The 144179-nt window shown below is 47.8% G+C and overlaps 3 protein-coding genes across 6 annotated transcripts in view; all 3 read left to right on the top strand.

Moving 5' to 3' along the window:
• Positions 1–26257: 26257 nt before the first annotated feature.
• Positions 26258–39164, top strand: Prl-1 (protein-tyrosine phosphatase 4A family member PRL-1). 4 transcript variants are annotated; one of them, XM_077684187.1, is made up of 7 exons: positions 26277–26413; positions 29546–29566; positions 31446–31743; positions 32401–32493; positions 33731–33861; positions 35486–35560; positions 37414–39164. In XM_077684187.1, exons 3-7 carry the CDS (start codon positions 31609–31611, stop codon positions 37520–37522), a joined length of 543 nt encoding a protein of 180 aa, XP_077540313.1. In that variant the 5' UTR covers positions 26277–26413; positions 29546–29566; positions 31446–31608; the 3' UTR covers positions 37523–39164. The 4 variants fall into 4 exon arrangements, with proteins under 4 accessions (XP_077540315.1, XP_077540313.1, XP_077540314.1 ...); XM_077684188.1 differs by lacking the exon at positions 26277–26413 and adding an exon at positions 26655–26857; XM_077684190.1 differs by lacking the exon at positions 26277–26413 and adding an exon at positions 26655–26826.
• A 5871-nt stretch (positions 39165–45035) lies between these two features.
• LOC144153694 (U3 small nucleolar RNA-associated protein 6 homolog) lies at positions 45036–97117 on the top strand. Its single transcript, XM_077685371.1, has 22 exons — positions 45036–45273; positions 45368–45448; positions 51230–51271; positions 51368–51439; positions 52356–52424; positions 53105–53168; positions 55037–55155; positions 57113–57145; positions 57238–57282; positions 63863–63944; positions 65179–65260; positions 67429–67538; positions 67681–67707; positions 69346–69420; positions 76053–76129; positions 77718–77795; positions 79035–79220; positions 86469–86546; positions 92666–92772; positions 93652–93718; positions 93845–93917; positions 96702–97117. Exons 1-22 carry the CDS (start codon positions 45178–45180, stop codon positions 96872–96874), a joined length of 1836 nt encoding a protein of 611 aa, XP_077541497.1. The 5' UTR covers positions 45036–45177; the 3' UTR covers positions 96875–97117.
• Positions 97118–121832: 24715 nt separating this feature from the next.
• The window catches only part of LOC144152366 (MFS-type transporter SLC18B1-like), a 136687-nt gene continuing 114340 nt past the window's right edge, over positions 121833–144179 (top strand). Inside the window, exon 1 of the mRNA XM_077683633.1 lies at positions 121833–122282. The gene's annotated coding sequence lies outside the window, so the exon portion shown is untranslated. The remainder of the gene's footprint in view (positions 122283–144179) is intronic.

Here is a 144179-nt window from a genome sequence, read left to right on the forward strand (position 1 = left end):
AAATGCGCCGCGCAGGACCACCCCACCGACAACTGTAATTCTGACATCCTCACTTGTGCAAACTGCAGGGGCCCACATGCGGCCTACTCCAGGAAATGCGAAAAGTTCCAAATAGAAAAGAAAATAATCAATCTCAAGGTCACAGAAAACATCACCTTCCCAGAGGCGCGGAAGAGGTTCGCCTCTTTCCCTCTGGGGAGGTACGCCGACGCAGCTCGCCGGGGGCGGAGCGGCGTTTGGTTTCCACAGGGACCCAGTTCAGCGAGTCTGACCTGGTCCCTCCGCCCCCCCCTGGGTTGCCTCTGGCAGCCCAACCCGCCACCACGCCGCTTGCTGAGGCAGCAGCGGTTGTGGTGGCAACCTCTTCCGTCGGGACCGGTGCCGCTCCCGTCCCTGCCTCCCCGTCCTCCAGTCCGTTGGAGAGTGCCATGGACACCACGGGCCCCGCACCGGCTCCCACCGCCACCGCACCGCCCGTGCCACCTCTGGCGCCCCGGACGCCCTCGGCGGTGGCGGCTCAAACGAAGGGCTCCCGAGGGGGGGCCAAGTCCGGGGGGCCCGGTCCGTCGGGCACCCCTCGGACATCCGACGACGACATGGATGTCGGGCCGTTCCTGCCTGCAACGCAGCGCAAGGAACGCGTCCCGACGACAAAGCCTCCCGACAAGCCAAAAAAGGCGAGAGTCACAGCCCCGAAAGACGACACATAAACAAACACACACACTCCAGTAGCTCTCACACTAAATAATGGGAAGAGAAAACATAATTCAATGGAACTGTAGAGGCCTTCTTAAAAATCTTGACGATGTATATGAAATACTGCATGCTAATCAGCCAAGTGTAATGTGTGTTCAGGAAACACATTTGAATTCCAAGCACACAAATTTCTTGAATAGTTACATGGTCTTCAGAAAGGACAGGGATGGCTGCACACACTCTTCTGGCGGTGTGGCCATAATCGTCCGGAAATCCTTAGCATGCCACCCTGTCACTTTAAACACTATCCTTGAGGCTGTAGCAATACGCTTAATAATATTTAATAGGTTGATAACGGTATGCTCCATATACATTCCTCCTGATGTTACAGTTTCGAGCTCTGACGTCGAGGCGCTGGTTGACCAGCTGCCCGAACCGTACATTCTAACAGGCGACCTTAATGCTCACAATTCTCTTTGGGGCTCTTCTCGTACGGATGCCCGGGGTCGCCTGATAGAGAGGTTTCTTACATCCTCTGGAGCATGCCTTTTCAACAATAAACAGCCTACATATCATAACATAGGACACAACACATACTCATGTCTTGACTTGGCTATTGGCTCCGCAGTTCTCTTTCCTCTTCTCGAGTGGGGTGTGGGAACTGACCCATATGGCAGTGACCACTTCCCCACCTCACTTACATACATAGGTAAAGGCCCATGCAGTCCATCTTCCCATAATCGGTTCAATGAAACACGAGCTAACTGGAATACATTTACAGAGACATCCAAACTACACCACACATCCATAGGACACCTACACGTTGAAGAATCTACCCAACTCCTCACGGCGCACATCCTCGACGCCGCCGAAAGGTCCATTCCCCACGCCTCTGGTGCCCCGCGCAACCAGCGGAGGCCGTGGTGGAATGAGGACTGTAGGCGGGCGCGAGAGGCCCAGAACAAGGCGTGGGGTATCCTTCGTCGGTACCCCACGTCGGGAAACCTCCTCTTGTTCAAACGGGCCAAGGCGTTAGGAAAACGTGTGCGCCGTGAGGCAAAACGAGAGAGTTGGCGTACATTCATAACATCAATAAACTCCTACACAGACACAAGGAAAGTATGGACACGAATACGCAAACTCAAGGGACAACAAACACACAGCCTGCCTCTGGTCAGCACTGCAGGGGACACACTCGAAGACCAGGCTGACACACTCGCACAACACTTCCAACTTCCAACACGTGTCCAGTTCAGCACACTACACAAACACTTTCCTGAAACATAAAGCCTGTTGTGAAAAGAAGTCCCTACGCGACAACAACAAATCACAGACCTCTTACAACTCCCTGTTTTCACTACATGAGCTGAGGGCTGCTCTAAGCACGTGTAAACCCTCAGCTCCAGGCCCAGACAACATTACATATACAATGATACAGCACTTACACGCAAACACTCTTGTAACACTCCTTCACCTTTACAACAAGATATTTCTTTCGGGGCACATTCCAAAGTCTTGGAGGGAGGCCATAGTTGTAGCATTCTTGAAAGAAGGGAAGGACCCTTCCTCTCCTGCTAGCTATCGACCCATTGCCCTGACCAGCTGCCTGTGCAAGCTTCTCGAGAAGATGATAAATCGCAGGCTCGTGTACTTCCTTGAGTACAACGGTCTTCTCGAGAGCTGCCAGGCAGGCTTCAGGGCGGGGCGATCAACGAACGATCAACTCGTAGCTCTTGAAACATATATAAAGGATGCCTTTGTGCATAAACAATTTTGTCTGACGGTGTTTTTCGACATAGAGAAAGCCTATGACACCGCTTGGCGGTACGGTATCCTCAGTGACCTAAAGTCAATCGGTGTTGCGGGCAACATGTTGAACATCCTTTGTAGTTATATGTCGGAGAGAACCTTTCGCGTCAGAGTTGGTTCTGCACTGTCAAAGGTACATGTGCAAGAAAATGGCGTGCCGCAAGGTGGAGTGTTGAGCTGCACTCTCTTCATAGCAAAAATGAACTCTCTTGGAAAGGCATTGCCACCTACAATCTCCTATTCCATGTATGTAGATGACGTGCAGATATCCTTTAAATCGTGTAACCTGTCCATCTGCGAACGTCAAGTCCAGCTCGGCGTCAAGAAACTTGCCGGCTGGGCTGACAAGAATGGCTTTAATCTTAATCCCGCGAAGAGCTCTTGTGTTCTATTCTCCAGGAGGCGTGGCGTCCACCCGGACCCAGACATCACTCTTGCGAATGTGCCAATTCCTGTGAACAAGGAACACAAGTTTTTAGGTATTTTATTCGACGAAAAACTTACATTCATCCCACATATCAGACAGCTCAAATGCAAATGCTTAAAAACAATGAATATTCTTAAGGTCCTCTCGCATCAATCTTATGGGGCCGACAAACAACTCCTGCTGCGCCTGTACACAGCGTTGGTGGGGTCTCGGCTCGACTACGGCAGTGTCGTGTATGGGTCGGCTACAAAAACAGCACTGAAAATGCTCGACCCAGTGCTGCATCTTGGCCTTCGCCTCTCATGTGGCGCATTCCGCACTAGCCCTGTTGAAAGTCTTTATGTCGAGTGCGACAAATGGTGCCTAGGGCATCAGCGGGAGTATGTTGACCTGTTCCTGTTGTATGCATCCAAGATCGTGTCTCTGACCAACCATCCTTTTAATCCCATCATGAACGATACATCAAATTTACAACTCTTTTTAAACAGGCCATCTATTCCCTTACCGTTCTCTCTCAGAGTTAGGGAAGAGGCTTCTGCACTCCATGTCCCCCTTTCAGACACGCACAAGACACCCATTCATAATTTCATCGCACCATGGCATCTTCGTCCTGTAACATGCGACCTGTCATTCATTCGTGTAGAAAAAAATAGGGTACCCAGGAATGCAATTCTGCAGCACTTCCTGTTCCTACAGGACAAGTACAGGTGCGCAGAATTCTATAGCGACGCGTCCAAAACTAATTCTACTGTCTCTTGTGCAGCGCATGGACCAAATTTTAGAGTTATCAAAACAATGAATTTTCACAGCAGTATTTACACGGCAGAAGCGTATGGCATTTTACTCGTGTCAAATCACATCCTCGAACATAAGATTCCAAAGTCCATCGTCTACACAGACTCTCAAAGCGTCGTACAGGCACTGTCATTAGGAAGGTCATCTAAAAACTATGTGATAAATGCTCTCTTCAAGGTACTAATGTCTGCATATGCCTCAAATCTTGAAATAACTATATGCTGGGTACCAGGGCATTGTGGAATCCCTGGCAATGAGGCCGCCGACCATATGGCTGGTGATGCTGCTCTCATGACTATACAGTTGACATTACAACAGTACCTTACACCGACCTAAAGACACACATCAGACGACAGCTTCGTAACACATGGCAATTACACTGGAGTCAACAAACAGACAACAAACTACACGTAATAAAACCACAACTGGGACGCTACATAACTGACTCACACAACAGATACACTGAAGTCACCCTGGCTAGGCTGCGGATAGGCCACACACATGTTACGCACTCCCACCTGCTCACTGGAACTTCGCGACCCACGTGTAGCAGGTGTGGAATGGGCCTATCCGTAGTCCACATACTAATCACATGCAAGGCACTTGACACAACACGACACAAACATTTCCCTGAATTATACAGACGACACATTCCTTTGCACCCATCATACTTTTTAGCCGACGAACCAATGTTTTCTAGTCAACGTGTTTTTAAGTTTTTAGCTGAGGTAAACTTTCTGCAGCTCTTGTCATATCATGTGTAATCACCCTGGCCCTATACACCAGCCATCTCCATTGTCTTTTGTTTTGCATCACCTTTACTTTTAGTCGCATGTCTTAGTATGTACGGTCTCATCACAGTTCAGTAACTTCTTCTTTGGCGCTCTTTGCCCATAGTCGGCCTTGCGCCAATAAAACCCAACTATCATCATCATCACTCCAAGAGGCGGTTGACAACATCGAGGACAGCCTAAAGGACATTGGACTCAGGTGCTTACTTTGCCTTGCATCATATACGTTAGGTTGAACCCTACTTGACTTTCTTCCAGTTTCTTTTCTAACCCTGCCATGTAAAGCATGCGATGTAAACGGAAGTTGCTGCTGTGCCTCGTCACCGCAGCCGGATGTTACTCCGCGCGGCGCAATTAGGGCATTACTGGGAATGTTTTGAACATGGTATGAGCCGTTTCCGTGATTTTTAGGGCTTAAAGGAGTACTGACACGAAATTTTCGTGTTACGTTTTTTTTTCGCTGCTATGCGTGCCTACCAGCCTACTAATCATAGAATGACAGATTAGACGGTCGAGCGCAGCGTAAACACTCATTTACGGCGTCGTTTATTCGTGCCAGTTTCGGTTTCGACTGAAAAACACCGAGCGGCCGCCATAACAGGATGTATCACATGACGTCACCATTCTTGCGCGAGCGAGCGCACGCGCGCGCCCAGACCGGCCGAGGTCTTCGCCGTCCCCACAGGCCCGGGCAGCATGACGTCAGTCCCAAAACCATGACGTGTACACACGCCCGAGCAGCGCGCGCCAACCACAGCCAGCGCGTCGGCTTTGTCACGGGAGCCCCGACGTCGGCAGTTTGGGGCAAGTAGCACATGATGTCATGTCGGCCCGCTCTGGGCTTTCTCGTGCGGGCGAAGATTAAAATGGATTTTAAATATGTTTCGCTGAACTGTTGCTGTTGAAACTTGCTGGGAGATATCTTCTGATAAGAAGGAAGCGTTTTACATAGTTATCACAGCTTTGAAATTTCGTGTCAGTACTCCTTTAATATGATTATAAACTTACTGCAGCAACCACGGACAAACTACGCGAGAAAAGACAGACGATATCACGCATTTATAGCCACTCTCCTTTCAAAACGCGCGCGCCCATTGACATCCGGGTTTGTCGCTTAGGCGGATTGATATGATCGTACATGAGTTCTTAACTTGTTCCCCAGTATAGTCTAGGCCTTGCACTTAGTAACTGCTGCTTGTTTGATTCTAACAAATTATATAACTCATTTATCATTGTCACATCACGTATTATTATTATTATTATTATTATTATTATTATTATTATTATTATTATTATTATTCCCTTGAGCGATGGTAGCACCCCTTCCCCATCACACACTCGGCACACTCCATCTATAGTTTTATTGGTGGCATATGTATTCTGTGGCTAATCAAATTAATGCAAAAAAGGAAGTTGATTTCAGAGGGCGGATCCTTGCATCTTGGCTGCTAGTGCACAATTTCGCAACGCGAGGCAGAGTGTAACCTCAAAAGGTCAAAGCGAGCGGCTCCGCCGCGGGCGTATTGGCCGGGACTCCGATAGGAAAGATGCGGCGGACGAAGTTGATGTGTGGCGTGCTCCCCAAAGTCACGTTGGTCACGTTGGTGATGGCGTCATCGGTCGTCTCTTGGGTAGCGCCGGCGGGGTTCCAGTAGTGCCTGAGACAGCCACGTATGCACGCAATATATCAACACTGAACTATTAATAAAAGAGGACCGACCATGACCTTTGCGAGGTCCGCAAACAGATAGGGGCCGTAACCAGAATTTTTTTTCGGAAAGGGTTATGGGCTTTGGGAAGGGGGTAGTTTGCCTAAAGCAACAGTAAGTATTGCTTATGCGCTGCCTGGAAAAGATTTTGGGAGGGTTTCGAACCCCCAAACCCCCTATGGCCCTCGTGGTGTCTATGAACTTTACAAAGCCCTTGAACAGTGGCTCGAGGGGAACGGCGTCACATGACTATCGGTGATATCTGGTTCTTATGTGGCGCCACCCCCCCCCCCTATAAGTATATAATACACACATTCAAGCATGTGCTAAGGATTCCACTCGAATTCCGAGCATGGCTGTCACAATAACCACGACATCGCTCGAATGACGTCATTCGAGCGCACAAACAACGCAGAGACCAGGGGACATCTTTTTTACCTTTCGAGCGTGTTAAGTTATCCGATGAGCAGAGCTGAAATTTTTGGCTGATGTACTTTTGGACCCCTATTCTAATTGCGTAATGCTGTTGCTGACTACATTCTGAAATCATTCAAGTTTTATAAAAGAAAAGGTGGAAGGAGTGTTGCAGGGCCCCTTTAAGTGTACTTTCGTCTTTGTAGCCCTTCTTTTCCGATAGCCGCCATTTTGCTAATTAGTTTCGTTTGTTTCTCACCTGAGATACTCGACTAGCTTCTTGTGGTCGATCTTGGCACCGGCCGCGGCAATGACGGCCGCGCCGCCGAAAACCGCCAGGACGAGCGCCCCGACGATGAGCGAGGCGCACGCCGTTTGGCAGAAGTGGCGCTGTGGTGAGGTCGCCAACTACCAGGCAAGACGTGCAAAGCGCCCCAAAAAAGGTCGAAGGTCAGCAAAGGCTAGAAATACTTAGGGTAAATAAACTTCGGCAGTGTCTATTCTGCCGGAAGCCGGGATATATACCTAGCCGAAATTGTGCCGGAACTCGCATTTTATTTGATTATTAACCAACCGACATTTTCCTTTAATACAAGCGTGTTGTTATGCCTACAGAACTTCTCCCGGTAGTCGCCTGTGATTGGCTGTAAGGCACGCCGCCCGCAGAATCCTAGGGACGAATACTCCCCAAAAGGCCGGGCCTTTCCGGCTGCTGCTGTGGAAGCGTGACATGGTACCGCAGAGAAATTCTCCCGGCAGTCGCCTGTGATTGGCTGTAAAGCACATGTACGCTACCCCTAGAATCCTTTAGGACGAATACTCCGCAAAGGCCCGCGCATTTTCGGCTGCTTCTGTGGCAGTACAGCAGAGAAATTCTCCCGGCAGTCGCCTGTGCATGATTAGCCAAGCACGCCACCTGGAGCATTCTGGGGACAAATAATTCGCTTATTTTCGAAGGAACTGTCACGTGGTTTTATAAACCGACGAAATGCGAACCCCGACAGAATTTTGGCCAGGTGTTTCTCCCGGCTGCCGGCAGAACAGACACGAAGGATTTCATGCCTAGAGCACAAATGGGGCGCAGGCGGACAGAAAGTGTGGGACAACGCAATACCACAGACGTTTCGCCACTGTTCCTTCATAACCAATTGTCGTCCCCTTGTTGCGAGCATACGTGATTGCTCGGAACACCCCGCAGCATTGGCAGGACACAGACACAAAACGGTCTCCTGTCTGTAGAGAACTTGCACATTACAAGATTTCTTGCGCGCAAATTGTAAGCGTACGCGTGAACCACATATATAGCCGCGAAGAAGTCTACTACTTACCAGTACGTTGGCGCTGTTTTCAGCGGTCTCGTCAGCGATGAGACGGTCGATCCCTATGATGCTTTCCAACCGCACTGGCCTGGGACCTTCGAGCGAATGACTCTGGTTGAGTGGGAAAGAGAGGTCGCATTAGCTTGGAGCAGAGTCTTGCGTTCTCGAATGCTTACGCGTGTCACAGGAAACGTAGAAAGTCCCCGGCGGCCAGAGAAGTGCGCTTTGACAACCGATATGCCAGCAGCACTTGTACCGGACGCCATTTTCTGCTTCTTCTTCTTCTTCGTTAAGGTGAAAAGAGGGTGAAGTTTTTCATTCCTTGGAAGCGCCTTAGTGCACGCCTTGTTAGGTCGCCCGCGGACACGCGGGCAGCATCGGAAGCGAGCTGGCCCACGTGTTGACGCAGGGCCCATACGCCTCATCCCGTTCGCTCCCTTAGCGTCTAGTAGCCCCACGAGAACGCTTCAAACGCGTGAAGGCTCAACGATGCAAACTGCTGCGAAGCTCTGCACTTAACTACAGCAACTCCCTGGCTACAAATATTCCTCGCGGTGCTTTATTCCCCAAGGGCTGGCGGACATTCTCCAGAAGTGGATAACCCATACTTCAAGGTGGCCGTCCGCCGGACGAGTGATCCCGACGAGGATATCCAGCAGAGACCTTCCATCAGGACGCATATCCGTGATCAATTAACAGGTTTCCGGCACCCCTCAAATCAACCGACTCACGGTGAACACCGCCCATCCCGGAGAGGCACTGTCACACAGCTGGTTGATCCAACGTTGGGTTGACCCAACTCAGCTTCCAAAATGTCCGTTCGAAATTTCGCTCGTGGCAAGCTTATTCTCGCCACACGCCCTCAACAGTTTGGCAGTCAATTCCCCAATCTCATCGGTAGAACTAACGTGGGCCCCGGCTCATGCCGGCCTGGGGGAAATGAGGCAGCCCACGACGTCGCTCGAGGACTCATAATCGAAGCCGTGTCCTTCGCGTCGTTCCCTACCATGTAGCCATATCCGCCAGGGACAGACTGATAACTTACCCCGACATCGTCACTCATTACCGCCTGTCCCACCTGTTCTTTCTACCTATCCATCCCTCATTCTTATTGGGACTGCACCCCGCCATCTCTTGCCCAATCCGTCACCTCCATCTCTTCCTGGGAGCTCTGGCTGTCTCCCCCTAGACAGTAAACACCCAGGCTGCCCAGGAAGCTCTCTATAAGCATGTGCACCAGATCCGCAAATGGGCAATACGTGGAACTGGTGAACTGAACACTCATATTAGGATTTGGTCCTGCGTAAAATAAAAGTTTGTTCTCTCTCTCTCGCCGCCGCAAGGGTCTTCCTGTTCACCTTCAACTCACCCACGCTCGGAAACGCACATGGAAACTATTTAGACTCCCCAGCCGAGCGGTACTTCACCACATTCATCCTTCCCTCTACCCCTCTCCGAATTGCCCCACGTGCATCACACGTGCACTGCCCTAATAACCCTTTCCCTCAAATTGGGAGGGGGCGCTGGATAGCACTGACTTGGGGACACAACTTTACCTCGTGGGCAAAGGCTAGTCACCACCAGGCACCTGCAGCGTGCACCTCTACCCCTAAGCCTACTGCGATCAGCTAGTTTTTTCCCTCTCTCTCTATCAGGTGCAATTTCAGCAAAGAAAACGGTAGCCCAGATGCAGAACTTTTGCTGTGGAACTGCGAAGGCTTCAGCCTCTCTGCTGCCAATACTCCAAAAACGTTCCTCGTACAACCCACCAGCCATATAATACCACCTTGTGCCCGCTTACCTTAGCACGTACTGCTGGGTGTAGCAATCTACATTTAAACACCCCGTTATCCTACCCCTCGTTTTCCTCACTTAGGCTACAAGCCATCTTTCTAAAGCGAAGCTTTCGTGGTCTCACTAATGGCGGGGTCGTAACCAGAACGCACGCCAGGAAAGCCAACTTTGCGCAATGGGAGGACACGTGCAGCCGCAGAATGGTCTCCTGTCTGTAGAGAAATGAGCGCCTTGCACAGGACAAGCTTTTCAGTGCGTTGATTTGATTGTTTGATTGATTAGGCAGTTTAACTTTTAACACGCCGACGCTTCACAGGCTATGAGGCGTGCCGTAGTGGAGGGCTCCGGATTAATGTTGACCAAATGTGGATCTTTAACGTGCGCCGAAATCTCTAATACACAGGTGTTTTTGCTTTACGCCTCCATCAGAAAAGCGGCCGCCGCGGCCGGGAATCGAACCCGCGCCCTCGTGCTTAGCAGCACAGCGCCGCTTTTCAGCGCGTAGCGTGGACCACGTAACTGTGACGAGCATAATGGTGACGATGATGAAACAAGAAAAAAAAAAACGCCTCCCGTGGTCGGAATCAAAACTGGGTCCCTCGCGTTAGGAAGCCGACGTCTATCTGATTGCGTCATACGGACACGGTCGAACCAGTTTGCATTTACTCTCATCGCTACTCGAACTCCTAATTAAATCGAATTCAAACAAATTAATCGCAAGAGCCCACTCAATTTCGCGCAGAAAAAGCTTCGTGTTTCAACAGTCTTTCTCGTTCAATAAAAGGGTTTTGATTGTTTACGCTTAAGTTAGAAATTCAATTATTTCGATTTCGGAGTTTCCGTGGGCAGTTTCCGTCGCTGCAGCCCGCCGGATACGGACTAAGTTGAAGCGTGTGATGAGTGGCTTTTTTATATATGGGTTGACCCTGGCTATTCCGACTGAATCTTTAATCAAACACCACTTATTTTAAATAGCAGCTTTTTATCACCTTCAAGGATCTTACATAATGTATTAATCAAGGCTATAATTCGTTTGGTTACGGAGGATCAATCGAAAACTCTGCGTGGAATTCGGAACGCCCTAGCAAGCGCAGGTTCACACGTAATACAATCGACATTGTGGGCAAAATGACGAAAAGTAGTAGCAGAGAGAGAGAGAGAGAGGAACGTGCCATCGCCAGGCCCAACTCGAACGCCTGCAGACTTCTGCCCAAGGTCGTCCTATTCTCAATACACTTAACTACCCCACTTCGCAACTACCCCCCATACCACCGGAACACCCTCCTTGGGCGACTTTCGCTAATTTACGGGTTGAGCCTTTGCCCCGCAACATGAACCCTGATCGACACCCTGCTCGTCGTGCACTGCGCGTTCAGGCCCTCTCCAGACGAATTAATTTTCTACTCTCCCATGGTTCCATCGTTTACTTTACTGACGCCAGCGACATCCACTCAAACTCAACGGGCACGGCTTCATTTCTCCAACTCCCTTCTTTAGACACTGCCACGCTTTCCTTTCTTTCTCCACCGGGTTCGACCTCTCTCGAAGAATACGCCATTGCCCTTACTGTTCCTACCAGTCTGCTCCTACTACTGTTCCTACCGACTGTCAGTCAGCCCTTCGTAATTTCGCTCACCATGAGACTCACCCACACACTACTGACTTCGTCACTCCGATACTTGCATCGAATCATCGGCCACGTTTCACACTGGTTTTGGGTTCCTGGCCACGCTGGCATGTGCGGAAACGCCTTAGCAAACGCGCTCACCCGAGTACCTTTCCCGGGTCCGCCCATGTCCTGGCCAACCTTGTACCACCCGCCGACGGTTTGTACTCAACACCGCGCTTTCCGCCGTTACCAATTACACGCCCAACGCCTATCACGTACCCTGTACCCACCCCCCAGTTCCCGTCTAACTCGTGAGGCTGCGTGCCTCATTCGGCAGGCTCAAACCTCTTCACTCCCCTCCCATCACATTCTTCACTGCATCTATCGGCGCCCTGGCCGTCCTTCCTGTCCCACCTGTTCTTCCTACCCATCCATCCCTCATTCTTATTGGGACTGCACCCCGCCATCCCTTGACCCATCCCTCGCCTCCATCACCTCCTGGGAGCTCTGGCTGTCTCCCGCGCCGACAGTAAACATCCAGGCTGCCCAGGAAGCTCTCTACAATCACGTGCACCGGATCCGCACGGACATTCTGGAATACTACGTGGATCCGGTGAATTGAACTTTCAAATTAGGACCTGGACTTAGGTCCTGCGGAAGATGAAGTTTGTTCTCTCTCTCCCCTCTTCTTTCTGTCCCAGTGTTTCGTGAGCTGTTTTTCACCATGAATCTGAATCGCAACCAACTTGCCAACTTACTTCGGGCAAAGATCCTGTAGAGGAGTGGCGCTGCTCTCCCAGTTGTGTGGCATGTGGGGTGGTAAAAGGTGCGGATGAAAAAAAGATGCGTAAAAGAAAGTGGGGTGCATCGCCTGGCGCGAGGGAAAGTTGTATGGCAGTGCTAGCTTTTATACGGAGGAGGAGGCCCGCAGTCCAGGAAAGAAGAAATGGTGGATAAGGAAAGGGGAATGAGGATCAATGTAGTGAAAAGGATATGATCTGCAGTCTGTGGAGTTATTCAGGGGCACTTACGCCTCCTTACAGGAACTGCAAAACTATCACGATAGCAATGTGTCAACCACAAGTGGATAGAATGGGGAATTTACTAACAGTTATCCGGGGAAGACATGACGTGCGTTCTGGCAAAATGACGCAATCATATTGAGCCTCGCGCTGTGAACCACTGCAGCCGTGACTTGTCTAATCGTGCCAAGACCAAGTGAAGCTGAACCCCTTCTTTTTGACAACGCTGACAACTGAAAACAAAACTAGATAGGAGCAACTTGCAGGTGTTTCCCCAGGCATCGAATCAAGGGGGGGTTTCTCAATGGCTCTGGGGGGGTCATAAACTAGAAAAGCTGTTTTTTTATCCCACTAGTTAATAATAGACGTCTGTTAACCAAACGCTCATTCCCGTGACGTACGGTTTTCATTTTCTATATATATATATATATATATATATATATATATATATATATATATATATATATATATATATATATATATACACATACACCTGAGAGGCGGTGCTTTCTATTCAATCTAAGAAAAAAAACAAATTTCGAGAAATTCATTTTTTACCATGAAAGGTCCGTACTCAGTTTTTTTTTTTTTATTTCTCGCCATTTTTCAACGTATAAGGACATTTTCTAACTTGTTACCAGGGCCAGTGACAAAATTTGACTTCTTGAAACAATGTTTAGGTAGTACACGAATTATGCAGCACTTATAAATCAGGCATCGATTGTACGCTCCCGATTTATTAAAACGCCAGGATTAGCTTCCGTAGCGCTTCGCCTCGCCAAATTGCCCATTTTAAATGTACATGCTGAAAGAGCTTCTGCAAAGATTACGGTTGTAAACAAAGAACGGCATCGAATCAATGAAGAAAGTAAATTATATGTGTGTTTACTGCACTTAGTACAAGTCAAAGGCGGCCTCAGTCGAAGTGAAAAAGGTCCATACAAGGACTGACAAGAGTGAAATTTGGGGATTCAAGGGGGGGTGTCCAGAAAAACTAGGGGGGGTGTAGGGAAATCACTGGGAGCAAGAGAAGAGAATGCCGGGGTTTTTCACCTCGGAGTAACACGTGTTCGTGACGTACATGCACCCTCGCAGCATATGCATGGAGTGCACACCACACACCAAGTGGGAGGGAGCAAGAGGAAAGGGAAGGTCTGGTTCTTTCGCATCGTGGGTGTGATGTAGCGCAGCCTGCGGGTACTGCGGTGAACGCGCACGCGCCAAGTGTGAGGGGGTTAACGGCTGAGTGAACGTCGCGTACGAAGAATGGCGCCGCAATCAGCGTCCGGGCTCCGCCCGCACCACCGCCAACATTGCAGATGATTGGTGCAGCGACACCGAGTGCAAGGGTCATGCATCGGACCGACCCTCGTTGTGCCAGAGCGCCGAGCCTATAGATTCGCTGCACCGGGCGACGCGCCGACAGCGGGGCCGATTCGCGCCTCGGCCAAACCTCCCGCGGCAGACGTGGCCCAACTTGCAGGCGCCGCAGAGTCGCCTCTCCTTCTCCCTTCTCAACAGCTGGGCCGAATCATGCCTCGGACGACCGAGCCGCGGCAGACGCGCAGCGACATGCCTGGATACGGCGCCGGTCTGTCGCCTTCCCTTTCCCCGTCGTGGCGGCTCGGCTGACGCAACCGCTTCGCCTCCATTCGTCGGATTCAAAATTCGGTCAGCGAGAGTCCTAATTGGAGCGATTCAAACCGCTCGCAGCTGCAACGGACTTGCAGGGGTTTAAAACCAGCCCGGAAGCACAGAGAGCGCGGCACTTTTCGGAGGCACCGAGTAAAGACGTGCTGTCGCCTTTGTGCGAGTTATACGCTTTTGTTTGATTAATTGTAGGGTTTAACGCGCCGACGCAACGCAGGCGATGAGGCGCGCCGTAGTGGAGGGCTCCGGATTAATTTTGACCACCTGGGGATCTTTATCGTGCGCCGCCATACGCTTTTGTTACCCTTGTACATACTGTATATAAATGTTGCTTCGACTTTTTGTCGGATCGAGAACTTCATCGTTCTGCTCTGCGCCGCGTCAATAGCGGACGGAGCGAGGCAACGTCGCAGCAGAGGTGACTGCGCTTGGATGGCCAGTCGCAGCGGTGGGATGGCCCAGTCCCAACACCCTGTAGCCAGTCCATTGATGGTGGTTTTGCGCAGCCGCATGGGCGGCATTTAGATTAAGATGAAGGCACAAGAAAGAGTAGTGAATTGACAGGTATTTACAATAGGCGCAGTCAAAGTAGGAGTCACACGTCAGGCAAGGCGGCCGCGGCAAGAGCGAGACCAATTCATCGTCTTCCTCGGCGCTAGGCGCATAGCCGGCGTGGCCCAGGCCCGTAGCCTCATGGTCTTTCATGCGTAGAGCTTGCGGTTGCGCTGCATCTTCCTCTTCGCTCGTCATCCAAGCGCCTCAGAACAATTGCTTGGCATAAGTTACAAATGACTGCGTATCACAGTTCAGAAACACTTTATTAAAATAAAAGCCGTCGCCGTCCCTTTACAGCTTCGCTGATCAACCACGTCTGCGGAGTGTAAGGGCCGAACATTTTTTCGCCTACGTTTTTACTCTTCGAACGCCTATGCACCAAAACTGTGGCGTTGCTTTGCTGTACGCTGTCAGCCCTGTTCGACTGCGTGGCCACTTGAGACAGACCATTGCTGAGAAAGCGACCAATGGGCTTCCGGTGAAAAGCCCGGCACCCTTTGTTCCTACCTCTATCAGTAACCGCGTACTGGAGCTTTCCGGTGGGAGGATGTGCTCCGCCTCGAATTTCAAGGCGAGCCGGCGCGCGGATATACGCCGCGTGCTTTTATTCAGAAACGAGGCAAACCGACACGCATCTGCGCTGCAGCGCTCTGTAATCGAAGATCGAGGCACGGCCGCCGTAGATCTACATTGCAGTCGGCCGGTGCAAGTACAGGAGACGGTAGCGTGGCCCTATTCGCATACGGCGACCCAGGCAGCGTATACGGGAACTGGATCCATCGTTCCACAGTGGCATTCATATCAAAAGACCTCCCCGCCAGCGGGCGACCAAACCTTTACACCACGCTGTGTCTGCAGAAGCGGCGCCTAATTGTCTGGAACATTCAGCACATGACTCCCAGCCTCCAATTCCCCGAACTAGCTATCCAGGTGCCTTTTAGACCGCCCGTGCGGTACTTTCAGGTATGTATGTCATGTATGTACTCTTGTACCATCACCTTTAATCGTCCTCGCCATTTTTTAATGGGAAAACACGTTGAAAACAAATGCGCATGCTATTTCGCGAGCTTAGTGCATGTGAACAAATGTAGTTGAAACACGCAATAACGCGAAAAAATAGCACGGAGAAAACTGCTGCGATGCGCTGGAGTAACCACGACGGGCTTATAGGACCTCCTTGTGGGTCTCATTCACGGTAATGCCTTCCGGTGGTACGATCGCCAGGCTGCCGACCTGTGAGAGGGATTAGGTACAATCCTGAGACACTTTTTAAGCATTTGTAAGGGTGCGGTGTGGTAGAACATGGAGGTGGGTCAGTCCGGGCAGCGAACCAACGGAGAGCGTTAGTTTCTGATCTTTCCTTTTTTTCTGTTTTTTTTTTGGCGATGAAAACATTGTGGGTAGCGCTGGCCGCAACAGAAGCTCCCCGGCGGACTCAGCCGGAGCCACTTAGTTTTAAATGCAGAGCATTTCACTAACTCACGATGTCACCCGCGTTGACGTCCGTAGTCGTAGTCCGCACCCCTCCCCCTACACTATATAAAAAAATACTATCCGGCGCCTGGTTTCGATCCCTCGACCCTGCGGGCGGAACGCAATGTACATGGTGCTCTACCCACTGCGCCACAAAGCCGACACAGAATGGGAGGCTACGAACGCGCCTTATATCCTTGACTCATTCAAACTATGTCAAGAAGCTGCTGATACAACGCATTCACTACCACCAACTCCCCAAACACTAAACGTTAACGCAATACACCCACCCCCTATGCGACGCATTTACTCGAGTCCCCCTCGCGGGGAGATGGGCCCAATTTTTTAACTCCAGTATTTGAAATCCCGGAATTATTCGCGATGTTTTACAAAACCTACTGCCATTAAATTGAGATTTAAGGCTATTTACTACAATAAAAGAAGATGCATTGTAAAGCTCAGAACTTGTAAAACAGACCGGTGAGCAGCGGTTACCAGGGGCGCTACTCGTTGGGGGAGTTCATCAGAAATTTTCATCGCAAAATGGACCCCCCCCCCTACTCCACCCCCACTTCCGGCCCCGGAAGACAAACGTCTCAGGTTTTTAAAGCAGAGCTTTACTACTTTCGTCCAGTGGTTTCGCGGAGGATGGACAAGTTAACCTTTTGACCGGAGGCACACCCCCGGCGACACACCCGTCGAAGCGAATCGCGTGATTCGCCGGGCCCGCTGTCGGCGCTGCGCACAAGGCCCCGTTTTCAATCGTTCTGCTGACGCAGTGGCAGCGGCCGCTCAGTTGATCGGCAGCCGACCAAACCCGCAGCGTCCCACGCATGCGCCGCTGGGTCGTCTCGGGCTACGTGACTCATCTTGCGCCGCATTCGCCGAGAATGAAAGCGAGGCCGGGCCTCCTTCTGTGAGCGTTGCACGGGACCGAACGGCTTTGGGCCGCGGTCGGTAATACAGCTACATCAAAGGTTAACCAAGCGAAGCCAAGACTCAACCAGACTAAGCCAAGCTTTTGCTTTCATATCCAAGGTTAGCTGAGCTAGCCTAATGCTGTAATTTTTTTTTTCTACATTCCGTATACCGATTCCATCTTCTTCTCCCTCTTATTCATTGTTACTACGTACTTATTCCTCATTCTTTTCTCTTTTTTTGCCGCACTATGTTCACTACATCTGAAGTAGCAAGCCTCGCCGTTTGTGGGGCTAACCTCTTCAGTATTCATTAAAGCTCTCTCTCTCTCTCTCTCTCTCTCTCTCTCTCTCTCTCTCTCTCTGTCTCTCTTCTAGTATATGTTTGGGCCCCAATTATATGTTTGGCCCCCATCAAGAGTGGAAAGAGCTATCGGCTTTGATTCATCGGTACGAACCCGGTTTCGTTCTCGACAGCCTCGCTTTAGGTGTTGCCACCGAGTGCGAGCTCTTCTCGCGGGGTTCTCTTGACTTGACTGAAGGCGAACACAATTGTGGCACCCACCACCGTCACCGCTACCCCGCCTACCACGGCCACGAAGGCGCAGCCGCTGAACGCCGGCCATTTGCTTTTTGTGTGGTCTGCGTGTGGAACTCGTGGCAGAGAGTAGGATTGGTCACACCTATACTTTGGAAGAATAAATACGTGTATACACAAAACAGATACAGCGAAACCTCGTTATAACCAAATCGCCTTATTCGAAATCTCGTAGTTCCGATTTCAACGAAGTATCTGCTATAGCGAAGCCAGCCTCGATCCTGTCCCAAAGACTTCTTTATAACAAAAATTTATTTACTGTGTCAACAAACTGCTATCCAGTCGCTTCTTTTTGAGGGTTGTAACAAAATTGCTTTAATCGTAATTTTATATGTAGCAAATCAACTCCGAATTTAACGTAGTATATGTTGCAGCAAAGCAAGTTTCCAATCCTGAAGACCTCGTTATGATGAGAGTTTACTGTTTTAACAAACTACTGCCACATCGGTTTTCTTGGGACAGGCTTTGCGGAGCTCCTCTGGAATCGGTTTTCATAAGTATATACCACTTCAACATCGCCAGCTGTGATGACCATGACTGCTGCACCTGAACTCTATGACGTACGGTTACATATAGCTGCAGGCGTATGGTCCAAATACGCGCATAGCACAAACCCGAGCTGTTTTGGTCAATTTTAATAAATAAAATCAATAAATAAAATGTAAGATTGACTGCTGGTTCGCGGTGGAGGGGTAGAGATAGTGTGGCGTTGAACGCGATGCAACCCCTCCCGCCGCCGATCACGTGAACACCGCCGGGTGGCAAGACGCAGCAGTGTCCAGCCCTCCTGTGGACTGTGTCTTGGGCAGTCGTGCGTAACCTAATGAGACTGAAACACTCCTCGCTGGGTAATCCCTCACAGTATGGGTAGCTCGGCCCTCCAATTTTTTTTTTTTTGTCGTTTGCTTCCTTGTATTTCCTTGTTGCTATGCGCAAAGAACTGCACCCCTGGTGAACTATCACTTTTCGTGTATCTGTTCATTATGCGCAATAAAGTTTCAGTTAGTCAGCGCACTTTCTGCATTCCCCCTTCGCCTACGGCCGCCGTTTTGGCGCTGTTTAAACAGCACGTGACAAAAAACAGATTCACTGTATCCGCAATGCCGGGCAACTAAGGATCACTGTAGATTGAGGCAGAGGCATGACACGAATCTTCTGGACCACAGAGCCGCCCGTATTTCCTGCTTCCCATCTTTAAAGGGGTTGAGACACCAAATTTTATGTCTGTAAAAAGCTTTCTGTAGGCTTCAAGGACACTCAACACGAAGTGCTTGGGTACAGCAAACGTTTATTATACATTTTAATTCGCTTCGAAAAAGTGCTTGAATGCTCGTTCTGGAGGCCGGGACCCATTGCTCGCGTCACTAACCATGACGTCAATGTTTCAGACGTCAACGAAGTTTCAGTGACGTCATACCACGTTAACGACTCGAGCGGCGTCAACGTGAACCGCAGTTACCCCAGTTACCTACATGTTTGGTCGGATCAGCAAGTGAGTGCGAGCGATGCTGGAGCCAGCTGCCAGGCACCATGCATGGAAGCTGGCCGCGACTGAAGTTTTAGAGCGATTCCAGGCACTCTACTTTTATTGCTTGTTATTGCACTGGACGCGAAAACGCGCCGCGCACAAGACGGGCGCACGTAGGGAAGCCGCACGTTCGCTGCGCAGGCGGCGGCCGCGACCGCGAAGTGGCGCAGGCCGGCGCAGGTAGCTGGAGCGGTCGCTTGTTACCGCTGCACTAAATGGGACTCAAGTCCCAAACAAAGCTGCATGCAGATACGAGAAAGGAGGTAATGATGTGATGGCGAATTGCATCAAAAATCGTCATCTGCACCGCTTACGCGAGTGGCGATCAAATATCCGCCGCAGTGTTAAGCCTAACGCCCGCCCCCTCCCCTATGATCCCTGCTCCCTTCTTATGGCTAAAAAAATGGCAGCGTACCTGCTCACTTTGCTGTAAATGTCGTCGAAAGCCGATAGTTATCTGCCGCTCCTGCCACGTAAAGCTACGTACCCACTAGCGTCGAACTTTCCGTGCCGCCCTGTCGTCGGCCGCCAGCGGCGTCACCCGCGCTGTGGGTGAAGGCTGCGAAGCGACGCCGCTGGTGGCCGTCGGCAGGGCGGCACGGGAAGTTTGACGCTTGTGTGCACGTAACTTAATTCGCCTCTCCTCTCTTTTCCCGCAAACCTATCAGGCTCTTCCTCTCCCGTCTCGCTCCTTCCATGATAAACGAGGTGGTGGTTTGCTCACGTCAATTCAATTTTCCCGCGTTCCACTGCTCGCGCGCCATCTACTGGAACGTTTCATTACTGGACTTCTTGCGGCCGCGGCGGCCGCTTTTCTGATGGAGGCGAAAAGCAAAAACGCCCGTGTGTACGAGATTTCGGCGCACGATAAAGATCCCCATGTGGTCAAAATTAATCCGGAGCCCTCCACTACGGCGCGCCTCATCGCCTGCGTTGCGTCGGCGCGTTAAACCCTACAACTCAATCAAATCACTGGACTTGGAATGCCGCCACGAGGTCTATGGTCGGGCGCGATCGCTATTTGTATTTTTGTGCCAAAAACTATTTCAACGCTTATTTTTATTTGCTATCGCAAAAATCAGGCAGTTATGTATTTATAACTAAAAGAACTCTAAAAACCAATATAATTGGTTTTTGGCATGTGCAGCTTTCCCGCTCATGGCAGTCCTTTCAACAGTGATTACTCTAATTTTTTAGCGAAATGTAAAGTTCGTTTGCGCAGCTAATATTTGGGGTGAAAACTTGCTTTGTGCACAGTTTCAAGTCGCGCTCGTCGTGCGACTAGGTTCCTGAGCCATGGAACTGTCCCATAGAAATGCATAGAGAGTAAGATTTGACAGCGAATTACACAAAAAATATTTAGAATCATGTAAAGTTCTTCTAGGGTTTTCATCTCCACATTAACTTCTGGCTTTATGCCAAATATCACTTTCCTGAAGTGGTTTTGCTAGGTTCCTGAGAGGTCGCAATTTTGAGCGAGAAAGCTGGGTATCACATTAATTAAAAGAACACTTTGCAACGATGTTGCCGCTAAAATATGCCTAACATTCCATTTTTGCTCAACAATATTGACAGTATGCGGTGTGGCACCAAATTAAGTTGTTTGGAAATGTTTTGCCTATGTAAAGTTCTCTTTTCAGAGTTCCCTTAAGTTTTTGGCTGGGTGGCTCAATCGAGGGTCAGAAAGGCAGACAGACATATGTCATACAGACAGACAGACAGACAGACAGACAGACAGACAGACAGACAGACGGACGGACAGACAGACAGACAGACAGACAGACAGACAGACAGACAGACAGACAGACAGACAGACAGACAGACCAAGACTTTCTGGTTTAAGTAGCCCAAGAAAGACTATCCTCTTTCAAATGTATATGTGAGTTTTAGCTGCTCAAGGTCCCGAGACGCGCGTGCAAGGGGACACCGCAGAGGGACAGCGCCGACCACTGACTCTGCCGCCCTTGACATCCAGCTGCTGTTTCCGCCCACCCCGAGGGCACGCTATCTGCACGTTCCTCGAACGGCCAGCAAGAAAAGATACATCGTGAAAAAAGACGCGGACACCGCCAGCGGAGATCGGCTTTTCCGGTGAGCGGAGCGACCAGAGGACGACTCGAGTTGCATTGCGTTGCGGAGGCAGGCGGACGTACTCTGCAGGTCTCGTTGCCATGGCATGCGGCCGCGAAGCCACGAAACCTAAGCCACGCCAAGCCAAGCCAAGCCACGAAAATGAAACCACGAGGACGTAGACAAGAATGGGTACTCTAACAGTGCACGAGCACCAGACAAAGCCAAAGTTGGCTTTGTCTGGTGCTGATGCTGATGCTGATGCGTAGGGGATATAAGTTGGACGTCCTGAAGTGGACTAATCAAGCCTATATTGGGAGGGAAAAAGATGGAATTTTCAGTTATTGTGGTGCGTTTCGTTGCAGACAAGAGTGTTTTAAGCTGGGTAGAATGTGCTTTGCTAAAGACAACAAAAACTTTATCATCGCTTCCTAAAGAGAGCTGAGAGAATGACGAAAGCTGTCTCGCTTTAAAACTGCGTCAAAAGTGGATCAAACCCTTCGCTAAAAGTGCTTCCAACCTTCGCTGAAAGTGCGTTCAGTCGATCGTCAAACCTTCAAAGACCCAAATCGCAAAGGAAGAACGAACCCATGGGGCGATTTTTCGCGCACTAAATAAACGCATCTACGAATGATCTAAATGTATACGCCGATACGTGGTTTAAGAGATAAAGGTATATTACTGTGCACCTTCATGATTGGTGCGTCTATTGTCTCATCTAGAAGCGTTCTTTTATCGCGATTTACAAGTAACCGTTTTGACACAATGGAAACCCGCGGGTTCACGCACGTGCCGTGTGTCCAGTGCTCTTATCGGAGCTTTACGGTCGACCAACCGGTCTATGGGGAAATACATTAGTTCTTTGGCAGGACGCCATCGGTTGTAAGAAAGATTTCGCTTCAAAAAATGGATTTGGCACAGAGTATGTAGCAGCACTTGAATGAACGCGCCAAAACAGCTGCATTCACATAAACCTATATTTGGAGCCTTTTAATATACATGTTTTTTTCTTGCATGAGAATTATGATGGAGATCAGAGCGTTTATTGAATTTTCAGTCTTGTTCAACAATGAGCAAAGTGCGTCCCTTATTGTGTCAACTTGGACAGCCCAGAAAGCTTTCCGAATGGTTGCTTTTTTTGTTGCCAAATTTATCTCTAAGCACTTATTCGATGGTATGTACTCTTCGCTTCGAAACCAGTTCGAACCAATTAACCGCTATTCGCGCCAGCTAATGCTCATATCGGAAGAATGGGTGGGCGGAAGATGGACCAGGCTTTAATTCCGCAGCGAGGTGGATGGGTCGAAAGCGACTGGGCTCCAAAAGTATGGCTTATGCGCCTCCTACGCCATTTCGTACATGGGGCCTTTAAAAGTATTTTTCCTCACCCCCGGGCAATGCTTTAGACTCCCGTCCCGCCACATGATATGTTCGATTACATACCACGCCAGATAAGGTTTCAAAAAACTGCCGGGCGCAAACAACACGTTCGGAAAGGCGAGGCAGACCGAAGGCGTTGCGAGCCGCCAGAAAGTGGAGCCTTGCAGACGCCACGGTTGGTGCCTCCGTAGACTACCGGCGCCACTGTGCCGCCGAAGCAGAGCGTAGACAAGGGTAAACCGAAACTATATCGCCCCAGCCGGGGGCAGGTGGGGGGGGGGGGGGTATAAATGTGCCAATACTACGTAAGTAGGGTTGGGAATGGGAAAAAAATTGAAAGAGAATTAAGTGGTGAGAGAAAGTTGGATGTGGAGTAAGTGAGATGGAGAAAATATACTCGGGTGCAACTTAAAGGGGCCCTAAATAGGCTTCTGGAGGTCGCCATTTCAATCGTGCAATCGCTAGAATGGCCCTTCACGACAGCGTATACCAAATATTACTCCTCCGCGTAAAGCTGGTGCCGCACAAATATGCAAAAAATATCTCCCTTTCTTTACTTGTTTACCTACCGAACCTCGTTGCCATACTGCCGCAATCTGACGTAAATTTTTGCTCTGACGCAGCCTCTATGACGCACGGAGCACTGAACAGTATGGCGCCGCTATTGGTGGGCCCCTTAAAACGCTGTAGCCAATCAGCGTTCCCGGCTCTGGAGGCAGTGCGGGTGCACGTTTCGGAGCGGCGCTGCGGCAACGGCGGCTCGGCGTATCTTAGTAGGGACGAATCAGCGCCACTAAATGAAGCCTTTATTTAGTGACGCTAGGACGAATGTCGATTGTCGCCACCCATCACACGAACTAAGCTGAGTTAATAGCGCGTCGTTCACAAGGTATGAATAACGCGGAAGAAACGCGGAGCGTCTCTGCAGGTGGAAACGCCGCTACACGCGCAACCGCAGAAAGCATCTGCCTGCAAGAGCCCACTGTGCGGTGCATGCACGATATGGCATACACCACAGTAGCAAAGACTTGTCACCGCCCGTAAGAGCGGGACTGTTGCTGAAAATCAGTTCATAAATGCATGAAAGGGGGTGGTAGTGCAGTGAAAGATTGCGCTCGCGATCGTCGTCGGCGCAGCCTTGTAAGCGGTGGCAGCCTACCTCGGAAGCCTGCCTGCCTGGTAGCCACGTGGGTGGTACATCATGGCTTTTGTCTTGGTCTCGGACAGCTGCAGGCCACGGCTTCTCAGGAAGTCTGCGACCGCCCCCAGCACCTTCTGGAGGCGCGCCTTCACCTTGGACAGCTGTCTTGTTGGCCCGTGCGTCCAGATTGCGACGTCGTCCGCGTAGACTGCAATTTCCACTGGATACCGGATCCCAGCGGGATTAGGCAGGGGAGCTAGCACCAAGTTGAACAGGAACGGCCTCAGCACGCTCCCCTGGGCCACCCCAGAGCGGATGTCTCGTGGGCTACTGGTCGCCCGGCCGACCTTTACCCGAAAGGTCCGGCCAGCCAGAAACGCTTGTACATAGCATCTATGCCCTACGACGTCCATGCCGTCCAAGGATTCCAGGACGGTGGTGTGGGGGACAGAGTCGAACGCCGAGCTCATGTCAAATATGACGAGGTAGGCCACTTCCTCGTCGTGGCGTGTCTGCTCCAGCATGAACACGACGTCCTCCAGTGAGTCCGCAGTGCAGCGCAGATGGGCATGCTGGCGTCCATCTACGAAAGTCCCACTGAGCCGCCGCAGCGCCCCCCTTCTCGAGACACTCACCACCACCTGGCACCGGGCGAGATCTTCGCACCAGCACCACGCTCCTGGGGATTCGTAGCAAGCGGTCAACACCAACCCAGACTATCCATCCGGAGGTTGCTTCCCTGCTGCAGGACGAGACGGCCGGCCTCGTGCAGCTCTACACAGACAGCTCCGTGCAACCGTCCATGGGCAAAGATGGAGCCACCTGCACGTCCATGGAGCCACCAGTCGAGCGTGCTGCCTGCCCTTCCCCGCCTCCTCCACCCATGCAGAGCTGGCCGGGCTGCATTTTGCTGCAGACCTGCTCCTGGAGAAGGGAAACCAGATTCAGGGGGCCTTCATCCTCACCGACTCCCGGCCCGCTCTCTTGCGACTGCGAGTGGCGGACCAGCCATCGAGCTCCAGCGGCTACGTGGAGCGGTCGCTGGCGGCGAAACTTTACCTGGTGGAGTCCCGCGGTTGTGACCTGCGGCTCTACTGGTTGCCATCTCGTGTCGACATCACCGGCAATGAGGTGGCTGATGCCCTGGCCAGAGGTGCTGCTCGCCAGGAGGGGGTCCCTGCCTCCCGCGACCTGAGACCCTTCGACGCCGCTCAACCCATCCTGGCGCGGGAGGTGGAGACGATGCACCCACACCCCAGAGTTATCACCGGCCAAGCTCCACAGGTCCTGCCTGGGCGCATCAGCAGGGACACCCGCTCCAGACTCTTCCGCATGCGGCTCGATTTCTGCAATGTGGCAGCCCGCTTGCAGGGACAAGGCTGCCGGTCGTCGCCAACATGTGATGACTGCCCAGAGCCCGAGACCTTGGAGCACATGTTCTGCTCTTGCCGCCAGCACGATGCCCCGAGAGCAGAGCTTCGGGCCGCACTCCAGCTTCTAGGGCTGCCCAGCCCGAGACGCCGATGGACCTGCTTTTCGCGACAGGCCCGAACTCCATCCGGCGGGAAGCCTTCCGACTTGTCCTGGCCTTCCTCAAGGAGACCGACCTCATCAAACGGCTGTATCCCAATGCCTGCTGGCCAGCCTTTCGCACTCCTTATGTTTTCATTCCTCTCGCTATTTCTCTGTCCCCATTTGTTCCCTCCTTTCCCTTTCATCTCCCTCTCCCCTTCCCCCGGACTGGGTTGTATGCTGGTGAACTACAAAATGAGTTCAAAACATCTCGTCCACTCCTTTTCCACTTTCTAAATTTCAATAAATCACTCACACTCTCCGCTGAGTTCAATAATATCCCCAGTCCTTCTCTCTTCATTTCCTTCTCAACCGAAACACTTACCCCTCCACCACCACCACTAAAGACCCGGGTTCGAATTCAATGCGAATTAACATGTGCGTTTACTGTGGTCACGGCCATTTCTGTACCGGATAACTGCGCAGCCACGGCGCCGAAATCTGAAACAACCCGTCAGAACAAAGGCGCGACTTCAACTGGAGTTGAACGAAAACTTGACACCCTAACGACGATTATCACGGAGTCAGCAGTAGTTTTAGGAAAGGAGAGGAGCTGATAAAATGTCCCCAAAAAACAAAGGAACTTGCAAAAACGCAGGAAAATGGAAGTTGTAAGAACGGTAGAATAATGAGAAATGGAATACGTTTTGCGGGCGCCAGGGTAGCGGAGGGTGCCTCGATACTTTACTCTTTACTCACCCTGGTTTCGGTTTCGGTTTGGGCTTATATTATAAGTACCTTACTAAATTTTTTCAGAGATATCAATAAAACATTTTTTATGCCTATAAAAATGTACATCACTTGGTTATTTCAATCAGCTACAGATGGTTTTGTTGTAAATTTTGTTTTTAATAGTTTTTAGCTTGGTACTGGCTCCTACGAGAGGATATTGAGCTTTAGGAGATACTTAATGTGGATTTAAGGAAAAATTAACCTGTATGTTTCTACATAACAAAACAAATATGGAAATACCGGGGTTTCTACGACTGTTTCATTCATTTGGCTCAACCATCTCGCCGTTGTGCCCCCAACTTGCTACGAGCATTCATAGGCGGCAACCATGTGCCTCATCTTGATATTTTGATGTGTAGCGTGTGCTGGAAATATCCGACACATTCTGGCTTCAATGAAAAGCGACGCAGCAGTAAGTACAACTTGTTGAATCAGTAGTTGAATCAGTTTATATCGCACATTCTCAACGAACCTGAGCCGTTGGATAGCTTCGCCCCCGCCCAGGACTCGGGTGTCACCGTTTCGTCATTGAGAGCTAGGCCTAGTGGGCGAAGCGACTGAAATAATGTATTTTTGGCACCAGCCGACAAACGGTTGACGATTGTACGACTTGATGCGCATTTCTTTGAGAAAGCTGGCAGAGGTGTCCGCGTGACGGCCTGTTTACAGGCTGCGAGTTTGCTGCGCAGTGCGCACGGGCCAGCGGTAGCGCACATCTCCGATTGCATGTCATGGGTCGAAGTTGGTGAACGCCTGTTGCCTTTTGACAACTCGGCTGCTCGTCGCCGCAATGTTCGCTGAACACCAGTTGGACTTCTGCCGCAAGTATTCGCGCCTTTAGCGAAGCTGGCTCGTGGTGTGTGATTTGCGTGGAAACCTTTTGCGAGGGCGTCTTTTGATGGTGACGCCTCTCCGAACATGTTGCTGCATGTCACCAGCGCTCGGTTGCCGTGCGTGTTTTAAAGAGAATTTATCGTCTTCTTTTTAGCTTTAACCGAAGAAGAATGCTGCCTGCGATGTAAGTGTTAAAGAACGAGTGTTTGACGAATTACTTGGCGTAGGCGATGAGTCCATCGGTGACAGCTTTCAGCCGTCTCTGGAAAGTAGCGCGCCGAACAAAGAAAGAAATGCGAGAAGGGACGAGCGACAGAAAAGCGAAGTTTTTCAACCGCCTCGTGCGCTTCAACACCCGCATTCGTGGGCAAACAATTTATCTTCGACGAGCATCCGCTTTTATCTGTCATTAACCCCCGCGGACGCTAAGGGCCTTTAATTTTTGCCCTCGGCTTCAGCCTTGTGACTCAATATCAGGGTGTGAGAGATATTTTGCGTCGAAGGGGGTTGTTTTATATTTTATCTCTACTAGGGGAAGGATTTTTGCAGTTAACATTTATCCAACGAGCGAAATAATCTTATTGTATCGTACAAGGCGGTAAATTTGTTTCCGTCTGATGGCTGTAGCATACGGTTTATTAGGCAATGAAAACTAACTGTTTGGATTCATTGACTTCAGCAGCAGTCAATGTGCTAGCCATGTGTCAGTCGCACTTTTTACTTTCTATTAATCTGTCAGCACTGAACAATCTGCACAACAGCCGTCAGGATGTTCTCTGCCTCCAGATTGACCCAGCATGTAGTTGTGCAGGAACTTGGGTACTTGAGCTTGGCTATATGAACTTAAGTAGCCAGCACAGGTCAAAGACTTAGTGGAGGCCATTCCTTTGACCACCTGCTTGAGGGCATGTTGTGAAGCAAAAAATGTCAAGAAACTGTATGAGCCTCGTGCGACAGCGCTGAGTTATTTTACTCGCACGTTTCCAGCTTTCGCAGCTGTTTGACACCTTGCTGTCGTATTGGGCGGCTATGGTATTGCAGCTTTAACTTCTCCTTTTTTCTTTTTTTTTTTCTTGGAGCTGTTGGAATACTGTTTTCTTTTGCAATTACGCACACACAAAAAGGTGATCAATACAGGGCTGTAGGTGGGTAGCCAGGTATAACTTACTGGCCAGCCTCAGTGCCGTAGGAGGGCATTTTAGTACTGTCAAATTATTTGAGCTGGCAATTGCTGGTTGCATCATTAGTTTGTTGCGCTTTAACTATACAATTTTCATGAAATATGGTGCGAGGGTGAAAAAACCAGTTGTCAAAGTTAGCCTGTTCCGTAAAGAAAAGTGTTATTGCCGATATCTCAGCACCGCAGCCCCTTTTTTTTTTTCTTCTAAAAGTTGTATCCCTGGCGTTCTGCCCATTAAAAAAGGGTTGAGCATCGCTAAAATATCGCAATGAAATGAGACTTGATAAAATATCGCAATCCCCCTTCCAAGGCCAGTTATTGTAGCACTCGTCGCTTCTCTATCGATAAGTGTTGCCTGAAAAACCTTTGTGCCATCTGCCTTAAGAGTTCTATGTACGTAAAGGCTTGGCACCTGTTAACTTCATGTTTTGTAAACATGAAATGTCATAAATAAAAACAGCATGGGGCGTTTTTTGTTGTTTTGTCAACTGTGTCCGTCGGCCTCAGTCATCCGTGACCCTTTCTCAATGCCTCTTTCCCCCACCTTAGGGTACTATCAGGTGTGGTCTCAGCTTGAGTCACCTTTACATTTTTTTCAACACCCCGGCAGCCATGGTCAACCAAATGCTGTCTGTGTCAAGCCCTGGTGGCCAAGAGCACTTTGATGCATAAGTCTTTCCTGCGATGCCCTCCCCCCAAATGCATGCAGAACCACTGTCAACTGTTGTTTCCCTTTTAATGAGCACGACTTGTCAGTACGCTCGGTTTACGCCAGGTAGTGGTTTGAATTTGAGCAGGTGGATGGATCGTTGAGTGTGTGTTCTAGAACAGGTGTGGGGCTGAATCACATGGTCAGTTTTTTTGAGGCAACGCATTTGCAGAGAACGGCTCCTTCACGGTGCAGTGCTGTTGCAGAGTGGGCAAAGTTATCCTCAAACCAGTTTCTGTGGTGTGAAAGTTTTGCTGGCACAGCACTAGGGAGCATTGCACCCATCAAAATGGGGCTTGTTGGGCTGTTTTATTTCTCCCTGGGCACTTGCATGTGAGCGTCAGCTTTTGCCGGGATGGCAGTTAACTGGACAAAGCATGTTTTAGTGAGGCACGTTGAACGTGTCCTGTGCATTTTTTTCCTTGGTATTTTAACATGCCATGCACTTTATGAGAATGTGGGTTAGTGGGTAGATCAGCTGGAACAAGGAATGCCATCCCTGCTATTTGAAAGGGGTAATAATGTGGGAACTTCATGCATAATTTTTTTATTTTTCGTTTCACCTTTCTTTTTATGCGTAATTCATAGCTGTACAGTATCTTGATTTGGCTTTTCAGTGATCTGATAGCAGACCTGTCACTGCCACCATAAACCAGCCAATAAATAATAGGCTGATTCATTGCGAGCTGCGTCATGTGTGGCTACCACAGTGAAGAAGTTACAATCGTGCGCGCAAATGCCATACATCGGGCAATGGGCGGCAATGACAGTCGCCGCGCTTCTGTGTTGTCTCTTGCATGTGCTGTTCATCCGTGGCTTAGACAAAGAGCTTCCAGCACCAGGTAAGCCTAAGATGGGACACAAGGACTCGCCGCCAAGTCTTTCGAGCATGCGTTAAACTTCTATAAAGCGCGAGACGCATGGACGACTGGTGCATGCAATTCGCATGGGACTGATCGTTACGATTGATTGTTAGGACCGGTTTTGGCGTCGTTCGCTGGTCGGAGGAAGCTCGCGATGTGCGACTGGCAAGCCAGATGCAGTTGTGCCATCGTTGCGATCATCGTGCGGCCACAGCCAATGAGAACCCGATGGTGTCATCACTGAGAAAGTTTCTTTCAAAGCCCCGAGGAGGTGCCAGTGGCAATTCTGAGGATTTTGTGTGGAGCAGCTCTCCGCCGCTGCCGACCCGAACGCTCCGCCTGGTAGACACGTTGCCAGCGGTTCCTACAGCATGGACCTGTGGAATCATGGGTGCTAAATGTTCACTTCAAGTTGAGAAATGTTTTCTTTTCCTGCTCGGATTTCTCTTGCACAGATCTAAATCGGACTGAGTGCGCCTAAACAGGGAGGCAACCACGGAGCAAAAACTGGGCACCGCCGATGCATCGCACACGTGCATCGGACCGCGTGTCTCAAATTCACACATACGACCTAGTTGTGGCGACAGTTGTAACGATCAGTCGCATGCCAATCGCATGCTGTAGTCGTGCATGTGTCTTGCGCTTAGAAAGGAAATAATACGTGGCAAGCAGCATTGCAGAAAAAAAGCCATGCCCCTTCTCTCTGCGTCATTGTGACATGGGTCTTGTTCATAGCGAATTTCTTCATGATCTGTTCTGCTACCCATTTGCTGTGAAACGAGGGAAGCAGTCTGATTTGAGCAGTTTTTGTCTAAACAGTTGCAGATTCTCTGGCAAGGCTTTGTTTCCGTGTGATAATGCGGGAAGTGACCCCTGTGGCAGAGCATTGGCGTAAAGGAATGTGCTGCTTGTTTTTGGAATGGGTAAATAATGTGTGGAATGAGTCTGAGAAAAACTGTTGCCCTCTCCTCTGATAAGGGCCACCGGACCTCCATTCAGTGATTGTCGTTCCCTCCTCTCCAGATCCAACCCAAGCATGTGTTGCTTTTGAAGCCCTTATCTTCTCTGGGTTTAGATAGCAGAGCCGAAGCACAATAAAATGTTTGGCTTGAGTATTCGCGGAAAACTCTGTGCGATTTGGTTGATGCTAATTGGTGTGCTGTGAGTGTGCTGCAGTTTCTTGAGGACTCTGTGAAATGCGGATGACGTCGATTGCACTGAAGTGGTGCTGACTTGTGTACCCCTTGAGATTTGGTCGGTTAATTGTGTAAGTGTTGACACGTGTGCTGCTTAAGTTTACTTTTGTGTGTTTGAATTGTCAACACAGTTCTTGTGCTGTTGTGTTGTTTCTTAACATTGGAAACGTTTGAGCGGCACATGTGAGCTTCATGAAGGATGTGGTTGGACGTTGGTGATTTAGTTCTTTGTGTTTGGCTCTTGCCCAAGTTTCCTTCAGAGTTTAAGTGCAACATGGCGGGGTTTTCCAAACGTGATTTGAGGAGTAAATGTGTGTACTCCAAGTTAGATTTGGTGGCGAGGAGGACAATTTGACATGCTTTTCTAATCTGACCGTTCTAAGCATGGTGCTTGTAAGTCCGTACTGCAAGCTCTCTTCTGAGGAACTTGCCTAAATGAAAGCAGACTGAGGAAACTCGTATATAGTTGCAGACCCGAGCTGCGTTCCAAAAGGAGCACCAAAAGTGTAGTGCGTTTCAACTTCCCTTCTTATTGAAGCCATTGCACGAACTTGCTTTTCCCGTTTGTGGGGCCATCGCTCCAGTGTACTCCGACGACAGTGTGGAGGCGTGCTCAATTAAAGTGGCGCCTCCCCCTTCCCCCTTGCTGGTGCCCCGTGCAGGCGACAGGCGTACAGGGCTGCAGCGGCCGTGCTTGGATGGAGGCAGCGCTTGGCTCGAGCGGCGAGTACTGCCTGGCGCAGCACAAATAAGGGGCCTGCTGTGGGGTGCCGCCCTATGGGGTAAGGGCTGACCGCTAGGGGCAGTGTGTGTGTGTGCTGTGCGATGTCCGTGCCGGCCATGAGGCAGAAGGCAGCAGCAGGAGCCATGCGGCCGGGGCCCTCCGAGATCGGCTTCAAGAACATGCGCTTCCTCATCACCGACCGGCCCACCGACGCCACGGTGCCCACGTTCCTCGAGGTCAGCCTTCCTTCTCTGCCGTTATTCCTCCCTCCTCCTTTGACCCGGTGCGGTGGCTAAGGTGTCGTGCAGCAAATTTACTGATGTTTCGGCTAGTGGACTTTCCTTCCAAGTCCTTGAAGGCAGGTGCACTTGCCAAAACGCGCGTAAACTTCGTTGTCACTATGGTGCCCCTCGTAGCCCAGGTGTAGCTTCGGTGCGTTAAACCCTTAAATTTGGAATTTTTATTTCATTCCTTGGTATTTTCAGATCAGTGTTAAGGCACACATTTCTAAGACTTCGTTCGGTAACTTTCTCAGCATAAAATGAACAATTATCCTGCAATGCATGAGCGAAAGCTTGCTTTGGGTTTGTAACGTGCTGAATTGTTTCAGTTGTTGAACTTGACATACTTGAAATGGGGGACAGATGCCTTGGAAGCTGTTCAGCTGCTTTTATGCTTGCCGCTAAAAATGTGTAACATGACGTTAGGTTGGGCCTTGTGCTAGTGTTGTTGCATCTTTGTTGAAGAGATGATTATCGCGGAAGCCTGCAAGTATTTTAGACGGTTGAGCATTTTGTTCAGCATTTAGCAAGAGCGTCTTTTATCTTTGCGTGAGCCGTGTGTTTGCCAAAGGGTTTTTGCCTGAGTTGCATTGGTGCCCTCTGTTCTCCCAGGAATTCAAGAAGCGGAATGTGAAGGATGTCGTCAGGGTTTGCGAGGCCACCTACCAGAAGGATGTCCTTGAGAAGGAGGGCATTAATGTGTGGGTAAGGAGCTGTGTTTATATCCCTATTATCCTGACGTTTTTTTTCTTAATCACCATTTTGCCACAGTGCTTCAAAAGAGTGAAGAAGTTGCATACATGAAAGTTCATGCATGCCGTAAAGTTCCGAAAAAACGCTCACCCAAAGTACAATGATATCAAGTGAAACATACGGGATGGGCAAACTTTCGGGTCAGGTGCGGAAAACTACAGAAAAGTGGCCGCACCGCCAACCGAAACTACAGAGATGTCAAGAAAAATTCGAGGCTGGCAAACTTTCAGGTCAAGTGCGGAAAGGACAAATAAGTGACCGCATCAACACATGAATAGATGATTTGCATTAATTTTGGCAACGCTAAGGTCAGGAACGAGAGCAGACAAGCCATCACTGAGGGCAGCCAGCTCTGCCAGAACGGAAAGAAGGGGTGCCTCTGTAACGTGCATGCATGATCTGGTTAATTGACGGTGCAGTGGGGCAAAAAAGGTGCCCTTATGCTGAAACATCTCGGTGGGAATTCCCTCTGCCTGTCTGTTACAGCATTTGTACGTAGACTTAATCAGACGATGCGGTGTTGAGGACCAGTCTGTCGTCTCCGGCGCCAACTCGCCTTGCATCATGCGAGTCTGAGAAGGTCTGCGATAATTTCAGTGAAGAGCCAACAAGAGCACCTATACTTTCGCGTGTTGATTTAACATTTCTGTGATTCCTGTTTACCCAAGGAAATGGAGCGTTCCACCGAATTGGCAAGTAATTTAAAAATGTTAGTTTTATTAGGAAAAGCTCAGCTGTTTATAAAAACAAGGCCATTTACATGTGGTGCGGTGGATAGCAACTGTTGGAGGGTACTGGAAGTCGGTTTTACGTTGATTTCACCGAGCTTTGCCGTGCCAGCATAAGCGTGCCGTACTTCAGTTGTGTAGAGCTACTCTGCAGACAAGGAAGGTTTGCTTTTCAGTGTTGCCAATTGATCAGGCAGCAGCTTCTTTATGCTGAGCCAATAAAGGTAGTGTTGGGGCGTTTTTTGGCGCATTGTGAATTTATATTTATAATGTATGAATGAAAACGGTACGAAAATGAACACTGTGGTTTTTCTTTTCACAATACGTGTGGCTTAGGTGCATTGCAAGCTGGCAGTTAGTCTGGTTGAGATGCTACTACTGCCAGGATTCATTGGAATGACCTCTTGTATTTATGCCGCCTTTTCCCCGTTGCTCTTCTCCCCTCCCCCCTTGGTCATCAGGACTGGCAGTTTGACGACGGTTCCCCACCGCCGGCACGCATAGTGGACGAGTGGTTTCAATTGCTCAGGACTCGCTTCAAGGAGGACCCCGACTGCTGCATAGCTGTGCACTGCGTCGCCGGCCTGGGGAGGTGGGCAAGGCCCCTCTCTCTCCTTCTTTCACCCTCTCTCGTGCATTTTGGGTTGTTCGTAACCTCATGGGAGTGGGACGGGGAGGGGGGTGGGGGTACTTCATTATTCATTATTTTCTAACCCCCATATTCTCACATATGCATGTTTGTTGTATTTTACCATCCTCATGAATGTGCGGTCATATTGTGCCTGTGTAATCTAAGGTTGAAGTTGTTTAGCACACTAAGCCATTCCTTTGCTGTCAAACGTTTAGCGTGAGAGCGCCAGTTGACCCACCTTGTGAAATTGCGTCTGCCGGAGTGTGAAGCCCGTCACTCAAGGTTGCAGAGCGAAAGAAGGTCACACGAGCAAGAGCATTGTTAGACACCCAAGGGCTTTGGGCATGCTGTGCACCACGGTGCTCTAAGCAAGGTCACAGGGCAAAAGAATGCTTTGTAAGAAGGCATTGCTTGGCAAAGTGTTGGGAATGCAAGGCACAGCAGCTGCTGTATGTGCTAACGGTGGGAGTGATCGCTGCACAAGATGGACAGAGGACAGTACGGAAAGGATGTTTTCTGGAAGGAGCCTCGCTTATGTAATATGACCTCATGTTTGTAGGGCATATTGCCTCTTATAGGGAGGATTGAGGGGGGTTTAGGCCAAAGGAATCTAAGGTTTTGGGGTAAAGGAGCTACCTAGTTTAATGTAGGATTCGTGTAAAAAAAAATTGGCCCAGCTTGCACTAGTGGTGCAGCGCTGGAGAAACAGCAGAGCTGGTGACCCCTCTTCCTTGATGGAGATCCCTTCTGCTGCACCTCACATGGCTTTCCAAACTTGCTGCTGAAAGTTCTCCATGACTGGCAGGCCCGGATAGTTCGAAGTTTTTCACATATCTCCCAAAGTGGACCGCGTCAGCACTCGCTAAAACCCGTGGCAACTGGCATCACCAACTCGCCATCTGTGCTGGTCTTCACTTCAGGCGCAAACGCACGTGAACTGGCGAGGAGCACGCGAGAGAAATCACTCCACGAACATTGGGCACAGTGTTCTCGAAGGCCGAGCTGGCCGGCGCTCGGGCCGAGTTTTCTGGTAATGCTTGACGGCAGCACTAAAGGCTCAAACAGCTCTGCTGTTGAAAAAGTTTGTCGAACTAGAGTGTATTAGCATTGGGGCATAGTGTATTAGCATTAGCATAGAGTGTATTAACTGGCGAGTAAAGCTTTACCATAAATGCAGCTTAAAATGTTGTACGCAGCGCTGACTCGGAGGATATGGGTGAAATTTTTGAAGCGAGTGTCCGCAAAATTTGCCAACACCAGCCCGAATGATCAGACTTTGTTCCTTAACAATGATGTTTCGGACGGGACAGAAGTCGTAAGTTATTTGGAAGAAGCTTGGGAATGTAGCCATAAATCAGTCTGACAAGTTTGATGGGAACCAACGCTATTTTAGTGCAGACGAAAAAAATGCTGTTAGAATGAGCGACTCCTCGTGTGTTGATCGCGGGGATCGAAAATCTTTTATTGAATCGGGTAAATTTGGCATAGTTGTAAACTGCGAAGGTTTCTAACCAGCTGTCCATATTTACCTGCATCTGTTTTGTGTGCTCAGTCCCCTAATGTTTGCGTTCGTTTTTCTTTCCAGGGCACCTGTTTTGGTTGCTTTAGCACTTATTGAATTAGGCATGACATATGAAGATGCTGTGGAGCTTATAAGGCAGTAAGTGGCTACCCGCCTTTTCTCAGCTATGTGTCTTGTCTGTTGCACCGTAAAGAAGCCAAAAGCTTCTTTTTGTTGTTGTTAGTTTTTTAGCATGCACGAACACTTAATATGGCACCTAAATTAGGTGCTGCATGGGCTCTTGCGAGGACCTTTCACAGCCAGAAAATTAATTACTTTGTACTGTGTGGTATGTCAGCCACACACAATATGTTTGGTAAGGTGATAAACATCTTTTACATTATATCCATAGAGGTAACATTGACCTGTTTGCAAGTTGCAAGGAGTTGTCAGAGGTTCGTCAGAGCTGTCAGAGGTTCGTAAGAAGGCAGCTGCTTTCTATAAGTTAACACAAGTTAACATCATTGTCGTTTTCCATAAAACTCTGCCTTCGGCGGCATTTACATAATACGGGTGCATTCATTGTGCTTTCATCTTGAGAGAGAGCTCATTTTGTGAGGATGATGCGGTAACTTGATTTCTATCTTTTTCTCAGTGCAAATACAACAGCTTCGTTATTTTAATGGCCATGTTAAATAGGTAGCTTTAACTGGGCTTAGTTTCGACTGGCTGCCACAGTTCTGCTTGGTCGTGTTTACGGCTACTACAGCAGCAAGCAGCTGGCAATGCAGGCGAATGAGGGACATGTCTGCCATCCTAGTTGGTTGCTTGTTTACATGTTTAGATAACTTCTGATACACAAAGGAAGGACGATGATAGGCCAATAACCCAAGCATAGATTGGAAAGTGAACACAAGTGCTTGAAGTTGGAGCAATTTGAGGGACAAGGTGTTCAGTTGGAACACGAGGTGTGTGGAGGCGAAGCTGCAGGTGGAATCTCGCAGGTAGCGAAGTGAGCTAAGGCAATGAAAACACCTAGTGGGCGCCAAGAACCAGTTGAGGGGATGGGCTTGCAAATGGGGAGGGAAGTTTCGGATATGCGCCCCGCAAGAGCTGCTTGACATCTTGGTCCTGCATGGGTGTTGTACTCTAGTACTGCTTTTGAGAGGTATGGCAATGGAAGTTACCGTTGTGCCGTATCACCGTAACCGGCTTTTCCTCGGCATGGTGCAAAGTCAGATACTGCAAGTACTTTAAGACAAAAGCAGATGAAAAAGAAAAACTGGGGAACTCTATCTTGTTGCCACTGTATTTAAAGTCAAACGTGACGAGACAAGCAGGTGGTCTTACGCATAGCGCAGTCTTTATCAAATGTTGCGCACATTGGCGTCACGATATGGTTGCTTGGGTGGAGTGATGCACAATGTTTTTTTTTTTTCCCCGGTGCCAACCAGCCCACTAATCGTAGAATGGCACATTAGACGGTCGATAGCAGCGTAAATATTTACAGCCTTGTTTATTCGTGTCAATTTCTGTTTCGATTGCACCAACACTGAGGCGGCCCCGTGCTTGTATGCTGCATGTCCACTGAGGTGGTGTGCACCTCAAAACCGTGACGTGGACACACATCAAAATAGTGCGCGCGCTAACCATAGCCAGTGTGCTGTCCACGTCTGCAGTTTGGGGCCAGGAGAAGCAGAGGGCATCACGCCGACGCTGATTGCGAAGGGTATCCGTTCTGAGCTTTCTCGTGCGTGCAAAGGCTAAAAGGGATTTGAAATATGTTGCACTGAACGGTTATTGTTGACACTTGCTGCGAGATATCTCCATACACAAAGGAAGCGTTTCACATAGTTATCCCAGCTTCGAAATTTCGTGTCAGTACTCTGATGTGATTGACTTGAAGCTGCCTGCTGTTGAAGTGATTAGTTAGTCTGTTGTGACGGCCACGTAGAAAACGCTTTGGCCGTATCTTCAGTGCGAACGTGTCCCCTTGCCCCCATTGCTTGCAGGAAGCGACGCGGGGCGATCAACGCCAAGCAGCTTTCTTACCTGGAGAAGTACCGTCCCAAGTCGCGGCTGAGGCTGCGCAATGGGCACCGACAGTGCACCGTGCAGTGAAGAAGAAACCACCCTCCGCGACGGCAACAACGCTTCTTCGGGCCGCTTGTGTTTCTCTCGACGTTGCGGCACCGCAACGCAGGGAACGTCCTCCTCCTCCTCCTCCTTGGACTCCAGCGTCCAAAGTCGTTTTACGTTTTCTTTTCGAACCGAGAGGCAGCGTTTTGAGTGGCACCATTGATACACACACACCCCTCTTTTTTTTCCCCCTGTTGTGTACAGTACCTTGCTCAGCTAGAATGTTTCATAGCACATCTCAATAGGGGGAAACGAGCTGAGCGGTATACACCACCGAGCAGGCTGCGTCTTGTCACCCAAACCGTAACAGAAAGCACCGGTGCAATGTTTGCTCCCCTTTTCTCCAAGGATGAATTTTTGTCTTCTTTTAACCTCCCCGCTGCCGCGATGGTGGCTAGTTTTTGTTTCGTGTTACTTTTTTTTTTTTGTTAGTCTGAAGTCGGTCGCGTAAAACAAGTCTACGTGCAAAGATGAAGGTTGGGCGTGCACACGTTCGGACTGTTCTCCTTTCTCTCTCTCTTTTTCTTTTTTTTTTTTTTTTTTTTTTGAGAATGTAGCAGTGGTCCCTTTGTTGCATTGTTTCCCTCCCCTTCCCCACGCTACGCTATAGGTAAAAAAAAAGACAAAAAACATGGAAAAAGCGTGAAGCCCTAGAATGTGTCAAGTTTGGAGCTAGTGCGTGTGCATGTGTGTGTGTGTATGCCCTGCGTTTTTTACCGGAGAGTTTTTGTCACCGTGCGTGGATTTAGCTGCAGCCTTTATTGTGTTTGTTGCTACCCCCCACCCCACTGCTTCTCCTGTCATTTTTTTTTAATTTTGCGCTTAGAAGAGGGGTCCTCAAGGCCTCTCCTTAAGGCCTCCGCTTTTCGGTTTTTTTTTTAATACTCTTCCTAGTCTTAGTCTACCCCTTCCATCTTTTTTAGGCAAGTTCTTTAGTATGCACTGGCTGTCTATGTATAGGCAAAGAAAGCTGTTTGTGAGGCTTATGCTGTTTATTTTCGTACCGCATTAGCGCATGATAGAATTGTCTTGTCGTCGAATGGAACAAAGGTCATGTAAGGCCAGCCGGCATGTTTTTGTTTTGTCGATTTAGCTCCTTTTTTTATATCTTTGTTTGCGTAACCAAACCAAACTGTATAGCAGTATTGCGAGAGTCCCGATGAACTCGGCACTTTTCTAAATTTGGGCGTTTTGTGGCGATTAGCGTTGAGGAAAGGCACCCCTGTGTGATGTTTGATGCTTTTTTAGCGCTGTGCCCCATGAATTATTTATTGTGAGGGGAAAGACTTGCTCGAAAGCACCCTGCCCTGACAACACGAATGCCACCCACCCCTCATTGTTTTCTCCATTCTTCGCAGTCTTTAGTTAGCTCAACGGAGGCCCTTCCTGTTTTAATTTTCCCGCTCTCCCGACGTGACTACTCAGGTGTGCTGGCTAGTCGTGCTTTTCGTCGGAAGGTCGTCTGCCATGGGGACTGTGGATGTGTTGATGTAGCAGCGATACTTGTAAAATATGTTGTTTACATATCCATCTGGATTGTGCCCTTGTGGAAAGACAAAACAAAACGGAAACTAACAACTCATGGTGTTTCAAGAGCGACGATAAAAAGTCTTTTCTGATAAAACTGCCCCGTTGTGGATTTCTTTTTGTCTGCACTGTGGTCTCCTGCATGCTGAGCAAGACAATGCAGATGCGAAGGCGTCTTTGTATTGAGCAGTAATAGTTGGAAGTTTGCCTTCCAATGGGGAAAAGTGCATCGGCTGTAGGTGGACTGCAGCAGCATCAATTTTATTCATAGTTCGAAACAGTTCAAAGTTATCTTAGAGCATTCAAAGTTGCCACGAGGCTAAAGAGCCTTAAAGCGGAGTGAATCCGCAGTAGGTTGAATGTCAGAGTTCTTAAGCGTCACGATTAGGGAAAAACAAACTGCCCATCTTCTCCCATTGCTGCTTTCTGATATCTTGGGTGCCAACAAGCTCATTTTGCCTAAATCGTATTGCTGAGAGATTTTGAACTGATAGAGGCAACTGAAGTAGCCAGGCCGGCCACATTAGTCTTTGCATATTGGGGGATTTCATGCGAGCTTGTTAACAGAGGCTGTTTAGGCTGGTGGTTGGGCCTGTGAATGTGTGCAGAAAAGCCTTGCCAAGCTGACATCGCGAACGCTGGCACTGCTGTAGCTTTGCCTCGCTGTACTTGGGAAGGGGGGGGGGGGTTGTGCTGCTCCCTGTCAGGGGCGCAATACAACTTGCAAGTGCAACTTTGGAAACTCATCTTGGGGTAACTCGCTCTATCGCTCAATGCGACGAATGGTGCAGTCTTGACGGTACAAAGAATAATTCCGAAATGAAAGAAGCCGAGAAGCAATGACGTTGATAATCAACCTCTAAATTAGTGTCCCACATGCCAAACCACACAACGTCACCAGCGAAATAGTTCAAAAAGTTTGAGCAAACGCTCGTCCCATGGTGCCATCCGCTACTCTTGGAGCTTCGCTGAAGAGCTGGTGGGCAAGCATGCATTGTACAAACTTTAACGACTGAGTGTTCATCACCCTTTGGAGGGCTAACAACAACACCTTGCAGAAAATATGACCTGGCATAACCACGCAGCGATTGTGGACCACGTATAAACCCAGCTGTACCAATAATAAGCTAGGTTTGGCTGCCAGCTACACGGATTGCTTGGTCTTCCCGCCACTAGTGTGAAGCTGCCCCAGTTTTTTTTTTTTTTTTTTTTTTTTATATGCTGTACTGATTATAAGTCTCCGATGATACCTGTATATATGTGGAGTTTTTGTGATGAACGGCACTTGATGGAGCCAAAGGCGTGGTGCCACCTAGGGTGCTCACTTGAACTTTCTGGAGAATGTAGGTGCAAACTTCAAACGCTCCAAAGGCAGTTTTAAATTCTGGGCTAAACTGTATATAATAGCGGACGGAACGGAGCAGCAAGTGGTGAAAGGATGTAGTTTCTTCGGTATTAATTGCGCAGAAATTTGTGTGGAGCAGCAAAACATGCAGCTTTCAAGCAGGTAACATTGCCTAACAATTGCCCGCATTGCATTCTTCTGCCATTTAGTTCACCTGTGGGTCAAACTTCAAAGTTGCAAGTGTACCTTCGGAAGGATAGGGGGACGTCACTTTGCCTGTTTTGTATTTCGTTTTCTATTACCTCCTTCATGGACCTAGTAGAATTGTAGCCAGACTGCCCCCCTCTTCAACTGTGGATAGGCTGTTTAAGAGGGAGACTGTCTAGGTAGTTACAAATTTTCAAACAAATGAAACTGTTCAAGCAGCGTATATACAAGGTGGCTGCAAGAGGTAAGTTAAGTAGCCGTTTACAATGAAGCCTTGGGAGGCCACTGGCAAAGGTGCAACAGCAGCAACGAAAGGCCAGACCACGGAGGCCCCTACGTCACGGCATGGCTACAGTGGCTAGAATTGGGCACTGATAGCACGGCTTATGTGATGGCCAATGGTTGGCAGGTGCAGATGGAGCAGGCAACAGGGAAACGAGTAAAGGTGGAAGTGAAGTGACCGGTGTACCTAAAATACCGGAAAAAAAGGCAACCGCCTAAAATGGTATTTCCGGCTTCACTAGACGGGTTGTGTGGGCCTCTCCTAAGCTTTCTTTGGCTCATTCAGTCTAGTGTGTCAGTCTATACCTCATGGAACACAACTTTGGAAGCATTGTATTGTGGCTTCCCCAAGCGATATCAACTGCTACATCACTTGTGTGCCATGCTGGCTCTATGAAACTACCATAAGTACAGATTCGTTGCATCTCAGTATGGGGCTCTGAGTGACCTTCAGACTGGCCCCATACCCACTCTAGGGGATTGATTGGCCAAGGACGATGAGCGTTGCTGTCAGTGGCAGGGACAATAGTTGAACGCAGAGTGAGCGGTGTCGGATGGAGGAAGAAAGACACGAATAAGGAGCTGTGTTTGTGTCTTCCTTCCTGTTGTGTATTCGTCTGTTTGTTTTCCAGTTATGGCATACCAACTCGTTCAAGCCTCCACGCTTACAAGTTGACATAATCAATCCCCCTTAACGGCTGTATGGGAATCATCTGAGTATGCCGACGTATGCATTTCCTAAACCACACGGAACACTGCTTCCGATGAACGCTTAAGTCTGCTTATGTGGTTGATGATAATGATAATAACTTCATTTTGCCCAAAACTGGGTGAAAGGAGAAAGGGGAAATGGGAGCCTACCTAATTCCTCCCCCTCAGATGGCGGCCTGCAGCCCTTAGGCACGAGCGGCATCCTCGGCCAATTGGACGACCTTGACCTGTATTTCGGGGTCGGAGCTAAGCAAACGGGTCTACCACTGCTCCACACTGGTAATTCGTAAGCGTGCTCGTATAGTTAGTGGCTGAGCATCACAAGCCCAAATTATGTGAGTGAGTGTGGCTCGCTTGATTGCGGTAAGCATTGTGGCTTTATGGCTTCCCTGTGATACCTTATTGCGGCATCATGTATATGTCGTTCTGCTTTCAGAAAGCTGCCATAATTTATTCATAGCTTCTCAGTCCTGAGTTCTGAATGGTTTTCGCAATGGTCCCATGCAGACCAAACAGGATTTGGCAAATTATGATTACTGCTGCAGTCACACGGCCAGTTTACATATTCCCATTTGGCTGCAACGTCGGCATACTCACACAATTCCTATACGGCCGTTAAGGGGGATTGGCTGGGGAAGATGACAGCTGCCGTCCCAGGCTCACGGCCAAGTCTCCGATTACCATTCCCGTCATGCTTTCGCATGCAAACCATGTAAGCAAACTTATTTAAAGGAGCCATGAAGAGAAAATACAACTTCGTTTAATTTGAAAGAACTAGGATTCAGTATCTCACTCAGCTCCATTACAGCCACAGAAGATGTTTTTTAGCGAAAAAAAAAAGCAAGTATTTAAAAACTTTCAAGTTTTGCGCCACAGTGATGTGTTATGAGCGAGAATGACGTCATACGGGCCAACAATAAAACAATTTTCAGTGCGTTAACTGCACGTTAGCATTCAAGTGATGCGGTCAAACGGAACTAGAGGCCCTCTTACAGACGTCTAGTCATGTCATTGCGACAGGTCAGTTAGGCGGCCGCCAATCGCACAAACAGGGTTCCGTGACGTCGTAGGAAAGTTGAGGGAAATTGGCTAGGGGGTCGCGACTGCTTCACATGTTTTATTTAATATCTCCGTTATTTGTTCGAAGATTGCGATGATATTGGTATCGATGTTATCGGGACTAAGCAGTGTTTCTAATAAACCCAACTTGTGTTTTGTCTTCATGGCTCCTTTAAGTGCCATCAGTAATTGTTTTTCACATTGAAAATTTTAGGTCTTGTATTTGAGTGGAAAGCAATAGCCAAACACAAATAATTCATTTTGCCCACAGCCCCTCAGCAAATGCTAAACAGTCATTTTAGGGGCTTAGGTATGAACTAGATTATTGCTGCATCAATTTAACCGGTTCAACAATATGCGCTAAATACAAAACAAAGAAAAACTGCCCCCCTTCCCCCCCCCCCCCTTTTTTTGCCAGAGTACAGGTGGCCAGTGCTCTTTGCAGTCGGCTGTAGCGTCTGGCGACTGTTTTGACAAACCGGACAAACCACCGTGCCTATTGTGCCTGTGTGTCCATTGTAGCACATTGCTACTACCTACCAAAATTACACTCACATTTTCACGCATGGATCGGTGATGGATACATCATGTGCCGTAGGAATATGGATCCCGTCAACCCGCAAAAAAGTTACCGCAAAACTAGGTCACAAAACTTTGTCGATGGTCACTGAACTTACTGCTCTGCGGGCTGCATTGCAACACATTTTAACTGCTCCAATTGAGGCATGGGCAATCTTGACCGACTCTTGAGCAGCCCTTCAGCACCTGATGGTGCTTCCAGAAGAGCAGCTTGCTCAAGAAATTAATGACCTGCACACGCAGGCAATTAATAGCCACCATGCCGTTGTTCTGCAATGGTTTCCATCTCACTGCGGTGTGGCTGACAACAATGAAGCCGACAGAGCTGCTGCATCCGTGCATTTCAGCACAATTATTACTGCAGTGCATTTAACAAGGCGAAACGGAGTGACTGTGGTGTCATTGGTTGCCAAGAGCTCTTAGTGATTTCTGTGGGCTGACCCAAGACCTATGTGCCATTGCACACGATAGACCCACAGCGCCGATTTTGGATACCAAGTGGTCTGTGCAAGTGAGATGGAGCTGTCCTGCATTGCATCAGGCTCAATGTGACTTACACTAAGCATTTTCTTTAAACTTCGCCAGGCTTCCTCACCTCTGTGCCCTACCCGTACAGTTCGCGAGGACCTGAAACACATTCTTTGCTCATGTCCTCGCTACAAACTCCAGACGAATACGTTCCCCCATCCTATCCGGCTTTACCTTTTGAACGGCCAGAACTCCCTGCTTTGCCGATTTTGCGGAGAACCTGGAACGCTACGCTATATGGTCAGAGGGTGTGACCAATCCCCACTGATTCCCCCCAACCTGCAACTTCGTACTGCTGAGCTTAGGGAGAGCGCCTTGGTGAGCACCGGCCTGGACTACCAGCTTCAGCTGGCTCAAAGGGCTGCCCATGTTGCCCGCACTCATGGCATTCTGGACTGAGGACGCCTCCTTCAAGCTTCAGTACAATCCCCTCTGTTGATTTAAATAACGTTTATTCTCTCTCTCTTGATTGTACCCCGCTAAGCTTTCTCTGGGCCTGCCCGTGTCCGCCCAAATCTCTTCGAAGCATCTTCTTGGGCCCTGGCTTACGACAGGCATGGCAAGCCGCACAACAAAGTCGCTTTTAACGTTCCTCTGGAGCACTGGACTTGACAGTGAGCTATGGACTCTCAGACAAATGACTATATTATATCGTCTGATCGTGTGTGTGCTTTTCGTGTGTGTCTGTGTGTTTGAGTATTCACGTGGAAGTGAGTATATATATTTTCACACCTTCACCCCATTTGGTGAAACAGCAAGGTGTTCCTCTCTCTCTTGGCAGGTCTTTATGATGATGATGATGGTGATGTTCCTTCGTAATGGCACATACCCAGTCAAGTGGCTGAGGGGTGAGATAGAGAATAAACTTATTTATTACGAGCATCATGTGGGGTCCTCAGTCCAGGCCGCAGTGCACTTCATTGAACATTTTAGGTAGTGTGAAAGCATTTTTAATTCAAAGTAAAGATAGCACAAAACAAAATCGAAGAAAACTGTGTTCTGCTGGATTTCTTTTTTTTTTTTTTTCTTACGATATGCTACAAGCAAGTCATCGGCCCAGTTTTTGTGGATGCAGTATTACGTCCCCAGCCAATACCTGGTGACATTACACTAAAATTACCGTGATGGTTCAAAGATTCAGGGCAAATTTCTCTTTCGAGGGTAATCGGTAAGACCGAAAGTTCATAGTAAGTGACGACAGACATGCGACAGACGGGCGGGTGGGGTGAATATCATTCTTGTTGGCTACACTTGGCCGATGTGTGGCCCTTACAGGCGTAGGCAAAGTCGGAGCCACATCCACATGGGCAAAGCGTGCTGCAACTCGAAGCGTGGTTGGAGTCCTGTAACCGTGTCTTAACCACATTTTCGATATTGTAAGCGCCGAAAAGACTACAGGATGGCGGAATTTGTTCAAAAGAACATTGAGAGCTTCATCCCTGAGCTGGAGCAAATGGAAAGGGTTGGCCTCGCCACAAGAGACCAAGTCAGGCAAGTGACGTTTGACGCACTGGGCCAATCCGGGCTTGCATTTTATATTGCTGCGTATTTTACCTCATTGACACTCTGCTTATTTCATTCGCAGAGAGATTCTCAGGCGCAGAAAGCGATTCGAGTATCGCCTTCGTCGAAGAAAGCGGACCAAAGAAGACTACTTGACATACATTCAGGTGCGCGTTTCTTGCCAAGCCGACTGCTACTGCTCGCGGAAGTTTTTTGTTTGTTTGTTTGTAATGTACAGGCGTCCACAGAATAAACCGGACCAAGCGAGCGGCGCGCGATAGCTATCGGTGCGACACCTTCCGGCCCAGCGCCTGCTGTCGAGATAGCGGAGAGCGCATGCGTGTCCCTCCCTATAGTTTGTGCATGTCAGTTTCCTTGACTGCGGCTGCAGCACTCCGTTCCTCTCGAATGCGACGCGCGGCGGCGCCTTGCGCGGCGGCGCCTTGCGCGGCTCGCCTACCGAGCGGGCGTGATGCTTGGCAGCAGCCGGCAGCGTGCGCCATGTGCTGATGCCGCGTAACTGTGCGTTCATCTGAGAATGTATGTTCGGCGCTCTTTTTATCATTTTAATGACTGCAACGCAAACTGGCGTTGAAGAAAGGCTGCGATAAAGATTCACACATGACTAAAACAGTGCTGGTCGTTATGCGACGAACACAGTTGATAGCAAGAACTGAATACAGCGAAGGTTTATTCGCTTCGGAACAAAAAAAAAACATCGGTGATTGTCCGAGTGGTTCCCCTCATTAATTGTGTGTGAAGTTTCCGTCGTTTTTGATAACTTCACGAATGCGTCGGGGGAGCGACTCATAAAGCGACTTTATGATTTCGGGACGGGGGCGCAGGCGTCCCCATTCATCTTCCACTGCCTGCCACAACTCGTCCGCCGTGCGACCGCAGTCATTTCGTTTGCCGAGATTCATCTTCATAATCCCCGACACATTTTCTATCGGATTTAGGTCTGCCCCGCACGGAGGCCACCGCAGCTGTCGCACCGCGTGGTCCTCGAGCAGTGAGCTCACGGCTCTTGCTGTGAATACAGGGGTTCGGTCCTGTTGCAGGATGAAGCACCCGTCCAGGACGTAGGGGAGCAGACTTGTTGAAATGATGTTACAGTACTGGGAAGCATTGAATGGCCCAGAAATTCTGACGAGGGGTCCCAGGCCGTCCGCACTCATTGCGCCCCATACGCTGACGGAGCACCTCCCACTGGAAAGGACGCTTTGGATGTAGCCGGGCTGGTATCTAAATACCATCGGGCTAAATACAGAAATACATTCAGGAAAGATATCTCCGAGGAAAGATATCTTCGAAGATGTTCGGAGGGTATACTAGATAAATCAATGAAATGACATTCGCCGTGTTTGATAGTTTACATCGATTGAAATTACTGGCACATTTTTTTATCGGGAGGCTGCACCCCCATTGCCACGTAGGCGAACAGTATCCTGTATAAAACTATGCATCAATTTCATCCTCTTTCCACATCAGGAATTACAAAAGCCCCGTTAGCCGGTGCGGGTTACCTGAAGTGTTTCGTAAAAGAACAGCGACAAGAAATGCTTAACAAACGGTGCTTATAAAACTACGATTAAAACGTTTCAAATGAACCCACTGAATAAAATTTACAGGGACATTATATATCGGTTGCTCCGAAATATAGTTATTAACAGGTAGTTATGCATTGCTAGACTTAACAATTACGCTTAGCGTTGCACTCGGGACCCCCGAAGGAATGCTCACCAATTCTCACATTAAACCGTGCTCCCGATTTGACCTCTTACACATTAAATTGAGAACGACTCAGCGTGCAATGGAGCGGAAAATGACAGGTGTAACATTAAAGGAACAAGAAGAGAGCGGAGTGGGTCAGGGAACAAACACGTGTTAAGGACATATTAGTAGAGATTAAGAAAAAGAAATGGGCGTGGGCAGGGCATATAATGCGAAGGCAAGATAACCGCCGGTCATTAAGGGTAACAGAGTGGATCCCTAGAGAAGGTAAGCGTTGCAGGGGGCGGCAGAAAGTTAGATGGACAGATGAGATCAAGAAGTTTGCGGGGATAACTTGGTCGCAGTTGGCACAGGACCAAGGTAATTGGAGAATAATGAGAGAGGCCTTTGCCCTGCAGTGGGCGTAGATAGGCTGATGATGATCATGATGATGATGATGATGACTGTAGTAGTTTATATATCATCTAGAATGCACATTACCAGCTACGTTTCACAGTTTAGTTTCGTACCTGCAGCTCATCGGACGCCAAACACACCGCTGTTGATCCCAGCGAGTGGAGAAAGTCGATTCGTCTGTGAATATAACTTCCTTCCACTCGTCCGTGGTCCACCGCTCCACTGCCCGGGCGAACTCCAGCCTTTCCAACCACTGGTCATTGAGGGTAACAGAGTAGATCCCTAGAGAAGGCAAGCGTTGCAGGGGGCGGCAGAAAGTTACATGGACAGATGAGATCAAGAAGTTTGCGGGGATAACTTGGTCGCAGTTGGCACAGGACCGAGGTAATTGGAGAATAATGAGAGAGGCATTTGCCCTGCAGTGGGCGTAGATAGGCTGCTGCTGCTGCTGATGATGATGATAATGATGATGATGATCATGACTGTAGTAGTTTATATATAATCTAGAATGCACATTACCAGCTACGTTTCACAGTTTAGTTTCGTACCTGCAGCTCATCGGACGCCAAACACGCCGCTGTTGATCCCAGCGAGTGGAGAAAGTCGATTCGTCTGTGAATATAACTTCCTTCCACTCGTCCGTTGTCCACCGCTCCACTGCCCGGGCGAACTCCAGCCTTTCCAGCCTCTGGCGGTCCGTCACGCGCGGTTTCTGCGCTGCCACGCAACTCCCGAGTCCCGCCTCCTTAAGTCGTCTTCGAATTGTCTCGCAAGATACATTCAATGACAGCTCCTGTCGAATTTCTTTTGCAGACAGGAGGGGATCTGCCACAGCGGCTGCGACAATCAGTAGTTCCTGATCCTCACTGGTGACTTTAGGCCGCCCGCTGCGCTCTGCGTCAATGAGTCCGTCCTGATCATCGCGGTAAGCTTGAATAATGCGGCTTACAGAAGTCCTAGACCTCCCGGTGAGGTGGCAACTTTCCCACTGAGTAGTCCCTTCAATGAAAAGTCGCACGATGTGCCTCCGTTGCTCGATGGGGACGCGGGAAGGCATTCTTCATGAATATGACCATGCAGGACGAGTTACGTGCTTTATACGCTTCATAGCTATCAGTGTCCAATGGGTGACATGGAAGGAAACGCCTCATTGCTTTTCGATAGCAATTCACTCACACCGACAGCTGTGTATTTCGGTCTATTTTTCCGAAGAGAATTTTTTTTTTAATTTTTATTTCAAAAAAACCCTAAAGGCCCTCTGGGGAGGGTATTACATAGGGTAGGGGGGTTACAAAGGTGTCACATAAACTAGAACAAGAACAAAATAAACACAAGAACTAAAAAATGGTACAAATCATTAACATTGCTAGAGTGAAAACAAATACAAAAATTAGGTAGAATAATAGGAACAGCTATTGGTACAGGAACTAGAACAAACTACACCGATTATAACCACATGGTATATTACAACATGTCATCTGACAAGGCAAGAACTGAATGAAATGACGCATGAAATGATACATATTATACATTGATATTTTTGCTCAAAACATTAGTAAATTTCGTGGTATTAGGTTCAGTAACAATGTTTGATGGTAGATTATTCCAGTCTATTGTGGTACGAGGAGCAAATGATTCGGCAAAAGCAACGGTATGACATGTGATGCGTTTGATTTTGCATGAGTGATCTCGACGCGGAAAAATGGCGGCGGGTTCACACATAAATTCGTTATGAAGGCATGCATGGTAGTACAGTTTATGAAATAAAGTTAAGCGAGATATGTTGCGACGATGCGATAAGGTTACAAGTTCAGCACGATTTTTTAATTCGGTTACGCTGGTATAGGGTGAGTAATCAGAAAAGATGAAGCGGACAGCACGGTTTTGTAAAGCTTCTAAGTCATTTATTAGATATGCCTGATGAGGATCCCAAATGGCTGACGCGTATTCTAGTTTAGGGCGTATTAGTGTAATATATGCGAACTTTCGTAAACGGGCGGGTGCATGTCTGAGGTTACGTTTAAGGAAACCAAGCGAACGGTTAGCAGACGCGAGGATATGGTTAATGTGATTATTCCATGTCAAGTTACTGGTTAGATGTACACCAAGGTATTTATAGCTGGAAGTTCTGTCCACGAGGCTGTTGTTTAATATGTAGGATGCTGAATTTTGGGAGGCGTGATTAGTAAAGGACACTAGTTTTGTTTTAGCAAGGTTTAGAGGCTCTTTCCTTCCTACTCTTTCCTCCTCCCATCTTTAAACCGCCTCTCATATGCCGCACGGGAAAAACTCGAAATTAAAAAAAAAACATCGCTGTTTTTAGTTCTATCAACTGTGTGTTTCTCGCATAACGACCAGCACTGGTTCAGTCATGTGTGAATCTTTATCGCAGCCTTTCGTTAACGCCAGTTTGAGTTTCAGTCAATAAAATGATAAAAAGAGCGCCGAACGAACATTCTCAGATGAACGCACAGTTACGCGGCATCAGCGCATGGCGCACGCGCTGCCGGCTGCTGACCTGAATCACGCCCGGTCGGTAGGCGCGCCGCGCAAGGCGCCGCCGCGCGTCGCATTGGAGAGGATCAAAGTGCTGCAGCCGAAATCAAGGAAACTGACATGCACAAACTCTAGGGAGGGACACGCATGCGCCCTCCGCTATCTCGACAGCAGGCGCTGGGCCGGAAGGTGTCGCGCCGATAGTATTCGCGCACCGCTCGCTTGGTCCGGTTTATTCTGTGACCGCCTGTACATTCAAAACACGGGTTAAAACTAGCACCGGTGTCATACATGAAACGCTGACAGGCGATGACTGCTTGTAATCCGCCACTAAATCGTTGCCGGCAAAGATGGTAGTTCTGTGCGCGTCGAGAAAAACGCTAACCTCTTTTTAACAATCTTGTTACAGCGCTGCGAAGCCAACCAGCAAAATGCTGATTGTAAACTGCTTGTAAGCGCGGCACTGAAACGCTGAAAAACGCCCCAAAAGCTGTTCGAGCTCTCTACTGTGCCTTATAATATATAATAAAGGTGTTTTGTTTTGTAGGGTATTACTCATTGGAATACAGCTTTAGGTCGGAAGATTGGTGTTTGCCACTGACAAGCCTATCGTGCAGTGGCTCTTCTAAGCAAATATTGTGCATGGAACATGTCTTGCACAGTGTCCTGAATGATAGGAGTAGACCTGATGCCTGCCTCTGTAACATACCAACAGTGACTGGCTGCCAACTTATGTTTTCTGCTGGCATAAGAAACGCTGAAAGTGTATATAGTTCCTAGCAATGGCAGGAGCTGCTAGCTGGCGTGTCATTCCGTGCACCGTTGCTTAATCTTCTGTGGTGTTCCCAGCTTTGCGGCTTGTTTCCCCACTTAACCGTTTTTAAATACCTTTGGAGAGTGGGGAAGCACCACAAAAGTTGCGTTGCTTTCCACCCATTCCCATCCCCACCAATAACTGAAAAAAACTTTCAAGCCACTGCCTTGCACTAAACTGCATTTTGTAGTCTCTGGGTTCTGTTAGCGCAGTAAAATTTTGGCAACATGTGTGGAGATAAACTTCTACCATGCCGTGCTTTTGGAATTACGTGTTTTTCGTCTATTGTGGCTTGAAAGGCGCACCAACATGTTAACGTGAATTTGTGCTGTGCATGTTGATGCGGCACTATTTGATGGCTGGCGCTTGTGCAGAATTGTACGTGCTGGCACATTCGATGTCGCCGTGTGTGTTGCAGCACATTAAAAGTGATGTGATCAAGTAAACACACACAAAAAAGGGAATGGAATTCCATATCTGAATTGTGTCTATTTTAAATTTTTTTCAGTACGAACTGAACCTGTATGCACTGCTTCAAAAACGACGAGCGGTAAGTGCTGCGTACTGGTGACGTGTCATGTGATGTGATACCTTGCACTACATGAAGATTACGCACTGGCTTCCTTTTATTGTCTTGTTTGCCCAGAGACTCCGAATCGCGCAAAAGAAGCTGGAGATTGACCTGGTTATCGCAAAGAGGATCAACAAACTCTTCAAGGCAAGCATCCCTCATTCTTAAAGGGGCCATGCAGACAAAACACAAGTTTGGTTCATTCGAAAGATTATCTCATTGGAATCACACTGACACCATTCTTAACATAAACTTCACTCAAATAAGGTATATAATTAGGAAAAAAAGGTTATGGCCATGGGACCCACTAGCTCATTTCCTGCAACAGAACCTATGATGTCATACGCACCAGTGCCAGCTCTGTGATTGGCCGAGGCTGGCAAAGGCAAACACAAATTAGGCAGAGCTTATAAGCTTGCCGAACGAGCTGTATGCGCCCACATTTAGGGCCCAACTTTTTATAGCAGTAAGAATGGTGGGACAAACAGTGGAAGTTGTGAAAGCACACGTAAACATTGAAGTACTGATGTATACTGCTGTTGGTACTGCGCGCACTCTGCTTCGTTTAGATGCACAGCACTGCGGGGCTTTGAAGTTGTCTCAGATGACACTGGCCAATTGGCGTAGGCGACGGCGTCTCACGGGACCATATTTGCCGTGCGAGCACCATGTTTCACGAAATGATTATTTTCTCCTTGAACAAAAACAAGCCAGGTACAAATACGGTCAAAAACAAAGGAAAGGCAGAAAACTGCACGCTGCGGTGTGGTGGCGCCATCTAGGTTGGCGCCATCTAGGTTCACACCAAGTTTACCGTGAAGACCCGTTCTTTTGATGTCATTGCAGACGTCGTGCGGGTGAATCAAAATTTTTACATAAATTTATTAATTTGTCATTGAATAAAGCATCGTTTGCTTCTGGACAAGTGCTGGCGGCACTACAAAACAGGAAATCTTTCGAATAAAACAAACTTGTATTTTGTCTGCATGGCCCCTTTCAATGCACAAAAGTTGTGAAAAACTCTTCCAATTAATCTATTGCATTTGGTTTTCCTCCACAACAGAAAGCCGTGCTGATGTTCAGCGGTGATTGCAAGCTGTGGCTCTCGCACATCGATTTCTGCTCACGAATGGTGAGTGCATTTGATCAACCATCCTGTCTTTTTCAGTTGTCTTAGCAGTCCTGCATAATCGACTGTGCTTCTTTTGGAAAAATAAGGAGGAAATTTTTCCCATTTTACCTCATTGCACCCAATCTGAAACAAATTGTGCGTTTGACCCTTGCTGTGGCTTGGGCTCGTTGCTACAGAAGCAGGGAAACAGCATGAAAGGCTCAGGCATTGAAGTTTGATTGATTCTGTTGTAATGGGCGAAGCTGCACCAGGCTTTTTTAGTTTACTCAAGTGAAAGACAGTGGTTTTCTTTCTTTCTGACTTATTTGGGAAGCTTGTGAAAACAAAAGCAGGAGTAAAGCTGTCTTACTTTTGCACCTTCACGAGTGTTCCTTATACTTATTCTCGCTCATTTATTTATGTTACATTATAGTACTATCTTATCGTATCTTATTCCAGCCTGTGTCTCTTCTTTGCTGTCTTTAGTTTAGCTCTCTTCAGAAGTTACACTGGACATTTGTATGCAGCGTTTGTCAGTTCCTATGATCGTGGAACATAAGTGGCAGGTACTTGCAGGAAGTCAGTTTGGGCACAATGTTCGCCTGGTATATAGTATAAAATGACTGCCTGCGCCTTCTGTTTTATTACTTTTATCGCCTGTTTTGTACGGTGCGTCTTTGTAATCCAAAAACACTCTCCAGGGTTGGAACCACGTCGTGGGGACCCTCTACACGCGCATGCTGAATCTCCACAGTCATAAGCCGGGTAAGTCGTGCGACGCTTTCGCTCTTCTCGTCATAGTTCTTCAGCATAAGCCATTTACGAAACTCTGCTCCAGAACATGGGCAGTGCGAGCACCCATGCTCCGCTGAAGCTGAGGGGAAGTGTATTGGCGCGGGACTGAGGGGACAAAAAATGAAGGGAGCTCACACTAATGCGTAAGGCTTGAAGGTAGCGAAACGGTACGCAATCTTCACGACCATCACGACGGTTTAAGTCCACGATTGCAGCCGATTTGCTTCTTCGCTGCTACAGCGACCTTTACTCCACAATGGTTGCTGTAAGTGTGAGCTTCTCTCATTTTTTTGGAAATGATAATCATTGGACACCACTTGGAGGGGCAAACGCTGCAGCGCGTGTCTTTCTTGTTCCGAGCGAGTGTTGCCACGATTACGGCAAACACTGGAGTTTTTTTGGCCAATCTCCCCAAGTGGGTATGCTTGGATAGGCAAATGTGTGCTGGGGACGCTGCAAGGTTGCCGCTAGAGCCACTAAACAAGCTACAGTGGCTCTTGTTGCCATGAGGCACGCACCCACAAGGGCTCGGCCTTTTCTTGGTTTTTTAACTGCCGGGTGATCGCCACAATCTTGACCCAATCCCCCTAAGTGGGTATGCTTGGCTTGAGAAATGTGCGCGGGAAACGCTGTGCGGTCATCGCGAGGCATGCACACACGAGCGCTACACATTTTCTTGGTTTTGTGAACTGCCGGGCAGCCGCCGTGAGGTCCGTGCGCTCGGCATTTTCTGGGTTTTTTTCCACTGTGGACAAAAAAAATAACAACTTGCTAAACAGCTTCGCTGTTAAAAACTGGACTTTGCTAAACATTTACTTAATAGCATAACAAAATAAAGCTTGCTTGCAAAATCGGGAAGCATTGAATTAGGTACTGTTTTACGTTTCCACAGTTTTCCTTTCGATGACTTACGGCAGCATCCGCATTCCCTCGAGTACTAATTCAACTTTCTGTCGACGAATGGCCGGTTAGCCATCTTGCTCCATGCTTACCCCTGTTTGACTCCAGTGCAGGGGGCCAACTGGCTTTTGATAGTACAGTGCGCGTCAGGCTTGCCCAGGGCAAGGGAGCGCGCGGCTTCGGAGCATGCTTGCGACATCTGCTGATAGTTGCTGGGTTGACGGTAGCTTGCCATTGGCGTGCATGGTTCTCGGACGGGGTCGGGCCGGTCGTCATTTAACATGGGCCACTAAAATTTGCACACGCCATCACCCGCGAGGGGCGCTTCCGTTCTGCAGTGCCAGCCGATACCAGCCTTACGTAAGCGGTGACACGAGAGCTAGGTGCGTAATTTGATGCGATGCATTATCAGCGCAGGCGGTAATGTAATTACAAAAAAGGTTCGTCTGAAAGTGCTGCAGTGCATTTTTGTTGCGTTTTTTTTCACTCGCTTGCTACGCATGACATTCAGAAGATTCGCGCAGGTCGTTTTGTGCGGTTACGTTGTACTGCACCACGTCAAGCACGGTGACAGGCCTGTCTGGCCTGTCATTGCTCACGGCTCGCACTGTGGAAGGCAAGTGCCCCTTGTGGATTGTGGCGCCTGCAAATTATAGTGTTCCACGCGAAACGACGACCAGTCCGACCAGGTCGGAAACCCGCACATGCACAGCAGCAAGCTATCTCTAACTGAGCAGCCAGCAGCAGATGTCGCCAGTGCGCTCTGGAGCTGTGCGCCTGCTTGCCCTAGACAAGCCTGACGCGGACTGTACATGGGGCCTGCGGGGAGTTTTTGCAAGCGGCGTATGTTGAGTAACTCTGCTTCTTATCGCTTGCCGTTATCTTGGAGAACTGTGCTTAGTGTGCGAGCTTGCCGTCTCTTTTGTGTTCCCTGTCAGAGATCTGGGTTGCCGCCGCCAAGTGGCAGCTGGAGGAGAACGCCTCGGTCGAGATGTCCCGGAAGCTCCTGCAGAGGGGCCTGCTGTTCAACAACAAGTCGTGCGTGCTCTGGCGTGAGGTACGGCACTTGACACTTGTCCGCATGGGTCCGGTTTGCATGTCTGGTCTGAGACAAAAAACGCTGCGGAAGCCATTGGAAGTGCGTTGCTGGGTTATTAAAGTGAAAGCTTTCTTAGTAAGACTGATGGCGTCCTGTCAAAAAACTACTGCACTTTCCCGTAGACCAGTTGGTCGACCAAACAACTCTGATAAGATCATTGGACACACAGCACGTGTGTGAAACTAGGCTTCCATTGTGCCAAACCGGTTACCTGAAAAATCGCCAAAAAGGACGCTTCTAGATAAAACAATACACGCATCGATTATGAAGAACGAGTGCAATGGTATACCTTTATCTCATAAACCACGTATCGGTATACATGTAGATCAATCGGGGATGCATTGATTTAGTGCAGTATCGGTATACATGTGGATCAATCGGGGATGCATTGATTTAGTGCAGGAAAAATCATCACATGGGTCCATTCTTTGTCTGCAATTTGGGTCTTTGAAGTTTTGACGATCGATTGGACGCAATTTTAAAGCAGTTTTGATATGAGAAAGCTTTCGCTGCCCTGTCAACTTTTTTTAGGAAGAGATGGTAAAGTTTTGTCAACAAACTTTTGCTGCAATAGACTTTTTCCGCACTTGCAGAGGAAGCCCGTATGCTCTCTTGTGGTTGATGCACTCGTTATCTTAAAAGAAAAGTTAGTGCAGGGTGTTCCTTTCTGTAAATGCATTGCTTTTATGTTTGTTGACACAGTTCTGGGGATATTTTCTGCACTTGCAAAGGAAGCCCGCATGCTCATTTGGGATTGATGCACTTGTCTTTAAAAAAGAATTGGGCATCAGGCGTTGCTTTCAGCATCACGGACGTTGTGCTTTTTTGCAGTGAAAGATGACATGAGTCTTTGCACCGAGCCATCGCTAACAGACAAATAGATTTGCACTTGCCAATCGAATGGAAGGTGCAGGGGCGAAATGGACTACTATGTCCCCCTGCCCTACTTGTGGTGGCGGTTGTGCTTAGAGATATTGTATGTGAAAGCTTTTGTTCGCTGGGAGGCTGGGAATAGGAAAAAAGGGGGCTGTTTGCTGAGAAAGTCAGAGTGGCAGCCGCCTCAGTTGGGATCTTGCTTTCGATTGGAAAAGGTAAGGCCCTCATCACAATCAGCTCGCTTTGTGTCTTAAGTGCAGAGCACTTTAGGGGCTCACCTTGTCGTAGCTCGCTGTAACGCTCGATGTCGAGTGACTGCCGGATTCAGGCGGCGCAGCGAAATAACGGACCCAAGTAGAGCACGGCGTACTGTCGTGGGGCGTCCCGCAGAGGCTTCAAAAACCAAGCAATTATTTATAGTCCTAACCGTTCGAAACTTATGAACCGCTGATGCTTGTCATACATCTCCCCACTATTTAGCACAAAGAAAACTGCAGGTACATTTGAGACAAAATAATCTAATTAACAGGCAGCGCCCGCGTTCATTTAGTTTGGAACTCTCGCTGGATTCGTTTTTACGGTAGTAGGGGAAAAAAAGTGGCAGTGCAACGTCGGCACGTGCGGGAGGAAAAGCGAGCACAAAAAGAACAGAACTCCCGCTGGCGCTGTTTCAGGCAGGGGGCGCGTGAGCACTGTGGAGGTGGGAAGTTTGAATTGCATTGGGTGGAAGCAGTGAGCAGATAACGGTGCTACAGCCCATTATGGCAAATCACTGCTATCCACTTTCGACAGCTTTCACGTTAAGTGAAACGGCTTTAATTTTTGCCTACTGTTGGGGAAAAAGCCCGTCCTGAGTGTAATGAAAACACATTTTGAAAAGCAGTGGAGAAACGTTAGTACAGAAGGAACCACGTGCCACGTAGAGGCACATTTTAGCGTCAGTTGTTACTCAAACAATGGTACAGTGATGCGTTTCGGTTGAACTTTGCATGTTTTGTGATCCGCATTTCCATCTTTGCTTGTTTCCTCTATGTTGCAGTACTTCCGGATGGAGCTGATCTTCGTCGACAAGGTGCGTCACTTGCATTCTTTGTTACTGTATGGCTGCGTGTTTGTTGACACGCCAGCTTTTTTGTGTATGCCATTTTTTCTTTATTACTTTAGATGAGGAAGAGGAAAGAAGTGCTGGGCATCAAAGAAGAAAAAGATGTAAGTCTCCCATCTTTCACTGCTACTACCATTTGATCGCAAAACTTCGTCTATGCTTAATTATGACAGGAATCAGTGTTTACATTTGTACGAACCTTGCCATTATGTAACTGGTACCACCTTTTCGCTCAGCGAGAATGTGGTCAGATACATGTGCGTGTGTACAGTCAGCGGAATCTACATCCAGCGCCCTTAACGATTACTTTATCCAAGGGCTCCTGCAACTTGTTGATTGTTATTTTCCTTGAAAAAAAAAAAATGCAGCAAAAGATGATCTACTGTCCCGTTAATCGGTATCTGTGTTTTTCCATGCATAAGCGGCAGCTGAGCAATGAGGCGGGCCACAGTGAAGTGCTGCATGCTAATTTTGACCATAAAGACAACATACGAATTTGTTCCAGTCGAAAAATTGCCTTGTTCAAATAACACTGGTGTTAGTTTCAAGGCGGACTTCAGTCAACTAAGTCTGTGTTGAGCAATTCAGAAGAAAGCGTTTCAACTCACCGGTGACTTGCCGATTTGGGATGCTATATGTTGACCTTTCACGATTCAGTAATGCAAATCAAATTAACTGATGATTGGAGTAGCAGCTGGAGCTCGTATCGTTTCAAGTGCAAAATGATGTTATTTTGTGGTGATAAGGTTATTAACAAACAGCTACAGTGAATTTATGTAAGGGAAGTTAACAAGAAGCGGAGACAAAAGACACCAGCAACTTTATGAACTGCGGTGACTCTGAATCATCTCTTTGAGTGGCTCTTGCAATAGCGTGATAGCATCGAAATTAAAAAAAAAAAGCAAATCATCTCCGCCATTTTCTCACTAGGTACTAAGGGTTCAGTTGATCTTCAGTGGACCAATCATAGTCACTTCTATTGCCCCCAGCAAGAACAAAGCTCTTGGCTTATGCTGTTATGCAACATAAGGTTACGTTTACCTGCAACCTGAATTCTACTGCTATGCCTTACTAGATTTGATCAGGGATTCCAAACCTCTGGTTTCTTCACAGCGGCGCCAACTTGGTGTACTGACTGCCTATTTTTGGCTTCTGTTTTAAATACTATGTCGAAGGGCTTTTGCCGCATCATATAATGGCACAGTAAGTGGGTAATTTTAAACACTAATTCTTGAGGGACGGCAGCAATGCTTTTTCGCCAAATGAAATTACAGTTGAACCCCTTTATAAGAGACACGTACCGGGGAGCAATTTCTGTCTCTTATACAAGATGTCTCTTATAAGCAGGGAACCCTGTTTTCACTTAGTAATCAGACCCTGGTTCAGTGTGGGCACCGTATGACTAAAATAAGCTCAAAAGAACGCTACATGTTGCAAAAGGTTCATTTAATTTATGCTTGGCCCCCAGAATATATGAAACTGTTCTGAATCTTTGTTTGCTTCGTGACTATATTGTCACGAAGCCAAGGACGACGCAGTTGTAATGCCGCGAACCATGTATGGGTTTGCGGCAATATTTACACTTTTTTTACAACCGATTCTACAAGCTTTTTTTTCCTTTCACTGTTTGTGGAAGATGAATCGTAGATGTTGAGTTCACAAACCTGATGAATAGCCAGAGCACACAGCTTCTTCCGCTGTGTGCTCAGGCTATTCATTACGCTTGCAGGACTCAACATCTGCGATGCTTCTTGATTGGGAGCTACGCGAGTGGGAGAGCCCGCATGTGCGGTTGCGATCCAATGGGTGGCAGTAAGCTTCAACCACTTCTGTAAGTTGCATTTCCATTGGCAGGGCTTCTCATCGTCATTTCAAGGGGTCCTGAAATGCCTTCCGCCGATGCATGGATGTACATGTAACCAAATAAAGCAATGTATTAGCAATCTCCTCCTGCAAGAATTTTGTTAAAGGAGCCATGAAGAGAAAACAAAAGTTTGTTTTATTCGAAAGATTAGGTGTTTCATAGTACCCCAAGCGCTTTCCCGGAAGCAAATGATGCTTTATTCACTGATAAATAAGGCAATTTAAGCCAAAATTTTAAATCTCCCGCTAAAATTGAACATTCCGTGACGTGTACAATGGCGTCATAGAGCCGGTCCATGAAACAGATACTTAGTATGTCGACTCCATATAGCACCCACACGCGGGAGTCGATCGAGACGGCGGCCATTTTAAAAATACTAGTAAAACCTAGTGCACCCGCAGCCCTAGTCATGGAATCGCCTGATCCGGAGAACAAAACTCTCGCCGAGGAGCTCGGGCTTACATTTAACAACCTCACACCACAAAAACGCTCAATGCTTCTAAGTGCACGAGCGGCAGGAGTTGTGGGAAAAGCGGTGGACGTGAAAGCGACCATTCCGCGATAGCCACAACAGACGAACGCCCAGCCGTCGGCACCGCTGCCTCGTCAGCCCCGTCGCGACGGACGAATATAGACTGGTACGTATGTGCCGTATTTTGATTACGGTTAATAATAGTTCAATTTCAGTAGCAGTATCACTTATGCCAGTTGGCCGGTGTCGTGTATGGAAAGCCGTTCGCGCGAGCTCTCTGCTTCGACCAGAAAGATACGAGCGTCAATGCGCGGTGTTTACGGCATTTTTTTCCCCAAGGTCAGAGCGATTTGACGAAGTCGGCAACGAGCGCCAGCATGTTCCAGGAGTGAGCTAACGTAAGGGTCCCTGCCGTAACTGAACAAACTGAAGTTTTCAGTGGTTGTAAACTGGAAACGAGCTCGTAACGACAGCAGCAAACCAACACCATTCGAAACTTACGCGACGACTGGCACTATCTCGTCGCTTCTTGCTGTTCCTTACTCCCCTCGTTTCTATTTTTACCTTTGCTGGTTGGCGATATGACGGCCAACCTCCTGTGAAGGGATTACGATACGAAGCAAGGTCGCGGCTGTGCGTGCTGGAACGGTTCGTTGGCCCCGAAGAGCCTCGAACCCGAAAATTCGTCTGCGCGACGGCGAGATGTCGAGCTCGGCCGGCGCGCTAGTTTCGTACGCATTGGCGCACACGCTTGCGAGTTCGTTCGGACCTTCAACCGTTTACTCCACCGTTCTTTGTCATAAAAAGAATGTGCAGTATGTTTCACGGGCATTTAGCTCGCTATGCAAGCTGTAAGCCCTGCCTAACATGTGTTTGCTTTTGCCGGCCTCCGCCAATCGCAGAGCTTAGCCCATGTGACGGCATAGGTTCTGTTGCGGGAAATGAGCTGGTGGGTCGCATGACCATTCCCGTTTTTCCTAATTATGTAGCTTATTTGAGCGAAGTTTGCGTTATAAGTGGTGTCGTTATGGTTCTAACGAGGCAATCTTTCGAATGAACCAAACTTGTGTTTTCTCTTCATGGCTCCTTTAAAGCGATGAGTATTAGCTGAGAAATCGTAAATCAAAAACCGCGAATTATCGTCGCGCCGTATTTCCTCCTCTTCTCAACGGTTTCTTCGCTGTTGGCCTCCCCTCCCATGATGCTCCGCTCCTCAGCGGTGACGTACTTCCGCTATTGCGCTCCCACAGACTGCCGTCTGCTACGGGCCAGCTCTTTCGGCTTTTTCATCTCTGTAGACACCATGGACACAGGCTGGAAAAGCGAACGAATGACCTGGCCGCATGTGTGCGGCCTGGCCTTGCCCTTTCGCGGTGTATGTATCTGCAGGGCTGCAGTTGGTATCGGCGGCGAACTCGCAGCCGCGTGGGGAGAATCGTGCGCTCGTTCCCTTTGGTGCACCGCGCACTGTTTATCCAAAAAGCGCGGTCTCAGATGTGGCCCCGCTGGTGCCGGGTGTTATTTTGCGGTGGTTGTAATTCCTACTACCGGCGGCATGTGAAAAAAGACATTTTCAACCGACACAGAACCCGTGCACAAAACGCGCCGGATCGGATCGCTTTATCAGCGGCGATGAACGTGAAGGCGAAGAGCAAACCAACGCTGCACTCGATCAGCGAGAACCCGTGTTCTGACAAGCTGCACCCATGTGTTGCATTCAACACTGACGGGAAAGCGTTTGTTTGCACTTGTTTGGATAGTCGTAAAATGTCCAAACACTCCGGCACTCCGCTAGCAGATCAGCCGGCGAGACATTTCGGAAAACATTTGACAGATGGCGCCGTATGCATTAGTGTGTCGCTACGCAAAACTGATGAGACGCTCTACTAAAACTCCCATCGCGGTGTCATGTAGCGGGACGCAAAAATTTAGCGTTTAGCGTATGCAAAGGCCACAAACGCTGTACTAAAACTCTATTAGCAGCAAAATAGCGTGCGTATGTGAAACCGCTTGCGTTTACAAAGCTGCACGCCGAGCGCGTACGTTTCAAACCTAGTGACATCGTTTAAATACACTGGCAAGCACAGTGTAACGTAGTCAGATATCAACCGTATGCTCAGGCGACAAGCAAGAGCTTGTTTTATGTGGGGCGGAGAGTGCGCATAAAGGCCCGTTCGCACTTGCGATGAAAGCGAGTGAGAGCGGCAGGAATTCCGTCGCTTTGTCGCGCGACGATCGTTTTTGTCGAATGGTCGGGACAAATTTTGGTTGCGCGACAGAATTCCCGTCGCTTTCGCTCGCTTTCGTCGCAAGCGGGAATGGAAAGTTCTGCCGCTGCCGTCTGCTACGCAGCTCGGAGGTAACCGCGCGATCTGCTCGGGCCGGATGAACGCGCACACTCCCGCACGGCAGCGCCCCAAGCGGCAGACGGCCGCGTACATCGCTCCCGGCGCCCGCCTGGAGCCCGCCCTCGGCACACTAGCCAGTATATTTCAGGCACTATAATGGAGGAAAGATTTTTTGCTTCCGATGAACCTAGTTCTTTGCCCCTGTGTTTTTAAATACGTGAAGTGGTTAGCACGTCGTCCTCACGCAGCTCTGTATCGTCGTAGCATCGCTGATTGTCCGAACGAAGCTTGCAGCTAAGCCAATGCAGCGACCGAAGCTGTGTGTGTGTGTGTGCATCGCCTCCTGTGTGTTGTGGACGCGTTCGTTTCGCGATGAAATGCGACATTGTACTTCTGCGGGTGGATAGTGCTTCCCATGGTCTGGATTGTCTTTCTCGAACGACGTACCACTCAACCTCGCATGGGGTATGTGCAGTGTGCCTGGCTAAAAGCCTTCTCGCTTGCGCGCCAGAGTTGTGACTTGCTGCTCGTCCCCGCAAACCGGGTGTGAGGTGAGTGCCGTATTTACGACGGGCAGGAGGAGGCAACTCATCGTCTGTCAATCGCGGTTCAGACTTGCAACGCATGTTGTGACGTTGCGTTCGTTCGAAACGCATCTCTGGATTGTTTTGAAGTTGAATAAAATGTACGCGTCAAACCCGGGCATTCGGCTCAGGGCGTTCTCTGCGATTTCACCAAAGAAGTGCCACGGGACTTTCTTTATGGTACGTACTCACGTAAGATAAAATCCACGTCGTGTTATGGCCGTGTTGCATTCAATACAAACGGTTAAGCGTTTGTTTACACTTGTTTCGTTTGTCGTAAAATGTCAAAGCACTCCGGCACTCCGCTGGCAGATCAGCCGGCGAGCCGACGCTGAGCAGACGACTCATCTCTTTGCCGGAAGTGCGTGAAAAAGCCGCCCAATAGCAGGATGTCTAGCTCATGACGAACATCTGGGAATCGATGATGTAGACATGTGAAGATGGCGGCGTCCAAAAACACGAAGGAAAGGGTGAGAAAAAAGCGACAAACTTTGCAACAAAAGTGTGAGCTTTCCGCTGCGCGTAAAAGAGTAATACTTGGCACAGGTGACGTTGGCGACCCAATCTAGCGATTGCGCTAGTTCATTTAGTGTGCTCAAAATGCCTTTCAGGGCCCCTTTCATAGCTGACTGAACCACTGTGCGTTTGCTAAAGCTATAATAAATAGCAACTGCAGGTGTGTGTTGTCCACCTGTGTTTCCACAATGGAAGCAACTGCAAGTAGTGACTGGTGGCACTGCATCTGAAGTTAAAATGTCTGTTACAAACGAGATTGTTGATTAAAGTTCTAGGATGACTTGTCCCTTATAACCAACTGTCTTCTACATCCGATGTCTGTTATAAAAGAGGTCAATTTAATGGGAAAGATAGGGCAGCCAACCATGTGGGTGAATAGTGTCTCTTATACCCATTTGTCTCTTACATCCATGTCTCTTATAACGAGGTTCAACTGTATAGTGAGATATGAGCTGTTCAATCATCCAAATAAAGCAAAGTTGTATGCCGTCTTCATTATCCCTTCAACGCTGTTCTGAGCTCCTTGGCAGTGGACGCTGGCAATTTAGACGCTTATTTTTGTTACGTGAGCGTTGCATTCGTGCAGGCTGACATTTAGCGTTGTTTCAAGAAGTCCACTCATTTTTTTTTACTTGCTTTGCTATCGGCAAGCTATGCAGAATGGTGTGGTAATTATGGGCAAACCCTAACTGCACACGTGGGCCAGCAACGAGTATCGTATTTTGTCTCCTTAACAGGCTAAGACTGGGCTCAGAAATTATCTTTGTGGGAAATGCAACTTTTTCCGGCAGCATATGCCCATATACCCTTAGCTGTATCAACACTGCTTTGTGAAACAAGCCGCAGTCTTTAAGTGCTTTTTTTTTCCCTCTCTCGCTCGCTCTCTCTTATTTTTTGAAGGGTGAAGCAGCAGCCATGGAATCGGTGCTCACAGCAAAGATTCCCTCGCTCGTCTACCAAGCAGCTGTCAAAGCCATCCCAGGTGATTGGTCCTTTCTTTCCTGCACGCTGTTGCCTAACTATGAATTTCGCTGCAAGATGTGTGTGTGTGTGTTTTTTTTTTTTTTTTTTGGTCCCCTAAAATGCACCTGACCCACTGAGGTGGCTCGATGGCTATGGCGTTGTGCTGCTGAGCCTGAGGACACTGGTTCGATACCCGGCCGCGGCGGCCGCTTTAACTTTTGATCAATTTTAGTATTCACCTTTTAAGCTATGCTAGCTAACCATCTGTTTTTGGCGCTCTTTGCCCTAGTTGGCCTTGCGCCATTAAAATGCAACCATCGTCATGTTGACAAACTTTGCCAGACAGTAGCGCCTCGTTGTTCCAATGCTGTTCACAAAACTACCTGAGCACCTCTTTGTTGGCGTACAGAAAGGCCACAGCTGTCACTGTTTTGTTTTGCGCACATGCACCATTAGAGTGTGGCATCCTTGCTTTTCAGAATGGTAGAGCAAGCTGCGAGCGGCTCCAAACTCGTTGGTGCTATCCTGCCTTCCTCCACTTCGACCACTGACTTGGGCAATGATAGCTGCCTCATCTTGTAGCGATAAAAACTTCCGCTTTTGGGCTGGCGGAGGCACCTTATTGAGAAAAAACGTGCCAAACGCCGCACCCACAACGAACGCACGCGCACTCGCTGTTTAGTGGTAGCCAGCTAGTGTAGCCCGAGCCAAAGCCGTACCATGAGTCGTCACCAGCTGGTGGTGTCGCTGCAAGGCTGCCTCCACAGCCGCCTGCTGCACGGCCTTTTTTGTAAACAAAAATGACGGCTATGCAAGCTTGCTGTGGCAAAAGTTTACGCACTTTGAGGCCCCCCTCCCCCCCCCCAAAAAAATGCATTTGAGCACTTTTTGGACACCGTTAGCCTCAAATGGGTAGATAAAATGGCGGCCAGACTTGCAACAAGCTTTGTTAACACGGGATGCTTTCCAAAAAGATTTCGTTGCTGCGAGGTATGAAATACATGGGCTTCTATGAATGTTCACCGGTGATCTGAAAATATTTTGTTGCCGTGGGAATTTCGTACTCATGGGATTTCATTATCGTGGGGTCTGACTGCATATATTAGTATAAAACTAGGGTAACTACAGCACCCGCAAGCCTTCGTCCTGAAGTGTTTTGTGATTTTACATGTTGTTGCCCAACGGCAAGTGTTGTGGGAAGCATGTGTGATTGAAACCTTTCGAAGTCTCTCTTTTTTTGTTCCTCTCCTCAGACGTGGATTTCGCCCTGTCCTTCCTGCCTGCCTGCGCTCCTTTCAAGTTTGCCAGGCCACTAGAAGAAATGATAGTGAAAGAGTGAGTTTTTATTTTGACCTCGTCAATTTTGGTAGCAGGAGATAGTTTCGCTTCCCTTTTTCGTTTATTGATGAAAAGCAGTCTTATTTTTGATGCTTTCAGTGTCATTGGCATGCTTTTACATTTCCATGCTTCTGTCCGGCAGTACCCACATGTTTTGCACTCTCAATTCAAAAACACCTAGGAGACGGTCCAACACAGGGGTTGGTAAGCCTCCTTTATTCCAATATACTACGCTGATACAGTTGTTAATCAGCTGGATTTAGGGGAAATCTCCAAGGTGGATTAGGTTTCTGCGAAGGAAAGTTTCACATCCACCTCTATGTAGCCGAGAAAGCGAAGTTTCTAAGGTAGCTGTATAGCTTTCCTTTGTAGCCGTATGGCTGCATTGAGGTGGGTGTCAAATTTTCCCTTACACTGATATAGCTAGCAGTCAAACAACTGATGTAACCTGCCACAGTGGCTAAGGCGGTGTGTTGCTGAGCCCAAGGATGCGGGCTTGATTCCGGGTTGCGAAGGCCGCTTTTCTGATGGAGGCGAAAAGTGAAAACGCGTGTGTGTTTAATTTCGGTGCACGTTAAAGACCTGCAGGTGGTCAAAATTATCCCGAGGGGGTCTACTCTGGCGTGCCTCATCGCCTGTGTGGCGTTGGCATTTTAAATCTCATAATCGATCAATCAAACAACTTGATATGGTCACTCGTAACTGCTTTCACTGCATTTCGCTGCTGCAAAATGTGTGACTGCATTTCCATGACAACCTTGTCTCAATTAAAGGGACACTAAAGGGTAAAAACGAGTTGGCCTGTATCGATAGATTATGGTGCCGAGAATGTAAATACACCAATCTCGCGACTACGAGTTATTTAATATGGCAGAAAACACCAGAAACGTGGAAACAGGCGACGACGCCCTGTAACCTTTTGGGTACTACGGTTTGTGACGTCACGGAAGTTGTGAATGGTGAGAGCTCATCGGAGAAGCATCTATAGATGGTTTCCTGAAATAAACAGTTCCGACGAGGTTGAGCACGAGAAATAAACGTAATAAAAGCTTTCCGTAAGCTCATCGTATCTAAAAAACATGGACTACACCTCTTTTACGCTGTGAGGCAGTCTGCTTCCCTCACTATTCAGTCAGCCATCGTGCTTTTAGTTTCGTTATCGAAAAGCATTGGTGCGCAATTAGCGAAGTGAATAACCTACGACAGTGAGTGCCCGAGCTTCTGCAAGCAATATGTCTGGTAGGAAGCCGCTAAAGTCCCTTCATTAGAAGTGGCAAAAGGAACAAGGTGCACTGCAGGTGGTTAAGCGATCCGCCTGACCTTCCAGTCTCCCGTACTTCACGCGCGGATAACGGCAGATTGCGTGCCCACGCCCAGTTCGAACATAATCACCCGTTAAATGAACTTACTGCGAGTGGTTAGCTAACCGATCTGCCCTTGTGCTTTTTCGTTCACCTCGAGCCGCCGTTGGTAATCCATAAAGTGCACATCGCTCTGCCGTTGTTGTGTTTGAGCCAGGGGGAGCGCAGGAAATGACGACTACTCGACAAGGCTGCCATGAAGAGCGTTTATTTCACTCTAGGTTTGTGCTGCGCGAGAGAAGATAATATGAGGTGGTGGTGATCACCAGACGAGATGAAATAAAGGTGCCCTCCTGAACGGCACCAGCCGTGAGCCCGGATGCTGCGCTTGATATCTGAAATGACGCTTGTTGCTTCTAAAGAGGCTTCGCTTGCAGCTGGCTGGATGGGGCCTGGGAATCCGGAGTAGGCAGGCACACCGGCCACTCGAGCATCTAAAAGCGTTTCTTATTCCGTCGGTGAAAAATCATAAACGTCCAAGCCAGCCTCCTCGGCCAGAAAAACGTTGCCGTAGTTGGCCATGGCTTGGAGACGCAAAAGTTACTTGTTGCCAGCTTTTACGCTCTAGACCGCACCGCTGCTGCCGGGGCTTCGCTGCAAGTTTGTGACGCAATGGGTACGTCACGAAAAAATGAAAGAGAAGTGGGTGAGAAAAATTACAGCTTTGTTTGCCTATATCTCAGCAAATAATGCATTACTCGTTGAACAAAAGCCGAGAGAGCTACGAATGGTATGATCTTTTAGTTAAAGCAAAATTTCATTCAGCCTTTAGTGCCCCTTTAAGTGTTATTTTTTTGCTCCCAGCTTGCAGGATCGCTATCCTAATCAGGAGCAGGTTTGGGACGCTGTGGCCCGGAGGATGTATTTCCACGGGAAGAGGGGGCCGGACCTTGCCGCAGAAGAAGACGACAAAGGCAAGTATCGCTTTTACCCGTTTCACTTAGCTGTTAGAGATAAATTTTGCTGCTCTGCACAGCTTTTGATCTTCACGACCAGCCAATACTCTGTGGGGTATAACAGCCACTTCGAATTTTCTTTTGTCTCCCTCCCCCACAGAAGCTGAGGAGAAGTCAGCGGAAAAAGGTGGGTATTTTAAGCCCTTTGCCTACCATAGACTAGCTGAGCTCATCCACACGGGTTGTACCACTCCCACCAAAGAGGAGCTACACTCACCCACGCTAAAACAAGTGCTTGCACGCTACCTCAGTCAAGCTACCCTGAAATATGTTAATTTATCGTGTTGTTTATCATGCCAGTTGATTTTGAATTGGTTTTATCAATTATACACTTGTTTTTTGACCATCGTTTGACAATTTGACGACAGGAGACGCCTACAGCCCAAGCCTCTAAGGTGCTTTGCCCCTAAAAAACTCCGTTTAGCCCTTTCACTCCCGTTGACAAATATAGTCGTCATGGGATTTTTACCAAAATGACCGATAATGAGTAAGTCATCATCGGTCATGACGACTATACTTGTCATCGGTCATTTTGGAGCCCTGACGGCACTTTTTTGCAAGACACTGTGGCCGTGCAGTGAAGCCATCTTAGAGCAATCTTTTTTACACAATTAGAGAAATAAAATAATGTTATTTCATGAAAATACCATTTTATTTAGAAAAAAACTACGAATTGAAAGAAAAACATTGTTTGGTAAATTTGGTACTTTTTTTTTTTTTTGCGATACAGAAAGGGTTAATGTGTCACATTCTTTGCCAAGTATAATCCCACAGCAAAGACTGTGTAACGCTCTGCATTTGCACAAAAATTCAAAATTGGCGGAAGTAACAAATTTAGTCATTACAATAGCACAGGCGGAGATAATTGGGTGAACAGAATTTCGATAAACCACAAAAATAAAAAAATAAAAAATTTACTAATTTTTTTTTTTTGTTGCGGTTGTCCATGTCAGATGGCCGTCCTACAATGTTTTTCATTGCTTGTGATTGGCCGATTGCCTTGAAAAAGATTGTGGAACAGCTTGCTTCTATGCTTCCTAAGCAAGGACCTTTAGAAAGATCGGTAATGGGGCTAGTGGGTAGTTGGTAGTGGTTCTTGAACATCTTGAAGTTGCGCAAACATGGCAGGGACACAAGATGATGATTTTGGATTCAGATTTTGGGGTGCTTAATGTGCTGAGGTCACGCCTGGGCTCTGAGGGGTGCCATAGCGGGGGGCCCGGGATTAATTTTGACCACCTGGGGATCTTTAACCCTTTGACGGTTTTTGCCGTTATGTACGGCAGTGGTTGTCCGTCCCACAAGGTGTTTGTCGTACGGGTACAGTTTCGACCTTCCGTTTGAAATTTCATGCCGTAATGGGGATGCATGCTTACTGGCTATATTGGCGGTACTCTTAACTTGTTTATCGCCATAATTTATCACCGTAAAGTAATCCGACCATCTGGAAAAGGTTTTTCACAAAAATGCGACCCTCAAAGGATTAATGTGTGCTGAAATTTCTACACACAGGCTTTTTTGCTTTTTGCCGCCATCTGAAAAGCAGCCACTGCGGCAGGGATTGAAGCCATGACCTTGGGCTAATCACTGATGCCCAATGCCTGAGCCACTGTGGCATCACTGCGGGTCGTGAGAAGAAAATACAGACCGCAGCGCTATGATCCGCCTATTTTCTTCTTGTGTCCTGGTGGACTTTGCGCTACTTCAAGATGTTGAAGGACGTTTATGACGGCTTAACAGTGACTACTTGTTTTTCTGTCGACAGCTGAGAAGAGTGCAAAGAAGCCTCTCGCTGCAGCCCTCGATGTCTACAGACAGGCTGTTCTGCGGCTTCCCACAGGTCAGTGGTGCTACCGTCAAGCTTTCTTTTTTTATAATGCCCATCTTTTAGCTTCGAATCCCCCTGCCTGGTGTGCAAGTCATTCTGTGGCTGGAAGATGCTCTGTCCAGAACTTTATCGGGAGTAAAGCCGTAAATATCCGATTCGCGTTCCACTTACTGAATTTGAAGACAGCTCATGCTGCACCTAAAATGTTGGGCAATAAAAAGTCTGAAGAGGCCAAGTCTTTGGTTGCGTCTTCGTGCATTCAGGTTATATCTCGTAGGAATGAAAAATAAGGTCTGGATAATTCGACTTAGTTGACATAAATTCTAACAGTCCTTGGGAGCAACTCAGAATTGAGCTTTGACATGTACAAGGGGACTGCAGAGCTCAGAGTGCCAAATGCCTGTTGTAAAAAAGGTCAGGCAAAGGGAATAGAGAATGGAGGTTGCCATTCCAAGAAGCTGCTGCTGCTTATTCCCGTTTTACTACTTCAACTTTTTTTCTTATATCCCCCCACCCCCCACCACGGAATGATGTAGGTCCAATCCCCAGAACCTTTTTCTACATCCTCCCTCCTGGGAACGTATTGGTCTCATCTCCAGAAAATTCAGTGTCCAGAGCCCCCTGTTCGTAGGCCCACTATCACCTACTCTGTCTGTTTTCGTCACAATGCCATTCCCACACCTGACCAGTTTCATTGCTGCCTTCCTAGCCAATTTTTCTTAGATTCACTTAGACCAACTTACGGGAATGAAGCCTGCAGTCTTTCTTGCTCAGCTTCTTCCACAGCTATTGTCTTTGTACTTGGGGCAGAGGCATTCATTGGTATTTATTTATTTATTTATTTATTCATTGATTGATACTGCAATCCTCATTACAAGGATTTTAGCAGGCTGGTTACATACATAATTTTTTACAATGTTGGCACTCTAGAATACATACAACAAAACAAACAAAAACAAATACAACAGCAAGATATAAATAATCAGTTCAAATTTGCCGCAAATAACAATAAGGAGGGCTCCAAGACTTGGTTATTACAGTAAAATCTCGATGATACGAATCTCGCGGGACCGCGAAAAATATTCATATCATCCGAAATTCGTATGAACCAATACAGACCAAAAAATGTAGCGCTGAAAAAAGTTTTCGAGTATTTCTTTTCTTACTTTCGCCTGAAGAAATTGGTGATTTTCTTCTGCATGTTTTTACCTCCATGTCGCAAAGCAGTCCTTTCTGGAGCGTGTAACGCTTTGCGCTCGTCACCTCACTCGCGGTGCCCAAGCTCGCTACATGCCGCAAGTCAAGCGTGAACCACATGGTGCGTTTTTGCACGCGATTCGCGAACCTCGGTTGCGCGCACTGCATTTTCACGCCTGTATCGACGATTTCGCGCCCGCGGCAGCTCCTACCTCAACCAGAAAATGACGCACGATGCGCGCGGCAGGATGGAGGAGCCTGACGACTTGCGAAGCGCTCGAGACAGCCGGCTTAGCTCCTCCGGAGATGGTTAGGCTTAGCACCCCGGCAGATATTTCATGGGCGCTTTCACTAGCGCCGTAGATGATGTTTTATAGTACCGTTTTTGCATGCATAATCAGCTCCTTTACCGCACAAGCAACTTAGCGTCTGCCTTGAGCGGCATTTTAAAGAGCGGTTAGGAGCGGTCGCTCGAGCGGCCTCGCCACTTTGCGGCCGCAGCCGGCCACGCCGCGAGAAGCGTGCGGGGTTTCGCGGCGGTGTCAGCAAGCAGAAAACAACAGCCCGGCCGTTTCTAGAGAAAGAGCGACAAAGAGGGGAGAGAGAGCCGTCACTTGCTCGTTCGGCAGTCGGGCCCCTCGCCGGCTCGTTCGTATCATCCGCCGGGCTGCGCAGGTCCGTTCAAAACAGCCGAAATTTTTCCCATTGCTAACAATGCAATTTCGCCGGGACTTTTCAGAAATTCGTATTATCCCGAAATTCGTATCACCCAGAATCGTATCATCGAGATTCCGCTGTAGTTCATTCCACTGAGTTACGGTACGCAGGAAAAAGGAATATTTGAAGCAGTTATTTTGCGACCGAAAAGGTGTTATTGTCAGTTGATGCATACCTGCCAACTCTCCCGAATTGTCCGGGAGACTCCTGAATTTTGACCTAATCTCCCGATTGTACAAAAGCTATCTCGAATCTCCCGAAAAGTGGCCGCCACAGTAGAGTCGTTTTTTTTAATCAAGCGCGTACGTCAGTCTTTCCTGCTGCGACAGTTGTGGTGCTGTGGCAGAGCACTCGCCACTATACTTCTAGTTTATTGTAACCTTACCGTAGAGTACCGCTAGACTGCTATAGAGTACCGCGCATCTGGGCGGAGGCGCCGTGAGACACGCTCGCCACAGTACTGAAAGAAGGCGAGGGAAATGGTACCACAACTTTCGTTTCTGTCTGTCGTAGCTGACGTTCCACGCATAGTTTTGGCATGAAGCGTTGATGCGAGTACTTCGAGAGTGTCTGCGTTAATGCGGCGTGTTGTCAACTTGAAATTTGTAGCAACGCCGGCCACTTCGGATCGCCAACTGCCGAGATCGGTTGGTTCGGTGGAAGGGAGCATGCGCGCCATGGCGGCAGCGCTGATTGAGGCGGCCGTGGCCGTGTGTTCGGATATCTGTTGCGAGCGACCTCCGCAAGGATCGCTAGCTACCACCACTGAAAACAGGTCTTTCATGAACGCGGCAGGCAGGCATCTTGCTATAGGAGTCGTTTAGAGTACGACCGGGTTTAAAGGAAGTGCCAGCGCAGTTTGTACTCTAGGCCTACGCCGCCTGCCTAGGCGTTGGTTGGATGTTTTCCCGAGGTCAGTTGTAAGATCGATGGCCCTGTCAAAAGCAAAGAAGAAGTACTTGCAGGCATTTCTGGACTCATACACAGCTGAGTTTCCGTGCTTCGTGACTTCGCAAAAAGAACAAAGCTGCTCAAAATAAACATCCTTACCCCTTTCTGATGTCAATCTCCAGTCTCAATAATTTGCAAAAAAAATCCCCTCTGCCCCTGCTTCGGTCTCCCGAATTTTCATGTTGCTAGGTTGGCAGGTATGGTTGATGCCTTTGGCGGGTGGCGTACCCAGATGAAAATGAAATAATAGTGGAAACATCAAGCTTGTAATGCCCTTTAACTCTTTCGCTACTGCACCTATTCAAAATCGTTCAGTTTGAACTATACTTTGGGAGCGCCTTTTCATAGCATTCCAGGCATTGCTCGAAGAAGTAAAGCTGTTTGGAGTTATTTCAGAAAATGGCCTTTCAAAATCAGTTTTGTTTTCATTTTTGCAACAAAAACGTGATTTTTGACATGCGTTTGAATCACCTGGGTGTGGAAAGGGGGCGTGGCCATTGCGCGTCACTGCTACCAATGAAGAATGCATTCCACTCATAATTACTCAGCATCAGCGCTTGTTTCTTGTTATTAGGGCACGAATAGTGAACCAACAAACGATTTTCAATCATCAGGTTTGCACTCTGACAGTAATAATCCCAGAAATCAGCTGAAAATTTCAATCAGTGCCTGTTTGCAAAGCTACTTTATGATTTTAGGCAGTTTTATTGCCTTTGCGCATGTTGTTCTATGTTGTGTGGTAGTTCTACTTACCCCAGGACCATTCGCGAACAGTTTACAGCAGTTTCGGTTTCGTTTCTGCATCGCGAAATTCATATTTAGCGCTACTACGCAGTTACCCAACTTCAAGGCTACCTGCCATGGCGCCTTGAGTATCCGCGACTGATGCTCGAACAAAGCACGCCGCTCCCGATTTCACCGAACCCTAACCCGATTTCTGCGATAAAAACTTCAGATGCAAGTCAAACCGTCCTTACACACTGCCAGCTGTTCACCTTCCAGTTTCGTTTCCTTACGAGGGTATCTCCGGGAGTCTAGTGTTGCTGCGTAGTTGAACTGTCTATTAGGACGGAGTCTCCGGTAAGTTTTTGTGCTGTTTCATTTCAAAATTGTTAGGTGGCACTGCAGTGGAGGAGGCTTGTTGTGCTGATCTTTTTTATTGCGCAACAGCTACTCGGCCAAAGTTAACAGGGCACGATTCTAGCACATCACATCTCGTTCGTGCAAGCAAGGCTACAATTGCGAGTCGGAAGATGATAGTAAAGCTCAACTTTATGTTTTGAGAGATAACTGACCAAGGACGTCAACAAGCATCAACCACGGAGTTCCGCTTTCAACTTCATGCATGTTTTTCTGCATCGCATGCTTGTCTGTAAATGCTGGCTGTAAATTGTGCTGGCTGTAAATGCAAAGTCAGTCATTGACAAGATGTTTTTACGTTACGTGGGGGCAAATTGGTGCCTCTGATAATGTGAAACCGCCAGATTTCTTCCAGAGAACCACTTGAAATTGCACATTTCGAATTGGAGGTTGGGCAACATTTTCGATGAAAATTTTGATTTTGATAATTTTTTTCGCAACAATGAAATATGAAAACATTTAAAAAACTGGGGTTATTGGAAAGGCCATTAAATAATCTACATCCTGTGTTCCTGTAATTAGTGCCTAACCAATTTTTTTAGCAGGAAAAAAATTGTTTTCTTGGACCCCTAAAAATCGGTCAATTTTCCCGCGGTAATGAAAGAGTTAATTAATTGGTAAATAAATTTTAGTCGTATTAAACGATTTCTTGCGGGGCTCTGTTGAGCTCTTCCTCTTTGGTGTGCTTCCCTCAAGGCAAGGACGGTTCTGAACGCAGATGCCTTCTCTCACCAGACTTGTTTGTCACGTGATGGCTCTCCTTGAGGTACTTCCGTGGCGTCTTGGTGTGAAAACTCTCTTCCGAGCTGAACGTGTCATCGTCTGTATTGGCTGCTGTGATGCTCTTGACGGTAGGAGATGCAACCTCATCTGCTCGACTGTGGTCTCCTCTACCTTTCTTACCTTTCATAGGAGAGCACTCAAAAAAGTACTGTTGCTCCTTGCGTAATGATCGCACTTTTTTTTTTTTTTCAAAAATTTGATGCAAAGTTAGGCTGCGATCATTACGCGAGGTAAATTTTTCGGGAAAAAGTTTCAGCGCAGAAAATGCAAGTTCCAGGTCAGAATGTTTACGATAAGTCTCATGAACATAATAAACAGAACAAATAAAAGCATAATAAAATCTCCACTGACCACCGAATGACCACCGCGTGATGCAAAATGCAGTGTTTTCATTATGGAAATCGACGGAATTACGGAACGTGCCGGAACGAGTTTGCTGTAAGGTAAGAACAGGTCAACCAATAAGTGGCTGCTGCTGTCACAGTGTGGGACATCAAGACACGGCTGCCGACGCAGCAAGCCGAGCGCGTTTTTTTATGTTTTGTGAGTACGTTAAGTGCATTTAGTGAGAGTTTCTTCCGCACCAATAATGAACTCATGCACACTTGCCGATATTGCTAATATCATCAAGTCTGCGGCAATAACGTAGCCATGTCCGCTTTGAAAGAGGAGGAAACTAACGTAAGCAGGGCCATCGTCGTTTAGACTTGGCGCACAACGACGTATGGCTGTGGCAAGTTCAGGGTGCGATCATTACGCGGGTAATAAAAAAGTCGGTACCAAAGTCTTGAATCCACGTGGTTGTCGCCCTTCTGCATTGCAGTAGAACGGGGGAGGGGGAAGTGTGGTTGTTTGTGTGGCTGTGAAGCCAGACACTTTTTTTTTAGAATCTTCACTTTTTAAAGTGAATTTTTCTGTGCCTCACTGATGGCATTTGTGATCTTGTGCCGAAACACGCTGCAGGAAATTCAACTTTGCACCGTAGGTTTCGCAAAACAGTGACAGTGATAAGCAAAGGCACATCAAGTGCCCCAAGAAGAAAACGCTTCTCGTGGTCGGAATCAAACTGGGTCCCTCGTGTTATGAAGCCGACATTATCCGATTGTGCCATTCCAACATAGTTGAAGCAGTTTGGATTTTGGATTTTGACTCAGGTTGCATAGGTTGAATGGAAGAACGCTTTGCATTTAAACCATCTTTCTCCTCAGAAAGGGGCTTTGATTTTTTTTGAGGTGGCTGGTGTACGCTCGCTAATTTTCTTGGTTTCTTGCACAGTTGGATGGTCTGTTGAATGCACTAGACATGGTCCTCAGGGAAAAGTTAAACTGCAGTTTTTGTCTTTGTTCATGTGGTAGTTGTGAAAGCTGAGCCCCCGAATGCTAGCCAAGCAGAGTGCTCTTTTAATCACGTTTATACACTGCTTCTTTGCCTGTGGACATGTGGGATAAGTCGTTCACATGATGCTCTTTTTTCCCTTCATTGTTTCCGATTAGATGAGTCAACAAATGAGAAAACATTAATGAATTTCTTAATTTTGGCACGCGTGGACCGGAGGGCTAAAAAATATGTTTTTGGTGTTTACAAGTAATGGCTAAAAAATATTCATGTCAAGAGGGGAATCAAAGCTTTCTTGATGAACTGTGTTCTTGTGTGGAATAATTTTGTCCCACCTGTTCTAGTTAAGAGTCACAACTTTTTGTATGGACCCACTTACAGTGAAATTGAAGTGTATGTATTTGTGTAATGTTTTTCTTCCACTGTCTCGCTCATGTCTTCGGTAGTGCAGGCATTTATGTGCTCAGCTCCTGAGAGCTCAGACTTATCATTGTTCTTATGTGAATTGTGTTCCATTGCAGAGACCATGTGGAAGCTTTTCATTCAGTTTCTCCTTGACCTCCTGCCTAAGTCTACCAACAGCGAACTTGCAGAAATGGTACAGTACAGTAGTTTCTCCTTATTCGATGGGCGCATCAGCTGCTTGAACTCCACAAGCCACGTGCATGTTACCTGTAAAAGTTCATTGCAGTGGAGCAGGTGGGATCGGCATTTTAAGCTCTAAAATTCTTGCACGTTGGTGTGTTAGCAATGTCAGCGGTAACTTTCAGTTGCATGCACAACAGAGCCCCGTGAACTTGAATGCAGTTAGTAAAAGGTTTTTAAAATTGAAAACAGAACCTGTGTACAGGCACGTGTTTTTACCTGCTTATGATTGGCGAATGTTAGAAAAATGATACTTCGCCTGGATGTTATTGCGATTGTCTTCTCAGTGACAAGTTCCCGTTGCAGTTTAACCAATTTGTTTCGCTATTGGACTAATTAGTTGTTGTCTAGAGCCGTAGGTTACTTGTAATTTCAAAGTTTTGATGATTTACCCATTTCAGCGTTAATATTGACTCTTTGTTTTCGAACAGGCTGTACAGGTTAAGCATGCTAGCAACCCTATAAAGTCTTGTGGGCTTGTTAAAGCCTGCAGGGAAGACTGTGTGAGGGAAAAAGAACTTTAAACAAACTCGTCTCACTTAAAAAAAAAAAAGGAAAGAAAGCGCACGTAAATTGGTTGGAACAAGTCGGAATGTATCCTGTGTGTTCTAGAATTTGTTTTGGTAAGGTAAGCAGTGTTTAAAACTCAGTTTAGTGTCTCCTTAAGATTAGCGAAAAATGCTGAAGAAGGAAGAAGGAAAGTGCACAGAGTAGAAGCACCGCTAAAGTTTCCTCAGAAGTTTCAAGACGTTTAGCCTGGCTTGGCTTGGGTGGATGGAACCAGGTTGCAATTCCTGGTCATGGCCTCGTTTGATGACTTGAGACGTCATGGAAATCCGGCGAAGAATTGGGTCACATCCGATTCTTCGCCCAAACTAGTGATTATTAGTTTGTATTTGGAATGCACATTATGGGATGTTTTGGCAATTAATTACTGGTAGTCGTTTTTTGGGAATGGGGAGGCGTACTTAATGGATCAGTGGTTTCTTTCGGCAAACGTATGAGCAACGTGCAACGACGAGACATAGGTGGGCCATGATCATCAGATTAAAAAAAAAAGAAGGAAAGAAAAGAAGATTAACTATAATTTGCGTGATCAAAACTTTCATTATGGGCTTATAGGCCCCAGTTCCAAACTGCACTGTTGCAGCATGTGTAGTTCTTTGAGGGCAGCCAGGCCTTACGAAGTTATGCTAACGGCTTCAACAGTGTCAAACTGGCTTCCTGGATTTTGCAACTGCTGCGTAGAATGTAAGCATGCGGTTATTGAAAACTGCATCTGAGATGGAGTTGCACAAGTTAGCTCCCTGTTCCCCCCCCTTGTTTTTTCTTTCGTCCAAGTTCTTTTTTGGTGCTTGAATGTCTGCACTACCTGTGGCACGTAAACCCTTAGGGATATTAGTTTATGAACCCTGTTACTGTTCAAGAAAATGTTTTCTATTGGCAAATATGCTGCACCAGAAAACAAAAAGCGCAAATGAAGCGAGAAATTCTCTTTGTGGCTGGAGTGCAGCAAATCAAGGGAGTGGTTCCTGTTTCAGATACTGGACTCTGTCCTCGACCTGATGAAGATGGCCTCGAAGGAGCAGCTGCTGACCTACGAGCATCACCAGGAGTGGGTGAGTGAGCACTTTGACTTTTAAGGGGGCACACTGCTCTTAGGAACTTGTTTTTTTTTTTTTTTTTTTTTTTTTGGCTTTCCAACCAATGTTGATGAAACTTCTTGGGATTATTCAGTTTTTTTAGCTAAGTTAAAATATCCAATGAGGTAATTAGATCCCAAGTTAATTTGAAGTTGTTCTTGATTGTTCTTGAGGACAATACGGGAGAAACTGTTCAACAAAAAATTACCAGCAAGGCATGAATAGATATCAGAAGTTGTGGAGAATGAAATGTGGGAAGCAGTTTTTCTGTTGTGCAATCACAATTTTTTTTTTTGTTGTTGAAATCAGGCCTCTATGGCTTTTATAAGTACCGGGTCATGTTCCAAGTACAGAATTTTCGGAGGGAAAACTGCAAATCAAGAGAAAAAAAGTACCTAAAAATATGCTTTCTTAGGCAGTTTTTCGGTCCCAAAGACACATGGGCCCCCTAAAGTTGCCGTCGTGGGGACATTTCTGGGGTCTTTGGCTGACCCTTACCATCGAAGCAAGCTTCCGTATTACATTACCAGCACTTGACGGCGACCATTCTTCTGTACACGAGTGTTGCCATGTGTACCTTTACTGGGTATTGGTTGGAGTGCGAGAAAGTAAGTGGAACAAAGTCCTTGAATCGTTGACTGAATTGAATGAAACTGAGCAAAAACTCTGCATCCTGAAGCAAGTACCAAGCAGTTGGAAGCTGATTTGCTCTGAGCTCAGTCTTTGTCTGTTCTTTACTCGAGAAAAACAACTGCTCTAGGTTCTCTGGAGTTACTTTTGTGATTTTGTTAAGGCCAGTTGGGTAGGTAGTAGTTGCGCGGGTAGCTTCCTGCTGAGTAAGCAATATTGCTGGGATGGCACGCCTAGCACAGTCGATCTGGTATGGGCCGAACTCAAACTGGATTTGAAAATACATAATTGATAATTTGACGCGTATAATGCAGACTCTATGGAAAAATTTTTTCAAGAATATGTTTGGCAGTTTGAGGAAGCAGTAATTTGAATCAGCAGTAGGTATTCGGTTTAAACTGTAATCCTTACCATGCAACTACAACTACAAATAAATTGTTCTTCAGTTGTTCGTCAGTGCTCTAGTTTGTCACTTCTTCCATCCTCGTCTCTGTGCTGTTTTTTTGGTGTGAATAATTCAGAAGCCCAGTAAATCTTTTTCCACCAGTTTTACGAGATGGTGGAATGTCGCGTGCTGTCTCCCAGGTGCGTCTGCTGCACTCGACAGGCAAAGAGAAGCGAAGCATTGCCTGTGCCCGGCTCGCTGTTCAGAGGTGGCCCAAGGTCATTGACGCCTGGTTCCTGCTTATCGATCTCCTGCTGGTCACAAACGCTGGGGCCGAGGCCATACTTGCCACCTTTGACGAAGCCTTCGCTGCTGTCCCCAAAGTGGTAAGGTGGCCGCTTCTTGCACTGGCAAATATTGTTTCACCGTTTTAGGGGAAGGGTGGGGGATTTACTTTGTCAGGGCTTAGGCACTTTCTTCTCTGCCAAATGACATTTTTTTTTACCGTAGTGACCTGCATGCTTTTCCTGTGTTTAGCTCGTGAATTAGTTTTAGAACCTGGTGGAGTATGTTTGAAGCTTTTCTAACTTTGATTAATTGACATGATTGTGTGGGTGAAGCACTGTTTTAGCCCTCTTACAAAATGCTCACCAGGCAACGCTAAAACTGGAAATTGTTATGGTTTGTTTTTGTGGCAACAAAATAGCTGACGGGAAAATACTTGTACTGCAGCAAAGTACAAAGCTGACAACAAAATACTTGTTTATATATACCCGGACCAACAAACAAAAGCCAGCCAACCAGGAAGGCAACCTGTTGCTCTGTTATACTGTTACGCGAAGCATTGGCTGATTTCAAAGCAATTTCGGAGACTAGCTGAGGTCATACTTGGCCGTACTCAGCGTGCCTTCTGTGCGTCGTAATGCCCAACAGCCATAAATTCTGTGTTCCAAACGAAATCGGCTCCAGTGCGGAAGCAATTTTTGGTGCGCTTGGTACAGATTAACTTCATGAGGTCACTTGTGCAAGTGTGCACGAAGGCATTACATGTGACAGAAATTGTGACATAGGGGAGGGGGGAGTTTTGCAAGGAATGAGAAAAACCCGAACCTTTTTTTTTGTATTATGTAGAAAATCTCTGTGGTTTGTTTTCATATCTCACAAACCATGATGCTCGCTTGATTACTGGAAATTTAATTTCTTAGTGGTCAGAAACTGATATAGTAAATTGGTGCACGAATATTTGTTGCATTTGTATTTTGGATATGGCAGCTTTTCAAGCCGCAGGATGGCAGGCTTCTTTACGATACTAGCTTGTCTACCGAACCACAATGGATTTTCAGAAGTGAAGCAGAAATAGCACTCGTACCTTGCAAAGTTTTGTGCCTAAGGATTATTAAATTGCCTTTGTGCATTGTCCCAGTTTTTGGTCATCGTAGTGCGTTTCCATCCATTTCAAGCAGGTAAGCTCATCAAGAAGTGAGCGTTGTCTAGCTTGAGAGAGAGAAAAAAAGGAAGCATTTAGACACGCGTGTACAATGTAGCCTAGCTTAGCCTTCCCAGTACATGTACAGCATGGTTTTTTAATACCACAGCCCTTTTATTTTCAGTGTGGGCTAGCCAAAACTGGCAAGCATGCCACAAAATAAATGCTGAATAATTATAAGTTTGCGTGTCAATAGGTGTTTTTGAGCAATTTGCTGGCTTTGCTCTGGCTTCACAAGGCTGCTGTGAGCAGAAAAACTATATATATGTATATATGTATAATGGAATTCGATGCCTGGAAGTTAGTTTTTCTGCTCATAGCAGCCTTCTTTATATATATATATCAGGGTGTCGAACCGGAACCGAACCGAACCGAAAACCGGAACTGAACCGGTATTTTTGCCGGAACTGAACCCGAACCCGAACCGTTATTTTTTGAGCACGATGAACCCGAACCGGAACTGAACCGAAAAAAGAAATAACGGTTACCGGTTCTTGCCGAAACGGTTCGACCCTCCGTTCTTGATATTGCACAGTCAATGCAATTCAGGTCTTTTCTTTCACGTACCATCAACTTCGTAAACGCTCGCGCACATTCCACGCCAGACAGTTGAAAACTACCACGCTCTATGAAACAATGTAGCAATGGTCTGTTGCTGCTAAAACCGCGAGCATAGTGCAAGCTGACCAAACGAAATTTCATTCTCGGCAGCTTGCAGGGGATATGCGTTGCGCTGCTGAGCACGAGGTCGCGGGTTCGATTCCCGGCCGCGGCGGCCGCTTTTCTGATGGAGGCGAAAAGCAAAAACGCCCGTGTGTACGAGATTTCGGCGCACGATAAAGATCCCCAGGTGGTCAAAATTAATCCGGAGCCCTCCACTACGGCGCGCCTCATCGCCTGCGTTGTGTCGGCGCGTTAAACCCCACAATCAATCAATCAATTGCAGGGGATATAAAACGACTTTGCCCTTCCCTAGCTGCGACTTTATCGGACCAATCAGGCTGCAGGAGTGCTCCACTGCGCAACAGCGAAAGCACACACCCGATGTGTGCAAACCTTTTGCATTTCATAATTTGTTTAAAAGGTCCCACACCTGCAAATTGTTAATACTTGGCAAGTGTGACCGCAGGAGCTTCTCAGTGACTAAGCCGTTTGCTGCTGACCACAAGTGGCCTCGATCTCCCTTCCCCACGACCGTTTTAAAGCAAAGCTTTTTACCTCTACCCCCCAAGGGTTCTTTCGCGACCGTTGGTGTCACCAGAAAACTCAGCGAACAAATAAAAGAATTTACTGGCACGGCCGGGGATCGAACCTGGAACTAATAGACTGACAAAGCGAGAACCCGTTGTCTCACCGATTTAGCTACGAGCCCACGAGAAGACGGAGAAGACAAGTGGTGTACTCACCAAGCACATCTACGGGTTTACCCCATGCGTTCTCGCTGAATGCCACGTGAAAGCGTCACGCGACCATTCACGCCCGTCTAGCGGCCCTGTGCGCACCTTGCTCATATGCTAAGAGTTACAAAAATAAATGAAGGTCACATCAATGCATGGCATCTCACTTCTAGTACGCCAATGTGCTAAAGCCGGTGGCCTGAAGTGTTCACGTAAAAAATCACAGCTCCTTGTCGTCCGCCCTCACGCCAAATCAAGGAATACATTCAGATATTCCTTGATGGCCAGGCCATCCCTCCAAGCCCCAGCATCACGATACTGGGCCTACATCTCGAGACTAACACCAAGAATGACGTCTCCTTGCATCGCCTCAAAAACAGCATAATTCAAATCATACACATGATCAGGCGACTTGCCACCAAGAAGCGAGGCCTAAAGGAATTCGGTACCTTTCGATTAATTAAAGCTTTTGTCCCCTCGAGAGTCACTTACGTCAACCCCCTGTCTTCTTCTCGACAAGGAAGACATCGAGATGCTTTATATAATAATTAGAAAGCTGGTCGAGCAGGCCATTGGTCTTCTCATTAGTGCGTCCACACAGAGGCTGCTTAGCACGGGGCTCCATAACACGGCGGAAGAGCTGATAGAAGGCCATCTTTCTAACCAGAAGGTCCGACTCAGAACTTCGGTGGGTAACCGCATGCTTCACCAGATTGGCTGGGCAGCCCAGAATGTCACTCCGCTTGACGTACTCCCAGACTCTTGGCGACTAAAACTAAAGATGCTCCTTTTGCTTAGAAATATGAACCCCTCACATGACGAGGGTCACCGAAAAGCACGGGCTCAAGCGCTAAACACCACCCTCGGTGGGGATCATGCAGCTATCTACAGAGACGCCTCCAAACATCAAGGGCAGCAATACGCCATCATCTTGGCTACCTCCAGAACCAACCTCCTTGCGTGTACCTCGCTTAGGAACCAAGAAATGACGGCAGCAGAAGAGGCAGCCATCACCTTGGCTCTCACTCAAGCAGGGGTTCGGAGGGTAGTCACCAATTCCCAGCAAGCCTACTGGAATTACCAGTCGGGTTGGGTGTCCTGACCTGCACTGCGCGTGCTAAAAAACCACGCCCCAAACGCTTCCATTCAGCTCATCTGGATAACCCCCCCCCCCTCCTCCCCTCCACCCTCACGCTTCAATGGAGGGCAACAAATACGCCCACCCAACAAGCCTGCGCTTTTACCTTCCCTGCTATGGAGCTTCACGAGGACAGTTACCCGGTTTTCACGTTCGTGGAGATAACCCAGGATTACCGCCTTCTGAGACAGACCGTGCCTTCGCCTTACCCAGACCTTTCCAGAGAACAACAAACTACCCTACGGCTCATACAATCCGGGCTCCTTCCCAAAGCCTAGGCGTCTTCACTTAATGCGTCCGAATCGCTACGACGCTGAATCTAAATTTTGCTCAGAAGTAGGAGCACTCCGCCCCGTATTCGGGGTGTGCGACTTTATCCCGTGCACCCTCCTCTCTTTCCGTCAACTACCCAACAAGAGCAATGGGAGATGCTGCTGTCCAGGCCCTCTCTACCTACCCAGCTTCAGCGGACAGGCCGCGCGGACTGCATATGGGCCCCAAAGAAGCAGGAATCACTACCCAGGGCTGCACTCTGGGCTGTTCAGAAATCTGAACAGAAGTATTTCTTCATCCTCCTTCTCCTCCTCTGCCGCAAATCTCGCAGAAGTCAGATCGTCTAACACCGGGTTGGAGCTTACTTTAGTTTTATAAAAAAAAGTTTCCACTCTTGTGCTACACCAATACAACTCAACCAGACACCGTTCATGCATCATGCATTGATTTAACCTTACCAAGAAAATCTCTTTGAAGTAATAAATGGTGTAGTTAAGTGCATTTAACTTCTATCTGGTTTTACTATTTGTAGAGCGATGTGAGTGAATTTAAGTGACGTCGCATGGGTAATCGTTATGGGTGCCGTTTACAGCTTTGCTTTCCAACCACATTCACGGGGCGGATTGGCGCGATTTTTTTCTGAAGTAGATGGAAATCGAGAACGTCGGTGTATCGAGATTTTGATCCACGTTTAATATCACCAGCTGATTAAAATAAGTCTGCTGGCCTCCAACATAAGCTCGCCTCGAAGCAGAAATTTAGCACGGGGCATCAAATGCGCCATTTTTTTTTATGTGTTTACACGGAAAACAACAAAAAGGAAAAGGCGAATCACGTTGTTTTAAAATATTAAGCAAAAAGTAAGTAAAACCGAATATGTAAAAAAAAAACTCCAAAACGTGGATATTGCTCTATACTTTTCTTTGCCCTACCTTTCACAACCAAACGTGCCATCAATGCGAAGGAAGTGAGTTCCGTTGTCAGTTTTTGGGGACAGTACAGTGGACAAGTTCCGTTTTTTACAGATACAAATAACAACAGATATGTCAGGGAAAACTGTTAAGGTGCGCACTTAATCCCTTGACAAGACACTGCAGCCCTCGACCTTGTCTTGGAAGCAGAAACAGTAACGAAGCAGATGACACGTGCAGAAAGGCAGGCCGGTACCTCACACTGTCCCATTCGCCCAGCGATCATCTTTTCTGCTTGTTCTGCTGTTTTGTCTCTTTCAGATCTGCTTTTTTCGAAGGTGCACTTGTAGTGACTGCCCAACTCGGTACATTACTTCTACTGCTACTCGTTCCGGAGGGGATCGCGCGAATTAAAGAGCGCCTAACCAAAAAAGTTCCATCTCATACTCCGCGCGTCAAATTTCCCTTTCATTTTGTAACAGCATAATCTGTTATAAGATTCCGCAATGTAGCACACGGAACGATGGTCGGGGTCAGGTGGTACGATGACATACAGATTGTAATGCGCGCATCCGGTATAGCTATCGCAAAAAGAATTGCAGTGATCAGAGCAATAATGCAGTGACTGAGCGTTAACTAAAGCTTACTTTTAACAAAAGGGTGGCTAACACATTCGATAAGGTGACAGCTAACAAATTATTCAGGGTGACCAAATAATATAATTCATTAGTAGTATTTATGTGCCTGTTGTAGGATTTTTCTGTTTTGTTAGAAATATAAAAAATGTGCGTCATTGGTATTAAGCACGCACTGGCATTTGAACGAACCAGTACGCAGGCCTAAATTTAAGGCTTCAAGGTTAGTGTGATGAGAGGTTTCATAGTGACGATTGCGATTTCAACAAAAAAGGAAAGGGCAGAAAATATATCCCACCGTCATATCTCTTGGCGGTGGCCTTATGAATAGTCGCTAGGACAACATAAAGTCTGAGCGAGAAAGTAGGGGGTGAATCGTCGCCGCTTCATCTTTTAAAGACGATAGTCTTTCTTGGGCTACTTAAGGCCAGAAATTTTGGTCTGTCTGTCTGTATGTCTGTCTGTCTGTCCGTCTGTCTGTATGTCTGTCTGTCTGTCTGTCTGTCCGTCTGTCTGTCTGTGACTCGATTCAGCCACCCGGCCAAAGTAAAACAACGCCTGCGCAATAGTCTTATATAGTCACAGCTAAATCTACCCGTCTAAGTCCGGTGTAATCTTCATACCTGTCAACATTGTTGAAGAAGAACAAGACATTACGCAAATATAAGACAACAAATTAATACAGAAGTGATGTCTGCAGTGTCCCTTTATAAAAAAATTATACATGCTTGAGTTTGGCGAAATTAAATACTTCATCAACTCCAGAAAAAAAAAAATTCACTTCGCTGTCGCCTGCTGTCGCCCGCGCCACTATAGCTTCTTCCGGCATTTCAAGGAATCAACTGGCAACAGTTACGAAAGGTTCCACTAGATAGGTTCCACGTTCTGCTTGCGACGCACGCCGAGTAGGGAAACGCGGTTCTATAAACGTTGAAGTAGGGCGCCTCGATTAACGCGCGTCTTCGCCGTACGGCAGCGTTCGCATCGAGACACCCGGTTTGGAGAAGTGGAACGCGGGAAATTTAAAATGATTTAAGCAAACCTTTGGCGTCTTTACCTTGGGAGGAGCGCGACACAAGAGGAACAACATGAGAGGTGAGCGGGAAAGCGAAGGGAGGCATTTACTTGGCAAAAGTCGATAAAGACTGTCCCCTTTTGACGACATTTGCAACGAAAGAAGCAGATACGCGGCCAATTTCTTTTTTCTAATATATCGTGATTGTTTAAAGTTTGCTTTGCAATTGCGCCACTGCCTTTGGGGAACAGCAGCATTTTGAATTTTTGTTTGTGTTTTGATTTGACTGTCGTTTTAAACTACTAAGTGATTTTTTCTAATGTCAGTGATAATTCAACTCATCGAACCGGTTTGCGAACCGGTTCAAGCTCCCAAACCGGTTCGCGAACCGGTTCGGTACGTGATTTTGTCGAACCGGAACTGAACCGGAACGAAATTATTTCACCCGAACCCGAACCGTAACCGAACCGGTATTTTTTTCGGTTCGACACCCTGATATATATATAATTTTTTTTATGCGAGAAAACTGCTTTGGACGGGTAAGTAACTGTTTTTTAGCTTGGAGCGCTTTAAAGAACAGGAGGTCGATATCTAGACTGGACCAGACTGGAAATGACTTTATTTCAATAATTTGAAATTGCCGAGAGTTATTGAAACTCTACCGAACAAATGTTGCAGAGAAGTTTATCCAGCTTGCATTGTTGCACTGTTGCACCCTTTTTGGTTCAACAGGCATTGGGTGAAATTTCAAAGCCTTGTCTTCATTGTGTTTTGCGCAGGACTCTCTTCCCCTGTGGGAGCGTGCCGTCGATTGGATGTCAGGGGCATGTCCTGACAAACTAATACCATTTCTCGAGGTAGGCACTGAAAACATTTTCACATTTATTCACCACGACCGCTGTACTGTGGAGCTGGTGCCTTGGGCATAAACTAGTTTACCGAGTTCATGCACTGCAGCTTCTAACTCAAGACAAGTAGAGCATGGAGCAATATTTTGCTAGTCTTCTTACTGCACTCTTCAACTCGATCACAAGGACTAATTCTAGCTGCATCTGTGCAACATTTTTTTTTAACAGTGGGGCTGTTACTGGTCGTAAGTTCGAGGTTCATGCGCGCCGAAAACTCCCCGAGAAAAGGCCGAGCGCTCGTGCGCGCAAGCCTCAAGCGCACATTCGTCAAGCCAAGCATACCCACTCAGGGAGGTTGGCCAACATCGGCCACACAAACACTCCAGCGATCGCCGTATCGTGGCAAAACTTGCTCAGAACGAGGAAGACGCGTCATAGCGTACGCCTTGCATTCGTTCGTCCTCGTGTCGTCAGCTGCATGCACTCTGTACCGTAGAAGAGTCGCGACTTGAATGTCGAAGCTGCTGTAGCTGGTGATTGACTCCACATGGCCCGGCCACGCATAGTTCACTTGGCCGAGGAAGAGGCCGCGCGTCGAAAGGCTCGGCGTGCAAAGCATCCGCTAGAGACGATAAGTCGCGCTTGCAGAGTGGTGTACGAGCTCGCCTGCCGAAACGACGAGCTCACTCTGGCCTTGCTCAACATAATAAGGTCATTGAAATGGCATGCCACCAATGTCAACCACGACACCACAACGATACCAGAGTCCTTCAGTGCTTCTCTGGTCATGAAACTCCCGGCAAAGTTTTGTACGGGGACAAAGGCTACTGCGAGGGGCGCCACCGCAGATCGGAGGGCATCGAGCGGCCGCCGCTGCTCTGTAGCCAGACCGGCAGGCAGGAACGCAGTAGCAGCATGCCCGTTCGCAGCAAATTTTTTCGCCACTCACAAAATGACTGAGGCCATTTCAGTGGCCCACGACACGTAAAGCGAAAGCGCACTGCTGATAAGGCGGCGAGCGTCTGTTTTATCTTCCTCTGTGGCCCGTTCCCTGCCAAATGCGCTCTGACCACGCCCCCCCTCCCCGGCTGCCCTCCGATCAACACCAGCGCCGCGGCGTGGCAGCGTACGAAGCTCTCCCATAGTGTGACGGCGAAGTTTCATGACCAGAAAGGCATTGAAGGACTCTGACGATACTAAAACTCAACTTGGTGTTTATCAGTGATCACCTACAACAGCTTTGCCATTCAAGTCTTGCGCATGAGTGCAAGCTTGCCTGAATTTTTTTTATACATATAAAAGTTGTGGGAAAAGATGTGCGCAGGTTCTAGAACAAATCCTCGGCACAACATTTGTGTATGAAACCTGTGCGAAAAACTGCTAACCTTTTCCAACCTGCACGTCATAAGTTTGTAAACAAGATCTTCAGTTGAACATCTTTTCTTATGAAGCCTTGCACATAGGTCATGTCTTATGGTTTGCTTTTTTATAATTACGGGTGTATGTATAAGTTTGTAAACAAAATCTTTAGTTGAACATCCTTTCTTATGAAGCTTTGCACAGAGGTCATGTCTTATGGTTTGCTTTTTTATAATTATGGGTGTCATAAGAATGAGAAATGTTTGTTCATAAAGATTGAATAGAAATACGCTCTTGATTGGGAATAAATGTTTCCATTTTCAGATTGTGAGCATACCAGGGAAACATTGGGGCCTAGTTAGTTCAGCATCAGAAGTGGAAGTTGGGGGAGGGGGACCAGGCAGACTGGAACATGTTAACTTTGTTGAAAAGTCTCTCTCACTTGTTTAGCTTTTGCAGCAGTGGTGAAGCACTTGGTATAGCTCCCACCCATCTCAACCCACCTTTGAATTTTCGTGCATGCATGCATGCATGCGTGTACACTTGCTGCACATGTCTGTCAAACTCTTGAGTATAGGTTATCGAAGCCAGGCATCATGCATGAGTTTGGCGTCATTATGAAGTCTAAGAGATACAAGAATGATCCATTGTGTTTCATAGTTGTACTGAACTTGAGCACAGAGACACTCAGAATACAGGCAGTTAGTTGGGATAAATCCAGAAATTCATCTGGTGTCAATTGACCCCCCAAGAAGAACCTGCCCCAAGTTTGTACTTACTTGCGCACACACTCGTGTGGGTTTGACGAACATTAAGTGCATTGAGCACTATGTCAGGAACAGCAGCTTTCTTGCTTGCTCACTTCCTGGCTTGTTGGTTTGCTCAGTCCATATTACCTGCTCTCAACAACTTTCTCAGGGGAAGCTCAACTTTAACTTTTTTGTGCAACATCCGTTGCACAACTTGAATTACAACTGTTTAACCCTTTGTGGTCCGTTGTCCGGTCCTGCCCGGCAACGCAACACATCCGTAATGGCCCGCTGTCAAGCCATGCTTGACTTGGGTGTTCAAGGATAAATCTTAGTCTTCCTCACCTTGATGCGCCCGCATTCTTTGTATACATGATGCGTCATCTCTTGAGGGATAAGTGAACTTTGCTTCTTAAAGTTTTTTTTTTTTTGCACCAGGGTGCAGCACAATGTTCAGCACGGGCCTTCAGAATTCCAGAGCTTGTTCACGTGCGCGCTGTTCGCTCAGAAGCATGGCCACTTTCTCATTGCGTGCGTTCTACGGTGGTGCGCTTAGTGAAAGCGATGATGACTTCAATGAGGAAGAGAATTGCGTGCCTCCATCATATAGTGGTGACAGTGATTCGACGGCACCGAGTGACGAAGACCACAATGGCAGTGGAGACAGCACCGTGCGCATCATCACTCTGTGAGCTATGCATTTTGTTGAAAGACCATGAATAGGCGGCTAAAGCTTTTTTTTCTTGTATCTAGAGGTTTCCACTGTCAATAGTTTTATTTGGATTTGCACGTAGCTGCAGAATCATGTGGAGAAAGAGCAGGGAAATCTGCAGTACTGCCGCAACCCCACCCAACAGGTGGTTGGGTGATCTGAGGGCTCCAGCCAAAAAGAAGGGCCGTTTGTACGTATGGAGTGCAAAGAAAGGCTAGATGGGACGAGCCATTTCGTCTACAAGCTCCCAGGTTGAAGAAGCGAGGGCTGTGCTGTTTGTGGCGGTAGAAAAACAAAAGGAGGCAGTAGGGGGAAACTAATTTTCTGCAAAACCGGCAGTAACAACCCTGGCCTACGCCCAGGAGAATACTTCGAGTGGTTGCACATGCCGCTCAAATATCGGTAAAGGAGTTGCAAGCAGAATGCAAGAGAACGAATAAATATCCTGTGAGTTTTTCTTGCACAGTTTGTGTTTTTCTTCGCGGCACCAGAAACTGCCAAAATGGTTGTGGACCAGAACGGCAGAAAAGTGGGTAAAAGTTCCGGACTGCCGAGGGGTGAAAGCAATCTTCAGCTTCTGGCAAGGACAATTTGAGTGGTTCAACCTTGTATGCGCAGTATTTCGGTTCTTCCACTGGGCCACTTGTCTAGTCTATTAAACTGAATGGTGGTCGTGTGAGGACAACTTTTTCACGAACTCGCACCACAATTTCATCCATTCTCTTACGCGAACCATTGAATTTCAGGTGGAGCGTAAATTCTGAGTGCAGGTTTTGCCCAGGTCCTTAAAGGCCAACTGCACTCAAAATTTTTTTTGTCCAAATAAGTAGTCTATGCTCTTAAAATCACCATGGCGAAATCCTTAGCTTCATAATCACAGAGAGCGCTAGGTACCGCCGTTCAAAGTACCTCCGAGCAGACGACGTTTGCACCTGGCGGAGAGTCGCCGAAACAAGTTCCGAGCGGCCTATGACGGAGGTTGGGGAACCTGTCCCGTGAAGCTCGCGCTTCTCCGGCGACTTGCAGGGCGCTCCGCCGGGCGCAGGGATGCGTTCGCCCGGGGTTTCTCTGCTACACCAGCGCGCTGTACCGGCGTCGCCACCAAGTGTTTAAAGTAAACGCATAGGCAGTAATATCCCACACTTTTCTCAATGCAAAAAAAAAAATGATTAGAAGCCTAAACCTATTCAGGCGCTTGCGAACATGTTGGAGTTAGCAAAACTCTTTTTGCTTGAAAATAATATTTTTACTCAAAGAAAAAAATAGCGCGAAAGGAGCACTTGCCTTACATTTGTCAGTCCTATTGCATTTACCACTGAAAAAAAAAAGATATATTATAAATTATTGACCACTTGCACTTCCGCGTCCAATATTGGCCTCATTTGGGCTGGCCCAACGCCACCTCTATCCTTTAGACATTTAAAAAGTTTTACGACCCAAATAGAGTTCTTGTACACGCGGCTATAAACATTTGTGCGACTTTTGTCTCCCTAGCTAAGTGAACCAAAATCAGCCTTTCTCGTAGTAACAAATACATCCGCAGAAATATTGGCCGTCGTATTTGGGAAGTGCGCAAACTAAACTGCTCCTCTCCTAAACAATAGATTATATTTTTGTTCGATTCCCAAGTGAAGTATTTACTTTGAGCGTTAGATTTAGTTTATTTGAAAGTAAAACGTTTTCAACAGTACCTGTCTCTGGGTAAAGTAGAAAACAGCGGTAGATAGGAAGTGTTTTCGTGTTTTAGTGCGTCATTTAGCTCCGGAGGCGGGCTTATAGTTTCAGATCCCTTTTATAATTCGATTCTCGATGTGCACACAGGGGGAAAAATACTGGGCCGATATTCACGAAGCTGTTTGCATGTAATGTATAGTATAAATAGTGATTTATCTCCGCCCGCGTGCGATTTGTTCCCTTCAGAGAGGGCGACGTGATAGCCGAGGTTTCGGCTATAATAAAAGCTGCTTTTCGATATCGTATACGAGCAAATAGCTTTGTAAATCAGGGTCCGTTTTCTACTTGCAATGCCAAAAATTGCTATTCCGGCAATCATTATGATGGAAAAAATTACTGTCGGGCGGTCTACTTCATCTCGATTGATAGCAACGGGATGCCGGAATTGCGCCCAACTCCATTATCATGGGCAAACGTTAGTGGAAGATCTTCTGTGGAAATAAAAAAGCGAAACGCGGCGCTACCACGCGCATTTGAAGGCGGCTCTGAGCGGCCGCCGGCTCTGGCGCGGTCGCTTCCGTTCCCTCACGTACGTCACGTCCGGCCGCCGCTATGGCCGCCTTTTCTATTCAGTTTCGGTTCCGAAAACGCGAATGTCGCGAGCCGTTTGCGTCGCGCGCGTTGATGTTTGAAGCGCAGTATTTTGCATTTCGCACCCTTTTTATATGAACTGTTAGGTGACATTATTTTTACGTTGTCGAAAATTTGAGTGCAGTTGGCCTTTAAAAACCTTGAAAACCCTTAAATTTAGAAGTGTCTGTTTCAAGGCCTGGAAAGTCCTGGAATTTTGAAATGGTCCTTGAAAACCCTCGATTTTTCTGGAGAGAACCGATGGCCCTGTCTTTTTACAAGAATTTAAAGTGTTCGTCGTGGATTTTAGGTGTTAATAAATGTAAAGAAACATTGTAACAATCAAGTTTCAGTGCAGCATTGCATGAAATTACAACACGTTTGGTGGATTTTCATTTTACGAGGCAACATTGGGAGCAATCCTATCCATGTCACAATACAATCCAGTGAAAGCAAGCTGGCTTCTGTTCTCTATCTTGCATCTTCCATCTGGTCTATGGACGCTTGCTCATTGCATGTGTACTGTGCCTCATACGCTTCATCTGCGTTTGCTCTTACGTGCAAACGGTGGACGTGTACATAGTTCGTCCTGCCTTGCAGCAACACTTACTGATTTAATTTCAGCTGATACTCTTGCTGACAAGGCGGGGATACAGGCAACATTAATGAAGTTTTGAAATCAAACAGCCTCAGCAAACACCAAGAAAAGGCAAAAACCTCCTAATACCAACCATGAATTAAAGATAAAGCTTGGGGAGCATTCACGAACCCGTTAGCACCTAAAAAAAACTTTTGCATTGTGTTGAAAAAGTTATAATCCCAGATAAAACATTAGATGGGGACCTTGGAAATGTATTTTCTGGTCCTTGAAAGTCCTTGAAAACCCTTGAATTTTTGCTTTTGAAGCTTGTACGAACCCTGGTGTGGCAACGTGTCATTTGTGAATTTTACGAAGTAAAAAATCTTGAGAATTCATAGTGCATTTAATGGTTTGTCTCTTGCAGAAGGCGCTGTTTCATCCCCCGAATGTGTGCGTCTACGTCAAGGAGAAGCTGCTGGACATCTACTTCATCCAGCAGGGCCACAAGGCAGCCCGCAAGTTTTACAAAAGGTCAGTCGGGGGTTGGGGGAACTACGATGTGAGAACGTGTGGCCAGAGAGAGAACAGCAGAAGACAGTGCCGTCTTTTGCCGGTTTGGCTGGGGTTCTGGCAGCAGTTCTGGTTTGGTTGGGATTGTGGTAGTTGATTGCAGAGTGTAACGTGCCGACACAACGCAGGCGATGAGACGTGCTGTAGTGGAGGGCTCCGGATTAATTTTGGCCACCTGGGCATCTTTGACGTGCGCCGAAATCTCACACACACGGGTGTTTTTGCTTTCCCCCTCCATCAGAAAAGCGGCCGCCACGGCTGGGAATCGAACCCGCGTTATCGTGTTCAGGGATTGTGGTAATTAGCACTGCAGTTGTGCTCGCTACACCGAGTTTCTGCGGCAGAGGAGAAATGTGCAGAAATATTGCAGAAGCCTAGTTTATTCTGAAGGTAGAAGAAACGTTTGTAGGCAAGTCAGTTAATCATGCCTTGCTACAAAGGAACAACTTCTTTTTCACGGCTGCAGTGTGCAGTGTGATGTCACTTGGCTCATTAAACACTAGCACTTCTCAGTGCAGACTAGTTAGTTGGCTTTCTGGGGCATTGCACTGCTGAGCACATGGCAGCCCACAGCTTTTCTGATGTAGGCGGAAATAGGAGAGTTCAGATGAATATTTTCAGTGACCTTCTGTAGCCTTAGAACTGCATGATGGTTTTATGCTCAATGTTTGTGAATCTTGGTTCACCTTACGGTTATTTTGCAAATGACTGAAAAAAAAAAAAAAAGAGGTGCACTTTGATTTACTGATTATGTTGTGGGCATATGAAATTCAGTTATCTTGTGTTTAGCAGTGCTGTTTGCCTTGACAATGTTTTTTTTCTTTTTCTCCCTCTTTTCAGAATGCTCTGTCTCAAGCCTCTGTCACTCAAGTTCTTTCAGCTCATGATTGATATAGAGAACAGCAATGTAAGCTGAAAGCTTTTGTTTGTATTTTTTTTTAACTTCCAGCGTGTGTGCCTATTTCTCCCAATCCCAGTTTTCTTTTGTCCACCTGGTGTGTGCGTATAAACCCAAGCGAATGCTCTTGTGCAGCTCCCACCAAGGGCTGCCATTCTGAGGAGCTACTTTGAGGATGCCACATCTCAGTTCGGGGAAACAAGCACTGGTGAGTGAAAGAGTAGCTGTAGCTGCACGCCAGTCTACCGAGAAGCTTTTCTGCTCAAAACCCGTTGTCTTCTTTGGTGGCACGTGTTACGCACGCTTAAGTTCGGGCTTCACACCTTTTAAAGGGACACTAGAGTGTGAAAACAAGTTAGGTCTGTGGCGGTAGATCGTAGGGGTCGACAGCACAAATACACCGCTCACGATAGCAGATGTTGTTCTGTAATGCAGAAAACGGGAGAGAGAAGTTTCATGTTCGTTTATTGCATCGGCAGCTATACTGCGGTCCATCTTTGAAGGTCATTCATCGCGTCGCAAGTGAGCTTCAGTCGCCAACGCGCAAGCTGTGCTTTTATTTCTTATTGCTTTGCTTGCTGCAAGCTTTGCTGCTGTGATGGCAAGTGACTAGGCGAGGGTTTAACAGCTGCTTTGCCACTGTTGGTCTCTGTCTCGCCATCGATGGTGTGCTGGCTGGGCTGCGCGTACAACTAAGGCAGCTGAGGGCAGCCGAGCTTCTTGACACCTCAATTTCATTTTTTCTATTCACCCGTTTCACAGCACAACGTCACAAAGATGCATTGGCAATGGCGTCGATAACAACTGACGTCAAAGTAATAAAAACGGTGATAAAAAGTCAAATACAAGTGGAATGACAAACATGAAGCCTAAGAAAACCAACGTAACATTACAAAAATGTCCGTGTGCCCATTACAACACCAAACGATATGTTGATTGTGGCGCCTGGGGGTGAAGGCTTACAGTTTACCCTATTCATTTACAAATGCAAAGTAGGTTTATAGCAATTACAGCGTTTATTTTTGATGGCGCCAACATATTTGCTTGTAGCCTGTTCGACCGCTTTTTTTAAGTAGCACTTTAGAGGCTCGCCTTGTTGTCGTAGCTCGTAATGCGTAACGCTTGACTGCCGGAATTGGGCGGCGCAGCGAGATAACGGACCGAAGTAGAGCTTGGCGTACTGTCGTGGTGGCGTCCCACAGAGGCTTTGAAAACCAAGCGGTTTAAATGGTCATAACCGTTTGAAACTCGTGAGCCGCTGGCACTTGTCATACATTTTCTTGTTTAGCGCAAAGAAAACAGCAGGTACATTCGAGGCAAAATATGCGTAATTAACAGGGAGGGCCCGTGTTCATTTAGTTAGGAACGCTCATTGGGTTGGTTTTCACGATAGTAAGCGAAAAAAAGTGACAGTGCAAGAAAAAAATGGCACGTTCCAAACTGCGCAGTAAGGGCGCCGGCACGTGTGGGATGAAAAGCAAGCACAAAAAGAACAGAACTCCCGCTGGCACTGTTCCAGGCAGGGGGCGCACGAGCACTGCGAAAGCGGGAAATTCGAATTGCATTGGACAAACCTCCGTTTCATTTAATAAGACAGGAGTGAGACCGGGCGGCGAAGAGCCTGATGGGCGGTAGCACTGAGCAGATAACGGCACCCCTGCTCTGCAGTTTTGACAGCTTTATGTTGACTGGAACAGCTTTAATTTTTTTTCTTTCTTTTTTGTTGCCCACATCCTGAGTAAGAAGTATTCAATTAGACCACAGAGTGGCACAGTTGTAAGATTTCATGGAGTCCTGTCAGGTGGATTGCACTTTAGTCGGGTACATTAGAACGACAATGGAAGTTGCCCCTGGACCTCATCACTGCAGATGGCTGTTCCTTCGCGTGGCGCAAAGAGTGCGTTACTGCGAGCATTTTGAAGGGGACACGAGCCTTTCCCGCGATTTTTATGACCTGATCTGCTTATAAATTATTGCAGCAATGACAAAAAACTAGGTGAGGGAAAGCAGACGATGTCACGCATTACGCATCTCCTTTCAGAATGCACACGCACATCGATATCCGGGTCCGTCTTTCTAGTGGAGCTGTTGCTGTTTTAAAGACGATAGTCTTTCTTGGGCTACTTAAACCCCGAAATTTTGGTCTGTCTGTCTGTCTGTCTGTCTGTCTGTCTGTCTGTCTGTCTGTCTATCCGTCTGTCTGTCCGTCCGTCTGTCTGTCCGTCCGTCCGTCTGTCTGTCTGTAACTCGATTCAGCCACCCGGCCAAAGTAAAACAATGCCTGCGCAATAGTCTTATATAGTAACAGCTAAATGTGCCCGTCTAATTCCGGTGTAATGTTCAAACTTGTCAATATTGTTGAAGAACAACAAGACATTACGCATATATAAGACAACAAATTAATACAGAAGTGATATTTGTAGCGTTCCTTTATAAAAAATCGTACATGTTTGATTTTGGCGAGATTAAATACTTCATCAACTGAAGTAAAATATATCACTCCGCCGTCGCCTGCTGTCGCCCGCGCCATATAGCTTCAGGCGGCATTTGAAGAAATCAAGTGGCAACAGTTACAAAAGGTTCCACTAGATAGATTCCACGTTCTGCTTGGAACTCACGTGGACTAGGAAAACACGGTTCTATAAACGTGGTAGTAGGGCGCTTCGATTCACGTGCGTCTTCGCCGTACGGCAGCGTTGTCATCGAGACACCCGGTTTGGAGCAGTGGAATGCGGGAAATTTAAAATGATTTAAGTAAACCTTTGGCGTCTTTACCTTGGGAGGAGCGCGACACAGAGGAACAACATGAGAGGTGAGCGGGAAAGGGAAGGGAGGCATTTACTTGGCAAAAGTCGATAAAGACTATCGTCTTTTGTTGACATTTGCAATGAAAGGAGCAGATACGCGGCCAATTTTTTAACTTGTACCCGAGTATATCTAAATTGTCAACTGCCATTGACGTTTAATTTTGTGTTGTTGAACGTCTCTGCAGATTTGTGGATCAAGTACATCCTGTTTGAGCTGAAGCACCCCGAGGGAAAGCCCGAGCAAGCCGCCGTCTTGTACCAACGGGCCGTGAAGACGCTGCATGAACAGTTCACCGACGAATTCATTGCCGCCTACTCCTTACTGGACCCCAGTAAGGAGGAAGAAATGAACACGTAGACATGTTGCTGAAGTGTAGGGTTTTCTTGTTGGCCACACATCTTTTTGTCAAATAATTGTGTTCATTTTGTCTGAAGGCACAGCAGAGATTTGCTGCTTCAAGCAGTGCCTTGAAGAGTGCATGAAAGTTGGACCAAATTTTCGAAATTGCTGATGGTGACTGCAGTCGTGCATCATTGTATTTAAATGTTTTAACTGACTGAATTTAAGCTTTTTTATTAAAGGAGGAAGTTCAGAGCTTTCCATGTTGGAATTATTCCTTCTAAGACACTGTATTGCTTCCAAGACGACATATCAGTTCTGATCAGTGCCGACAAATCACTGCCATCACAGCAGCCGTGTTGGTTCTGGTTGAAAAAAAAAAAAAAGGAAAGTGGCTTGGCGCCCTTTTTCTATAGGTGGCCTTGCGCCATAAAACACTAATCATCATCATCATAATCATCATCAAAAAGTGAAGTGGTTCCAAGCTGCCACATCGCCCCAAACCCAGGTGCAGGCACTATAAACTTTTAATGGAGAGCTATTGACCAGTAAAACATACTTTGTTTTCCTGTGTTATCATGCATAAAAGCTTGCGAAACACCCGGGCAGCAGCAAAATTGCATTTTTGCTCAATGCCCGAGCATCTGCTCAGTCTATATTGGCTACCTGTGCAGGTAAAAGATATCCTACAAGGGCTACCTCTCAAGCACTCTTTCTGTCAAAACAGGTTTCATAGTCTTGTAAAGTGTAGTTTTTCAGGGGGCTCCTTATTAAAAATAAAGCAGTTCTTCTCGACATGGAAGCTGGCAAGAGCATAGCAAGGATTCACCAGAGGAGCTGTGGTAGTTCTATCTGGACTAGTTTCAGTGTCAGCATGGTGTTGATACCGAAAGTAGTCAAGAGAGGGTGCCCCAGTACCTGAAAAGGCCTACAATAAGACACTGGATTGAGTTTTCATTAATTTAGGGCACCTAATGCATTAATTCATGATTGTTTTCTTATATTATTGTGTACATATTTGTGGCCTAGCAATGGCAGCCTCGTGGCAACGGCACAGTCCAAAGATCACCCCAACACTTTGCATATAAGGAACGTGTGCCTCTGTGGTGCCGGATTGACGTCGGCAAGGACCCCAGGTTCGATCCCAACCAGGGGAAGCTGTGATCTTTTCAAAGCCTCTGCTTGGGTGGGTGAGGCCATACCCTGTTCAGGTGCGTGATGCTGGACGAGCTATGGCAACAAGCCGGGCCCCTAGAGTGCTCCACACTTAATAAAACAATAATCTTTGTTGTTGAAATAGTTTTACTGAGCCGCAGTATGAAATTACTAGCAGCAGCCAAGGCACTGGGCTGAACATTCTTGTGAACAGACTTGGGGCACAGCACATTGTGCTGCGTACTCCTTTTCAATGCAGCTTATTTTCCAGCGTTTTTCAGTGCTGCATCATGCATTCTGGGAGTCTCTTGTATGCTATGTCACCCTAGAGAACCAAATCAAAAAGCCTCTGAGATGTTTAGAATGCTTTCCCACCTTCACGAAAGTTGTTTCGTGAGAAAGGCTGCAATGTGCCAACTCTTTTGTGCAGCACTGTTTCTACTTTTGCAACATTCGCTGGGCTACTAGAGAGGCATCTATTAGCATCTGTAATGGCAATTATAGATAACGGCAACTTAGAGGATCTATAACGGCAACTCAGAGGTTAGAGGATCTATAACGGCAACTTAGAGGAATGATACCTTCATCAAATTTTCTGCGTCTAGCACCACCTCTTATTTCTACAAAGACATCATAAAATGGACCCCCATCTGTCTGCATGTCGTAGTCCTCTACCCACAATCTCAATCCAAAGACCTAATTACGGTTGAGGTACGTATATAGCCTTGCCATTTTAACAACCATAACTCGCCTACGAAGGTAAGGCTGTGCAGCTTGGGTCAATTAGCAGTCTGCCTGAAAGCTTTTGAATGGCTTCGATCTATCGTTAAGTGTTGCACTGCTGTATAACATTGCCATTTTCACAACTGCAAGTCACCTCCAAAGGTGAGGCTATACTGTAATGTGCCGCGAAGGTGAGGCTAAATTTCCATCGCCATAACTCATCGCTGAAGATAAGGCTTATAGCCTTGAATTCAATATTAACCTGCACTGCATATTTGGACGAGGGACAGGGACAGTAAAAAGAAAACCAAATGATGATGCGCACCATCATAATTGGGGGATTCGGCGCACACGATGGTGTGCCAGTTATTGCCATGACCAATTTCATTGTCACAACTTGCTGCCGGAGGTAAGGCCATGCCCCTGCCATTTTCACAACCATAACTTGACGGTGAAGGTAAGGCTGGTCTTGCATTTTTCATCGGCAAAACTGGTTGCCGAAGGTAAGGCTAAACTGCCAAGGCAGCTGCGCATATTGGGCAGTTTGATACAAATTTCTTTTCCTGCGCCAGGCTGCTCCGAAAGCTTGAAAATTGCAAAAATTGCGCCAAACTGCTCCAAAACAGCCCGAGAGCCAAGGATTTTAACGCCCCCGTCAGTTTCAGCGGGAAAAATGCTTACTGATGGCACAATTTTCCAGCACCCCCAAGGTCATGCTGTTTGAAAAGGCTGAATTGATTGATCATTCAGTAAAAAAACCGGCATAAAATTGTCCCCGACACAGTTTTTTCAAAAGTGATAATGTCGAGTTGCACATGTTTAATCTGAGTTTTTATAGTTTCCCCATCGAAAACCATTGCAAAGTCCTGCAGAAAAAATACTTCTGTGTACGGAGGTGACAAACTGCTTGTGCAAGTTGATGAAAAAACAGCAATTTTCGGAGCGCCGTTTCTCTGGAACTACATTACTGGGCGCCGCCATCTTGGTGTGGTGAAGATTGGAAAACGTGGCCGCCGGGCGAAGAAGTTGCTCGGGGTTCAGGCAGAGTGCTCTTCGCCGATTTCTGCCGTGGTTTTGCTTATGGGTGTGGCTTGGTTTGCATTTAATCGTTTGAGTTGTTGCGGGAAGTTTCACGGCTCGAAAGACGGGAGTTCATCAAAAACAACGTGGTGCCCGCGAATTCGCCATGTTTCGGCCTTGAGTGTGAGGAGCGGTGCGTGCTTGAAGTGAAATTTCGGACTCATTGCTGAGTTATTGCTGCCTTTGACAGCGAGCTCGCGAGCCGCGGGAATGGGGCGATCGACACTGCCGAAGTGGCGGCGCAGGCTACATCGCCGCAAAATGTTCAAGCAGTGTCCGATAGCGGGACGGGATATTATTGCACGCAAATTATGGTTCATCTATCCCTCGCTTTGCGCAACTTTTGCCGGGGCTCTCTACTCCTGTGCGTAAGGCCGAGTCTGGGATTACAAAAATATTAATTTCGGCATATGGTAAAAATGCCTTACGATTGCTTGGTTTTTCAATTCAATATCTTCGACGGCACTCCATGCTATCAATGCACAGAGCCTAAGAAGTAAAAAAAAAAGTGTTTGTAAAAAGATAGTGCAGTTCGTACCTTCCGATGCTCCTGTAGAAAAAACTTTATTGCTAAGCTGTTTCAGTGTTACGCACGTTCGAAACCGATTACAAAGTGCAGTTTTCTCCTCCAAGTTGCCAAAAATTTGATTTTTTAGGCTCCTAAGGTGACATAATAAATGTCTTGCTCCAAATCAAGGTGGTTCTGCTCCAAAATCGAAATTCCGCTGCTCCAAAAACTGCTCCCAAAACTGATTTAGCTGTCTCACTCTTGTACTACTAGTCCAGCCGAAGGCAAAAATTTTGGGGTAGTCAAACTGCCAAAGCTATAGTCCGGCGGATGGAGGGAATTCAGGGGGTGTGGAAGTGCCAAGGCTAAAGTCTAGCCGATGGACATTTTGGGCAGTTGTAGTGCCAAAGCACTACAGACCAGCCGATGGCGGAAATTTCGGGTTAGCCAAACTGCCAAGGCTCTGTTTCAGCCGATGCGGTAATTTTTAGGCAGTGAAAGTACAACGGCAAAAGACCAGCCGATGGCGGGAATTTCGGGTTAGCCAAACTGCCAAGGCTCTGTTTCAGCCGATGCGGTAATTTTTAGGCAGTGAAAAGATGAAGGAAGCTCTCACGCGTAAACCTTGAAGGTAACCAAACTACACAACTCTCACGACCTTCACGAAGGTTTAAGTTCACGATTGCAGCCGATTTGCTTCGTCCTCGCGGCCGCAACGAACTTTACTCCATCATTGTTGCTAAAGATGTGAGCTGCTTTCTTTTGTTTGCAAGTGAAAATCATTGCACATCACCTTGGAGAGGCGTACACTATGACGCGCCTTTATCACTTCGAGCAAGTGTTGCCACGATTACGGTGAACGCTCGGGTATTTGTTTCCGAGCAAGTTTGGCACGATAACGGCGAACGCTGGAGTTTTTTTTGCCAATATTGGCCAATCTCCCTAATGGGTAGGCTTTGTGGGATTGCAGAGGGTAAAAGTAGGGTATTTACTTCTCCCTGTAATACCAAAAGCGGCGACGAGAGACACTAATCAGTCTTTGTCTTCTCGTTTCGCCCAGCTAGCAAGCTACCTCCCACCCCGCGGCTGCGCGCTGTACCGCGCCAGCCGCGGCGGGCCGTGGCTCGACGGAACAAAGGAAGCGACAAGTGTTTTTGCTCATTGACATTTATTACTGAATAATAAACACACAAAGAGCATGCGCTGCATGCTCCGCAATCCCAGGCTATCTGGTTGCAATCCCAGGCTATCTAATTGACGGCGAAGATCTAGTTCCTCGCCCGGGCAATTTAAGGGAATCGAGAGGTTCGACTTACCGCGACGACAGTCATCTCCGGGGCGCCTCAGCGCGCTCGCGTTTGCCTCGCTCGGATGCCGATGGTAGCTATTGTCGCCCTCCTTTTTGCCCGATTCTCGAAGGAAAGAGGTCACCAGGTGCGTCCTGTTGCCTCGCTTCCCGAACTGCAACCTCTCCGCCGCTTGCATCCCGGGCTCTCTCACCGGCCACGGGACACTCCTTCGGCGAGGAGGTAGTTCCCCCTCGCCGACGTCTCGACAAGCAAGTTCCCGCGAGTAGCAAGCCGTACGGCGAAGCCAAACGAAAGGTAACGCGCTAAGGTCGCGTTCATACATCCCTCCAACCTTAAACCTTTGCGTACGGTGGCAAGAATACAATGCGGGGATTATCTAGACACAATGTTCGTAACACTAAACAAAACATGAAGGCTCGCCCCGGGTAGTAGCTGTCCTCGCACTCGCCGTCATCAAACAGGTATCGCCAGCCGCATGCACAATCTAACGGCAATGCACGAGCTAACAATGTAACGCTCAGGTGTCGCAGGTAACACCGAGGTTAACACAGCTGCTCTTGACGCTAAGGTGACGGTGAACAAGTTGGCTCGAACAGGCATGCCAAGCCCAGATGCAGTCTCATCGTAGACAGCTGTGTCCGGGGCTGCTTGCATCAAGACCCGCTGAGCAGGCATCAGCAGGCCCAATGCACCGCTGGCTGCAGAGTTCTCAGCCAAAGCGCAGCCCACCTCGAGCAATCGTCACTCGCACTGGCGGCTTCTCAGTCGGTGGTGGTGATCAGCAGGTAAAGTCCGTCCCTGGCCGAAGACAGCAGACCAGGGTCACCAAGCGTAGGGCTGAAGCAGCCCGAGCAAGTGTAGCGACTGTGCTGACAGACGACGTCCATACAGCCGCTGCTCTCAGTCCGAACGCGCCGAGGGCGTATCAGCAGGTCCAGGAGCTTCCTACCGCACCGCAGTGACATCATGTGATGCAGCACAGGACGGCGCCGCCCGCACCAACACGCCCTCCATCCTGGAGGGGACAGCAGCCGTACGGAGGCCACGGAGCCGCAGCTAGGCCGCCTTTTAAGTAGCTGCCACGCCAGGACAGCTGCCAGTGGTCCCCAGCTCTCGAACGCTCGCAGACCCAGAGCAGCAGGTGGCAGCACAGACATCGCGTAGCAAGCAAGCCTGGATGACTCAACTCGCATTGCGTATCACATCAAGCATTCCCACAAGCCCTAAACTCGGGCAAGAAAGAAATGCTATTCCTCAGCATCGGGCGCGTGGCACGACGGTTTCCGACAGCGCGCAAAAAACTCACTTTCTTGAGGCGAAGGAGATCTTCCCGCGCTACGTGCAACATTCCGACGAGATGAGCAGCCGTTTCCCGTCCGTCGGCTCGCGAGCTACGTCCCCCTCGTTCGCGCCCCTCCCACGCGGTACCGGCTCCGAAAAGCCTTCGGGCTACACGCATCTTTGGCAACGACCGGCTACTTAGAGGCTTGCTCTACTGCCCCGTTTGCTCAGCCTTGAAGGAGACGTCGGCTTTGTTGTCGGCCCTACCCGCTCGTTGCAACATATGCAGCTAATAGTACACATGCAGCTAATGCAGCAATAGTACACAGCTAATAGTACACATGCAGCTATGCAGCTAATAGTACACATAAAAAGGGTGCGAAATGCAAAAATACTACGTTTCAAACAGGAACGTGAGCGACGCAAACGGCTCACGACATTGAAGTTTTCGGAGCCGAAACTGAATAGAAAATGCGGCCATTAGCCGCAGCCGGACGTGACGTGCGACATGGAACGGATGCGGCCGCGATAGAACCGGCGGCCGCTGAGAGCAGCCTTCAAATGCGCGTGGCAGGCTGCAGCGTCGCGTTTCGAACTGTTATTTCCACAGAAGAACTCCCACTAACGTTTGCCCAATGTAATGGAGTTAGGCGCAATTCCGACATCGCGTCGCTATCAATCGAAATAAAGTAGACCGTACGACAGTTATTTTTCCATCAGAGTAACTGCCGTTGCAGCAGTTCGTTCTACCAAAAGCGGGCCCTGATTTACAATGCTACTTGCTCGTACGATGTCGAAAATCAGCTTTGGTTAGCTGGAGCCTCGGCTGTCGCATCGCTCGCTTTGAAGCGAATAAACCGCACGCGGGCGAAGATCATCACTATTTTTACTATACATTACGTGCAAAGGGCTTCGTGAATATTAGCCCAGTATTTTTCGTCTTGCTTCACATCGAGAATCGAATTATAAAAGTGGTCTGAAACTATAAGCCAGCTTCCACAACTAAATGATGCCCTAAAACACGAAAAAAGTTACATATCTACCGCTGTTTTCTACTTTCACCAGAGACATGTGCTGTTGAAAGCATTTTACTTTCAAGTAAACTAAATCAACGCTCTACAAAAGTAAATATACTTCATTTGGGAATTGAAAAAAAAAAAAAAATTGCCCCCACCTCCCCGAAGGGAATCGTGAGGAAGTGCGAATGCATTTCTTGCGCCGAGAGTACACGGCGTAGTAATTCTGACATCGCCTTGAGAGGCGTCCAGCCAGCGAACGGTCTAAACTGGAGCAGAGCGAGCAGGAGACTAGCGAGAGAGCGCGCGCGAGCCGACCCACGGAGGTCTGGCGGTTTATCGCTGCATATAAAGGGGGGTACGCCGCGCTGAGCCAACACCACCTAGACTTTCAAGGCCTGCGGAGTGCCGCCGTGACGTCACAGGGCAGGGGCGGCCGCGCGCCGCCCGCAGAGCACGGAAGCGGAGGCAATGAACAGGTTTAGTGCCGTGTCACTGCAAAAATTGTGGGGTCGTAGTATTCTGTTTCTGTTCCCGTGCTTGGACATGACCCCATAGTTTGCCGACCATGTAACGCCAAGCTGTGTTGTTTGAGTAAACATATCGGTGGCCACAAAAATCGTTTGCACTGTTGCTCGCGAATACTTTTTTGTCTAACCATAAACCGCACTAACTATAAATCTATAAGACAATAGTAGACTTCTCATTGATTACATTGTGGTGTATACAAGAGATTTAAATGTGCTGCAGATGCAACTAAATCTCACGTTTTTCAGCTACAAGCGCAAACAGGGAGAAGTGACAGTTTAGAAGTGAAGTTATAAGCACAAAATATTAACACACGAAGCACACGAGCTCGTTTTGGATATTTTTTGGGCAGTAGAATGCAATACATGCTAAAAGACTCAACGTAAAGCTAAATTTGAATTTTACCTGTTATTATTTTAAATATGTTCTTTTTGTCACGTACCAACAGCATCATTACGAATATTTTGTTGTAACATGCACACCATATTCAACTTCACTGCCATGGGCCAAAAAGCGCTGTGAGAGCGTAATGCAAAGCAAGACCGACAAATAGGATTATTATACGACTAACTGGCTGATCATTCGTGGACGCCATTATAATACCCCTGCCATGTTCTATTGTGCATGGAGTTGTCTGCAGCCGATGCCTGTAAAAAGAGTGAGTTGGTAAGAAAAATTTTCACCTCAATAACTACTTTTAATTTTTTTTTTGAAATCCATTAGAAGCAGTCCTTCACACACTACGCTGAAACTCGAAGGGGTCAGGACTATTTATCGTATTTCGCAGGAAACGATGCGACCATTCGAACTATTGCGCTTATCCTAAATTTGAGGGCATGTTGCTCCACATTCAGATAAAAGTATCACCACAAAATTACTCGATTTGTTTTATGGACCAGTTCACGTCAATCCTGAGCCATTTACTTTTTGATACCGCGCGTAAAGTATTTATTGGGGAATTAATACGTCTAGATTAGTGAAACATGTGTTATTGGACTGTCTTTGTGACTTCTCGGCAAGAAACCATTTTTTTTTGCAGCGAAACATCCCAATATTGCCAGCTATCTTTTAAAAGCATGCAGATCGAACACTACAAATGCATTTATGATGACTTTAAACGGATTTATTGCACTAAAAGAATACCAGTGCTGCTGTGAACACAGTGACTCACTTGCTCAGCGTTCGAAGCTTTCTTTCTTTTGTTTTTGCGCTAGCGTCCGCGATCTTGTCATTCAGTCGGCAACAGAAGTTCTTAAGCAGAATGTTTGTACTGCACCACAGCACATGCTTCAGCAGGAGCTCACCCTGGAGTTCAGTGTAGGTGGAAAGTCTTCTCGGCGTATTGCACGTATCCATTTCCGTCGCTACTCGTCCTCTTGAGGAAACCAAAACACCGGCACTTTTCACTCTGGTGTGCAATTTCCGCGACACCACGGAACTGATCACTTGCTCCGCATCACAAATATAGTGCGCACCATCCCGGCAGAATGACAAATGACAGACACGAAAAGAAGCGTGGTCAGGATCATGCGCGCAGTACCATGCACGTGGGTGCAGTGAGAAAAAAAAAGCTGACTGAGAACACAGCAGTTTCAGTTTACATGCGCTGTCGAAAATAGTGCGGGGTAGGTATCATTCAACCTCCGTCGAACTTGCTTGCAAATAAAGGCTGTAACTTATAAACTTTTACGTTATCTTTGTCCACAATTTACCGAACAATCTGTTCTGATTCTACCGCAAAATATACATCGATATTTGTTGTCACTGCGCGAACTGACACAAACACGGGCATGCTGTGTGGCACTACTTGAGCCTCTTTGCCCTGAAGGAAACTTGTTATGAGGGGTGGCTATGAAAATTCTGGTAAGTTGTGGTTAGTGAACCCTGCTGCCCAGCCACTACAAAGGATAAGCCGGAAAGTTTTGCTGAGTGGCCGCGCCTTTTCTTTTCGTCCCCTTCTCGTTGGGCTTTTGTGGGCCCCCTCGGGAGGCAATTAACGTGTCTCGCGACAATGGCCGTCTTTCTGCTCCTGCACGTACAGTCAGGCGCAATTTGAAGGTTATCGCCGGAGCACCGCGCAAGCGAGACCACAGCGCCGTTCCGTGGCACTTTTTTTCTTTCGCGAAAATGAGATTATGCTGCCCTCCGTCGCCTTTTGGCTGTTGCATAGGATTCGCTCACCCCCTTCTGCAAAGGCCGACTGCCGCACTTTTTTTCTTCATTCCTTTTTCGGTGACGTATCCGGGTTTCGTTCCTCGGCAACCTGATAACACCGAAGATACCTCGGCATTGCGGAAGCAATTTACAATTTTTTTACACAATGCCCCGGCATGCCGGCATAGTTACCCTGAGAAGGTTGCGTATCAGTGTGAAGTATGTCGATGAAAGGATAAAGAAAAAAGAAACAAGTGCGGCCTTTATTGTTTTTGACGGCAGTGCGCGCACTGCCTGGAACAGCCACGGGAGAAGCAAACCAGGCATAATCTCGTTGTGGCTGATGCTAAAAAGTGTCACCCTAAGGCACTGTCGTCGCGGTCGGTCGGTGCTCCCGCGATAACCTTCAAATTGATCCCGACTGTACCTACCTGCGCCCGGACGGGGGACAGAGGAAGGGGTGGCAGGGCCCACGGAAAAGCTTGCAGGCGACGCCAGCAGAAGTATTTGGGCTTTGCAGGGAAGACGACCATGTGCTTTGCCAAGAAGCCGACTTTTTCAATCAGCCCCCGCCCGCCCCAGCCCGATGACGTAGCCCGCGTCGCGCAAAAGAGAATTTCGGCTTTATAGTCTAGGTGGTGTTGGCTGAGCGCGCCGAGCCAGGTGGCTGAGAGAGAAGGCGGGCGCGCGAGAGAGAGGGGTGCGCGCGCAGCTGCAGCCAGCGAGGAGAGAGGAGGAGCGAGCGAAGGGGGAGGGGGACCGCGGCGCACACCGCCGCGCCGCGAGGGAGCGGTGAGGGCGTGGCGTCACGTGGTGAGTGACGTCACTGCGCCGTTGCTACCGACGCTCCTCTCCGCTCTGCGCCGTTGCTAGGGAGAGCAGGGCTGCGGACGCCGCCGCCGCCGGCGGTGGATGGTTTGGGGTCGCTTATAAAGTGCATCGCACTTAAAAATCAAATTTATCGTTTGCAAGAGGAGCAGTCTTGCTAGCTTTCGCACTTCGTGAAGGTGACGGCCAATATTTGTGCGGATGTATTTGTTACCACGAGCAAGGCTGAATTTGGTTCACCTAGCTAGTGAGGCAAAAGTCGCACAAATGTTTATACCCTCGTGTACAACAACTCTAGTTAGGTCGCAAAACTTGGGACAGGTCTAAGGGATGGAGGTGGCGTTGGCCCGGCCCAAATATTGCAAATATTGGACGCGGAAGTGCAAGTGGTCAAGAATTTATAAAAGATCCTTTTTTCTGTGATATATGCGGTATGAATGGCAAATGAAGGGCAAGTGTGCGTGCCGCGCTATTTTTTTTTTGTAGAAATATTAAATAATATTTTCAAGCAAAACAAGTTTTGCTAGCTGCACAACGTTCGCAAGCACGCGTGTAGTTTGTAGGCTTTTAATCTCTTTTATTGCACTGAAAAAGATGGTCGATATTGCTGTCTATGCTGTTAGTTTGAAACGTGATGGCGACGGCGGTACAGCGCGGTGGTGTAGCAGATAAATCCCGGGCGAACGCGTCCCTGCGCCCGACGGAGCGCCGTGCAAGTCCCCGGAGAAGCGCGAGCCCTGCGGGACAGGTTTCCCAACCTCCGTCACAGGCCACCCGGAGCTTGTTTCGGCGACTCTCCGCCAGGTGCGAACGTCGTCTGCACGGAGCTACTTTGAACGATGTGTGCTTACGAAGCTTAGGATTTCGCCAAGGTGATTTTAAGAGCTTAGACTGTTTATTTGGATCAAATATGAATCAAATATGGTGCGCCGTGAGGCAAAAATAGATAGTTGGCGCTCATTCATAACATCCATAAACTCATTCACAGACACACGCAAGGTATGGACACGTATACGCGAACTCAAAGGACAACAGACACGCAGCCTGCCCCTGGTCAGTACAACAGGGGACACACTGGAAGACCAGGCTAACACACTCGCACAACACTTCCTACACGGGTCCAAGTCAGCACACTACACGAACACTTTCCTGAAGTATAAATATTCTAGTGAAAAGAAGTCCCTACACGACAACAACAAATCGCAGACTTCTTACAACTCCCTGTTTTCCCTACATGAGCTGAGGGCAGCTCTAAGCACGTGCAAACCCTCAGACATTCTCAGATAATGAATAGCAGCCTACCATTGTCCCTGAAGAAGAAAGTGTATAACAGCTGCATCTTACCGGTACTCACCTACGGGGCAGAAACTTGGAGGCTCACTAAGAGGGTTCAACTTAAATTGAGAACGACTCAGAGGGCAATGGAGCGGAAAATGATAGGTGTAACATTAAGGGACAGGAAGAGAGCGGAGTGGGTCAGGGAACAAACGCGTGTTAAGGACATACTGGTGGAAATTAAGAAGAAGAAATGGACGTGGGCAGGGCATGTAATGTGCAGGCAAGATAACCGATGGTCATTAAGGGTAACAGAGTGGATCCCTAGAGAAGGCAAGCGTAGCAGGGGGCGGCAGAAAGTTAGATGGGCGGATGAGATCAAGAAGTTTGCAGGGACAAATTGGTCACAGTTGGCACAGGACCGGGGTAATTGGAGAATAGTGGGAGAGGCCTTTGCCCTGCAGTGGGCGTAGATAGGCTGGTGGTGGTGATGATGATGATGATGAAATCCTCAGCTCCAGGCCCAGACAACATCACATACACAATGTTGCAACACTTACATGCAGACACACTCGAAACACTTCTACATCCATATAATACAATATGGCTTTCGGGGCACATTCCAAAGTCTTGGAGGGAGGCAATAGTAGTGGCTTTTTTGAAGGAGGGAAAGGACCCGTCGTCCCCCTCAAGTTACCGTCCTATAGCCCTGACGAGCTGCCTGTGCAAGCTCTTCGAGAAGATGATCAATCGCAGGCTCGTGTACTTCCTTGAATACAACGGTCGTCTCGAGGGCTGCCAGGCAGGCTTCAGGGCGGGGCGCTCCACCAATGATCAGCTTGTTGCGTTGGAATCCTACATAAAAGATGCCTTCATTCACAAACAGTTCTGCATTACAGTCTTCTTTGATATGGAAAAGGCCTACGACACGGCATGGCGATACGGCATCTTGAGTGACTTGAAGTCATTCGGTATTTCGGGCAACATGCTTAGCACTCTTTCTAGCTACATGTCTGAACGAACTTTCCATGTAAGAATTGGTAGTGCACTTTCTAATGTACATGTTCAAGAGAATGGCATGCCTCAAGGAGGTGTTTTGAGGTGCACACTCTTCACAGTGAAGATGAACTCACTCCGTAAGGCATTGTCACCAACCATTTCTTGTTCAGTTTATGTAGATGATGTACAAATATCTTTTAAATCATGTAATATGTCAATCTGTGAACGCCAAGTCCAGCTCGGCGTGAACAAACTTGTGGCTGGGCGGACACAAACGGTTTTAAGTTGAACCCCGTAAAAAGTACTTGCGTTGTGTTCACCCGTGTTCGCGGGATCCATGTGTACCCTGACATTACTCTAAACGGCGTGTCGATTCCTGTAAAAAAGGAGCACAAGTTTTTAGGCCTAATATTCGACAACAAACTAACATTTATTCCACATCTGAAAATCCTTAAGCAAAAATGCCTAAAAACTATGAATATCCTTAAAGGAGCCATGAAGAGAAAATACAAGTTTGTTTGATTTGAAAGAACTAGGATTCAGTATCTCACTCAGCTTCATTACAGCCCCCAAAGATGTTTTTTAAGGAAAAAAAAGCAAGAAGTATTTAAAAACTTTCAAATTTTGCACCACAGTGACGTGTTATGAGCAAAAATGACGTCATACGGGCCAACAATAAAACATAATTTTCAGCGCGTTAACTGCACGTTAGCATTCAAGTGATGCGGTCAGATGGAACTAGAGGCCCCATTAAAGACGTCCAGTCATGTGTCGTCGCGACAGGTCAGTTAGGCGGCCGCCAATCTCACAAACAAGGTTCCGTGACGTCATAGAAAAGTTGCGGGAAATTGGCTGGGGGGTCGCGACTGCTTCCAACGTTTTCTTTAATATCTCCGTTATTTTTTCGAAGATCGCGGTGATATTGGTATCATTGTTATTGGGACTAAGCAGTCTTTCTAATAAACCCAACTTGTACTTTGTCTTCATGGCTCCTTTAAAGTCGTCTCTCACCAATCATACGGTGCAGACAAGCAGCTACTCCTGCGTCTTTATACTGCACTGGTAGTATCTCGCTTGGACTACGGCAGCGTCGTATATGGGTCTGCAACGAAAACGGCACTTAAAATGCTTGACCCAGTTCTGCATTTGGGGCTTCGCCTTGCTTGTGGCGCCTTTCGCACCAGCCCTGTTGAAAGCCTCTATGCAGAGTGCCACAAATGGTCCCTGTATCACCAGAGGATATACACTGACTTGTTGTATGCCTCTAAAATCATGTCTCTGACAAATCATCCTATTAACTTGACCATTCATGATGCATCCTCACAGCAGCTCTTTTTAAACCGTCCATCTATTCCCATGCCGTTCCCTCTCAGAGTGAGAGCAGAAACGCCTGAGCTAGCAGTGTCATTTTCATACATCCACAAGACATCCATCATTGATTTTATTGCACCATGGCAAGCCAGGGATGTTTCCTGTGACCTGTACTTTGTGCAGTTTGACAAAAACAGGGCACCAAGGGCAGCTATTATGCAGCATTTCCTCTTCCTGCAGAATAAGTACCAGTGTGCAGAGTTTTACTCCGACGCATCAAAGACAGCTGATGCTGTGTCTTGTGCTGCGCACGGACCGAACTTTAACGTGGGAAAAAGAATGAACTCCCACAACAGCATTTTTACAGCTGAAGCACACTGCATTTTACTTATTTTAGATCACATTGTCCTACTTCAAATTCCAAAGTCCATAGTGTTACAGATCCTCTTAGTGTTGTACGTGCACTTTTGTTCAGAAAACGCTCAAAAATTATGTAATCAATCTTGTTTTTAAGGCCCTTATGGCGGCATACGCATCAAGTCTTGAAATAACAATATGTTTGGTTCCTGGCCATTGTGGAATAGCCGGGAATGAAACCGCAGATGAAATGGCCGCTGCTGCTACACTCTTGAATTCAGTGGGCATAGCAACACTGCCCTACACAGATATGAAGCCACACATCAGACACCAACTTCACAACACATGGCAAACACACTGGAATGAACAGACAGATAACAAGTTACACGTAATAAAACCACACTTGGGACCATACGCTACTGACTCACACAACAGACATATTGAAGTTACCTTAGCTAGGTTGCAGATAGGCCACACACATGTAACACACTCACACCTGCTCACTAGCTCTCCAAGACCTGGGTGCAACAGGTGTGGGGAGGGCCTATCCGTAGTCCACATCCTAATCACATGCAAGGCACTCGACACAACAAGACACAGACACTTCAAGGAACTGTACAGACAACACATTCCGCTACACACTTCCTTGTTTTTGGGTGACAATGCCATGGTCTCTGTGCAACGCGTTTTTAAATATTTGTCTTATGTTAACTTTTTAAAAAACCTCATTTCCTATCATGCATAATCAAAACTGGCCCTATACACCAGCCATCACCATTGCTGTTAATTGATTTTACTGTTATTTTGGCTTTAGTAGCCACTATTTTTTTTAGATACTTTTGTTTGGCGCTCTTTGCCCCAGCTGGCCTTGAGCCAAACAACTCCAACCATCATCATCGAGAAAAAAAGTGAATGCAGTTGGCCTTTAATTAGCGGCGGCGCCCATCGCGTCTTGCGATGTCGGAACGCCCGGTGCCGAGCCGCAATACCAGACAGCCCTTAAGGCACCTGTGGCCCCTGGCCAGATGGCTCCCAGAGCCACGACTCCTGGAGTCGATAAAAGAGACAGCAGAAAAAAGGAAAATCGGGACAAACAACGCAGCTTCCGTACTCGCTCACTTCGGGCTTGCAATTACAGCGCGGGCCTTATGCCCTAGCGCTTCAAGGGTGCGGGACTTCACAATTACAGTGCCTCAGCTTTCCACGGCAGAAACATCCCGCCTAAACGGCTCACTGAAAAAACTCGGCGCTCACATATTATAGCACGATGTAGCAACCTTCACTCCGCTCTCAAGAAAGTACGCCTGCCTCCGCTAGCGATATGGTTCACGCTAGCAGTAACACTTGTCAAGTTCGGACAAAGAACTTCTCTCCCACCGAACAAAGACATGTTCCATGTTCTGAGAGCCAGCCCCACGTTGGGCGCCAGATGTGGGATTGCAGAGGGGTAAAAGTAGGTTAGTTACTTCTCCCTGTAATACCAAAAGCAGCAAGGAGATACACTAATCAGTCTGTCTTCTCGTTTCACCGAGCTAGCAAGCTATCTCCCATCCCGCGGTTGTGCGCTGTACCGCGCCAGCCGCGGCGGGCCGTGGCTCAACGGAACAAAGGAAGCGACAAGTGTTTTTGTTCATTGACATTTATTACTGAATAATAAACATACAAAGAGCATGCAGGCTAGCTAGTTGACGGCGAGGATCTAGTTCCTCGCCCGGGCAATTTAAGGGAATCGAGAGGTTCGACTCACCGCGACGACAGTCATTTCCGGGGCGCCTCAGTGCGCTCGCGTTTGCCTCGCTGGGATGCCGATGGCAGCCATTGTCGCCCTCCTTTTTGCCCGATCCCCGAAGGAAGGATCGGGCTGCTGTCTTGTTTTGTTTCAACTGTCTTGTTTTGTTCATTTTCTTGTTTTATTTTAACTGCTTGGTGGTTTAAACATTTTCTTGGTTTAAATTTGTTAACTGCCGGGCGGTCGCCGCGAGGCGCACGCTCACGTGCGCGCGCTCGGCAATTTCATGGTGTTTTTAAGTGCGGACACGAAAAATTAAGATTTGCTAAAAGCTTCGCAGTTAAAGGTGACAAGGCTGCCGCCAGAAATTTCGGGGTATCCAAGCTACTAAGGGATGAAACAGCTGATGGCGGAAATTTGTGGGCAGTAAAACTGCCAAGGCTGTAGTCCAGTTAATTGTGGAAAAATTTTGAGTGGCTAAAGTGCCAACATTAGCTGTCCAGCTGATGGCGAAAACATTGGAGTCACGACGGTTTGAAGTCCACCCGATGGCGGAAATCGTGGGGCAGCCAACGTGCTAGCATCGAAAAAACTTTTGGGCAGTGAAAGTGCCAAGACTATAGTTCAGCATGGCGGAACTTGTTGGGCAGTGAAAGTGCAAAGTCCAGTGGATGACGAAAGTTTTTGAGCAGTGAAAATGCCAAGGCTATAAATGGAGGCGATAGTGGAAAGTGTAGGTAACCAAAGTGCCCAGACTGTAATCCAGCGGATGGCGGAAATTTCGGAATAGCCAAGCTGCCAAGGCTGCAGCGCCATCCGGCCGGAAAAGTGCGCGCGAGAATTCCCGGCAGTCGACTCTCGGTGTTCTCGCACCAACCGCGCGGCACACCACACCACCCAGTCAAGTTCAAATCACCCATCAGATTGTTCCTTCTTCGCCACTTTTTACCACAAAAAAGGGAACACTCCGCGCAAGTACACACGTGAATGGCAGAAAGACACGACGCACAAACCGCCTGCTTCAGGCGATGCCTCCAACGGCTTTAACTCCGTTTTTCCGCCAAAATCGCTGAAGCGAGCGCCGCCTTTCAATCCCTTCACATGACAAAATAAAGAAAAGAAGCGCATGTCGCAGCCACATGTAGCAACGCGCCCCACGGTTCTGTTGTGGATATGTATCAGGGTATATGCGTGATTAGAAAAGGCACGATCGCTGGCGCGAGATTTTTCTTACGTGATTTTTGCGGTTTACATGCATGCAATCTTGCATCACGCGTAAAAGAAAGCGAATGCGGGTTTTCCCAACCCGCTTCACGCTTATATAGAAGAAAACCACGCGTATTTATAGTCACGTGGTGCTCAAAACGAAGTTTACGGCGCTAAGGAGCGTGTTTCACGCTTACTATGCGCGAAAAAATTTAGTGTATACATGTACCCTGCCGTTCGTAAATCGTGCGGCGTAAATATTTAAGCAAGAACCATTAGGTTTTAGCAAATACAAAACAAAATTTCCACTCGTTTTAAAGGCGGTGCCAGGCCAGCAGTGTTCTGAGTTTCTCGCGTCCGCTTGCATGCTCCCGCTGAAGCAACCATTTGCAGGTATGCCCCAGACCGGCGTTTTGTGTTTATTCTACTTGCGAACTGTTCCTTTGTCGACCGCACGGAAGAAGAAAGAACGATAATTATTGTTAGGAAGTTAGACCACCCGACCTGGCGATACTGTCCCACATCGCGACGATGGGCACAGCTTGCTCAAAAGAAGCCTAAGAAAGTCTATGTTATTTTGTTTAGCCCTTTCAACTACATTAAGGACTATTTTATTCAGTATGCAGTCATGTAAACGTGTCACTACGCGAATAAATTAAGTACAACTATTTTTCGCTCTCGCTTGTTATTAAAAAAATGGCCCCAATCCACGCTGTGAAGGTAGTTGAAAAGCAAAGCTTTAAAGGAGCCATGAAGAGAAAACACAAGTTTGGTTCATTCAAAAGATTGTCTCGTTAGAATCAAACTGACACCACTTTTAACGTAAACTTCGCTCAAATAAGCTACATAATTAGGAAAAACGAGAATGGTCATGCGACCCACCAGCTCATTTCCCGCAACAGAACCTATGTCGTCACATGAGCTAAGCTCTGCGATTGGCGGAGGCTGGCGGAAGCAAACGCAAATTAGGTAGAACTTACAAACTAGACGAACGAGCGATTTGCGCTTAAATTTAGGGCACATTCTTTACAAAGCAATAAGAATGATGGGACAAACAGTGGAAGTTACAAAAGCACATGTAAACATAGAAGTACTGATGCGTTCTGCTGTTCGTACTGCGCACAGCATGCTTGGTTTCGCTGCGCAGCACTACGGGGCTTGGGGTTGTCTCAGACGACACTGGCCGATTGACGCAAGCACCGGTGTCTTACGTGACCCCATTTGTCGAGCGAGCACTGTTTCAGGGAACGAATATTTTCTCCCAGAACAAAAACAAGCCAGGTTTAAATGCGGGCAAAAACAAACCAAACGCTTGCCACGGTATGGTGGCGCCATCTAGGTTACGGAACGTAAAAAAACGCGGGAACAAACCAACACCGCTGTACAGGGTGGAGACAACCTTTGAACGGTCCCGTGCCGCCGCAATTGGGCCAACGGGCTCAACGCGTTATTCTTTTCGTTTCCCACGAGACCTAGCAACGCGAAACAGACAATATGATTCGAACTTCTTCAGTAAACGCGTTGCGGCGATAATTTTAGCGCGGTTTTGACACAATGACTTGCTTCGGCGGCGAGCGAGCAACCGAAAATGGCGGCGCCAGCGTATACGTGTCTCTACCCTGTACGGCGGATGCGTGAATGAAGGTACTCTAGGCTGCAGAGCGGTCGGTTTCAGTGATGTCACTTGGGACCACGAAAACGCACGATTGAGCGGGAAAATCAAAATTTTAACCTAAATTGTTTTATTTCTCAGTGAATAAAGCACCATTTGTATCCGGACAAGCGCGGGGGGCACTATAAAACACGAAATCTTTCGAATAAAACCAACTTGCATTTTCTCTTCATGGCTCCTTTAAATGACACCTACAACTGCCCATGCGACATCACTTGAATTCACACACGTGGCTCTACAAAAAGCGAAATCAGAGATTATGCGAGCCGTTACCTGGAATTCGCTAGGCCGGCGTCCCGGACGCAGGAGCGTCGGCCGCGGCCGGGCTAGAGCGGCGTACGACGCAACCGCCGTAGCCCGGCTGTGCGTCGGCAGAAAACGGAGAGGAGCGTTTTTCGAAGGGTGGGACAGCGCAACGCTAGCTAGGGGCTACACCATCGCGCGACATAAGCGCAGACACCGAAACAATTCGGCATGAGCTTAGTGATTCCCATTTATACCGATTTAAACTAGTTACTTTAGTAAGCTTGAGAATTGCGAGAAAGCAGAGGGGACTTTTATAATCGCTATTTATCAGATCCAGTTGCTCCTTTCGCCTTTTGTAATACTTGCTGAAACACAAGCGAATTGGTTATTCACCAATTTAGAAAACGGAGTCCCATTCGTGGCAAGCATTGCGCAAAAGGTGGCGTTTCTCTAGAGGCCAGATGCCTGTATGCGGTCTGTACATTTTGTTTTCCGGCCTGCAAACTAATACTCAACGTATCAGTAAAGATCGTTTCCCCGAGGTCCGGTGTCGATCAGGAACCCAATCGCCCGGGCTCCGGTTGATTTGGCAGGAGGCTGGCAGGGCGATGGTGTTGAAGTTCTTGGAGGCGGCGGTCCAATTGACGAACTCAAGGCGTTGGGGTTGATTAAATGAGACGAATGGTTTATATGCAGCTATTTACAGTGGGAAAACTGGGTACATGAATAATAAAGGGAAAACTGCAAACTTCAGCTAGACGCTAGCTCCGAGTGCGCACAAATCACTCGAGCTCCTCAACTTCGTCTAACTCTTCCTATTCTCGGAGCGTACACAAACCGCTCGAGAAACGACGGCCGAGATTCTGTCTCGCCGCAAGATCCGTCTAGTTGCCCGGTGCGGCGCTGCACCCTTAACCTCCGACGCGATCTTAACCTCGACTAGGGGGCTCACAAATCCCAACCTAGCGTTAACGGTCGAGACTCCTTGTCTCGCCGGGAACTGCCAGCTCAGCGCTCAGACAAGAACCTTTTCCAACGGCCAAGTTCGGCCTTTTAAAACCTCGAGATCACCCTCTCTCGGGAACGCCCCTGTAGCGTTCGTACACGCGTATGGGAGTGCCCGAATTCACGTCGACAGCTGTCACTCAGCACGTCACGGAATATTCAACGAGGCGCCGCTATCTCAGGTCAACGGACCGCCCGCGGGCCAGAAAACGCGTACGACCCCGAGGGATGAGCGCGAAAGACGCGACTGTGCGTCATGCTGACCAGGGCGTGACAACAATAGAGACACCAGTAATCCCAGCGGGTCCGGCAGGCGTTCCTGGAATCCGGCGCCGCAGTCTGCCTTCTCAATGGGGGATTATCCTTGAGGAATGCGGAGGGCCAGACAATCCGTCTCCCGCGCACGCCGCGACGAATTAGCGGTGGTTGCAGCGCAGTGTCGGCAGTGCTACGTCGCCAGACAGAGCGGCGCGTTCTCACGCGCAGCCCGGGCACCTGGCCGCTAATCTCATAAGTGGACCTTACAGTATCTTTGCCGTACGACCACTTAATTCCGTCGGGTCCAGGTTACCCAGGAGATGCTGTCGAACACGTCAAAGGAAGCGTGCAACGGACGCGAAGCACGTCAGAACAGGCCAAAAACAACCGTCGCTAAAACAGACGACAAAGCCGCCCCTCCAGCGCGCCCGCCGGTGCGAGCAGGCAACTGCGCGCGGGGAACGCAGGGTAATAGCGCCCTATTGCCGCGCCATCTACACTGTGCTCCGGGAGTGAAAACCGCCCTCCCCCTCTCCATCCGCGTTCGGAGTTTCTTGTCCCGCTCGCCGCGAAGGAATCGTTGGCTGCTAGAGGCAGAAAACTTTGCTTTAAAACACATGAAGAGCGGCGAGAATCGTCTGCCTTTATACTACCCAGAGGCGTCGGACACGAGGGGGCGCTGCATGTCGCCAAAACTCCAGCGCAAGAGCCATATAGGCAGGTCTTCAAAGAGCGTCCGAGAATTGCTGTTGAGGGAGCGTGAAGGTGGCGTACAGTAAGTGGTAGCAGAAGCGAGAGATGAGGAAGCTATGAAGGAGGCGAACGCGTTCAGATTCAACGAAGCCATTTGTGCGCGCCGTGATGCGCTTAATGAGGCCAGTGACCTGTGTGGTGTAAGTGCGAAGTTGGGCAATGATGTGTGTGCTGCTGTCGAGTTGAGTGCATGATAAATCCGAGTATGCGAACCTGTGATTCATGGGGAGTAATGGTGCCAGCGAGTGAGACCGGGATGCATTCAGCTGAACCGTGTAAGGGAGGTGGACCGGGATCGTCGGGGAGGTAATAAAATTAATTCTAATTTGCTGCTTGGGCATGCTGGTATACGATAGAGGCTCCTTCATTGAGGGTGTGTTTGATCATGGCACCAGTAGCTCTGGGCACCCATAGTGTGATGTCTTCAGCAAAGATCACAGATGGGAGGTTGGCGAGCGAGAGGCTTCAGCCAGATTAAAGAGAAGCGGAGAGAGGACGGCGCCCTGGGGTGTGCCGCGAGAGGGCATATGGAAAATTGTGGAGAGAAGTGAACCGAGGCGCAGTGTAGCGGTGCGGTTAGATAGGAAGTTTGTTATGTAGGTTTGTGTGCGACTGCCAAAACTGTGATTGCTGAGGGAGTCAAGAATGGCGTGGTGGGAGACATGGTCGAAAGCCTTATGTAGGTCAAGTGCTAGGGTGGCGGCGTTGTCGGATTTAGGTGGCTGGGCGAGGATGTCAGCGTGAATCTGGAGGATAGCATCCTGGGTCGAAAGGCTAGGACGAAGACCAATCACACTGGGTGGGAGTAGCTGGTACTACTCAAGAAGGCGGGTGTTGATACATGCTCTAAGCGCTTGCCTGGGCGTGAAGGGAGCGAAATAGGGTGGGGGTGTTCAAGTGCAAGAGTTTTGCTGGGTTGCGGAATTAGAGAGATGTTTGCGTGTATCCACGATCTGGGAAGCTGAGTGCCGCGCTCCCAGTTGTAGTTAAACAAAGTGGTGATATGATCAATACAAGTATCGTCAAGATGTCCCACTATAGCTTGTTAGTGATGGCGTCCGCGCCTGGTGCGGTTTGGCGGTGCAGGGAACAGATGGCCCGTATGATTTATTCGCGAGAAATTTCAGCATCGAGGGTGGGGTTGGGAGCTCCGACATAGCGCGCAATAGGTGGTTCGGTGGTATTAGAGGTCTATACTGATAGGGCTTTAAGGCGGGGTTGCAGAGAAGCTGTGTGATAGCGGCACCGAGTAAAGTGGATTCACCGGAATGAAAACTGGAGCGTGTTTATACATATACCGCTTCACGTTAAAAAAGGATTAGGGCACCGCTCGAATCACGAGCTCGATCTAGAGCTGGGGGTCCGAGCGGCCAGACATCTATATCTACTGGTCGGGGGAATTAATGGGAGGCAATTTGTCCTCTGCCCAAGCCGACATTTGCTGGGGGACTGTGGCCTTTGCTCCGCCGCGGATGCAGAGTGGAGATGGGTAGAGAGAAACGCGGATGTGATGGAGGACGGCTCTACATGGTAGAGATTCCGTAGCGCACAAACGAACGGGACAACAACAATAACAACAACAACAACAACAACAACAACAAAAAAGGCACAACACAACCGCGCTTTTGTCCGGCCAATTTCTTGTCCCGGTCGCTTGCGCGCTGTTTTTTATGATAACATACCATCTCGTCCAACCTTAGAGATTCCGCTTGGAGTTGACGCCAGAGGCGTTCCTCCTTCAGGCGGAGGGGTGAGTGCGACATCGTATCTCCCAAAGGGCTCCTAGAAGTATTTATCTGTGCTGTCAAACGATAAGGGCCGAAGAGTTCGCCAGCAGTAATTTATTTCCGCAAGCTGTCCGCGTTCACCCTTTCCCTTTATGAATGTGTCGGAACGTCGCCGTTGGTCATAAAATTGGAAGCTTGTTTTTAAACTGAGTCTGCATGGATGGCATTTAGATGACGTTGGATGGCATTTTGCGTGCTCGCACAATATTCCTTGCGGCTAGCCGTCATACAACACGTTTTGCATTGATTGAATTAGCATGATGTTTGCCGCTACAATACGCTCCACGACTTCAATTTTTATCACTACGAGGTCGCCGACAAATTGCCGCAATATTCTTAATTAGGCGGCCGTCTTAAATTACTTCCTTTTGGGGCAGGTTCCGAAGTATCTGCACCCTAAAGCGACTTGTTGTGTGCTGTAAAGTAAAAAGTTGCAAAACTTAGGCGACCTGTTTAGTTTTGCAAAATAAACAAATTGCTCAATTAGCAGAAGCAATTGAACTAAGCTACTGAGCTAATCGAACTGCTTGTACAAACAAACGCGGGGTCTTTCACCAGGTCTGGGCCTGGGAGCATTGACTCCGAAAATAAAAGTTGATTTGTACAATGTACGCACACAGTCTTACGTCTTTCTTAATGATGTAATGGGCGAACTTTCACGGGAGAGTTACGGTTACCGATGATCTCCCCCTCTCGAGCTTCGCCCCACTTTTCATCATTCATTCCGTGGATATGGCGTGATTTTTTTCTTTAGTTTTTCCACGGCGTGTCACGTGTAAGAGCCAGAAGTTAACCGAACCCCGGGCCAAGCTACACGGCCAACCACAACCGCCACAAGCGCAGCCCCAAATATTGACTAGCCTTCAGGCTTTATTTTGTTCTTTTGAGATTGTAGCAGGCTTCGAATACTGGCGGTGGCGGAAAGAAAAGTTTAAAAAAGGTATCTTTTTTGCGTTTGTCATCCGTGCAGAGTACGACGCCATATTTGAAGTTGCGAACATGGCATTTTTTGCATTTTTCAATAATAAGCACAGGAAAACGTCCTTGTAATGCTTAAGCGTTGGCGGCTTTTCTGATGGAGGCGAAAAGAGAAGACGTCCGTGGGTTCCGTATTTCGGCGCACAATAAACATCTCCAGGCGGTCAATTAATCCGGAGACCTCAACCGGCAATGAGTCAAATTGCCGCTGATATTCCACTCATGTTTTGGCTCAAATGGGCTCAATGTTTCTCGCTCGAAGGAAAAGTTGCCACGTGTAAGTACCGCAGCGATGCTTGCGCGCCTAGGACGGGTTGACAGGTCTGTTTTGTGGTGACCTGCAATGATGTGAACTCCGTTTTCGCACCCATGCCAGCGCAGTAATCTGAATATGGCTTCATAAATGAGGCCCAAAAATGACATTGAATTGAGACGTCAGGGAATATCCGCACACACATATTAATCCGCTCGAAAAGGTGACCACAGCCGTTCACACAGCAGGTGGCTTGTTCATTTGAAAAAGAAATGGCTACACCTGTTGCCTGTTGGTAAGACAGCCGAAAGGAACTGGCCATCTGCAACCAGCAAAGCAACAAAGTACATATATTTTTAAAGCTCCTCTTCGACATTGAAACGGCTGCACTGTGCTATGTACAAAACAACGACCTGTTTCCGTGTTTTGAAACTTATCAACGCGCGCTCACGCCCACAACACGCGAGGACCCGATTCGCTGAACAGGATAACACTCCTTTCCGGTCGGGATGTCGCCCCTGGTGGCGACCTCTGTCATCGTTACCTACAAGCACAGCTGCTCGCAAAACTCGTCTGCCACGCTGCGCCTTCTCAGATGTCTCGAGTTCCGTCTGCTCCAGTCGCCGCTCGCGCGACACCTCTAACAAACTGATTGAACACCGGCGTGTATGTATCTCACGGCGGTTACAAAACAGCTGGCTGGAAGCGCGCATGGGCGGGTGGCGTCGCTCACGTGATGTAACCACGTGACGAAGGGTGAAAGGAGGGCGGCGGCGCGGCAGATGACGGAGTCGGCGCGTTCTCTCACGCGCTGATGATAACGGGCGGTGCTTGCCAGGCCTTCGCGGGAAGCACGCGTGACGCGACAGCGGCCGTGCGACGCTGCTTCGTAACCGCACGGCTGAACGAGGCAGCGACAACGAACGTCCGCGCCTCGTGCCTGATCTGCATCGAGGAAAAAAGCCGGCGGAAACATCTGGGATCACGGCACGTACAGACGTCTCCGCCTAAGCAGTACGTACACGCACGCCCGTTTTGTGTGCTTTCCTGAGCAAGGAGGGCTCGTGCGAGGGGGCAACAAAAAATACGACGCGTATTATGCCACCACGCGACGCATTCCGTTTATTACGGTGGCCGTCCTTGGCTTTCCCGCTGTTGCCGCAGGCTGCCTGTCGAACCGCTCCGCGTTCGGGGAAACCTTACGGGGAACTGACCGCGTTTCCCTTTTTGACGGCTTTGTGTGTTTATTTACGCGTGACTCCCGGATTAGAGGTTCTCCGCTGTGAGTCACGCTCAGGAGTAGACTTATCATGCCAGCTGGGAAGGAATTAAGGGAGCTCGCTGTCGTCTGCTCTCGCGAGGTCAGGCTAAACGTTAAATTATAGGAGCATATCGGGCGCTCACTGTCGTTCATATCATTTGTCACGGCAGTGTGGCGAGTATCGTGCGAGCTTTGACGGTGAGAGGGGACGCTGCGGTGCACCTGTATGCCAGTGTCACGCGTTTGTATCGAAACTTGGAACGGCTGCACGCGTTCACCAAGTACTTTGTGGTATTTTAACCGCAGCGGCTAAAATTGCATATACAGTAAACCTCCGTTATGAGGAGCAATTCGTGTACAACGGTGGTTTGCTTTCCCTGTGGTGGAGTTGGGACTGTGAAAAACACCCTAGCTAAAGTGAGAATTTAAACAAAGCGATTTCGTTGTAACGATGGGTTTACTAAAACCTCGTTGATTCGTCTTTCGGAAGAACGTGAAATGCGAGCGTATGGTCGCAGAAACCGTATTATCCGAACTTAAATTAGGCAGCGTAGCGTTCAAGCAAACGCACTAAACAGAAACGTATCATCGGGGCTCTACGATTGAACATCATAATCACCATATATCATAATCACCAGCATATTTATATCCACTGCACGGCCTCTCCCATTGACTTCCAACCGCTCAACACCTGTGCTGTCCGAATACTTTATTTGCCACCAAACTTCCTTATCTTGTCTCTTCAGTGACTTTGTTAGCCATGTTGACCGAAAATGCAGCGTCCATGGCACACAAAATGGCTTCCTGCTCAAAGGATGAAAGAACGGGCAAATAATAATTGGAATGACGCCCCATTGCCCAGAGAGGCTATGATAAACAAAGTAACTTCACTGAGTCGAAAAAAAAAAAAAAGCTTGGGTAAATTTTGAATTGGGTGGGATTCGAACCAGGGACCTCCAGAATGTAAGACGAGCACGCGGCGCCTGGATCACCACAGCTCCATTATTCTTTTTTTTCTTTACTGCATGGAGAACTGCACTTATTACAGCCTACCAGAGCTATCAGTCAGCCAAGATGCACATCAATGCAGCTGATATAAGCCGTCCGTCAAAACTCCGCCAAGCAGACGCACGCGTCCAGCAGATGCAGACATTCTGGTGGGTCTCTTTGCGCCGCATAAATGCTCCGCACCAACGCAGCCTGCTCCCAAAAATGGATTTCGTTGGGCGAGGGGGTTGCGCGTGCCTGTCAGTCATGCGGCACTTCCACAAGCTATACATCCCATCACAACAAATATATCGTAGGACACTCCTCGAAAAGGCAAGAACCGAATTGTATAAGGGGCATCCCAGAAAAACACCGTATCCCGGCACAAAACAAAATAATGATCAGTGGTTTCAGGTTGATTACATAAGCGACCATTGTCAGACCAAGGAATAGACATTCCTTTCTCGCGTAAACATGTTTTCACTGGGAGTGTTGATGTATGCAGCGTAAAGAAAAACGTTTTTGCGTTTGGTGGTGAAACGCTTCAAAACACTGTCCTTATAATGGCCAATGTAAGGCTGGCGATAAACCGGCACTGGGAACAGATTCTCTAATAAAGTGTTCCTCAAAGCTTTCCTGGAAAGGGTAAACAGACATTGCAGGGAAAACTTCGCAGTAAGAAAGTAAAAGGTGTCAACCGCCTCCTTTAAAAAGCCCGATGGCGGCTTCGTACTAACTTCATTCGTGGAGACAAGTAATAAAGGTAAATGAAAACTTATTCGCTGTTGAATAACGTTTAGCAGAAGTAGATGATGCGTCACGTCATGGAAGAAAAACCGATATACAAGCTGGTGCACAAACAAATGTGTCAGCCCCCCAACACACACTAATGGAAGAAACAAATTTTCCCTACGCGTAGGTTCCCATTGAGACCCCCACATAAAAGCCGAAAAAAATCTATGTAGAGCTTCTACTTTAGAACGCGCACAATGAAGTACTTCAAGCACATAAACAAGCTTTGCGACAAGGAAGACATTACAAACCTGCGCATGCGCAAACACAGAAAGTTCTCGCCCCATATCCATGCCTGCGAGGCTCGCTTGACTTTTTTGGAGCGCCAACGACCAATGCGGCCCAGTGTTTCGTATTTGGTGCAAAGGCACACCTAAGTGTTGGAGTGCGTCCTTATCCCAGGTAATGCCAGCAAATACTCTAGAATCATCGCTTTAGAATCAGCTATGAATTATCGAGCTCCCTTCTAATAGAAGGGAGCTCGATGGTGCTATATGTGACTAAAGGTGAGAGAGAGACACATACACCAAAGGAATCGTTAGTGGTGTTTGACTTATAGGCGTGTGCTACAAACGGGCATGATATTCTGTACGCTCAATTGTGGCTTTTACGGCGAAGCTGTCTTGCGCCAGGTCCTGACCGAAACTGCGCGCGCCTATCGAGTCGTGTTGACAAAGAATCGCACGCGCTCGTTCTAGAAGTTTGTTTGTTTGTTTGTTTATTTTTGTATATTTTGGGCAAGATACACGTACATCACACGGTACATTTCAATTTTTATCTTCTGTAGAAGTCCCCGCACGGGGCACCTTGAGTAATCTTGGCGACGGTGAGTGGCGACACCGCGTACCCCGAGCCCCCCATACTTAAGCGGTTACCCACCGTGGCGAGAAGTTGAAAGGTGAAGGGTTAGAAGCCGTGAACGGTGGCCGTCGGAGCCCTGGTCAAGCTCCGGCCGATGGGATCCCTGTCTGTCTATCAGGCTGGGAGCTCCGGGACCTCTTTGACCACCAGGGTAACGTCAAAGAAGAAAGTACCCCTGTTCCCTGCTTTATATACTATGTCGCATGGTATTTTCAAAACCCTCTCTTCCAAATGATCGGGCCCCAAAAAGGGCCCGCACTGAAGTAATATTTAAACCTCTGCTCAACATGAAATTTAACACCCCGGACAACTTTCCTCGCTTCTTAGTGATACAATCCAAGAACAAGGAATCTCCAGTTACCTGCAAGTCGGCCTTCTTAATTGCCAAGTTCATTGAGAGTGTAGTTGGCGCGAACTACAAGGCAAATAAGCTGACATCGGGGGACATGTTTGTCGAACTATCTACTAAAAAACAATCTGACAGTCTCTTGAACCAGACCGACTTACTTCGCCTTGAAATAGCTGTAACGCCACACCGTAGCCTTAACAGCTCGCAGGGCGTGATTTCCGAGATGGACCTGCTCAATGAAAGTGCGTCTTACCTCCTCGAGGGCATGCGTGACCAGGGCGTTACTGCGGAAGAAGAATAATGATCAGACGCGATGGAAAAGAAGTAAAAACGAAACATGTGATCCAAACTTTTGACCGAAGTGTCCTACCGGAGTCTGTCACTGCAGGCTTCCTTCATTGCAACGTCCGACCTTGCATACCAAACCCACGCCGCTGCTTCAAGTGCCAGCGGTATGGGCACAGCACTAGCACCTGCCGTGGAAAACTGACAGGCGCCAAGTGCGCAGGACATCATGACCCTTCAGAGAGCTGTGCTTCTAACGTATTGAAATGTGCCAACTGTGAACAACCCCATGCTGCATACTCCCGGTCATGTGCTAAGGTCAAAGCCGAGAAAGAAATCATAAACATGAAAGTCACCCAGAACATCACATATCAAGAAGCACGACAGAAACACTTAATGTTTTCGCAAAGGTATGCCGACGCAGCTCGCCGGGGGGCGGAGCGGCCTCTTGTCACGGCGGCTATCCAGTACTGCGAAGCAGACTTGGTGCCTCCCCAGCCCCCCCACAGGTGCTGCCCAAGGCAGCCCAACCATCCGACACGACACCTGTGGCGCCCGCAAGTGTTGTGTTAGCTGCGAATGTCAGGAGTGCCGGTTCTGCGGTCAGTCGTCCTCTTCCCGCTGCCAGACTGCAGGCGGCCATGGACGTAGATGTGGTCGGTCCCACGACCTCTTCTGTGTCCGACACACAACGGTCGGGGACGGCAGGGGCTCCTATCTCCACTTCAAACATATCCCGAGGTGGAGCCCGCAAGGACTCGATCGCGTCACTGTCACACCACTCAGACGATGACATGGAGGTAACACCGTCTCGGCCAGTGCCAAAGGCGGCAAGAGAACAGCGGACCATGGCGGGGCGAAGCAAAAAGCCACCAGCCGCCTGTGTCACAGGCCCAAGTCAGAACTGAGAGATAGTATACATCAAGCCCTAGTACTCATCTACACCAGGTAAAATCTTCTCCCTAAACATTTATGGTAGCACAAATAATTACACAGTGGAACTGCCGGGGTCTTATTAAAAACCTAGATGATAGGTATGAAATCCTACACAAAACGCAATTAGCTATCCTATGTTTACAGGAGACACGCTTGAACCCTAAGCACACCAATTTCCTGAACCAATACTCAGTATTTAGGAGAGACAGCGATAGCTGCACGCACTGCTCTGGTGGCGTAGCTATAGTTACGCAAAAATCTATCCCTTGCCAATCTCTTCAATTGCGTACCGCCCTAGAAGCGGTTGCAGTTCGCGCAATAATTTTCAACAGGTTAACAACAATTTGCTCACTATACATTCCCCCTGAATATCGTTTATCTAGCTCTGAATTTGAGTCTCTCATAGATGACCTGCCGGAACCGTTTCTAATCGTAGGTGACCTGAATGCACACAGCCCACTATCGGGATCTGAACGCACAGATTCCCGGGGCCGCTTGATAGAAAAATTCCTTTTCTCATCCGAAGCTTGTCTCTTTAACAAAAAAGAGCCGACATACTACAACACTACACACAATACATACTCACACATAGATCTGGCAATCGGCTCTTCTGTCCTCTTTCCGGCTGTTGAATGGGAAGGGGACGATAACCCCTATGGGAGCGACCACTTCCCTGTCATCTTGAAAGGCATTGATAAAGCTCGTAACAGTTCCATCTGCCATAAAAAGTTTAAAGAATCTGGTGCTCATTGGTTAAACTTTAAACAATTATCTCAGCTTTCATACACGCCTTTAAGCCATTTGGGCATTGACGAAGCCTGTGAAATGGTGACTGCACATATTTTTCATGCTGCCTAGGGCTCAATTCCGCAAACATCTGGTGCCAAACCTAACATGGGGAGGTCGTGGTGGAATGAAGAGTGTAGGCATGCACGGCAGGCTCAAAATAAGGCATGGGGTCTCCTTCGCAGGTACCCCACTACGCAAAACTTGATTTCCTTCAAACGTGCAAAAGCACAAGGAAGACGCATTCGCCAGCAAGCAAAAAGGGATAGCTGGCGCTCTTTCGTAACTTCTATCAATTATACACAGATGCAAGCAAAGTATGGAACAGAATTAAAAAGTTTAATGGACGGAAAACACACACCCTACCTTTGGTCAACAGTACAGGCGACACCCTAGAGGACCAGGCAAACACACTTGCGAAATACTTTTCATATGTATCGAGTTCTGCTCATTACACAAATGCTTTCTTACGACGCAAAACATCTGTGGAGAAGAAACCGATTCGTGATAACAAAAGATCTGACGAACCATACAACACCGAATTTTCCATAACAGAGCTTTTGGTCGCCTTGGGAACATGTAAGGCTTCAGCGCCTGGGGCGGATAGCATATCATACACAATGATTCAACATCTGCACCCAGAAACTCTCCGAACACTTGCACTTATTCAACAAAATATTGGCGGCGGGATACTTTCCGAAAGCTTGGAGAGAAGCAGTTGTAGTTGCCGTATTAAAACAGGGGAAAGATGCTTCACTACCTGCCAGTTACCGACCAATAGCTCTGACAAGTTGCCTAGGAAAGTTTTTTGGAAAAATGGTACTAAATAAGAGGCTAATGCATTTTCTTGAATATAACGGCATCCTGGACAGTTGTAGGCTGGTTTCCGATCAGGTCGAAGCACAACTGACCAGCTAGTTGCCTTTGAGTCGTATGTAAAAGATGCTTTTATCCACAAACAGCACTGTCTTTCTGTTTTCTTTGACTTAGAAAAAGCATAGGACACAACTGGCGTTACGGCATACTGCTTGATCTCAAGGCATTCGGTGTATCTGGACATATGCTAAACCCTGTGAAAGGTTATTTGTCGGAGCGAACATTTAGGGTAAGGTTAGGGACAGTGGTATCAAGAACATACATACAAGAACATGGTGTTCCCCAGGGTGGAGTATTAAACTGTACTCTGTGTGTAATTAAAATGAATTCACTTGGGAAATCGTTCCCACCCTCAATCTCCCACTCAATGTATGTTGACGACGTCCAGATTAGCTTTAGGTCATGCAATCAGTCCATATGTGAAAGGCAGATACAGTTAGGTGTGAACAGGCTTGCAAAATGGACGGAAGAAAATGGTTTAAAATGAATCCTCACAAAATTACATGTGTTTTATTCACAAGACAGCGTGGAATTCGTCCAGAACCCGATGTCAAACTAAACGAAGAACGGATTCCTGTCAAGAAAGAACATAAGTTTTTAGGTGTTGTACTTGACGGAAAACTAACGTACGTACAGCACTTAAAGAAACTCAAACAAAAATGCCTAAACACCATTAACATTTTAAAAGTGTTGTCACATCAGTCTTATGGTGCTGATAAAGACTGCCTTCTACGTCTCTTTGTGAGTTTAGTTAGGTCACGTATAGACTATGGAAGCGTAACATACGGGTACGCGTCTAAAACTGCCTTAAAAATGTTAGACCCAGTACTACGTTTGGGCCTTCGCCTTGCCTCCGGAGCCTTCAGGACAAGTCCAATCCAGAGTCTTTATGTAGGATGCGACCACTGGTGCCTAGAGCACCAGCGTGCTTATATAGCACTCCCATCCCCAGGATTGAGGGACACGCGCCGCGGAAACCTGACTGCGCCCCTCTCCCGGCGCTTCGCCCGTCCGGGGCGTAACTGAATGGGGCAGAAAAAAGAAACGGCCGCCGTTTAATAACGAAGACAGCTAGAAAAATCGACTCCGGGATATCCGTAGCACGGCTCTAGCGGCATGCCGTGGCAAAATATTGGGCTTGTACGACTAACTCACGAGGTTCCCGGGCCGTCTAAAATTTTTCTGCTGCGGCCTATGAGAACAGGCTGGATTTCAGGTCGTTCCGCACTAGTTAACACAACATTGTGGCGCTCAGAAAACAGATAGAAAAAATGACTCCCGGGTTTGAGTACTTCAGGTTGTGGGCTACAAACCTGTTATTGTAGATTTTTTGCAACGTTGTTTGTGTAGGTTCCCTGCAACACTTTTCATGCCCGGGGTGAGGCGTATCGCCACAAACTTCGAAAAACTGACGCTACGTGGCGCCCCCGTCCCCCTCCTTTTTCCTGGAAGGAGTGGAGAGGAGGACCGTCTCCAGCCGAACACTCGCCTCTCCTCAGCGGAACCAGGGAGGGTTCCCATCTGTTGTCGCTGAGAGTAACAAAGAGGCAGTCGGTAGTGTGCACGAGGACGAACAAGGCCTGCTCCCCTGGTTTATCCCAAGGAAGTGGCGGAGATAATTGCTGCCACTGAAAAGGTTTGGCTGACTTGACTGTCCCCCCTCCTCATTTTTAGTTTGCGCAGAGCAAACAAAGCGTGCTCCCCTGGTTTTTTCGCGCGGGGGGGGGGGGGGGGGGGGAGGGGGGGAGGGGGGGGGGGAGACTTTCCAGCACAAGAACTGTGCCTGAAGGACCTACGACGTGTCCACACGCGCTACTGTGTACAGTTTTTGCTTCTTCGTTTTCTTTCTTTTTTCTGAGGTGGCAAATAACGCTATGTTAGTACGGTGTCAAATGTGAAAATAAGTTATCCGCACGGTTTCCTGCAGTGATGCGTTAAATGGTGTAAAACGTATATGTTTGCGCGCAGGTATGCCATTTTGTCTTTTTTTACATACGGATTAGTATGAATGTATTTGTAATCTGTTTAGCGTTTTCTTTTCTTTTGCTGTATTGTGTTTTTCTTATGTATACAGGTAATCATGCCGTCCTTGTTACTGTATATATCTATTCCCACACATGCCTAAGGCCTGGCACTCAGGCTGGAAGTATGAAATAAATAGTAAATAAATAAAAATAAAGCACTTTCTTCAAGTTTCTGAGACTGAAATTATGGCGCAAGGGGGGTTGCCAAGAGCTGAACGAGCGCCGCTTTTTTAACGCTATTATATCGAAGCGGCGTCCGTTTTATCAAAAATCGTTTTCTCGAATGCCGGTTTATAGATTCACCAATGTTCGTTGGTTTTTTTCGTTTAAATTGTTATTTTATTCAATTTATGTACCATTCATCCCAATGCTATTTAAACGCTTTTTACCAGAGGGAATATATTAATTAGAGGTGTGTTCAAGTTTAATTAATTGTTTTTCATCCTTTTGAAAAATTCCCAGTATATTGCCGTAGTTTCGCAGTTTTTTTCCCGCAGCTTTTTGTTCAATATTTGTTGCCTTTAAGCTTTGCGAATTTTCTCATTCTTGTGTGCGCTCTAGAGAATGTGTTTGATATTTTGTTAATTGTAAATATTAAAATTGTGGCCGCGCTCCACTGCTTCCAAGGCGCTTCCATCAGAACAGCACCAGCTAAAAACTGATATGCGTTAAAAACGGTTATAAAAAGTATAAACGACGCCGTAAGAAGCATGCATATACGTGAAAAAGTCAATGGCGCTTAACCGAAATGGAAGCAATTATACATTTACAGCACACTGTTACAGTTAAAGTGTCGTGAATTATACGAACGCAATGGTAGTGCTGCACCTGAAATTAACCCCAATGTTGAGCATTGATGTTTGGGATTCCAAGTTACTACTATTTAGACGCCTATGAACGGCCCATTTTAGACGGGTCTAGGACATTTCGATGTACTGGAACATTTCAATGCGGGATGTTACGGTGCAAGCATTCCGGTGCACCGACATTTTCGTACGCCAACTTTTCTGCGAACGGATTTGTGTGCTTATTTGTGTGAAACTTTCGGCAACTTATTATTTGCGTAGGTATTAGGTTATGGATGACTGTCTGCGCACTGATTGCATCGTTTGTGTTTATACTTTGAAAGTTTTCGGTCAGAATTTGAGATTTTTTAGAGCTTTATTTAATAACTCCTTTAGGCAATACCAATTATTATGTATCTTATTTTTTTCTAGGGGCGCGGGCGAGGGTTCAGAAAGTCACAAAAAGAGCAGCTTCTTGCCGCCTTGTGTGGCGCCTTGCATCTGCGCAAAAAGAGATATTTAACGATGTTACGGCACATATAATGTTACACTGACGTCGAAAGGGACAAATTATGCAGCTCTTAAAGCTTTATGCTGTCGTTCATGAAACTTTGTGTAAATGAGCTGAAGAAACGGTTTTCATTAAGACTTGTAACAAATAAAACTGGCTCACTGAACGTAGGCACTTCCAAAAAAAGACGTCTATTGCTAAGCTTGCGCACCAAGCTTCTGAACTGTGCCTTTTCTGTGCACCCTTCGGTGCCACACACAATAATTGCAGCTCTCTTTCCTAGATGTAAATTCCGAGGACACCTAAGCACTTTTTTATGATACAGTGATTGAGAAAGCATTAGTGTCCAGTTGCCGAACGTGCACTCTCAATCGTCCTTTTTTCTTTTCTGTCTGTCTATCTGTCCGTCTGTCACTCGATTCAGCCGCTGGGCCAAACATGAAACAATGCTGGAACAAGGAGTATATATAGGCAAAACCGTCCCAAGCTACTGAACCTGGCGGAGTGCATATATTTCTATGTGTCAATATTGTTCAGAAGAAAAACTTGGCCGCGTATCTGCTCGCTTCGCTGCAAATGTCGTCGAAAGGCGATAGTCTTCTGCAGCCCCTGCCGTCTCATACATTCTCCCCCCCCCCCCCCTCTCTCACTCCTCGCGCGTCTGACGCGATGGAGGTTAGCTAAATTAAATCCACTTTCCCGCGCTGCAGAGCTCGCACGCCATCTGTTGGAACCTTTGCTACTGTTCGGCTTAGGGTTGCGCTCGAGCTCGAGGCTCGGGCGCCAGCTTCTTTTCGTATTTTTTGGTCAAACCATTGTTTTAACGCCTCTTTTTTAAATTGCTATCGTGAAAACCAAGGCCATGTCTATGCTTATTTAAAAGAACGCGCGTAATCCCGGTTATGTGCTTACATTTTGCCTCAAATGTACCTGGGGTTTCCTTCGCGCCATATTATTGGGACATGTATGACAAATCTTGGCAGTTTTAGAAGTTTGGAACGGTTTTGCGTATATAAGCGTCTTGTTTAATAATATTTATAACTTTTGAACCGGTGGCTGAATCGGTGCCGTCCACCGGGCGGGCGCCCTAACATCTGCGCTTCATGCTCGCCAAATAAAGATATATCAATCAATCAATCGCGTTTAAGTAGCCCAAGAAAGACTATCGTCTTTAAAAAAGCATTAGGCATAATTGAGGCAAAACATTAGTGCATAACTGGCCGCAGCAGCGTTCTTTTATTCAAAAATAGACGTGCGATTGTTTTTAATAAAAATGCGGTAAAAGACGGTGTCAAAAACAGGCCAGATAGAAGTAAATATAATAAAAGAAAGATGTCTCCTCAAGAGTGAGAGAGAGAAACCTTTATTTGGGGCAAGGCTGGCCCTAGGCCTGTTGGGGGAATAGGATCAAAGGAATGGGTAAGGAAGGGGAGCAGACCGGCCGTTCTATACAGCTCGTGCTAGACCGCTTGTGACTGCGAATACAGCAATCTTGTGAAGGATGGGAGTGCCCACTGAGTGAGGGTCTATGGCTATCGCGGGATCGTTGGTGGGGGCAGAGAAATTTCTATAGCGAGTTAATTTGGGGCAAAACCAAATGAGGTGGTGCAGATCAGCTTTGGTTAGGGAGTGGCACTTGTTCACGAATACCTCAGCAGCTCTTGGAAGCGTAGGTAGAGAAGCCATTAACCCAGGCGGGGTGAGGTTTTTGAGGCGCTGTTCCAAGAACAATTGAAAGAAAAGGTCCCAACAGGTGGCGCGCGAACCAAGAAAACGAGGGAAAATTGAATCTAATTCATCAAACTTCAATTGCATTAATTATGGGGGAGGCAGGGGGAGAAGAACAGCGTGAGGGGGAGAGGGGAGGATGTTACGAGGCGGGGGCGGCCGAAGGCTATGGTATACATTTGCAGCGAAGCAACCAGATACGCAGCCAATTTCTTATCTTCTCCTCGTGTCTATGACTCGGCACATACCCGGGGAACGTATAGCATACCCCATTTCAGGTAGTATGACGGACAGGGCGTTTCACGTAAGAGCGCTAGTCCAAGAATATTGTTCACTGATCATGTCGCACACTAGCCGGTGGTTGGGGCGGGGAGTATTAAAATATTTTAGTGTACGTCTAAAAGAAAAGAAGAACCTACCCGCAATCAGTAGCACCTTTCTCTTCTTGAGCAAAGCTGCCTCAGGGGCTAGCGCGTGCAAGTCGATCCAGCACGTGCTCTTTTCAGAAGCGTTCTCGTCGGGCCGGCGTGCGTCTTTTTTAGCTTTGGAGGCACCGGAAAGCCCGTTGAGCGGACGCGTCCCACGCAATAGAAAACATTCATAACGTGTTTTTCTTTTACTTGCCGAAGACTTGCATATGCTCATCTGCTTGTTTTGGCACTGTCGCGTTAATTGCGTATTTCTTTGTTTTCCGTTACTCATAATGTTAGTATACTTGCACCTCAACCTTAACGCAAAGTAGGTAAGGGTTGAGGCATTTGATTTTTGGTTTTTTATGAACCCCGAAATAATAGATTATGATCTTGCTCTACCGCTTGTGCTTTGCAACAATAACGCAAAATGTTTTTGTGCTGCAAATTATTTGTCAATGCAGATATTAGCATAGGAAAAATTATTTTCCTGAATTCGGGTGTGAATGTTCGCGCGTAGAAATTAAAAGCGAGCAGAAAAAGAAAAGCTCGTTTCGTTTAATTGCATGCGTCTTCAAAAGACGCCCACATATCAGACACCTGATTAATTCTAATGTACGAATCAATGTACCAACACAATTTGTGCAAGTTGTTCAACAGCAAAAAAAAAAAAAGTTCGGGATGTGCCAAGTGCGAACAAGTATCATGCAAGCGGAAGGAAATAAAAATGCCCTGTGACAAATTGAACAGATGACCCCTTAATGTCGAAAAGGTGACCCATGGGACCTGAAAGGCTTTCGGAACCGACGTCCCCCAACAACACGTTTCATTCCGTGAAATAGCCAGGACACCGGGCTGGTCGAGCGGCGCGGTGAGCAGACGATGCGTCCGTAGCAGACAAGACGACACTGGCAAAAGTTGACTCATTAGCGACGCTGCAGTTGACCCGAGCCTGCTCGATACGTACTAACGCACATTGTTTCACAAGTCGAAAGAAAATTTTACCGGGCTCTTTCCTTCGAGTGAGAAATGCAGCACGAGCGCCACGAAAAAAGCAGGCGTCCGAGCGGGGCGAGCCCTCCCCGTCCACACGGGTAGGGTGCCTCGATGCGCGCCCGCAGAGCGGGGGCGCATCGAGGCAGTCTACACACGGGGGAACCGCAGCCCATGCGGGGTCGTTTTGTGAGGGCTCCCCTCTTGTTTTTTTTTTTTTTTTTCCTTCCTGGTTAGGCGAATTTCAAAGGCGAAAAGCTGGCCTGTTTGGGAAACCGTCGCGAGCGGCTAGACCCTGTGTGAAGGCCCTGCTTCTCGCACCGCGGGGGAGAGAACAAGAGAGAAGGAATTGTGTCTTCAGGTCGCGACGCCACGTGGTGTCAGTTTTTCGAAACTCGACGCCGTGTCCCGAAATCCTGGCCATGTCTATGCTATGAGGACAATGTCTATGACGAATCACCCATGCAATTCTATTGTGAATGACATCTCATCTGCCCATTTGTATTTAGCGCGCCCTTCGATCCCTGCCCCTTTAACCTTGAGTGTCAAAGGCCTTGCAGAAAAGATAGGGGTGTCTTTAGATGATGGCATAAAAACCTGTATCGCCGACCTAGTCCCACCTTGGGACATGTCAACTATTCATTGTGACACATCCTTTAAACTAATTGACAAGCGTCGTGCACCACGCGAATTGATTTTACAGAATTACTTAAGTTTACAACACAGATATCCATACGCCTCTTTGTACACAGATGCTTCCAAGACTTCTTCTGTTGTGTCCTGTGCGGCACATGGCCCGGACTTTGCCAGGACAAAGACATTGGACAGAAATTGTAGTATCTTTACAGCAGAAGCGTATGGTATTCTAATCACAGTGGAACACATTGCACAGAACAAAATACAAGAATCAGTCATCTACACAGACTCCCTAAGCGTAGTTACAGCATTGGATTCCTTTAAACCCACAAAAAACGTTATTCTAAACCGCCTTTTTAAAGCTCTTATAACTGCCTATAAGTCAAAGCTAAAAATACTTGTTTGCTGGATCCGTGGATACAGTGGCATTCTGGGCAATGAAATTGCTGACCAGAACGCCACTTTGGCGGCCCTCCGTAGTGGTGTTGATGTAGCGCAGGTCCCTCACCTCGATCTGAAACCAGTAATCCGGAGGGGAATCCGTAAATGCTGGCAGCACATGTGGGACACACACACAGACAACAAGCTCCACTCAGTAAAACCAACCCTAGGAAGACACACAACAGAAAAACAAAACAGATTCATTGAAGTATCCATTTACAGACTACGAATAGGCCACACTTACGCTACACACGCTTATCTTTTGAATGGCACACTCCCACCTGTTTGTAACAAGTGTGGGGAACGGCTCACCGTCCTCCATGTGTTAATTGAGTGCACATTCCGCAATGAAGCCAGAAAACGGCATTTTCCTAAAATATATACCTACAACATTCCGCTACATCCTTCACTGTTTTTAGGAGATGAAGCTATGTTCACAAATAAATGTCTTTTAAGTTATCTTGCGGACATAAAGTTTTTAAAACTCATCTCGTACAGTGCGTGACCTCCGAGCCTACGAGAAGTGAGTGAGGCCCTGATGCTTCCTTTGTTCGCACGGGAGGCCCACTCTCGTCGCATGCTCTTTGGCTCGAGGTGCATCACATCCCACCCATAATCCCTTTCAGCCACCATCATCAACATCTTCATGTTTTAGTGGACGGGCCCTGTACACCCATATATACAGTATTTTAGGATATATCATACTCATTTCATACATATTTTAAGCACAAATACGGCTATTGAAAGACCACGTAACATAGTTTTGGCGCTCTTTGGTCTTAGAAACCCTTGCGTCAACAAATCACTAACATACATACATTTTCTGTAGAAGTAAACAGGGCAATAGGCGTTCGAGACGCCTGACGAGGCCCCGTATCTGCGGTTTAAGGGTGCTTTAAAAGGCTCTGTAGCTCTCAATATAATATTGGCATCTTGGAAAAAATCATGCTGAACGTGGCCGCTAAGACAACTCTATTATTACGCCGAGTTTCATTTACTTGTCATTATTGGGTTGTTCACAGTAAAAGTCCCGTCTGCTCTCAATAGATGGCCGTCTACGGAGGGAGTGCGGTTACAGTAAACAGCTGTAACTCTTGCTTTATCGAAACTACCCCCCTGAAACAAATTATAAGAATTAAGTTTGAGATTATTCTAAGGAAGTTACGTGTATGTGCCTTTATCCGATAACTATAGTTAAGTCACCGTACATAACTAAATACATTAATCAACCAATACAGCTTCGCTGGTCTTTCATTTTCACCGTTGTCGGGCTCTGAATTTTTTTGCGTTGAGGCAACTGATTCCGTGGTTTAACTACCGGATTAAATACGTTTACGCTAGCTTAATTCGCGACTTGTAGGTGGGGGTGTAAATGAACTACATTAATTTCCCTTGCATGGCGATCATCACACAGAAGAGTTATAAATGATAAAGGGAAGGTATTCAGCTCAGTCGAATTGTTGTGGCAAAAGCCGTTATAAGAATGAGCTCGTTGCTCATATTTATAAGCGAGCGTTGCTTTATTCTACGCTGCCCGGAACTAAAAACTGATTTTTTATTTACACGTACTTATTGTTGCAGTTACCTCGTTGAGTTTCATTCGCACGATGAACTCTCTTTGTTCCTATTCAAGGATGCTTTATTGCACAATAAAATACCCTTAAGGAGGCCAGAGAGCTTTTTGTTTTAAACGGCTGCATCACTCTTTGAAGCGTACGTGTAGAAAAGAAGGGCAAGTTCCATTCAAGAGAAAACCAAAAGGTCGTACGAACTCAAAGTAGAGGACTCTGAAAAGGGCGAACAGTTTAAAATCAATGAAAAAGGCTTTCATTATGTGGTGGGCATAAAATAGGATGATGACGATGATGACAGTGATGGTCTGCGGGAGCTCATCCTTTGTTGGCAAAATGGCTCGTAAATCTTGTGCCTTCGTGGCAGCGAGGAATTTTATGAACGCCATTCATCTCGTGGTCTGAACGCGGCAGGATTTGAATAAAACAAGGGTAATACCGTAAGAACATTTTCTTTTTGTTCTACAGGAACCAGAAAGGCACCAAACACATATTTGACGCAGAGGGTAAATTGCTTATAATTTTTGAGTTTAGTGGTTTTATATACATTAAAAAAGTTGACTGGGATGATAAAGGTGGGTAGGTTCAGCGCGTATACGATATGGTTACAAGTGGAAGGAGGCGCGAACACAGCACCGAAAGGAAGAATACCACGGGTGGCAGCAAACATACTGAACAAGATCAAAGGAAGACCCCATGGCACGCACAGATTGACCTGGACCCCCGGTCACGAGGGATTGACGGGCAAGGAAGCGGCTAACAGCACTGCCCGAGAATTGACGAACCGGGCGGGTGACAGCACGCCGTTTTTCACCCCACTTTCCACCGGCTATGGGGAAAGACTGGAAGCACTCAGGGCAGCCAGGGCACTCTACCCGCCCCCTCACAAAAAGCTAAACGCAATGGAAGCCACCTCCTGGAGACAGATTCAAACGAATACTTATCCGAACCTCCACACGTATAGCCTTATTTACCCAGGAAAATACCGATCAAAATGTCCAACCTGCGGCAGCACTCCCACACTATACCACATCACCTGGGAGTGCAACAGCAATTGGCGTGAAGATGCAACACCAGAGAAAAAACTTGAGCTATGGGAGGCAGCCCTGGCCAGCTCGAGCCTGGAAGACCAGCTTCATCTAGTCAACCAGGCCCGGGAGAAGGCAAGACTCAGTGGAGTCCTGGACTAGGGACCCCACCCATCAGCGTCACGAAATGTCTTGTTTTCCAATAAAAGTTTGTTCCTCCTCCTACCGAGACAGCGACAGAGCGAAAGCTGCGAGGCGTCACCCACCCCTAGGGGTAAAGGCGACTAGCCTGGGGGCGAGTAGCGAGGACGCAGACGAGTAGAGGGTCCAGACAGGACCGACGCTATGCCGCGTCTAGTTATCCCGGCAGCGGGGTGCCTACTGCAGGCGATTCAATAAAGCCTTTGTCATGTCATGTCCCAAATTTATAACTTGGCCAATACAAATTTCACACCTTACTGTTGTAGAGAACATTGAATTTCGCGGTTCGACTCGTTATCGAATCCGGACGCAGAAGATGCGATAAGTCTTAGGTTATACGGCGCAGCTATTAGTGAACGCGGAAGTCACTTGCTGTACTCAGCGGTTCCTCCTTCTCGTATCTCGTTTGCACAACGTGACGATGGCAGTGGAGCGTCCGCGCTGTATCACTGAGCTCGCGGATGCCTTTCTTTCTTTCTTTCTTTCTTTCTTTCTTTCTTTCTTTCTTTCTTTCTTTCTTTCTTTCTTTCTTTCTTTCTTTCTGTGCAGAAAGGGGCCCAGAGGCTAAAGGATTGAAGCTTGACTAGGGCCCCTGCTCCTTTCGCAATGCAGATGACGACACCTTTCACCGTTTCCCACGAAAGTCCGCAGAATTTCCACAGTCGTCTGGTGAATAAGTGAACTGTATCATACGAAAAGAAGGAAAAAAAATCCTGGGCCATCACCACTAACGTGGAACTTGGGGAGGGGCGAATGCATGCAGTGTATAAGTGTATTCCTGGCGCCTTGGCGTTCTTGCCAACCGAGACGAAACCGTTGGGAGGTAGAGGTATACAGCTTTGCTGTAAAAGTCTCGCGTCTTTGAAGCACGAAGCGCCCAAGCGCGAGGCGTAAACGAGTGTCCCGATGTTTTTTTAGCCCGCATTGCGTTCTAGCGCGAGACGTAAACGAGTTTCCCGGTGTTTTAGTACCATGACTACATGAGACGATTACGACGACGACGACAGGAGAAGCCAACAGACGATAGTTGACATGATTGAATGACTGACATGACATGCTCACATGATTGAACTGCAAGGCTGTAAAATAGCAATCAAAATGGTGTTACAAAACGACTGCAATTTGGTTTTACTTAATTTTCGAGCGTATTGAACGGGGCGCAGTACCAACGTGCGCAAGAGACGAAGCAAGACTGTTTCAAATTGAGCATTCTTCTGAATTAATTAGCTTGAGGTCACATGGAAGGATTACAGTTCATCCTATAGCAGACAGGTATGGGCTGTCCTTTACAGGGCGGCTTTGTGACGCGGCTGGATTGGCATAGGAACGACGTCTTCATGTTATTTGTAATAAAGCGACGAAGTTGCATACTTCGAACAGTGCCAACACAGCGGGGACAGAAAGGTACGCTACGATATAAACTAGCTCGACTTTTTTTACTGCGATCGGTAGTTACCCAAGATGCCTGCTGAAATAAAATTTTTCGCGGTTATGTGGTTATGTAGTCGGTTGAGCAGTCCAGCGCCACATAATTTGTTACATGACAGTTTATATTAAATACGAGTTACGGCCTCTTTCTGGAACCATACTCCCTCATAGAAGCCCATGTATTTGGCGGCAGACGGGAATTCATTCATGGGCTTTTAGGAGGGGCATAATAATAATTGCATTAGCATTTTCCCCCAGGACATATGGATATATGAGAGCTTCAGAGCATTCGAGGTAAAGCTTGCTTTGCCGCAAAACGTATTCTGCTGACAAACCCCGAGACAAAGAAACCCGAAGGATGGAGCCATACACGGGTTCGCTGTAAAGATGCATGCGAATGGATCGGCAAAACTCGGAACATCCCCCCGCATTCTGAGCTTCAACCTGCTAAAATTACTCCCACCTCCCCTCGCGGGAACCCCTGTGTAGATGCGACGCATAGGGGGTTCCGTTGTTGTTTCCGTTAGGTTGATTCTCCCATCGCGTGAAACGGGCCGTGAACCCCCTGCCGCGGCTATGACGCAACGTGGCGCGGATATAATCGAACACAATCCACTTTAATCTAATCCAATCTAAATCCAAGCCAAGCCAATCTAATCGAATCCAATCCAATGCCCCTCGCGAGAGAGTGTTCGCTATTGGAGAGGAGAGGGGGTGAGCGGCGGAGAGCGCAGCTCGCGCGGCGAGGAGAATGGGGGAGGGGTGTGGGCGGACAACGACAACGCCGTATGGAGGGACAAGGCGAGTGAATGAGATGCCGTCGCATCTAAAAGTAATTAGACAATTGTAACAGCTTGCTTCAGTGTCCTGATAAGTCGTGGTGCAGTGCTACAGCCTGTATTCAATAGCGAGGTACGCATGCAGGCAACCACGTGAGTGCGCCGTCACTGGTTACGTCGGGATCCGCGGGATGGCGGTACTTTTCCGTGCTAAGCGCATGATATGGGTTGTACATTCGAAGTTTTATCCCACCGAATGCAAAGTAATGCCTCGACTCCAATATGAGTGCGATTAATAACATCTCTGTTGACACCACTGTTGAGAATCGGGTTGAAACGGAGCAGACGGCGCACGCCGGTGTTTTCTTTTCTACGGCGTGCGGCCGCAGTGGCACAAGCCGCGCCATGTCCGTGCCGTGTCGGCCATGTCCGTGGCCATTTACAGTGTTGCCAAGCGAAGAAATTGACAGGTAAACTTTTCAATGAATACCACCTATAGGAGGTTGCTCCGCGTCGTCATCAAAGACTGCAATACAACATGGCCGCGTTGCGACCACAACATCGTCAAGGTTATTCCTGAAGCCCTGGAGCAAACAACTCTGTTGATGGACGAGCAGGATCTTTCCGTAAGTCGCGGGGAACGAACGTTGTCTAGAGCCACGGAGCTGCAAAGGCTGCTCAGCCTCCTCTACCTGAGTAGCGGAATTGTCAGACGAAGACAACACACTTTACCACCCCTTCCCAAAAAAAAGTTGAGAGACGCGCGAAAGCTAAAGTGCGTGCAACCTTCGCTGGTTAAACCTTGAAAGACCCAAACCACAACGACGAACGAACCCATGCAAGGAGTTTTCGTGCACTAGGAATTTATTGATTGCGGGGTTTTAACGCGCCGACGCAACGCAGGCGATGAGGCGCGCCGTAGTGGAGGGCTCCGGATTAATTTTGACCACCTGGGGATCTTTATCGTGCGCCGAAATCTCGTACACTCGGACGTTTTTGCTTCTCGCCTCCACCAGAAAAGCGGCCGCCGCGGCCGGGAATCGAACCCGCGACCTCGTACTCAGCAGCGCAACGCGTGCACTAGGAAGTCGGATCTACGAACGATATAAATGTATACCGATACGGGGTTCATGAGATAAAGGTATACTTCCGTACTTCTTCTTCATGATCGGTACGTTTATTGTCTTATCTAGGACCGTTGCTTTACCGCGATTTTCAAGTGTCCGTTTTTGACACATGCGACGTGTGTCGAGAGACCTGATCAGAGCTTTTTGGTCGACCAACTGGTCTATGGGGAAATGCATTGGTTTTTTTGACAGGACGCCTTCGGTCCCACCAAGAAAGCTTTCGCTTTAAAACTAATGTGAACCGCTATAGCTACCCGATAGCCTGTGCAACTTCAAGCCATCTCAACTGCGCGGCATTGCGACGCGCACGAACGAGAAGAAATACAAAACCTTGGTCAGCACCAAACCGCGGTCGATAATTGAAACAACGCGGTTTGTTATCGTCCCTCGCTTCGCGTTAGGGGTAGCCACCTAGACGAGTTAAGATCACGCACGACACTGACTTCTCAGAGGCGGAAGCCGCAGACGCCGTGTTACCCGTTCATCAAGGAAGATACACAGGCTGTGATGATGGCCTTCCTGTCCTTGAAACCTGCAGTAGCCATTAAAGTGTAAGTGTTCAGACCACCGCTGCTGACTTTGAAGCAGAAAAAGAAAAGACAGGCGCCGGTAATTGCGTCCATACCTGCACGCGTAGAACCACTGAGCTAAAATGAATGTGCGCAATTAGATTTTGCGGTTCAGTGTAGACAAGCATGTGACAGACGGACAGTTACAACTTAAAACATTGAGGTCACTCCGCGCGTAACAGGGCAATTAGCGCGCAGCTGGTCAGCCACACGGACATCAAGTGTTCTAACAGCGGAGCTGTTGAAGCTTTTAGTTTCGCCGTGGAGCGTTACCAGGAGACTGTCATCGTCGGCGAAGTGGAGAGGGTGAAAATGCTAGGCCGGGAAGTGTGAGTTAAAGTGGCGATGAGGAAAGGAGCCCACGAGCAGGTGTTCGGAATGCGCGCCTCAAGAAAAAAACGTGGTTTATCCCCGTTTGATAGGAATCGGTAAAACACGAAAGTGAGATGTGCTGTAAAATCTGCAGCTGAGCATGGTTTGCGGGTCGGCGGCTGCCTTGTGGGTGTGCTTTGCGAACGACGTCCTGCTGGCGGGTCGCTTCGGCAAAGGTGTACTGGCGTCCTTTCCGTGACGGATATGACGTCAGTGAAATCTTGGTGTATCGCGGCATAAAACACTTTCGTGTTAAAATATAAATCCCGAAAAGGAACAACCCTAAGTTTGACGTACTCTTTTTAGTACAAAAGGTTGCTTCCCCGCAAGAAGACCCTGTGTGCAGGGATGCACCCTTTACAGGCCGCTTGCTTCGTTGTACTGGCGTCACTTCCGTGACGGATATGACGTCAGCGAAATGTTGGTGTATCCGGGAATAAAACACTGTCGTGTTAAAAAAAGTGCTTAAACCGACAACCTAACCACTGTTCCACCCCAAAGGCCCGAGGGGTACTGGGTTAGCAGTGGCGGGGAACAATAACATGTGCATCCAATCGGAAGGCACTCAGTGCGCAAAATATAGAGGGAAAAAGGGCCAGATAGGAATTTTCTCTAGTATGAAAGTCAAAGAGGTTAATTTCGTAGGGGAAAAATAAACCTATCAACGAATTTAGGCGCCCGTAGCATGCATAAAACATTCCATCTCGACTTCCCAGGCCGCCTCATTACGAGGGTTTGGAAGGCCGGAAATAAATAATAAAAGAACAAAAAAGGGATAACCCAACCGCCCAAATTAAGCACAAGAGAAAACAATTAAAAGACCGCCGCCGCACGAAACAAAAAACGAACCAGGGGAATAAACTTTTCCTGTGGTCGGAATCTAACCAAGGTTCCTGCCTCATATGAAACCGGTTTTTATGCAGTTGCGTTTGGCGGTCTCTCGCGTGCTGTTCCCCTCACCAGTTCACGTGCGTTCGCGCCTGAAGTTGGGAGCACAGACGCCGAGTTCGCGAAGCGGGTTGCCATGGTTTCTAGCGCGTGCTAACCACGACCAACCCGGTCCACTGTAGAAGAGAAGCCTGCTGACAGAACGATGCGCGCCTGCCGGTCATGGAGAACTTTTAGTGGCTAGTTCTGAAACCCATGCAAGGTGCAACAGCTGGGCCTCCGACGAA

The sequence above is a fragment of the Haemaphysalis longicornis genome, unplaced genomic scaffold (assembly GCF_048455015.1).
Source record: "Haemaphysalis longicornis isolate Haplotype H1 unplaced genomic scaffold, Haemaphysalis longicornis Haplotype H1 scaffold_9, whole genome shotgun sequence".
NCBI lineage: Eukaryota > Metazoa > Arthropoda > Arachnida > Ixodida > Ixodidae > Haemaphysalis > Haemaphysalis longicornis.

Bases quoted from the DNA above. Each gene is read 5' to 3' on its own strand.
- Prl-1 (XM_077684189.1), top strand. From the start codon at position 31,609: ATGTCCGTGCCGGCCATGAGGCAGAAGGCAGCAGCAGGAGCCATGCGG. The intron at 31,744-32,400 runs GTCAGCCTTCCT...CTGTTCTCCCAG, and splicing joins CGGTGCCCACGTTCCTCGAG to GAATTCAAGAAGCGGAATGT. The intron at 35,561-37,413 runs GTAAGTGGCTAC...CATTGCTTGCAG, and splicing joins GCTGTGGAGCTTATAAGGCA to GAAGCGACGCGGGGCGATCA.
- LOC144153694 (XM_077685371.1), top strand. From the start codon at position 45,178: ATGGCGGAATTTGTTCAAAAGAACATTGAGAGCTTCATCCCTGAGCTG. The intron at 53,169-55,036 runs GTAAGTCGTGCG...GTTCCCTGTCAG, and splicing joins TCTCCACAGTCATAAGCCGG to AGATCTGGGTTGCCGCCGCC. The intron at 69,421-76,052 runs GTCAGTGGTGCT...GTTCCATTGCAG, and splicing joins TGTTCTGCGGCTTCCCACAG to AGACCATGTGGAAGCTTTTC.